The sequence below is a fragment of the Callorhinus ursinus genome, unplaced genomic scaffold, assembly GCF_003265705.2.
Source record: "Callorhinus ursinus isolate GAN/ISIS: 27379988/994484 unplaced genomic scaffold, GSC_fseal_2.0 scaffold1, whole genome shotgun sequence".
Lineage (NCBI taxonomy): Eukaryota > Metazoa > Chordata > Mammalia > Carnivora > Otariidae > Callorhinus > Callorhinus ursinus.
The window spans coordinates 64,251,005-64,391,763 of NW_027397063.1; the positions used below are offsets into that span (position 1 = coordinate 64,251,005).

Below are 140,759 nucleotides of genomic sequence, written 5' to 3' on the forward strand. Positions count from 1 at the left end.
GGAGCCGCGGGCGGCCGCACGGACGAGGGGCGGGTCCGCTGGTGTGGCCGATGAGCCCGTAATGAAGCCGGGTGCCGGGCCCCCTTTGTTCCCGGGAAACCGTTTAAAAAGCCCCTTCCTCAGCCCCCGTGCGGGCCGAGCGGGGACAATGGCCGGCGGCGCAGTGGGCCGAGCGGAACGCCCCCTTTAGAGAGGCCTTTCCAGCCGCGGGGCCCGGGCTCGGAGGCTCGGGGCGCAGCGAGGCCCGGGCTCTGCCCGCGGGCGCGCCCTGCCCTTAGGGGGCCACGAGGCCGCCGCTAAAACAACAGCCAGGCTTGGAAAAAAAAATTGCGCCGTGGCGGGAAGGCTTGGGCCCTGTGGGTCCTTAGCAGATGGCCGGAGCGGCTTCCCGGTCGCCCACCTGGCACCAGGGGACTGAGGCGCGCACGCCACCGTGGGACGCATCGTTGCGTTTCCCTGAATGCCACTGTGGCACATTCCTGGCCTTTGCAATTATTGGGAAACGAGAGCATCTTTTTTTTTCTACCGTTCTTCCCCCTTCCCCCTCCCTTCGTTTTTCTTCCAGGCATGGAATTATCTACTTTAGCAGTTCAAAAGACATTCCATTCCCATGACAGAAACAGAAACGGTGATGCTGGCATACCGGAGCCCTCTCTCTTAATGGGAGATTCAGGCAATAAATAATAATGAATGAAAATTTAAAATAGCATTTCTTTAGCTTTTAACGGTGTACTTATTTTCAAAGTGCCAATAACAGCTCTGTGTCTTGTCCTTCGGAAAAGAACCCATCTCAGACGTGGAATAACAATGGTGAATTTTATTCCTTTACAATATTCCTAAAAAAGAATTGAGGAAACTCATTTTGAACCCCCTCTCAGCCCTAAAGTTCCTTAAGTCTATCAGTGTACAGAGGATGACAGATTTTAAAACAGAGTGGGGAAATCCCATCACCATGACAAACGATAGATCTATCAGCTATCCATGCGATTCTGTGTGGTACTCTGCTTCCCCAGACCCACACCTTAAACATCTGTTCCAGAAGCAATGAGGTACACATACTGGCTCACCCAAGGCAGATGTGTATCAGTGTGTGCCAGAGTATCTGGAAAAGTTTGATCAGAAACACTCTCAATAATATGTAGTCTAACAGGAGACACTAAACTGGAAAAGAATGGAAGATCAGGGGGTATATTTCCACCAGAGAACAAAATATTCTACAAGTCTAAACTCATCTTTAAACAAAACCATCTCAGGCTTTCATCCCTAAGTGTGTTGCAATTTACACCCAGGCTGGAGGATGGAAGGGTATCTTAACAAGTAATTTTTTCCAGTAAGGGTCCTTTTGGGCCTCTCAAATCATGACTCTGGTATGTCACATTGCACAGGTATTTTTCATAGTTCACTGGGTCTGATGGGTCTGAGAGTATTTAAGGCTGCCCCAGAGAGGAGCCCAGGACATGGTGATTAGGGGGCTTCTGTAGGAAGTGCAGTGGAAGGGACAATGGGCCAATTACCAGCAAAGCCAGCGGTCTCCCTTGGAGAGGTTAAGGAGGAGAGCACATGGCCTTTGAGCTACCATGTCATCTGTCCTGGGGCTTAATCAAGTTATCATATCACCCCGGTGCCTCCAGGCCTCCATCCATCGATTTGAATGAAGACAAAAATTTGCAGACAAATTTCTAGCAGCAGGAAGTTGGTGCTCTCCTGCAAGGCTGGATGAAAAGCACCTGTAACCTTGTCGGCCTCGTCCGGCTCCTGCTGGGAGCTGCTTCTGGCTGCAGCCTGCTGGCTTCAGAGCCTGCCTATCAGCAGGGGATGCTATTATGTGCTTCAAGAGAATGCCCTGGAGCAGACTCCGCTGTGGCCAGGACAACACAATGTGGCCAGCTACCCATAAATGGGTAGGTAGACACTGTCCCCTTCCTTTTGATACTGGCCTGGAGTCATATTTAAGTTAAGACAGGGCTGGCATGCAACAACAGTCATGGTGGCACGAAGGAGGTATTTGTGTTTCTTCCTCTCTGTGGGGAGCGCCAGAGATAGGGAGCGCTCCAGAATGCCATCAAGGCCAGACCTCTGCTTTACTCTGAGCTGCATGTCCCTGTCTGTGAAATTCACAGATGTAATTTACATGCAATCTGCAGGGGGGAAGGGAGAGGAGTTGGATGTAGTAGGTGGAATGTTGGTAGGTGTGGTGAGATTTGTCCAGGCTTAGCTCTATGACTTGGGGGAAGTGGCTTGGCTTCTTTTTTGTGATAGTTATTTCACTTGGGTAAGATGGGAATAATGATCCAGACAGTTACCCGCTTGGCAGGTTATGGGCCAATGTGACAATAGATGCTGATCAGTAATGAAAAAATTTTAATATCACATTATTAGTGCCTCTAAAGCCCTTCCAGCATCGATGCCCTATGATTTGATGTTCCAAGGAGGAAAAGGAGAAGAGGAGCATTATTAATTAGCCTTAATATAAGAGCATTCCATCCCGAGAATAAGTGGATCACTAAATGTGAATTTCATAGTCATTAGTAGGAAATGCCAGAGGATATGACTTAACACTCTGTGGGGCTTGTTGATCTGATCAAAATCAACTTTTCTGAAGTCCACAGAAAACTGGACTTTTTGACATTTTGATGGAGGGCTAATAGCCTTACAAAGTATTGTGGCCAATAAATCACTCTTTCCCCTCTCTTTCAGACTGTGTTTATATTCTGTAGCCACTTTGTGACAGGGGATTTCAACCTTGAACCCAGTGGCAGCTCCAGCCTCTTTCCTCATTTATAAAATGGGGCACACTTCTCTACCTCTCTAACTCATGGGAGCATTGGTAGAATCAACTGGTTAACAGGTGAGAAGATGCTTTGTAAATAAAGTGGAAGGTGCTAGATGGGTTTATACTGCCCACACACACACACACACACACACACACACACACACACACACTCATAAAAGACTCTTACTGTAGACCTGATTCCATAGATCCAGTGTCATAGATGATCTGGCTTAAAAAGATTCTTCATTCGGAGTTAATAATTGGCGGCTCCCTCGGAACCAACAGATACAAGGTGCCTGGCTGATTCCCATCTCCTGAGGAATGGCCCTGCGGGCGTAGACAGGGCTGGGGCACTGGTGCCCAAACACAGAGTTACTCAGACAGCAAAAAGCTAAAATACAGACTGAATGCTCGTCATTCTTTACTTTCCAGTTTATCTGCCCAAACATCACATGAGGTCCTGCCCCATGATTTTGCTTCTGCCATTTCCTCGGTCATCATCTGTCCATCTTCTCTGCCTATGAAATCTGTCCCATCCTTCGAGGTCCTATGCACTGTCACCTCTGTGAAGCCCCAGTTTTCAGACTCTTAGCCCAGTCTGAGCTGACTGTCCCCACTGTGAAACATGTCTTGTCCTTTGCCCCATCGGTCTGTTTTGTATTAGCGTTCCCTGTGCGCACACCACTCTCCCTGCTTACTTGGAGCTTCTCAGGGGCAGGAGCCATGCCTGATTCCTCTTGGGGTCCCCTTCCCTAGTACAGCCGCTAGTGCCCGGTAACTCACTCATTCAATGTGTAATTGCACTTTCCCCACTCACCGTGTCAGAGAGTGACCTGAAGGGATTGTGGAAGGGGAGAACAAGACGAACTCTTTTCATGTTTTTTAAAACCAACTCCATTTTTCGTTTTGCCTTGAATCCAGCTGATTTGGAAATCTGGAGGATTGCTTTGGTATAGTTGGCAATTTAAGTGTAAGTTTATTTTATTTTATTTTATTTTTTAAAGATTTTATTTATTTATTAGAGAGAGAGAATGAGAGACAGAGAGCACGAGAGGGAAGAGGGTCAGAGGGAGAAGCAGACTCCCCGCCGAGCAGGGAGCCCGATGCGGGACTCGATCCCGGGACTCCAGGATCATGACCTGAGCCGAAGGCAGTCGCTTAACCAACTGAGCCACCCAGGCGCCCTAAGTGTAAGTTTAATTATGATTCCTTTCTAAGTGTTTTCATCCTGTCCAATATGGCATTCCTTTGCTGCCTCCTAAGTGACTTAAGGAAATCCTTTCCGACATGGTTCCTGGCCAAGTGGTCAGGAAGGCAGCTCTGCTCAGGGCCTCAACCTCACCAAAGTCCCCTTATGCACGATTCCACAGTACGGTACAAGCTTTGACATTCTGGCAAGGACCCCGTGGCGAAAGTCCTGTTTCTCCATTCCATATTTACACATTTAGTCCAAGAATGCTGTGACCAGGAGACCATCTCTTCCTGTAGTTCTTAGTGTGGGGTCCCTGGACCACCAGGACTCATAAAAGTAGCAAACAAGGCTCTTTGACCCTTTTCAGTATTTCAAAAGCCTGAAAAAAGGGTGCAGGGCCTGCTACCATGTGAAGTTTCTCTGTCTTTGGTTCTCTTTTGATTGGGCTCGGTTCAACATGGTAGCGGGGAATAGCTGATGACACTAAGAAGTTACCAAAAACTACATTTTTTTGTGCTGTCATTTACACAATAATATTTACATATTTTATGGGTGCAGTTTGAAGAGTTTTTGGCAATTGTGTGCCGTCATCTAGCTACTACTACCACAATCAAAATATAGAACATTTCCATCATCCCCAAAAGTTCCCTCATGCCCCACCACAGTCAAAACCCTCCCTAGAGCCCCTGCTTCAAGCACCTGCTAATCTTGTCATTTTCATTTGGCCTTTCTAGAGTTTTATGTAAATGGAATGGTACATTGTGTTGTCTTTTGTATTTGACTTCTTTCACTTACCATAAAGTTTTGAGATTCATCTATATTGTATTTGTTTCTTTTTATTGCTGAATAGTATTTTGTAGGATAACTGTGATTTGTTTGTCCTTTCACCAGTTGATGGATATTTGGGCTGTTTACAGATGTGGACTCTTAAATATGTGGCTGTGAATAATGTTGCTGTGAACATTCACATACAAGTCTTTGTGTGTACATCCATTTTCATTTCTCCTGGGTAAATAGCTAGGAGTGAAATTGCTGGGTTGTATGATGGGTATCTGTTTAACTTTATAAGACACTGCTAAATATTTTTTCAAAGTGCCTACACCACTGTACATTCCCACCACCAATGTATGAGGGTCCAGTTTCTCTCCATCCACACTAACACCTGTTGTTAATGGTCTTTTCAATTTTACCCAGTGTAGTGGCTATGTAGTGGCATTTCATTGTGATTTTACTTTGTATTTCCCTGATGATTAGTCATGTTCATATTGGCTAGTCATATATCTTTGCTGAGGCGGTGTCTGTTCAAATCTTCTGCCCATTTTTTTTCTTAATAACTTTTTATTTTAGAACAGTTCTGGATTTACAGAATTATTGCAAAGATAGTACAAATGGTTTTCATATACCCCACATGCAATTTGCTCTATTATTAATATCTTACATTAGTATGGTACATTTTTCATAATTGGCGAACCAGTATTAATATATTATCATTAACTGAAGTCCATCCTTTATTAAGATTTCCTTTGTTTCTACTTAACGTCTTTTTCTGTTCCAGGATCCCACCAGGAAACATTACATGTAGTAGTCATATCTCCTTAAGCGTTTCCTGATGATGACAATTTCTCAGATTTACCTTGCTTTTGATAACCTTGACAGTTTTGAGGAGTACTGATCAGCTGTTTTGTAGAATGTCCTTCAGTTGTCTTTTGCTCATTTTTAAATTGCATTGTTTGCTTTCTTATTATTGTGGATACAAGCCCTTTATCAGATACGTATTTTGAAAATATTTCCTCCCAGTCTGTGGCTTGTCTTTTTACTCCCTTATATGTGTTCTTAGATGAACAAAAGATTTTAATTTTGATGAAGTCTATTTTATTTTATTTTATTTTTTTAAAGATTTTTTAATGTATTTATTTGATAGAGAGAGACACAGCAAGAGAAGGAACACAAGCAGGGGGAGCGGGAGAGGGAGAAGCAGGCTCCCCAGTGAGCAGGGAGCCCAATGCAGGGCTCGATCCCGGGATCATGATCCAACCCGAGGACAGACGCTTAACGGCTGAGCCATCCAGGCGCCCCCAGTATCACTTTTTAAGAAGACTGCTCATTCCTGGGTGTCTGTCTGGTTCAGTCTGTACAGCATGTGACTCTTGATCTCAGGGTCATGAGTTTGAGCCCCATCTTGGGCATGGAGCCTACTTAAAAAAAAAAAAAAAAAGACTACTCATTCCCCATTAAAGAACTGTGGCACTTTTGTAAAAAAATCAATTGACTACTACCTAAGTGCAAGTCTATTCTTGGACCCTCTATTCTGTTCTATAGGTCTATAATTATAATTATATAATATATATTATAATTGTAATTATGCCAGTGCTATAGATTCTGATTACTTGAAATCAGGTAATGTAAATTCTTTAAAATTTGTTTATATTTTAAAGATTATTTTGGCTATTTTTGATTCTTTGCTTTTCCATATAATTTTAGAAGTGCTAGGATTTGGGGCACCTGGGTGGCTCAGTTGGTTGGGCACCTGCCTTCAGCTCAGGTCATGATCCTGGAGTCCTGGAATCGAGTCCCGCATCAGGCTCCCTGCTCAGCAGGGAGTTTGCTTCTCCCTCTGACCCTCCCCCCTCTCATGTGCTCTCTCTCTCTCTCTCATTCTCGCTCTCTCAAATAAATAAATAAATAAATGAAATCTTTAAAAAAAAACTATAGAAGCGCTAGGATTTTGATTGGGATTGCATTAAATCTATAGATGAATTTGCATTGGAGAAAAAGGACATTTTATTTATCATTTGTTTTTTAAATTTTATTTAAATTCAATTAGTTAATGTATAGTGTATGAAAAGTAACATTTTAACAATAATGAATCTTGAAATCTATGAACATGGTATACTTCTCCATTTATTTAACTTTTCTTTAATTTCCTTTAATAATACTTTGTAGTTCTCAGAGTATAAGTCCGGCACATCTTTCTTTAAATTTATTCCTAAATATTTTTTACATTCCTTGCAAATGGAGTTTTAAAAATTTTTATTTCCCAATTGTTCATTACTTGTATATAGAAATACAATGGATATCTTATTAAACCTTTTATTATACACTGGAAGTTACAAAGGTAGAAGACCCATATTACCCTTCACCCAGTTTCCTCCACTTGATCTTAGCCAAAAGGCCAAGAAGTGATCATCCAGTTTCCTCCAATGGTTACAGTACAATATTAAAGACAGACATTTGACATTGGTACAATATGTGTGTTTGTCGTTAATGTATGTATGTATTCATTTAATCACCACCGCAATCAAGATACAGAATTATTCCATCATCCCAAAGATCTTTTTTGTACTACTTCTCCAAAATCACACCCATCCCCCTTTCCCACAACCCCTGACCTCTGGCAACCACTAACCTGTTTTCTATCATTATAACTTTCTCATTTCAAGAATGTTATATAAATGGAATCATACAGTATGTGACCTTTCAAGCTTGACTTTGCCCACTAAGCATATGCTCTTGAGATCAATCTAAATGGTTGCGTGTATCAATAATTTTTTTTTATTGCTGAGCAGTATTCTATATTATGAATATACCTCTGTTTGTTTAACCTTTCACCTACTGAGAGACATTTTTTTTGTTTTCACTTTTTAGATGTTACAAATAAAGAAGCTACGAACAATCACGTATAGGTTTTTGTGTCGACATAAGTTGTGTTGACGTAAGTTAACATTATCTCTGGGATAAACGCCCAGAAATGCAATTGCTCTGAGGTATGGTTAAGTGTGTATTAAGTTTTTTTTTTTATTAGAAACTTTTTTGTTGTTTTCATTTTTGTTTTGTGTGTAGTTTTAAAAGAAACCACCAAGCAGTTTTTCAGAGTGGCTGTACCATTTTACATTCTCACCAGCCCTGTCTGAGGGATCCAGCTTCTCTGCGTTCTTGTTAGTATTTGCTATTTGTGACTAGTTTTAAAATTTTAGCTGTTCTAATAGATGTGTAGTGATACCTCATTATGGTCGTAATTTGCTTTTCTCTAATAGCGATGTTTAACATCATTTCATATGCTTCTTTACTACTTTGTATCCTCTTCAGTGAAATGTCTTCATGTCTTTTTCCCATTTCCTAATGGAATTGTTTCACTTTTTTTTTTTACTGTTGAGTTTAGTGAGTTCTTTATATTCTAGATATGAGTCCTTTGTCAAATATGTGGTTTGCAGTTATTTTTCCCAGTCTGTAACTTGTCTTTTCAACCTCTTAAGAGTGTCTTTTGCAGGGCATCTGGGTCGCTCAGGTCATGGTGGCATAAGTGTCTGCCTTCGGCTCAGGTCATGATCCCAGGGTCCTGGGAGGAGTCCTGCATCGGGTTACCTGCTCAGTGGGGAGTCTGCTTCTCCTTCTCCCTCTGCACCCCCCCCAACTTGTGCTCTCTCTCTCAAATAAATAAATAAAATCTTAAAAAAAGAGTGTCATTTGCAGAGCAAGTTTTTAAATTTTGATGAAGACCAATTTATCAATTTTTAAAATTTATGGATGATGTTTTTCATCTAAGAACTCTTCACCAAGCCATAGATCATGAGGATTTTCTCCTATGTTATCTCCTAAAAGTTTTACAGTTTTGTGTTTTACATTTGAATCCATGGTCCATTTTGAATTAATTTTTGTAAAATGTATGAGGTGTAGTTTCTTTTTTTCTTTTGCTCTTGAATATCCACTTGCTCCAGCACCATTTGTTGAAAAGACTATCCTTCCATTGAGTTGCTTTTGCACCTTTGTTAAAAATCAGTTGACCCTACTTGTGTGGATCTATGTCTGGGTTATGCATTCTGTTCCATTCATCCACGTTGTCTGTCTCTCTTGATTTCTGTAGCTATGTTAAGTCCTAAAAATCAAGTAGAATGATTTCTCCCACTTTATTCTTTTCCAGCATTGTTCATCTTCCCATGCAAATTTTAGAATAAGTTTGTCCATATCTATAAAAAATTTGCTGGGTTTTGGTAGAAATCTTGTTGATAGACATCTGTATATCAACTTTGGGAGAATTAACATATTTTATGTTGCATATTCTGATCCAGGGTTATCCTTGTCTCTCTATTTGCTTAGATTCTCTTTGATGTTTTTCACCAGCATTTTGAGGGTTTCAGCGTTTAAGTGTTGTATATGTTTTGTTAGATTTACACCTAAGTATTTATTTCTTTTGAGTGATAAGGTTTTTTGTTTTTTGTTTTTCTGTTTTGTTTTGTTTTAAGAGAGAGAGAGAGGGCAAGGAGGAGGGATGAGGGGCAGAAGGAGAGAGAGAATCTTAAGCAGGCTCTATACCCAGTGGTGGAGCCCCACTTGGGGTTCAGTCTCACAACCCTGAGATCATGACCTGAGCTGAAATCGAGTTGGGTGCTTAACTGACTGAGCCACCTAAGTGGTTATATTTTTAATTTCAGTGTCCGTGTCTTTATTGCTAGTATATAGAAATACAATTGATTTTTGTATGTTTATCTTGCATCTTACAATCTTGCTGAACTCATTTATTACTTCTAAAAATGCGTTTTGTACTGTTTCTTTTCTTGGATTTTCTAATGGACAACCCATGTCATTTGCAAACAGGGAGACTTTTATTTCTACCTTTCCAGTCTGTGTGCCTTTTATTTCCTTTTTCTCACCTTATTGCCCCGACTAGACCTTCTAATACTGTGTTGAATAGCAGTAATGAGAGTAGATATTCTTGCATTGTTTCTGATCTTAGGGGAAAAGTATTCGGTTTCTTACCATTAAGTATGATGTTAGCTGTAGGTTTAAAAAAATATTTTCTTATCAAGTTGAAGAAGTCCACCTCTATTTCTATTTTTTGGAGAGGTTTTTTTTTTTTTCTTTTAGACTTATTTATTTATTTTAGAGAGAGAGCGTAGAGAGAGAGCATGTGTGTGAGTGGGGAAGGGGTAGAGGGAGAGGGAGGGAATCTCAAGCAGACACTCTGCTGAGGGAGGAGCCCTGGGGGCGGGCTTTGTAATTTCATGCCCCTCCATTCCTTACGCCTCAGTTATAACATGTATTACAGTTATGTCTGTTATAAACCACACAAGGCTGTGATACAGTTTTTGTTTTATTTTATTATTTTATTTTTTTAAAAGATTTTATTTATTTATTTGACACAGAGAGAGAGAGACAGCGAGAGAGGGAACACAAGCAGGGGGAGTGGGAGAGGGAGAAGCAGGCTTCCCGCCAAGCAGGGAGCCCGATGTGGGGCTCGATCCCAGGACCCTGGGACCATGACCTGAGCCGACGAAGGCAGGCGCCCAACGACTGAGCCACCCAGGCACCTCTAGTTTGTGTTTTAAACAGTTGTATAATACTATATATAAATACATATTTTAGGATTTATTTATTTTAGGGAAAGTGAGAGCCCATCTCAGGACCCATGAGATCAAGACCTGAGCTGAAACCAAGAGTGGGACGCTCAACTGACTGAGCCACCCAGGCGCCCCAAACAGTTGTATGTATTATAAAGAAATTCAGAGGAAATACAGTTTTTGTCTTGTTTTATACTACAAGGAAATTAAGAAGAAAAAAGTAGAGTTTTGTATTTATCCAGATATTTTTTATTTCTAATGTTCTTTTCTTTCTGAGGACCTGAGATCCCATTTGGTATCATTTCCTTTCAGCTTGGCAAACCTCTTCTGCATTCACTGTAGTGCAAGTCTGTTGGTGACAGATTTGCTTAGTTTTCCTTTATTTGAAAGTTTATTTCTCTTTGGTTCTTAAAGAATATTTTCACTGACTCTAGTATCCTGGGTTGACAAGATTTTTTTTTTTTTTTTTTTTTTTTTTTTAATTTTAGCACTTAAAATGTTGTCCTCCTCTCTTCTGGCTTTCATAATTTCTGGTGAGATATCAGCTCTGAATTGGGTTATTGTTCTCCTGCTTATATTGTATGATTTTCTCTTACTTTTTTCAAGATTTTCTCTTTATCATTGGCTTTCAACATTTGACTATGGTGTTAATGAGATTTTCTTTATGTTTACACTGCTTTCTGTTCAGTGAACATCTTGAATCTATAAATTTATATCTTCATATTTGAAAAGATTTGGCATTGAATTCCTTCAGTTTTTTTTCCTGCTCCATTTTCCTTTTCCTCTTCTTTAGAGACTATGTAGATGTTGATTGAGTCTCTGCTAATTTATACTTTTACTCTTTGTTTAAATTGAATGATTTCTATTGTTTCATCTTCAAGTTCACTTTCTCTTTTCTTCTATGATTTTTCATCTAGTGATGTAAAGAAAAATTTTGATATTATATTTTTCAATTCTAGAATTTCCTTTTTTTTTCATTTTTCTTTGCTGAGATTTCTTTTCCCTGAGATTTCACTGTGAGCACATTTTCTTTGATTTCATTGAAGATAGTTATAATACATGCTAGAAATTCCTTGTTTGTTAATTACAACATCTGGGTGATCTGTGGTTGTCTCAGGTTATATTCTTTTATCCTGAGAATGTGTTTTATTTTTCTGGTTCTTTGTATTTTAAATAATTTTGGATTAGATTCTGGACATTATGTGTGTTAAATTGTATAGATTCTGGATTTCAGTACTTTTTCTCTGCTGGATATGGTTTCTTTTGTTTTATCAGGCAATTATTTTGCTTGGATTAAACTGTTAACTCTGTTTCTTAGGCAACAACGACATTATCCATTCAGATCTTTCTTCAATAGTTTAGCTGCTTTGCGTCTTGTCTTTGTGTGTGTGGTTCAGGGTTCAGACAGAGATGTGGACGGACAGACTTTTGGGATCTTCTTTCTCCCTTTAAGGATTTACCCTTTCTCTTCACGATCATGGTTTCTTTGGTTTCCAGACCAGAAAAGATTGTTTTTTTCAGCAGTGCCCACTCCCGCCCCTCACCGCACTACACACTGCATCCACTGTATCTGGTGTCAATGAAAAGCTGCAAATATGGACATTTGCTCTTCAGAGCATGGACTTTCCCTCATATTCTACCTGCTTTTGTTCGCTGAGTGTGATCTTACTCAACCATTATCAGAAGTGGAAGTTGACTGTATTTAACTTAACCACTAGAAAATGAATGATATGTTTCTTAATAAATGCAAAGAATGGAAGAATTTCAGGACTTTCAGAATTACAAAGAGCTGCTGGGTGGGACAGTCCTACATGAATGTCCAGGGATAAATCTCCCCGAATCCCACTCTGCTGGATTGCTCTTGGTGACAGAGGGCTCACTACCGCATAAAGCAGCCCACTCCATTTCAGACAATCGGACCATTTGAAATATTTCCTTTCGATATGCTCAAAACAGCTTCACTTCATGGGGCACCTGGGTGGCTCAGTCGTTCGTTAAGCATCTGCCTTCGGCTCAGGTCATGATCCCAGGGTCTTGGGATGGAGCCCCGCATCGGGCTCCCTGCTCAGCAGGAAGCCTGCTTCTCCCTCTCTCACTCCCCCTGCTTGTGTTCCCTCTCTCGCTGTGTCTCTCTCTGTCAAATAAATAAATAAAAATCTTAAAAAAAAAAAAAAGTCTTCACTTCAGCTTTCGCTCCTCCACTCCTCTGTTCCAGTTCCAACACTCAGGGCCACACAGAATGAGACTGGCCCCCTTCCCCCCACAGGGTCACTGAGCCCTCAGGTAGGAGATGCAGCCTCAGCTCCCCCAACCAATGTTTGTGGTGCTGGTTTCTAGTCCCCTCATGATTCTGATCTCCTTTCCTTGAGTAGGATCCTGTAGCTACATAGCTTCCTTAAGATGCCATGTCCAGAAAGGGCCCAATACTTGGGGCAAGGCCTGGGCAGCCTAGAGGTCCCTTTCTTTCCACAGGCACCTTGGTGCCCATTGGTGTACTTCCGGTCGCGTTGCAATTGGCTCCTCTGAAGCTGGCGGTCAGTAGGCACCCGGGGGGGCCTTCTGCTGCCTTCAAAGGAGTGCGGCATCAAGCCTCAGGGGATCTGCCATCATCAGAGCCTGTCTTGCCCTGAGGCCTCCCCTGGCCCTCTGAACATGTGTGATGGCTCCCGTTCAGGTCAGGATCCGCACAGCCAGGACTGGACAAGATACCGTACAGAAACGTCTCGTTTATAGACCAGTTTCTATATCACCTCATTGGATCCATTGGAATAAGCAGAATCACTGAATGATGTACGCAGAGGAGGGTGTAATATTCCCATTTGACAGATGAAGAAGCTGAGGTTGCGCGTAGGCTCCGGGCTGCTGGGAATAGGGACAAAGGACAGTGAAAACCAATGGAACACTACCTATATTTATCACAAAACCCTTTTCTCAACAGCTCAGAGGCTTTAGGCTTCCGTTCAGGTGCGTCTCTGAGCCATCCTCTGGGTAGAATTTTTTTTCTCAGGGCATTTTTGGATACAGGCAATCTAAAGGAATCCCCTGTCCCCTCACCCCCACCCCCAGGCGGTGTGGTACAGCTCTAGGCTGCTTTCCAAGAAATTACTTCTAGAATCATTTGCCTGCAGCCCCAAACAAAAGCTCAGGTATGGAAGCATGGCATGCCCCTGACCTTTCACATCCCCAGAGCCAAGCTGTGGGAGGAGGGGGCCGCCACACAAAAGGGTCTGAGGAGTGACCCGGCCTGCCTCAGCTACCTGCTGTTCCCCACAATGGGGCCCCCAAGGCCCCGGTTGCCTCTGGAGGCAAGAGAAAAGGGCCCAGATAATGACAGGCTCAGCTACCGCTGCTCTCTTCAGAGAGACGAGAAGAGGGAGGCGGCCAAACCCTCCGGATAATAAAGAAGTAACAAATGAGGAATAAAAGCTTATGGAAGACATCTTAACCCAGGGATGAAAAAAATGTCAACATCTGTGAGGCTTTCTGCACCAGCGGACCCAGGGCCTAATGAAAACCCTCGAAAAGCCATTCACTGGCGCAGAGGCAAAAAGGCTACATTTTTGTCTGGGGGCGTCGAGGGTTCCATGAGGCTGCCTTTCCCGCTCAGCTGCTGTTGGGCCAGGCGCTAATGTTCATCTTCAGCTTTATTAAGGAACCAGGGGCAGGAGGAGAATGGCGCTCCCGAACCTTCTATCGCAAAGGTGGCGGCGGCGAGGTGGGTGGATCTGGCAGTGGGGCGAGGTGTCTGCCCGTGAGGCAAGGAAGAAAGCCGGGGGAATTAGAGAAAACGCTGTTTAACAAGGGTCTCTTTTGACTGGGGCCTTTAGGAAGGATGCAGCCCCGGGAAAAGTAATCCTCTTAGCTCTACTTATGTGTGTGTACAAAACAGGGAAATCGAATCTGAATGTCCTCATTGCATTTGCTAAAATACCTAATGAAAACACAAAGATTTCTTATTCTGATCTTCACCTTGCATTCAGAAGATGGAGAGTGGCAGATGTTTGCTTATAAGACTGATTTAAAAAATTCAAACTGGGACTTTGGGGTGGGGGAGAAGCTGGTCCACCTCTCCCTTTCCAGGGGGTGTGAGCCTTTGTGTCTTCCCCAGGGGCTTTCTACACCCTCCTGCCTGGGGCCTTCCAGGGGCTGGCATGGTTTTATGTGAGGGGTTTGTGCTCTATGTTCACCATTGGAATGTCTCTCCAGAGGCCTCAGTGAGAGAAATCTCCAATCCTGGCCAACAGAGGCAGCTCCCTGAGAAGAGTGGGCAGGTTGGCAGAAATAGAAATGTGCTCCCAAATTTGTGATTGTTTTGCTCTTGGGGAACCTTGTACCCTGGCAGGAGCACTCTGAGATGCTCCTCACCACACCCACACACCCACATACACACACACCTTCCCACACCTACACACACAGGCATGCCTTCCCCTGCGCACACACACACACGTGCACACGCACATAACAACCCATTCGGCTCACTACCGTGTCCACGCATCCTTGCAGTTATAAATACACACACAACATCACCACCCCCAAATACCCGCACCCACCCACCCTCCCCCAGTCTGAACTGTGTTAGTTAGCCTACGGGCAAACGTCTTCCTTACCCATTTCCTCAGCACACAGGTTTTTTTTTTTTTTTTTGACCAAATGTTTCAATTATGATTTGGCTCTAGCATGAAACAAGATGCAGGTGAGGGTAAGTAAAATGTTCTGAAGATTGCCAAGGAGACTTTACCTACGCTAAAATAGGAAAGTGCACTTTTATTTCTTCTTTGGTACGTTAGGGGGCTATTTGAAATTCAAAACTATCGCTTGCTGTTGGATTACAAAAGGATTGCAAGGTGAAGGGGGCAGCCACAGAAAGGCCGATTATGGCTCCAGGTCTGGTTCAAGCTGTGCATCCGTGGGTCAGCACTGTCGTCCTAGGCTTCCAGGGCAGGTAGTGAGCTCCCAGCTCTTAAAGTATTCAAGCAGTCGTCTGTGACCCCACTGTCCTCTGTCATCGTAAATTGGATGGGAGTCCCATGCTGAATGTGCAGTTGAACTGGATGAACTCTGATGCCTTTTGTAATCCTAATATTAATAATAATATCATTCTGAGTACTAATGATTTGCTAGTCACTCTCCTAAGGCTTTGGATTATTGCATTTAATTTTCACGGCTCTATTCCGTACACACTCTTAGGCCTATTTTGTAGTTATGGAAATAAGACTAGAGAAGTTGGGGGCAGGCCTGGTATCAACAGAGCCAGCATTCATACCCAGACCCCATCTAACACCAAACTTAGGCTATTGACCTCGAGCTACATGGCCTCTTAAGAGAACTTGATTCTGAATAATTTTCTGTTTTCTTTCCTTGGTCGGTAGGAGGGGATTGACTGTGTCCTACCTAGTTCATCCCATGTTGCTGCAGCGTCCCTCCTCCCCAGTCCTTTGGAGGAATGAGGGAAACCCAGGGATGTCCTGTGCTGGCGGGAGGCTGCCTTAGGCTGGGGAGGGTTGGACACCAGTTGCGGGGCCCCAGCCATTAAGGTGATCAGACATTGTTTCTCCCCTGCTGCAGGAGGGCACCCACGTCAGGTGCCCCATGCACTGGCCAGCAGAACTCTTTCAGCAGGTACATACTCGAAGGCGCTGGCGTCACTGGAGAGAACGGCAGCTCTCCTGGTCTGTGTACCCCTTCTGAGAAGCATACCTTCTCACTCCTCAGGTCCCCTCTAGTGAGCTGAGAACTCGGCCCACTTAGAGAAAGTCAGCAGACACCTGTGATCCTCTTTGTATCCACCACACCTGGTGTTGCAAGGGGTCAGGGAGCCATAATCACAGACCTGGAAACCTCAGGGCTCATTGGCTCTAACTCCCTATGGTGCTTCTAAAGATGTGTCCATTAATTCTGTGACATGACTCCCCTCAAGAGGCAGATCTCAGGTACGCTCTTCCTGAGTGTGGACTGGACTTAGTGACGAGCCCACTGGGGAACAGGGCAGACCTGATGGGATGTCACTTCCAAGATGAGGTTCTAAAAAGACGGTAGCTTCTGTCTTGGGTTCTCTGTACCCTTCCCCCCGCCCCCCCCGGGCACCGAATCACTCGCTCTGGGGAAAGCCAGCTGCCATGCTGTGAAGCAGCCTTTGGAGAAGCATGAAATGGTCTTCTGAGCCTGCCAAGAGCCCGGTGAGTGACCCTGGAAGCAGCTCCTCCTTCAGCGGAGCCCCAGCTGCCTGCTGCAGTCTCGGTGGACTTATTTGCTGCAACCTCAGGAGACACTGTGAGCTAAATGTTCCCGGCCCACAGAAACCATGAGACCATAAGGGCTGTGGCTGAAGCCGCGACATTTGGGGGGAAGCTATTCCTCAGCATTTCCGCAGTGATCACTTGGGAGAATGGAGGAGGCACCAGGAGGGGAAGTCACTCACCCATTTTCACAAATGACAAGTCAGTTCCCAAAGTGAATGCAGATATCTCGACCTCTTGTCTAGTGCTCTCTGCACTACCTCAGACCTCCTCTCATCCCCCACTTCCCGCTAAGGGACGAGAAGAATGTAATCTGACAGACCTCTGCCTGCCTGGGAGCTCAGGGCTTTGTTCTTCCGAGCAGGTTGGATAACAGGGTTTGGTGGGGGGGGGTTGGGGACAGAGGATCACCCTGTTTGAGAGGGTAACAGCCCCCGCATCTGCCCCCCTTCCCAGGGCTCGTGTTTTGGCCCATGTGGGAAGTTCAACCCACACATATGAATTTTGAATTTAATACAGAACTTACCACCCAGAAATGACTGTGTGAAGTTAGTGTAATTTGCCTGTGTTTATTTTTTTAATTATGAACTTAAGCAAAGTTTATGGAAAAAAAGGAACCCAATGATCATGAAACGTAGCTATTTACATCTCTCCAAATTCTCTTTGTTAGTGTTCTTTGCACAGCTGTAACAGCCTGTGTAGACTGTTAAAAGAGTTTTGCCTTCCTCACTCAGCAAGTGTCCATTGTCCCCCAGGGGTCCTGCGGGGTGGGGAACTATGAGCCCCCGCTGGGCCTGGCTCTCTCCCAGACCACCCGCCCGGTGGCCCGGCTCACCCCCTTGCCTTGGGCTCCCGGACCCGAGCCCTCTCAGCCTGGCGCAGTCCCTGGAACACACTGTGTGGCACGGCCCGGGGTCTTGGCGCTCTCTGCCTCCACTGCGGGCCCGGCTCCCAGCCCCCTCGTGCGGCAGAGGCCGGCAAACGGTGCTCCTGGGGGCTGCACAGCCTGGCTGCTGCTGAGGGACCTGGGTTGTTGCTGCTAGGCGCGATTTTGCTTCCCTGGCTCAGGGGGCTGGGGCTCTCAGTGTGGAGTACCCCTCCACCCATGTCTGAATCCCTGGGCGGGGGGCTGGTTCATGTGGGCGGCTGGGCCCTCACCCAGTCCTGAGTCTGGAGAAGGGGCCTAGGAATCTGCATTCTCACAATGCCCCCAAGGCAAGGCTGAGACTCAGCACAACTTGAGACTCTGGTTCTGCTCCCTCCTCTTAGGTACAGTGCGCAGCTTTGAGAACTGCTGATGGCAAACTCTGGGGAGACAGGCAAAAGCAGCCCTCGGGTCCCTGACCGGAGCCCTTGGTCGGACTGGGTCTTCTTGCCACCTCAGGTGTCTCCTTGCCGTCCCCCTTCATCTCTGGCCGTGACCTGTTTTCACCTACAGCAACAGGAGTTCGGAAGAAGCCAGGATGTCCTTCTCACTGGCTCCCTGGCTTCCTATTGGAAGCCTGGGGAATGGCTTCTCGGGGAGGAACTGGCAGTTATCGGCCCAAATAAGGGCTCATGGTTCACTCTTGGTCTCTGCGAGCGGGCTTCATGTGCACTGTCCCCTGCGGGGGGGCCATGGTGCAGAGCTGGCAGCAGGGCCCATGGTGGGACTCTGAGGCCACGCTTGAGGGCTGAGCTCCCACAGTACCCTCCCTCTCTCACTGCCCCCACCCACGGGCTCCATGGGGCCAGGTCCCCAGGGCTTCCGTTCACTGCTTCCCCTGTGCAGAGGGAGCCTAGCCTTCACACAATGTCCTACACCCCTCTGTGAGGGTGGCGGCTCCCGGCCTTGGGCCTCAGTGGCCCCAGGTGTAACCTGAGAGGTTCTGAGTATGCGGTCCACGAAGCCCTTTCCAGCCCTGAGGTTCTGTGGTATTTGCTGCAGACAGAGGTCTCTCAGTACCTCCTAGATCCTGCCCCAGACATGACCCCTTCCTCTCCCCGAAGACGCCTGGACCCATGGTGTTCACAGCTTGGTCCATTCCTCTGTTGTGGGAGAAAAAACAAGGGTCCAGACCCCAAGTCCTGTGAAATCCAAGCCGGCGAAAGCATCAGTTGACCCGAGGGAGACGCAGGCCGGAGGGCTTGGAAGGTGCAAACACGTCCACAGCCGTCTGTTTACTTCTGCACCCCAGCTGCCCTCTGAGTGTGACTGGGGTCACGGAGAAGAAGCAGGCTCCCGGCTTTGTAGCTCTGCTTTGAGGCCTGGGATGTCTGGACCCCGCCCCCGCTCCCCCCTCCTGCCCAGGCGTTTATTTCTCCAAACTGCCTGCCCCTGAGGAAAAGCCCCACCAGCTACGGAACCTACGGCGGATGCACGGTGGGAGATGCGACTGGAAGCGAAGCAAAGCCTGCACCGAGGACCGGAAGTGTGACACACACACAGGCACAGGCACCAACCTGCAGCCCTAAGAGCTGTTCTCCCCTGTGTGCGGGTAGACTCCTCTGCAGCCTGGCGATACCACCCTGGTGTCCCGTGGGTCGCCTGTCACCCGCCCCTCCATCCTTGCTTCATGGCGCTTAGGCGGGACGGACTTCTGCCACTGACATTTGGGGTCTTGTGAGATGTCACTCAGGCAAGCAGTTACTAACAGCCTGCGGCAATCTGTCCCTGCCGCCCTCCATCACGTGTCCATTCCCTACCTCGCCAGTCGCCCAGACCCCTTGGCTGCCCTTGGCAAGCTGTCAGCCATCCACGCAGCTCCCAAGGAAGGAAGCCACTTGGGAACAGGAGCTGCTCACCTTCTGCTCTGGGGGCCTGCGCTGAGGACGGCCAGAACCCCATGAGTGAGGGGCTGGAACTGTTCCATTAATTGGATACTGAGTTGCACAGCCAGGGACTGTCTTGTAAATCCTGACTCAGACACAGGGCAACAGTAAACGCCAGAACAGTTTGGACCCAAGAGGCTGCCATGAACGGGAAGGAAAAAACGAGGACCTGATCTGACCCCGAGGACCAGGATGGGGGGGGTGGGGGGGCAAGCCTGACTCTCCCCAGCCCAGAAAGATAATCCTAAAATGTGATTATCACAAACATGTGATCAGGGCTGGGATGGATGAGGAGCGTCCAGGCCTCTTTCTGTCATTCGCTGCCTGGGTGATGCTGGGCAAGTCATACAACATTGCCGGGGCTCAGTTTCCCTATTTGTAAAACGTCAGGAGCCCTGGTGGACAGCTAAGAGCCGCCCCGGCATTCATATTCTTTGTTTTATTTCTGTTGTGTAAGTGTGCCGTTCTCAAAAGGGTGTGTTTGGGGCAGGTTGTGGCTAAGGAGACGGGAAGGGGGGTCTTGATGGCAAGTGTGCACGGGAAGGCATTTCCCGGGGCAGAGGATTGTGTTTTCCGTTCAATGGGTCGGGAGATAGCCTCAGAGAAGCTAGCTGCAGTGTGGCTAGGCCAGGGCCTCGGCCGCATTTTGGTTGGCTCTTTCTGTAGAACCTTTTTCTTCCCGCTTCCCCATGTCACAGACCCTGCCCCCCACTCTCTCAGTCCGTTCTCAGAGTCCCTTCCTCCGTGTGGTCTTCCCTGAGGCCCCCGAGCAGAGTCAGCGGCTCCCCCCACCAGAACCCCTATAGCACTTTGTCTACCCCTCTCTTGCCCCCTTAACTTTTCCTTAGGCCGGAGACAGAGACAGTCTTCAAGGGCTGGAGTCCCTTGAAGGCTGGGGCTCTGACATGTTTTTCTCTCCCAGTCCAGCACAGCGAATGGCACACAGTAGGCTCCACTGAGTGTGGAACTGAAGTTACTCAGAGGGTCCTCTGCCTCAGGATGCGGGTTCCCCAATTCTGCCATATGTCCCCCGCCTCCACAAGACCATCTCATACCTGGAGCCAGCCCCTGGAGCACACCTTCCTGTATGCAGAGGCACCTGGCCCAGAGGACAGGAGGTGAGAAGGAAACTGTGCTGTTAGCAGTGCCTCAGAGGGGCCTCGCCTACAGGGCCCCCCAGCCCAGGCAAGAGAGTGGGGTGTGGGACCCCCTGCACTTGCCTGTGGAGAAGAGCTTGCTGAGTCCACAGAGCACCCCAGGCCTCTGGGTTGTCAAGACTGTAGCAGCCCCTCCATCTTCCTACGACTTGCTTCTGCCTTCAGCACCGGGAGGCAAGAAGCAGCCGGTGGGTCGTTCTCATGGCCCGGGGTCCACCCACTTCCCGTTCGGAGCCCGGTGAGGACAAGGATGGAGTATGATCGAAGCCTGCCCTGAGACCTAGCTCTGTGTGAGGCACATGGAAGGGACTCAGGGAAGAATGTTTGGAGCCAAATGGAATCTATTCTTGTAGTTCATCCCAGGACCGTGACACTTAAACAAGGACTTCAGCACTCGGGCTCAGGCGACGGGTCTGGCCCCATTTGAGGCCTGGGGCTGCCTAAGAATCCATGAAGGGATTTGTTCAGAGCCCCGCTGAGCCATCTGCTCTTGCTCACTGTGTGCCCCGCGGCTTCTCTCCCGACAGGGGAGACTCTGCAGGGGCTGCACGCGCTCAGGGGGTAGCGGCACAGGGGCGCCCGACAGAGGGTGGGCTTTGAAGCCAAAAAGGCCTGAGTTCGAATTCAGACTCCCTATCTTCCCGTGTGTTGCCCTGGCAATGACTTCACGTTTCCCGGCTTTGCTTTTCTTATTTAAACCGAAAGAGGGATAATATCCACCCCGCAAAGCTGTTGTCATGTTTAAAGTGAGATGGTGTGGGGCGCCTGGGTGGCTCAGTCGTTAAGCGTCTGCCTTCGGCTCAGGTCGTGATCCCGGGGTCCTGGGGTCGAGCCCCGCATCGGGCTCCCTGCTCAGCGGGAAGCCTGCTTCTCCCTCTCCCACTCCCCCTGCTTGTGTTCCCTCTCTCGCTGTGTCTCTCTGTGTCAAATAAATAAATAAAATCTTTAAAAAAAAATGAAAAAAAAATAAAATGAGATAGTGTTGGCAGATGCTGGGCACACAGTAGGTGCTCAAACAGTGTCACGCCAGTCACTCCCCTCCCCTCTTGGGTGGAGGAGGGGGTTAGGAATTGTCCCTGTGGGACTAGTGAGGCAGTTCCTCGGCTCTGATTACATCTGTATGCCACCCAGGTGTCTGGTTGGAGGTTGCTCTAGGCAAAAAGTGAGAGGGAAATTGGTCTTGTGAGGAGCTGGGCTTCCTTCCACTTTCCTGCTGCTGTGGCCTGAGGGGCACCAAGGAAACTTGCCGCGGGGCTTTCTCTGGCAGAATCCGGAGACCTGGGTCCTTGCCTGGCCAGTTGTGGGACCTGGGGCAGCTTCTTCTCCCCTGGGTGTGGGCAGGGTAACATCTGCGTCATCCGCAGCTCAGGGCTGTCCAGGATTCCTGTAAGGAGCTTATACCCAGTGAAGCGCTGGGCAAACACCGGGGGCACCATGTTTTCACTGTGAGCACCATTGTTTTCTTAAAGAAACTTTAAGAAGCCAAAGAGTTTGCACTAAGTCTTGGTTCAAAACTCTTTTTTTAAGCAGTAGAAAAAAGGAGGGAGTGAGGTTAAAAAGGGAAAAAAAAAAAAAAAAAGATATTTAAGCCAACAGCTCCGGCTCCGTTTTCAGCCAAATAGAGGAAAGAAGTGAGTAGCAGAGATTTGTTTCCAAGGGAGTTTGTCTGAGCCAAGAAGAGCGGCTGCCAAGCCAGCCGGGGCCTGGGGCCTGGGGCCAGTGCCTCCTCAAGGAGGGGCGGGGGGTCAGTGCCCTGCCCGCCCTCCCGGGTCCCACTTCTCCCCCTGCGCGTTAGTCGGGGCTCTTTGGTGCTGGGCCGGTGGGGCCAGGAGGCCACCAGGCCTGGCTGTCTGGGCGGGGTCTGTTTCTACTCCTCCTGGGAGCCTTGAGGGAGGGTAGGAGGAAGAAAAACCAAACCTCCTTTCGGGGTGTATGATGCTAAGGCTTAACCAAACACCGTCTAGTGAGGGCCGGGCTGGGGGGATTGCTGGGTGAGGGGCAGATGGGAGGGTGATGGGAGTGGTCCTGGGGGGAAGGGGGCAGGAGGTGACTCTTCTCTTGCTTTCCCGGCCTGCTGCAGAGCTGCCTGGCTTTCCCTCGCTTTAACCTTCCTTTTGTCTCCGACCAGGTGACTTGTCTCCTTACCACTGTTTCCCCCCTTTCTCAGCCATCCTCCAGCCCTGGTTCCACGGCCACCCCTGGCTGCTTGTGGCCACCTGCAGGGGCTGGGGCTCTCGGCAGGCTGCCTGCGGGTGGGGGCGCTGGCCGCCCCGGGGAACAGGCCTTGGGCATTCCCCTCGGGTGCAGCTGGGGTGGAGGCCTCGGCAGGACCAGTTGGGAAGTGGCGTCCCCCCATCAGGCTGGCTGCGCCTGAACTTGGCTCCTTTTCACCACAGTGCTATGGCCGGAAGGGCTGGCTCTGGGGCAGGAGGTGGAAGTACCCTGGGTCCTGGGCGGGGAACCAGGTAAGTGGCCTCCACACACCCCTACGGGGAAGAGGTCAGAGACCGTAGGCATTTGACGGTCAGCTGCTCTGACCCCCTATTTTACAGATGGGCAAACTGTGGCCCAGAGAGGAGAAGGGACCCACAGGGTAACAGAGTGTGTCCCAGAACCCAGGCCTCGTGGTGGCTCAGCCCTGTGCTTTCCCTATCACCCCCTCTTGACTCTTACCCAACCAAGCAAATCCAGGGGCCCTGATGTACTGGTGGGCCAAGGGGTCGTGAGTCAGCTGATTGGAGCAGGCGGTGCGCTTTCTCACACACAAAAAAGTATTTCATGATCAACTGTGTCTCCCAGTGCCCAAGCCGCCCCCCACCCCGCCCCATGCATAAGTCAGGCTGCACTTTCTCAAAGAGGATTTTCCTTCTCTGGTTCGTTTTTAGGTGCTGGAAACGCAGCTAAGGTGACCATCAGTGCGCATGCATGGACACAGGAAGGGTGGGAATCTTTGGGGTGGGAGAGGCACCTCACAGGTGTCTCTTTTCAGGATACATTCTCCCTGCGTCAGAATGTACATATTCTCCAGGACCGCTTGCTTGCCAATGACTAATGCCATCTCCAGCGGGGGAGGGGGGAGTGAGGGAGGACCTGGGCAGAGAGTCTGAGAGGGCATTTGACGTGGGGGCTTCATGTGGTGGTGGGGCAGAAAGACCATGTTATTATTACTGTAGTTGGCAATCCCCCCCAGCTCCCACCGCTCTGCCCTGGCCCTTGTCATCTGTCTTGCCCCCGGGGCCACAGCCTCCAGATTGGTCTCCCCCTGCCATCTCCCCACTTCCACCTTGAACAATCCCCTCCCAAGCTCCCCCTTGCTCCACGATAACGTCTAAACTCCTTCACTGCCCCCTTACACATTTTCTATCTTTTTGCTGCAATAGACCACTTGCCATTCTGCAGATCTTCCCCCAGCCTCGGTCCTCCATCATTTCCCAGCCTGCCTCCGCATCCCTGCTCCTTCTCTCCGTCTCCAGCCACAGGAGCCTCCTTGGACCCAGCAAGCACATGCCCACCTCTACACCTGTTATCTCTCTCTCTGAAGCCTTTCAGTCTAACTACACCCCCCCCCCCCCCCCCCCACACACACAGCCTCCCCCTTGTCAGGTAAACTCCAACTTCTCCTTTAGAGCTTAATTTCTCTATCTGCTCCCTTAGCACCTGCTGCTCCCTCCTCTCGTCTGTGCCTCTTCCTCCACAGAACCCAAAACAGAGTACTGAAATTGTTAAGAATTTCTCCTTCTCCACATGCTGATGAGCCCCTCAGGGCAGGCCTATCCCTCATTCCCTGGAGGCCATCCAGTGGTTAGCATTTAGTAAGCTCTTAAGAAAACATTTATTGAGTCAAAATAATCTCTTTCTTACTGGTCTGACAGCCCCTCAAAGGCAGGACCCGCCTCCACATCACCAGGATGTCCAGCGGGGTAGTGGCCTCACAGATTGCCCACAAATGCTTAGTAAATTGAATTTCAGTGACGCTGCTATTGGGTAGAGTAATCAATAGAGTTTTCTATCTCTAAACACCCCCTGCTTGCAAAAAAAACTTCCAGGCTGTCTTGGTTAGCAACTCTTCTGAGTTTTCAAAGGTGAAAAGCAATTTGCCACAAGCAGAGAATGACAAATAGGATGGAAGAGGAAGGGGGGGGAGGGGGCTGTCAACCCCATCTCCTGAGCCCTCCTTCTGCAAGTGAGAAGGAAAACAAAGGAAGGTTATTCTCTGAAAATCCCATTTGCTCCTTAAGAGACCAGGAAAATGCTTTGTCCTTCTGTCCTGTTTAGGTATCAGAGTCTGTGAGCATCACGGACCCCGACTACATTGGAGGTGCTGGCCAAGAGTGCAAGGACCTTGGGAGTCACCCAAGGGACATACACATTATTCAACGCAGAAGGTTTAACAGTATCTCCACAAATATTCAGCATCTCCACCAACATTGGGCTCTTGGCAACTAAAAATGAAATTTTCTCTTTTGGTCATTCTAACTGTATTTGTTAAGCACCCACCTGGTCCCTCCTCTCCTGATACTTAAATTTTATCGGAAGGAGAAAGTAGAAACACAGATACACATATGTACACATAAATAAACAAGAAGAGGTCAGATAGTTCTCTGCAGAGAATTAACACTTAGCAGTGATGTAGAGCTCACAGTCAGGGAAGGCTTCCTGGAGGAGGCAACTTTTGAGCTGAGGCCCGCAACAGAAGCGAGGGAAGGGTCTTCCAGGCTGAGGGCACAGCAAGTGTTTGGTCGGAGCAAGCTTGAAGGGTCCAAGGTCTGAAGGCGGAAGGAGGGAGGGAGAGGACCACGTGAGGTGTGTCTCAGAGGCAGTGGTGTCAGATGATCTTTCCTCCTTCATCCTGCCATTCACGCGGAGCAGGACTTGGTGGAAAGAGAATGGTAACTCAGGAGACGGGGCTCTGGATCTGGCTCTACCGCTGACCTAACAGGCCTCGGGCGGTGCTTTTCCGTCTCTTGGACTCAGCTCCTCTTTGGTATTCTGCCTCACTCCCGAGTGTGACGTCTGCCCACCCCAGCCCCGAAAAGCCAGGCCCTTCCCATACATGTCTGCGGTGGTACAGATGAAAACAAGATACAGAGTCGTCTGCTCCGTCGTTATTAATTTGCCTCAAGGGACCCAGCACCCCTCCGTTAAGAGCTGCTCTTTCCCGAGCGTCTGCGCTGGGCCTCCTTTGAAGATGAAGACTGTTCCCCAACGGTGGTGACTCTGGATTGTCTGCGACCCTCACGCCCACAGCTGCTGTACAGGTGGCCGGCTGCTGGCTGGGCTTCTGGGCAGATGGGGTGGCTGGAGGACAGGGTGCTCCGTGACAGCCCTGAGAGTTCCAGGCTCAAGAATCACCAACAGCCTCCTGAGGATCGGGCCGCCGCCCGGCACCTGCCTCCATCCTGACTCACGGTGACTGGAGTATGGATTTTGGTCAGTGAATGCCAAGTGTCAGACTCGTGTGTGGCAACCAGGGGACCACCCAGCCCCGAGCAACCGGCCTGCTGCATTTCAGGGTGGGTTATTTTCGTGTACCGACGTGTTTTTCCTGGCACTGGGAAGCCACATACTTCATGGCAGGGAGTCGAGGAGCCTCTGCGGGCTCTATTGACACAACGAGGGGAGAGAGATACGTGTGTGTGTGTGTGTGTGTGTGTGTGTGTGTGTGTGTGTGTGTGTGTAAATAGGTGACATGGGAACCGAACGGTTCATAGCCCATTAAACTCCCTTCCTGATAGACGCGGGCCCCTCATGCGTGTGGATAATATGTACAATATGCGTAGCGCTTCGGGCGGTACCAGCAACACGCTCTGGCCAAGCACTTCTGTTCCGAATAATCCTCCAGAGCAGTGCTGGCTGATGACGACCAAGGAGAAGCGCGCATCCCCAGGTGACCGGGGAATCCTGGGATCCCCAGGAAGTGGGGAGGATCCCTAATGTCCTCAGCCCGTGATCCACCTTGTAGGATGGGTCTGTCAAATCTGAACACAGAGCACCTCCAGCCATTACACACCCACCACCCAGGCCCTCGGCAATTCTTTGTGGGAGAGTTCAGCTTTTAGAAATCTGCCCTCTAAATGCTCACCATAAGGCTGTTTGGGGCAGGATGAGGTCCAATCCCCTCTCCCGGGACTGCTCTGTGCTGTTGGGAGCTAGGTCTCTAGGTCTGGGTCGAACTGCCCGTGTGTCTTCAGCTGGTTCTCCTACAACCTGCTTTTGACCCCTTTCACTGGCCGTCCAAGCCCCATCCCCTTTCCTAGAAATGTGACTCCCCGGTGTACACTGAGGAGCTGGCGACAGGGGGGCTGGAGGGTCCCTTGCCTCCTCTGAGAGGCAGGAGGACCCTTCTACCAAGTTGAGAAATGGGGTCATTCCCACCTCCTGCCCTCAGGCTGGTGAGCACCCCACCCTGTCAGCCACAGGGGCCCTCCCTGGGAAGGGTGCTCCTGCGGCTCAGGCTAGATGGCTGAGGAGAGCCCAAGTTTGCTCACATTCTCCTTCTTTTTCACTTCCTCTCCCCTCCTGTGGAAAACGGAAGTACTAACCCAGGTCAGTAAGATTTTACTTACACCCCAAAGCTTGGAGCAACCACGGAGCTGGGCACAGCAGGGGTTCCTGCCCCCTGGTACAGCTGAGGAAATCCAGGCTCAGGGGGTTGAAGTGACATGACCATGGTCCCGGGTAGATGGCAACACCCCCAAGAATAGAACCCAGGACTTTAGGGGCCAAGTTAAATGCCTTCCCAGTGCCCTCAGTCTAGCAGGGGAGGGAAGACTTGCTCATGACGAAACAACCAGATTTGAATCCTGTGTTCTCTGGCAATAGGGGGACAAACTTGAGGCCTCGGGTCATGCCCCCCGTCCCCTCCATGCAGCACTGTTCAGCTCATGAAGCAGTGGCCAAGGAAAGGGCTGAGTGTAGTGGTCCCGTCTTGCTGCAATGTTCTGGCCCAGAGACCAGAACCAGGCATGCCCGCCCAGCTGGGGCCTGGGTGGGGCCTACCCAGGATGGTGGCAGGTGCCTGCTCTGTCATTCTCCTCAGTGCCTGGAAGCCCGAGGGCCCAAGGACTGGCTGTCTTCCCGGAAAACATAGGTCACTGTCTGGTCGGCCTGTCCTTGAGCTCAGGCCCAGCTCTGTCCCATGGCAGGATATGGATGGTGAGCTGAGCGCTCTCCTCCTCCTCTCTCCCAGGGAGGAGAGCAGGCTCCCAGGCTTGGGAAAGCCTCCCCGTGAGAAGCCCTCTTCTGTAGGAGAGGGGCCAGCAGCAGCTGGTCTCTAAGCCAGGCCTCTGGGGTCATCGCCGGGACTGGGGATCCCCAGGGCTGCGTGTTGGGGCCTCCAGAGTGGGAGGCCAGCCTCTGGCGAGCTCAAAGGAAGAACTATGTTTTTAGGGAAGAAGACAGGGCAAGAGTCACCTCCCTCTCCTTGATGAGTGAGTGGCTCCAAAATGGCCCCTCTCCAAGCGGTGTCTGCCAGGGCAGGAAGCACAGGGCCAGCAGGGCTCAAGTCAGTTCCTTGCTGCCCCCGCTCCTCACTGTCTGGGCTGCCCGGGCTCAGCACAGCTTGTGTGTGGTTGAGGTAGCTTGGGGAGGAGACTTACTGATTCCTAGATCTGACCACAGTGGGCAGAGAGCCTTTTTCCTGCTGGTGGAAGGAGCTTGTGGTGGAAGGGGCTTGAAGAGACAGGCTGATCCTGCAGGAAAAGGTGGGTTTAATGAGGCTGCCACGGGACACTGAGGCTCTTGTGACTGAGGGGCACATAAAAGAAGCAGTCTTGTTCCCAGCGTGGTGCCATGCTTTTGTGAAGCCTGGAGATGGGGGGAGGGCAGCAGGCAAGAAGAGAACCATTTCTCCCTCTCTCTGACGTTGAATGTGGAGCACTGAGCAAAACCTATGGTGAGTGGGATGAAGAGACCTGGTGTCTAGTACCAGCCCGACAGGAGACTGACTGCCAGGCAGGGACTCCATGTTCTTATCCGTGAAAGGGGGTGTTAAAAATGTGCCCTCTGAAACATTGCCAAGCGTGGGAACTGGATGTGAAAGGGCTTTTTCAGCTGTGATGTGCTGTGGGCCAGGACTGGTGTCACCAGTAAGCCTGGTGGAGGTGGCCCACCGCGCCTGGTGTGTTGGGGGGAGGGGGCGGCGGGGGGAGGGGGCAGAAAGGCTGCTGGGTGGGATTTTGCATTATTCCTTCCCCACTAGGAGGAGTGCTTGGCACTTCCAGAAACTGGATTTTCTGCGTGGCAGGCGGAGAGGGTGGAGTGGACCGGCTGCCCTCCTCCTCGCACCTCCTCCTCCCACCCCTCTCCCCCCTCCCTCAGGCTTCCCTTGGGGCAAACATCCCAGCAGGACCTTCCATCTCCCTCTGCCAGCCCTCCCTCTGCCTTGGCAGGCTTTCAGAGACCGAGGAGGAGGCCAGGCTGCCAGGAAGGGTGGGGCTGCCAGGCATGGCCCAGCCACAGTGTGACCCCGCCAGTCCCGGAAACTCTCCAAGCCTTGGACCTCAGCGGACATCCGGCAACTCAGCGGCAGGGCCCGTCGGGGTGACTGAGTGCGTGTGGGATTCCTCTGAGGTCAGCTTTGCTGGAGACTTCCAGCATGAGAAAGGAAGAGCCGTATTTTATCCTCTTCTGGAGTCAGAAGGCTTTGTGATGTACCCACAGTGTGAACAGAAGTAGTGGGGCAGCCTCCAAAAACGCTTCTCATGGGGCTGAGCATGTAATCTAGATTTATTCATTTAAAAAAAATAATAGTCAACACTGTCTGAAGAGTGTTGACCATGTACTGGGCACTTGCTAAGCTTGTTACCTACATGAATCCTTCAACAACTCAATGGGACGGGAGCACTATTATGCTCCTTTTATACATGAAGAAACTGAGGCTCAGGGACAAGTGTCACGGGCCCAAGGTCACATACGTACCAATTGCTGCACTCTGGATTCAAACCCAGGCAGGTCTGGCTGATTTCAGACCCCAGGTTCTGAACTTTCTTAGAAAGGCAGGAGGCACAGTTTAGTTGTCTCTGCAGAATGCCCGGTACCTGGCAGGTAGCCAATAAAGAAACGTTGATTAGGGCCTGATGTATTTTGGGGGGGGGGGTCTGATTCTCTCCCATTAGAGTATGAGGAAGTGACATAAAATATGGGAAAGTACTTAGCTCGGGGGCAAGTGTGTGTGTAGTAGGTCCACATAAATCTGAAGGTGAGGCCCGGCTTTCCTCCTTTCTACATGATCTATCTGTGCTCACGAATAGTATCTTCAGAGAACACAGCCTCCCCTGGGGTCCCTGGCCCAGGCAAGGCTGTTAAAGGTCCTTGTCAGATGCTCTTGGCCTGAGGGAATGAGGGGCTGTGGAGGTGAGGTGGGGGAGGGCAGGAAGAGTCCGTGACTCTCTTCTCTGAGTCCCGGATGCTGCAGGTGCAGGAGCGGGGAGAAAAGACACCTGCTGTCTTTGCTGCCATCTCTAAGAGAGCCCTCCTCCTCCAGCTCCATAGAGGTGATGTGGACCCGGAAACTTGGCCCGCTCAGAGCTCTGAGAGGCTGAGTCACGCCGTCTGGCCTGCATGTGGGAGAAGCACAGACCATGTCCTAGCACTCAAGGATGCCAGGGTGGGTGGGGTCTTGTGAAAGGGAAAGGGGCCTGTGGTGGGACAGCAGGGCCAACCCCAGGTCCCTTGGTTCCCGTGCAGACCACGGTGCACTTGGCCTGCCTCTTCATTTCCAGGCAACTGCAGACCTGGTTCTCCCTCTGGGGGCCTCCTGGCCGGCCTGCCTTTTTGGCTCCCCTTACAGGTGGTCAAGATAGAACTGTCCCGTAATTCCGTGTGTTTAACCCTCTCTGGGCTGGGTCTCAGAAGACTCACACTGACATGGCATCGGTCACAGTCCACGCAGAAAGCATAACCCATTCCAGAAACCTCCACAGTTATGGTTATGAAGGCATTGGAAGAGATGAAAGGGGCAGACAAGGGTGAAAGGCAGCCTTGTGAGTAGCAACCACGGGAAAATTCTCAGGTGGAAAGTCATAGAGAGGAGATGGTGCTTCCAGAACCACAAAGACTGGAACTCTGGTGGAGGTTTCCTGGCAGGAACTGGCACCACAGAGGTGACCTATCAGGGTAGAAAGAGTCTGGTTTCTACTCTCCTGGCTGTGGGTGTTGGGGCCTTGGCAAATGTGGCCTGCAGGGATGAGCCTCCGTGGGGGAGGGCAGGGCGAGGGGGGGAGGTCCCGGATCAGAGGGCAAACTAGCAAAACGACCTGCCTAATCTCCAGCTAGTCAGACCTTTGGAAGAGTCTGCATCCCTCCAATGGGGTGATCAAGAGGGTTGGCCCTGAAAAGTAAACTTGCCTCTGGAAATTGTCCCAGATCCTCTACTGGTTACTACAATTAGTGGTAATGCCTAAGCATTATCCCTGCTGGGGCTGAGGCCCGGAAAGAACCGTTTTTTTCAAGAAGATCTGTTTCTTGTGCATTTTTCAAAGGCTACAGGAACCTCTGGTGCTTGACCAAACACCGAGTTTGACCATAATGTCAGTCTTGAGGGACAGAGAGATTTGTGGCAGGCTGTTATGAGGGGTATGGCACTCAGGGTCAGGAGACCTGAGGATAAGTCTCAGCTCAGACAAGCCGCTTACCATCTTTGAGCCTCCGGCTGCACATCTTTCAAATGGAGACTCTGTATTTTCCAGGGTTCTGTAGAAGTGAGCAACAAAATGGATGTCAGGGGGTTTGAGGACTGTAGAATGTTCAGACAGAAAGCCTTGTGCCTGGGAACACACACCATGACAGGAAGGATGCCCAGCTTTGTTTTGGGGTCTATGTATCCCCTTGGAATGGGCACCCATAGCCCTTGCATTGTGACCACAGCATCGAAGGCAGCTGGGTTCCCGTCTGCTTGTTCAAACCCTCTCCTAAAGGAGGAAACTATTCTCCAAAGTTCTCAAAGATGATTCTTCCCACCCTTCCTCTCTCCATTCCTTCCACAAATATTTGGAGCACCTGCTCTTTGCCGGGTACTCTGCTGGTTGCTGGTCCTGTGGTAGAAATGGAGACAGATATGGGCCTCATCCTCACAGAGCTGACAGTCTAGCCCTTGAAAGTCTCTGCAAACAATTTCTGTTGAATACCTCCAGCAACAGGTTGCTCACTACCTTACGGGACAGCCTTTTTCGAATGTTAGTTTTTCCTTAAAGTGTAGTGCTTATTCTGACCTCTGGAGCTATACAAAACAAGTCTAACCCCATTTCCTATGTCAATGCCCTGGAAACGTGGAAAAATAAACACGGTACACTCAGAAAATATTCTCACTCTCCAGTTTCCACTCGTGAAAGGGAAGCTGATTGTCTGTGAAATCCCTCCAGGTCACGAGGTCAGAGCCGGGGCTATCATCCGGGTGCTTGAGCCCTGCTCCCTGTCCACCTGGGGCAGAGGGAAGCTGCGTGGAAGGGATGCAGGGCCCGGGTTTGCAGGTGGCAAGGGAGGTGGGCCAGAGTGAAGTGAGGGAGGGGTCTGTCACTCTGGAGTGTGGGGTGTATGTGAGCCATGCTCTGGCGGTCTGCCCAGGACAAGCCCCAGCCCCAGCCTCCCGGGTTTCTGCTCTGATTCACAGCTTCCTCTCTTCCCAGAGGAATCCCCTTTATAGCTCTCGAGGCCTGACCCCCGTGTCCCCGAGAATGTCCTCTGACAGCTGCATGAGTGCCCCGCAGCTCCCGCGCCTGGTGTGAGTGGGACGTGCTTGGCGGCCGGGGCCCTGGGAGCCACCTCTCGGGGTGTCAGGGGCGAGCCCGAACCGCCCTTCCGTCAGCAGGAAGCCGGGCCACAAGCACTTGGACAGGAAGCCCCGGCGCTGGCCGGCTGAGCGAGCTTGGTTTCTCCTGCGTCTGAGGGTCTGGCCCAGTGTGGAGGAAGACCGGCCAGGTGCCGCGGCCTGCGCTGACACGGCTGGGACGTGGGCTCGGGGTGTGAGCGGGAAAAGCCCCGGGGAGGCGCGTCCTGGGGGAGGGCGAAGGAGCAGCGAGCGGGGCATCCAGCAGAGCTGGGCCAGCTGGCTGCCGACATGCAAAGACCCCTTTGTGACAGTTCCAGGCAAAATGTGTTCGCTTGGGTCCAGACCTCCAGCATAAATCCAGGCCGCCTCCAACCTCCAGGCGGCCTCTGCCTCGTGAAAACCCGCTGCAGTCTCCTGGGGTGGGATGTCCACACATTCCCAGCTTGAAGAATGACTCCTCTCGGGGGAGGACTCTTTCGTAACCTACCCGGTTGTATTGTGAGCGAATTAAGAAAAAATAGTGTGCTGAGCTGGGGACAAAGGCAGTTTTGCATTCAGGGCTGACATCTTTGCTTCTCAGTGCTAGGCGTGACTATCCTCAGGGCAGTCTGTGTATGCAGCCATGTGTGTGCCCCAAGGACCCCCAGGATTTACAGAACACTTAAATTTTTCACAAGTCACTCCAGGATCCGCCCTCCCCCCACCCCGCACATTTGCTTCTCACAACCGGATAGGCCAGTAAGAGATGGCTGGTATCTGGGGACCAGGACGTAACTAAGTCCATTGGCTCAAGGTCACACAGCTCAGCCTGGTCCACCGCAGCTGCTCTAGAAAGAGAACTTCCCAGATTACTTTCCAAGTGCCTGAGCATCTCCTCCCTTATCCTGGACTGTGTGCTTGCAAGCACCAGCCTGCCAGGGGAGGGATGTGCTCTGGGCTGGAGTCTGCAGCTAATAGCCCATTGTTTCGTCAACGTGCATTTTGGAAAACCTCCCGGGTAACCCTGCTTCTCCTTGCCATCCCCACAGGTTTTTATTTGTGACATTTCAATACTCCAGGTGTTATCATCGTCTATGACCTCTGTGGTTCTGACTCTTGACCCAGGGATCGCAACTTTTTCTGTAAAGGGCTAGATAGTAACTACTTGAAGTTGTGGGCCATCTGGTGTCTGTTGCAAAGCTCAATCGCAGCCCTAGACAACAGGTAAACAAATGGGCACGGCTGTGTTCCAATAAAACTTTATTCACAAAAATGGGCAGTGGGCACGCCCAGGCTAGTTCGCTGATCTCTGCTTTTGAACTTGAAGACACAGACTCTTCTTTGTTCTTATACAACCACCAGCACTCTCCCCACCCCCAGCACCCGCGTGGGGCTGACTGTGTTTTATACCTTGTGCTTAAGAGGAATTCAGTGTTAATTCAATGAGTGAATGCATGAAGGCAAGAGTTTGTCAATGAAACCGTTATAGAACTGGTTAGGTTTTGATTCTGATCCTCATCTGGGAGCTATATAATATGGTTGAGTATAATCTCATATTATACGAGGGGTATTTGTAGGCCTGGTTTAAACACCAGTTCTGCTCCTTCTGCACTACGAAGACCCGGGCGTGTAGCTTAGCCTTCATTCTCAGCTTGCCCGTGTGAGATCAAGGGTTGTTGTAGAATACCCAGGGAACTCACGGGAAGCTTGGGGCCCCGTGCTGGGCACACAGGAAGTGCTGAAGAAATGGTGCCACTTGCTGCATGGAAGGATGCAGTGTTACCACTGACAGACAGCCCTCTGTGCTCGGGGTCAGGTTCCGGATGAGGCCTCGGGATTTTTCTTCCATCTGATACACAGAGAGGAGGATATTGTGAGGATAAGTGGAAAGCTACCCTGCAGCCTGGAAAAGGTAGGGTAGGTAAACCCAGGCGGTTTTGCAGACAGGTCCCCAAGTGGCCCTCCTGGAGGCATCCTGAACTCACTGTCCACCACACACCTCCACGTCTCTGCCATCCACCTCCCAAGCTGCTCTTTCTTCTCCATCTCCTCAGATCTCCAGGCAGAAACCTGAGGGTCATCGGCATCAGGATGGCTCCCTCCTACCCCCAGGCCAGTAGCCACCAAAGTAGCCACCTTCCTGGCCCGTCCTGCTCAGCTTCTGAAATCGTCAGTGGTTCCCCATTTACGAGGAGGCCAATGTCCGATGATCTCCTTGGGTCTTTCCAGACTCATCCCTTCCCGTGGCATCTTTAGCCACGTGTTCTGGCCTCACTGGTGGACGTCACTCTAAACATTCTCCTCTCTTTCATTTTTTATCTGTCACCTGTTCCCTTCTTCTCACACCCCAGAACCCCTATCCTGTTCAAGATAGCACAAATCAGCCATTAAACAGTATCCCGTGGCCCCAGAGTTTTTAAACACAGTTTTTAAAGGTGTATCACTCAGTTCTAGTTTGGGAACTTAGCTCTGGGAAAATCTGTACCACTGGTATATTTAAAAAAAAAAATTTTTTTTTTTTTTCCTTCTGAAGGGGAACTTATATATATCAGATGCTTTCTGTCGAGAAATATCCAGGCCTTGGGCTTACGGGTCAACTCTGTAGCAGCAAACATGACGCTTCCAGTCCAGGAGAAGAATGAGGTGACCTGTAAGGATGCCATTTGATTAAATTCTCCTTCCAGAATTCCTCCAGGGTTACAAACAAAGGGCTCCTTCCAGCAGTGGGAGTCTCCAGCAGAACCTGTCTCCGTGTGACCCCTAGGGAATCCGACATGACCAGCAGCTGATACTTGGCCTCCAACTTCAAAGCCTGGTGAGTTTAGAATGAAGAACGAGGCCTCCAGGCCCGGCAATTGGAAGGGTGAAAAATCACATGGGTGTTCTCCTGCTGATGGGTAGTTGTAACTCTGCTCGTCCTTGGGAAGGGTCCGAGTGCAGACACCCTGGCCCAGTCCATATGGGTCTTCTTCCCGCTCCTTTTGCCCCTCTCTGCTCTTCTGCAAGCCCATCCCTCGCCTAACCAGCTGCCTGCACGTTGCTTGGGGCTTATTGAAACCCTCCCAGCACCTTTTTCTCCAGAGAACAGGGAACCGGGACCCAATGGAAATTTCATCCTCACCTGTTTTCATACCAGGATTAAATAGTCCGCTGTCTTTTCCAAAGCTACAAAGTTTGTTTTTTTCTTTTAGGGAGCAATGTACAAAGGCTTAATTCCTTTCAGACTTCAGTAGGGCTGAAAATACAGGTGAATGCAATGAAATGATTTTCTTAAAAATAAGAAAGACACTTGTTTTTGTTTAAAATCTGCTCTTACTAACCTCTCCCATGTAAAGTTCCTGTTTGGTTTAGAAACAGTGAAGTGTACTGGACAGAGAATGAGATGGAAAATTTTCCCTTAATCAGGAAGGGAAATTAGCTCATCTTTATCTTACAAAATGCTTCTTTTTGATGCTAACTCTCCTATACCCTAGGGCTGTTAGGAGAAACATGGCTGGGTTGGAGTTCTTCAGTGCTATGAATTGTTAATTAAGTAAGAAAGCAAGGCTAGAGACGTATCTTGATTTTAGAAACTTGAAATATTGAAATCTTAACTTATTAAACAAGCAAAAGGATGGATTTTGACATGGTAAAATAATCCATAACATTGAAAAGATGAATATCACAATGCAGTTAGAACGTGATTCGATTTACTGAGCTTTAGCTACACATTTCACAGAACGCTTCTGTGGCATAAAGCAGTTATAGGACGTTTTCATGTTGTATTGATTGGGATGAGGTTTGGGTTTAAATAAGGTAGAAATTTGTTTTTCTCTCCTGTAAAAGCCCAGGTGGGTGGTATGGGGCTGACATCACCTCCTCATACACCAGAGATCCAGACTTGTTCTTTCATTCCCTTATTTAATCAGTCAGTCAGCAAATATTGATTCGGCGTCAATCAGGCTCTGGCATTACAGCGGGGGGCGGGGTGCTGGGAGGACAGAAAAATCCCTACCGTCATGACGTTTGCATTTTGAGCCACTGTTCATGGCCTTGAGCTTAGGGCCCAAGATGGCAGTATCTCTGCGTTCTAGGCAGCAGGATGGAGGAAGGAGTAAAGAAGAGGAAGGGAAGAGTGAACCTATATAATTTCTTTTTTTTTTTAATGTTTTATTTATTTATTCATGACAGTCAGAGAGAGAGAGAGAGAGAGAGAGAGAGAGAGAAGCAGAGGGAGAAGCAGGCTCACCACAGAGCAGGGAGCCCGATGTGGGACTCGATCCCAGGACCCCGGGATCATGACCTGAGCCGAAGGCAGACGCTTAACCATCTGAGCCACCCAGGCGCCCGAACCTATATAATTTCTTAAGAAAACTTTTGGAAACCAGGTGACTCTTTCCCCATACATGCCATGCGGTGATTAGTCACATGGTCTCACCTCGCTGCAAGGGAAGCTGGGGAATGTAGTCTTTTTCTTCTTCTTCTTTTTCTTTTTTAAGTGGGAATGTAGTCTTCATTCCAGGTGACTTCCAGGAGCCCAGCTGAAAATCTTTTATTAAGGAAGAAGAGAAAATGAAAAATAGTGGGGGGCGGGGGACTACTGGAATCATCCACAAATAAAACTTGTCGTTAAAAATAATAATACATTTTATTTAATATAATGTAACAAAAATATTATTTCAACATGCCACTGATATAAAAATTATTTTTTTTATTTTGCTTGTCCCTCTCCCTCTGCTCCTCCCCGGGCTCCCTTTCTCTCTTTCTCAAAAATAAATAAATAAATAAAACCTTAAAAAAAGAAGAAGAAAAAAATGGAGAATCTCAGGCCCCATTGCAGACCTACTAAATTAGAATTTGTATCTTAATAAGATCCCCCAGGTGCTTGGTGCGCGCATTAGAGTATGGTGGGCACTGTTCTATAGTTTTGCTTCATTTAAAAAAAAAAGATTTTATTTATTTATTTGAGAGAGAGAGAGCACAAGCGGGGGGGGAGGGGCAGAGGCAGAGGGAGAAGCAGGCCCCCCGCTGAGCAAGGAGCCCAATGCGGGGCTGGATCCCAGGACCCCGGGATTGGGACCTAAGTGGAAGGCAGATGCTTAACGGATTGAGACACCCAGGCAACTTATAGTTCTGCTTCACATGAGGATTTCTGTCAGAATCTAATAAAAAGTCTAGAGGAAAGAGTAGCTACCCCCAGTGAACTCTCTGGACTCACGTGTGGAAAGTTGTCAGACACCATCTTTCCTTTTTCTGATCCCTTTAGATTGCTCATTAGACCTTTCGAAAAGGGGCAGTTTCAAAGAAGTTACATTCAGACAAATCCATTTAGTCTGGTGAGTGGACCAAGGGAGAAACTGGAAAAACCAAAGAGCATAGAATTGTTGGATTATAAATGTAATTAATTTTGAAGGCTCTCCTCCTGCCATGATTACAGGTTTAAAATACATTTGGATTTGTTCTTAAACTTGTTGCCTGATTTTTTAAAATCTTTATTGAGATATAATTCACATACCTTATAATTTGTTGATTTCAGTTGTAGAATTCAAGATATTTTGTAAATTCACAGAGTTGAGCAACTATTACCATAGTCTATTTTATTTTTTAAAAGATTTTATTTATTTATTTGAGAGAGAGAGAGCACAAGTGGGGGGCGGGGGCAGAGGGAGAAGCAGGCTCCCCGCTGAGCAAGGAGTGTTTGAGGGGGGCTTGATCCCAGGACCCTGAGATCATGACCTGAGCCGAAGGCAGATGTTTAACTGACTGAGCCACCCAGGCACCACACTGTAGACTATTTTAGAATATTTTCATCACCCTAAAAAGAAATCCTATATCTGTTGGCAGTCAGTAACCTCTGCTGCTAACTCCAGGCAACCGCTAGTCTACATGTCACTATGGAGGTGTCTGTTCTGGAAAGCATCCCACATGTGGTTTTTGGTGATTGGCTTCTTTCACGTAGCCTCATGTTTTCGAGGTTCATGCATTCTGTAGCATGCATCAGTATTTTATTCCTTTTTATGGCTGAATAATACTCCATGGTATGGATATATCACATTTTATTTATCCATTCATAAACTTGTCACATTTTATATCCATTCATAAACTTGTCATGTTTTATACAGAAGCCAGAAAGAAGGGGAAACACAGTAAGGAACGCAAGGAAATAGCATCTCGAGGGTTGAGAGTCACAGAATATCAGAATTGAGAAGAACCTAAAAAATCACTCGGCGCCTTGTTTTCCCTGTGGTAAACCTGAGAGCCAGCAAAGGAGAGCCATTTGCCCAGGGGCCCTCAACATGAGGGGTTTGAGCTGTGATGAGGACCGGGTTGTCCTGACTCCAAGTTCTCTGCTACCATACATCCAGGGCCTCAGGGCTCCCCTCAAGGTGGCTGTGGAAACAGCCGTCCCTGGAGTGAGCAGAGAAAGGTACAAGTGATTGCATCTCCGTCTGGGCCTCAATTTAGGAAACCATGTGGAGTTCAGAGCCCTGAGTGGATTTGGAGTGACTTCTGGAGAACTGTTTTGAGGAACTGGTGGTGAGGAGTCTGATATTCTGGACCTCTCTCCATTTCACTTTTAGCCACATCTCTTAACCATCAGTAAGAATGTATTAAACACTCAGGAAGGAAGTGCGTAGCTGGGATGGACCTCACACCACCCGCTCACATAGAGGCCCAGGGAGGGAAGATGACTCCCCAAGGAGCACCCGGTGTGTCCGGGGCCCCATCTGTCTGTGGTTCCCTTGTTGGTTGGGGCTTTGTTTGCAAATGGAAGTGGGTTCTTGCCCACGACGCCACCATCTCAGGATGCTTGCTGCCTCTTCTCGGGACTCTTGGTGGTCACCACCATCATAAACAAACCTTGGAAACCTCTGTCTTGGTGCTCCTCTGTCAGATTCAAAAACTTAGGCATGAGCCCGTGAGAGGCTGGGTGCCTTGAGGTGTGGAGCGTGAATGTCTGCTCTCCTTCGGCCTCCGCCACAGGGGGCAGGGACAGAGCTCTCGCCTATTTTGGGATTCTTCTAAATTAGGCAGACTGGATACTGGGTAATCAAAAAACAACAGGTGCCCACGACAGTTATAAATATAGCGTTCTCCAGTGAGGAGAAACCAGAAGCTGTGTCTCACCAAACAATACCAATGTGGGGCAGTGACTCAGGGAGGCAGCAGCTGGGAAAGATGGAGCTGGGCATTAAAAAAGGGCTGAGAAGCTTCCTGGGGCATGTGCTTCATTCTGAAGGTCTCTCAGAGAGACAGAAGCGGCGAGTTCAGTGGAGGATGAGCCCATGAGGAGCCAAGAAGCGGGGTCCCGTGAAGAACAGCTAAAGGAACAGGGGCCCTTTAACCCTGATAAGGGCCACCTGCTGGGGAACAAGGAGAGGGCGTGCGCCATCTTTAAACATTGAAAGAGCCATTATGGGGGGAGGTAGTCCAGAAGACATGGCTGGAATCGAGAGGTGGGAAATTATAAGGAGGCCGATTTCAGCACGATATGAAGATGTGTCTAGCAACCAGAGGTGCCCATCAAGTAACTAGAGTGATTCCAAAGGTGGGGGGGGACCTCTCCTTGCCCTGGAAGTGTTCAAGCCTGGACACAAGAAGCCAGTGGGTTAGCCTCTAAGGTTGCCCTGTCCCGCACAGTGGCCGGTAGCCCCATGTGGCGTTTGAGTGTATATTGAAATGATAATTTTTGGATACATTGGCCCAGCCTATCCCCTGGTCTGAGGGGCAGAGGTGGAGGGTCCTGCGGGCACAGGTTCCTCTCCCAGACTCACCAGTCAGACACATGACCCTCCCCTGGGGAGCGGGGAGGTCTGGGGTAAGTGTTTCTCCCAGTGCTGACAGTGTCCGGGGGTATGCGGGAGAAGAATCGAGACTTATGTGTGCCCAGGTTGAACCTCCAGAAACAGTCCGGTGTCTAGTGTGGTAAGATGGAGAGACGCCGGGGTTAGGGGCTGGGCACCTCTTGGGGCTTGGGCGAGCTCCTCTATCTTGGGTGTGCTCTGTCTTCTCAACGGTTCTAGTGATGTCCATGTCACCTTGCTGAGTGCATGCTAAGTGCTCAGCCCAGAGCAGCTCTTGTCGGAGTCCTTGATGACAATACCTGCTGTATTACATATGGCATCGAGCATTGGGAGCTGGGGCTGGGCTTTCTCCTATCTTGTACGACTGGTCTTGTATCTGAATTATAGCACTGTGGGATTGCAGATTGCAGAACCGTTAAAGATCCCAGATACCATCTCAGCGTGGTGCAGATTAGGTAACTGGTCTGTGGGAGAGGAAGTACGGCGGCAGCTAGGGAGAGGGCTGGGTGGGGGTTGTATGTGACACGTGTGACATTTCCCCCCTCCCCCCACACCCCTGTCAACACCGTTTCCTAGACCTAGTAATTCAGGAAGGCAGTCAGTCTGACCAAAAGGCAGGAAGTCCACCGGACCCACTCCCATCCCGGTGGCGGCTGGTTCTATTCTCAGCTCAGCAGGGACCACACGCCCTTCGGGCATGCAATACAAGCCTGACTGCTCATTTTACTCTAGGATGGGCCACATTTGGTCTATTTCTTAGCTGTTTATGTTTTCCTCATATTTTATATCTCTGTGACAACTTCAGGTCATCTCACGTTCCGGTGGAGATACTCCTGACCCAGAATCTGGGAAGAGATATTTTTGTGATTCAGTTTTTCCCATTAGTTTTCCCATTGACTTTATTGTTCATTGACTGAAAAAATATCAGGCTTCATAGTTTAATACAAATCTATTTCAAATTCCAAGATAAACGAATTTATTTTTCGTAAGACATTTTGAAAAACAAATACTCTGTGTGAGGCATTCAATAGAGCCCATTTTCTAGTATTAGTTTTCATCTTAAAATAAATTTGATTGAGCCAAAGTTTCACTAGAGCTGGGAACCAGAAGTATGATATACTTACTCAATTGAATCCTTGCCTCTGTATATTGGCATTTCTCTAATACCTTTTTTTGTGTACACAGAATGCATTATAATTTACTCTAGAGAAGTCTGCTTCTTGGAGAGCAATAGGCATGACAAGAGATAAGATATTTTTTACTTGAAGAGAAATAGAGGCAGATGGGGTGGAGTTCGCTCACAGTTCACATTCACGGCACAAACGAGGAACAGCTTCAGAGCCAGAGTCAGACTCAGCTTTGCCCATGGCACTGGAGATCTTGGCACGGCCCTCCCCCTCAGCAGCCTCTCCTCCAGCCTTAGGGGTCCGCTGAGCCGTGTCACTAAGGATGGCACTGGGATTAAAGGAAAGACACTGACCTGTGCCTGGCGCCACAGCAGTGAGCCCCGCAGCTTTGGAGCAGGTCACCACCACGAAGTTCAGGGGACGGGGTGCTTTTGAACAGGGCTCTCCTGGCACTGACCATCCATACCTCTGTCCTGCCATGCAGTTGGGTGAGATTTCTCCCAAGTTGTGAAGCTCCAGCTGCTTTTTCGTAGGAAAAAAATTCAATTCCAGTCACTCCAGGTGTCCACGTTGTCCTTTTGGCTGATTAAATCATCTTCCTTTGGTGCAAATTTTTTTTTTTTAAGAATTTTATTTATTTATCTGAGAGAGGAGAGAGAGCCCGTGCATGAGAGAGCACAAGCAGGGCAGAAAAAGCCGAGGGAGAGGGAGAAGCAGACTCCCCACTGAGCAGGGAGCCCAACGTGGGGCTGGATCCCAGGACCCCGGGATCACGACCTGAACAGAAGGCAGATGCTTAGCTGACTGAGCCACCCAGGTGCCCCCCGTGCAAATTTTTGAAGCTTGCCTACTCAAATGAAACTGGTTCTAAGGGAGATGAGCTTTAGCATTGAAATGCTCTCCTTCTCTCTTGGGTTGGCTGTTCTCATTTCTTCCAGGTCCTAATTTCTGCCCGATTTGTGATGTCTGGGTATGGAAAGCAAGTCAGCCTGGACTTCATCAAAATGGCAGTGTTTTAGGGAATCCAGTTGTCGGGCTAACGTCTGGGGTTTCAAAGGGTGTCAGCTTTAAGCGTCTGACCTATGCCCCAGAAGGGCACGGGGGGGGACACTAAAAGCTGCCATCTTCATGGGGGATAATAAGCAGACGGGGCTTTCTCCTAATGCGGCCCAAAGACCCAGTAGCTCCAATTCAAATCAAGGAGAATTCAGGGAGGGCCCAGGTGAGGCCAGGGCTGCCTTCATCACTGGGAGTCTCCCACTTTCTGCTAAGTGTCTCCTTGCTCCTAGCGGAGCATTTATTGGGCACTTAACTACCTGACCAGCTCTGCGCTGAGTGCCGTGGGGAACAGACCTAACGAGGAGAGACTGTACTGCAGGAGTGCGGGCTCCTTCCCAGGCTTCCTCAGCCATGCAGACTTCAGCCAGAGGGCGCCTTGCCCAGGCTGCCAGTGGCGCGGGGGGTTGGCATTCGTTTTGTTACCACAGTTGCGGTTTTTGAGGACCAGGAAGGAGCTGACATTTTGCCTTTAGTACTCCAGTTCCCCTTTAGGACTAGAACACTGTGGGAAACCCTACTCTGCTGAGCCGGGCCCCAGGCAGCTGGCTCATCTCGTGCCACCGTCTCAGACGCTCTCCGTGCCTTCAGCTGGGGCTTGACTCCTGTCCAGGTCGCTACCAGCCCGAGGTAGATGCTGGGTATTGCCCATTGCGTCTCTTTGGCCCTGCAGGCAGGCAACACCAGTGCAGACTCCTCATTTCCCTAGTCCCTCAACCTGCTTCCCTCTGTGCGCCTCCTTCCCCTGCAGGGAAGGACACACGCCCCACTCAGCTCCTGGCTAGAAAGCCGAGAATCACCTGAAATCATTCCCTCTCCCTTTCCTCCATCATCCAATTAAAGTTGACTATCCTTTTCTCAAATCGATGGATTCGCCTCCACCCGCCCTGCTGCCACCTTAGCTCAGCCCTCCTGTGCCTGTCTAGCTCCCCATCACAGTCTCCGCACCCGCACGGGGCCTGGCAGATGGCTGCTTCCAACGCCTGCGGAATCCGTGACCGAGAGGGTGAGCCGTTTAGTCCTTCCACGATGACCTCTCCCGCCTCACCTCTGCACTCGCGCCAGCTTCCTCTTCACCTGACACCCATCCTGAACTCCTTTCGGCCCCCTGTACGGCCCCCGCTGGAAGCCTCTTGTGCTCCTGTCTGAATGAGACGGCTCCTCTGTGCCCAGAGCCCTACGTGCCCAGCCTGTCCCCACAGAGCACGTATCGCAGGCGCTGGATCGCCCGTTTGTGTACCAGTTGCTCTCTTATTGACGCTAAGCTCGACAAAATGGGGTCTGTGTTTCACTTATGATCGAATTCCCAGCGCTAGGAGGAGGTGCTCCTTTAATGTCTATTGACTAAAGGAAGGTCTAGAAAAGCCTGCCTCTGCGCCTAACCCCTTGCCACCCTCAGCTCTCCTCCAGTCCCTGCACCCCCCCATCCAATCCACCTGGAGTTTGGCACTGGTCACGGTGATGTGCAGTGGGGTCTCTGAGTCTCAGGACCGGCTCCACATGGCAATTGGTTGCCAGGAACTGGCATCACCCATTCCGGTTCTTGCCCGACTTTGGGCCACTTGGAATAGAGTGTCCTGACCTGCACAGTAGGGTGTGCTTTAGTGTTTCTTGACCTCCCGGCGACTATCCAGGGCTGTGCCCTCGTCTGACATTTTCTGACTGGTTGTTTTGTGCTAGGCTGATCCCTTCACTGGGCTGTGAATCCTCTGGGGGCAGGGTGACATCTAATTCATACCTGGCAGCGCCCCCCCTCCTTGCCAGCCCCACAGCACCCAGAACAAAGGCATTTTTGTACATAGTAGGTTCCCAGGAAACGGCAGGTGAGATTGAGCAGAAGCTGGAGGGACTCAAGCTCTGGGAATTAGGATAACTGGAGAGAAGCCCTAAAGGTAAGGAGGGAGAAGGGAAAAGGGAAGCTATCCCTCACCAAGAGTATGGACAGAGGAGGAGATGGTGTGAAGGACCATGGCAGGAATGGCAGGCACACGGAGGGAGGGAGATGGGAGAGCAGAGTGCCCTGCTGCACAAGCCCCTGGCCAGGCTTCCCAGGCAGGGGAGAGCCACAGAGACGGACATGCTGGGAGCTGCACGTGCCCTCCTCTGCCTACAGGGGCCCTTGGTCCTTCTCTGTCCCCATCCCCCCAGGTGATGGAAAGCGCTTCTCACTCCTTCACCACAAGGTAAGAATCAGGTCAGCGAGTGCTTTGTGTTCCCTCAGGAGAGGATGTGAACCAAGGACTAGTTATCCTCATCACCATCAACCACCACCACCCTCCCCACCACTTTTCACGTCTGAACACACCTGCAGAGTTTACCTGGGTGCTCACCTTTACGATCTCATTCTGATAGTCACAGCTGCCTTATTTACACTTTATAGTTGCAGATCCAGAAGTTCAGAGATGTTGAAGGGCAAACCCAACGTCAGGGAGCCCAGGGAGGGGGGAGGGGGTGTGGGTGGAGAAACTTGCTCTGGAATTGCTCTTAGAAAGTGTCGGTAGGGGCACAGCCCAAGTCTGTGTGTCCTGATCCTCTCCGTGTGCACCTGCATCTGTCCGTGCCTCGCGTGTTGGGGTGCGTGCACAGTTCAGCGTGCACCTTTGTGGGTGTGCATGTGTGGAAGTGTGCTGGGAGTGTGTGCGTGCGTGTGCGTGCGTGCATGTGTGCTTGAATGCAGCCTGGGCGCCGACACACGTGTGCACGCAGGCACTCCGCCCCTTCTCAGATGTCTTGGCTGTGCGTTTGACAACTGAAACCCAGCTGCGCTCTGGCCGGGAAACATCCGCTGTGGAGACCTAGGAGGAGCTGACAGTCCCTAAAGAGGGGTTGCACATGCTGCCAGCAAGCGCTCCTGGCCCACTGCCTAATTCCCTGCAAATGCTCTTTAAATCTGTTTCTAATTTGGACTCTGCCTTCTCCTGTCCCCTCCCAGCCCTCCCCACTCCCCCAGCTTGCCTGAAACCAGTCAAATTATGCTGAATAATGGCTGCGGAGGGGGGAGTGTGCTAAAGGTCACCAGTGGGCTGTTGGAGGGTGTAATAATGTCACATTTTAATTTACGCAGGGAACGGTGCAGGAATCAAAACCAATAAATTTGGGTTGTACTCGTAACCCCAGCCAACGGGAATTTCAGCAGGTCATGCCACTTCCAGGGAAGAAATCACTAACTGTCACAGGCCACAGTCCTCTGTGCTTGAGAAAACCCGTGTTCTTACGAGCAGATGCAAAATCCAGCATTTTCTGTCTGCGAGGGAACTTGTACTTGGAGACTTGCAGCATCAGCAAGAATCTCTCCAGTTGTCTGAGTATCACCCAGATGTTCTGGGTATTAAGATTCTAAAACAAAATACGTCTTCCGTATTTTTTGCAGTCCTGTGAGATACTAGCACCAGGATGACCCAGATCCGTGGGAAAGTGTATACAAAGCAGAGTGGGAAGAGTCAGAAAGCAGAGCTGTGTGTACATATTGATGGCAGCTTGAAAAGCTTATTTACATTCGAGAAAGGTGGGGAGGGGCTGTGAGAGACATCTGTTGGAACTGTGTTCTGTGTTGAGGGGTTGGGGATGAGGTAGGTTTAATCATTAATGTGGACTTCATTATAAAGAAAACATGCATTCTCTGAAGGACTGCGGGCCAGTGGAGGCCAGAGGGCGGGAGGTCTCGAGATGTTTACTTCTCACCTGTGCCCTGTGACCAGGTAGACAGGGAGGCAGGGAGCAGGACAAAGGCGCGGGCTTTCGGTGGCCGTGGAGATCTGGTGAGAACAGCATCCCTCCCTCCAGCATCTTGAGAGTCTGCAACTGGCGTGCGCTCCGGGGGCTGCCGCGGGGGCCTGGCGGGCTGCCCACCCCTCAGCTGGCTCTGCAATGGCAGGAAGGTGGGGTTTGCAGTCCTGGGGGCCACCGCTGGGAAGTCGTGAGGCTGTCAGGACTTTGGAGCACACGCTTCTCCATCTGGCTTGAAAGGAAGCAGGGGGGAAGGGAGATCTGCCCTGGGTTTAATGATACCCTTAGGACTTCTGCTCCCCTTTCCCTGCCACACAGCAGACAACAGCCCCCCCCCCCCCGCCGCCACCGGGATGCCTTGGGAAGAGCGGGGAGGACGGCCCCACACTTCTGTCGTGCCCCAGTGCCTGGCTCCTAGTACATCTCTTCTGTATCTTTTTCATTTTTAAACTGTTGCTGTTTATTTAGTTGTGTGTGATGCTAAGGACTTTGCATGTGTCAAAAACGGCACTTAATCCTCAGAACGCACCTGCCAGGTAAGTGTGGCAGAGATGGCCGATTGTCAGCCAGAAGTGCATCCTTCCCGTTCTTTAGGGCCGAGTTTCTGCTGGAAACTGACTATTCCTCCAGGGACCACATTCTCCAACCCCCTTTAGTTGCAGCCATAGCACTGCGTCCTGACCAGTGGCATGTGAACGGAAGTAAGTTGCTCCACACAAAGCGGGGCCCATGAGAACCTTCCCAGAAGCACCCTCCAAACCCTACCCCTTCCACCCTGAGGGCGGGGAGGGGGACGGAGACCCCCTCCAGATGCCCTTGGAAGCCACAGATTTAAAATGGCTCCTGAATGCCTGTGTGCAGTATGTTCCCTGCCCAGTCCTGAGCAAGAAATAAAAGTATATCCTATCGTTTCCAAGGCGTTATACGTTTGGGGGGTCTGCCTGTTTTATCAGTCAACCTACCCTAAGTGACGAGGAATTTTCACTCCCACTTTGTAGACTTCTGAGGACACTGAAACTCCGAGAGGAAAAGAAATTGCCCCAGGTCACATATCCAGTAAACGGCAAGGTCACAATGCGAGTCTAGACCTCACTGGTCTCAAGGTCATGTGCGCCGTGTGAGTTTCCCCCAGCAGGTTCCTCAGAACACTATTAAAAAACAGCCACCACCACACCCCAGAACATCCATGCTCAAGTAAGCTTGGGACATTCCAGCCTCCACAAAGTCAACGGGTTTCTTCGCTGCAGCTCTTTTCGGGATGTTAGCTGCTTATGACCATTGAGCATTGCCACGGGGTGCGGGGTCTTCCCCATTTGTGAGACCACAGGAACCTCTCCTCTATAGAGCTTCTTGTGAGACTCGCGTGCGTGGAAGACACTTTGGGAGGGGTTGACCTCCAGTATGCTGCCTGTTATGGGCTGAATTGTGTCCCCTCCACCGCCACTAAAAGAGATACTTTTAAGTCTTAGCCCTCGGTACCTCGAATGTGACCTTCCTTGGAAATAGGGTCTTTGCAGATTTAACCAAGTTAAGATGAGGTCGGTGGGCAGGCCCTAATTCAACACAACTGGTGTCCTTAGAAGAGGGGAAATTGGGATACAGAGACAGAGAGGCACAGGGAGGAGATGATGTGGAGACACAGAGACGCATGAGGAGGACACCATGTGAAGAAGGAGGATGGGGAAGATGCACGCATGAGCCAGAGAACACCGAGGACTGCGGGCAAAGACCAGAAGCCAGCAGAAGCAAGGAAGGATTCTCTCCTAGAGCCGTCGGAGGGAGCATGGCCCTGCCAACACCTTGACTTCAGGCTTCTAGCCTCCAAAATGGTGAGAGAACAAATTTCTGTCCTCTGTTTGTGGCACGTGAGTATGGCGCCCCCGGGGAATGAATACACTGCCTCTGGTAACTTTCAAGACCAAAGGTTCCGGGCCTACTGTGAGCCTACTGATAATCATGCAAATGACAGCCTGGGGTGGCTTCAGTTTACGGAAACACAGAGAAAGAGAGCCGGGACGGACAGGCAGCGGTGAAGAGCTTCGGCTCCCGTGCCCCGCTCCGCATCCCACCTCGGCTGCCTGACCTCTCTGTGCACGGCTTGTGTTTCTGTCTGGACGGTGGGCTACCAAGGCTCACACTCACTTCAGAGGTTGAGGGGAGGGTTAAATGAAGGAACATACCTAAAATACCTAGACTAGCACCTGGTTAGGTAGCTAGTACCTGCTCCTTTAAAACTGTCCAGGCGGGATTTCAGTCTCAACTTCCCCAACTCTACAATAAAGAAAGTAATGCCTGCTGTTAAAAGAGGGTTTCCAAGAAAGGTGAAATTACAACTCTCAAAACAGATAACAAACGAACACCTGTGAAAGATTTGCTTTAACTTACTGTTGAATGAATTAGAGAGACGTCACAGTTGGTTCAAAGGAGAATCCGTAAAACCGACATGTGTAGATCAGAAATCTTGAAATGCATCTTCAAGCGGACAGAACGAACTGGCCTTGCTCGGACAAGGGAAGCTTGCCAAGCTCATTTGTGTGGCCACAGTCAGGAGCCCCTGGGGATCTTTCCATCCCCTACAACTGACAGGGCTGCAGAAGGAACTCAGAGTTTAGAAGGCTGTGCTCTAAACAACACATACTTTTTTCTTAGAGACACCCAGGAATCTTTCTTGCTTATTCCAGGTTTCCTGATAGTCTCTCACATGTTTATATGCACAGGATTGGAAAAAAGATTGATGACTATATGAAAAAAGCACGTTGCTGAATAAGGTATGATTCTATTTTCATAAAAACAACAAGGGGTGTGTGTGTGCGTGTGTGTGTGTGTGTGTGTGTGTATGCCAAACACATGAGTGGGTGTGCATGTATAATGTGGATGAGATATCGACAAATGTCAGGAAGAATACAAGGACAGTAAATAATGTGTACCTCTGAAGGGCAGGATTGGTGACACGGAGGGAGGTTTTCAAGAGTTACTTTCTAAACTTCGGCATTGTTTGAACAAAAACAAATACCTGCTCCACAGTGTATTGTGAATGAGGAATGTCTGAAGGAGAACTATGCCTGTTGTGCTTGGCGCAAGGCCAGCATTCAAGAACTGGTAGGTTTCATTATTATTATTAATGCATATTCAAAGAGCCCAGCGCCTCCAGACCTGTTCTTGGAAGAAATCACTAAGAGGAACCACCACCATACAGGTGCCCGAGGATCTCTCCCTTCGAGAGAAGCTAGTTTTGGAATTCTGGACTAATATTTTGGGACCCACTTGCATACCCCTTACCCTCTGGAGATGGGAGGAAATCTCCTTCCTGAGTTATGGACTTGGGGTGGCTCCTGTCTGCTCTATTTCCTTAGCCCTGCTGGCAGTCCCATGCTCAGGCACACCCAATATTTAGCCCTGGCAAGCTCCTTGACCACAGGAGGGAGGCCTGGCTGGCCAAACTCTATCTGGAAGCGTTGCCTGAGCCTAGTGCCCTCTTTCAGCCCAGGCTGGGGCTATGAACCGTCTGCTAGCTCCATATGAGTGTGGTTAGCCTCCCCCAGCCAGAGAAAGAGGATGCTGGTCACAACATGCAGAGACAAAATCGAGCTTCTGATGACGTAAAGCTGAATATCTAATCTTAGCCTCTGACTCATCCCCAAAGGACAACCTTGGTACATTGGAGAGGACGTGGGATGGAGTCACACACCTGACCCTGGTGCAGGTTTGGCCACTAACTGCCTTCATCACCATGGACTGAGCCTTAGTTTTCCCATCTGCCCAATGGGAATAAGCCTAGTATTTCTTTCCAAGGGCTATGGTGAAGCTCCAATGAGGTGGTGTCTATGCTTTGTGAGGAGTGGAGTTCTGTGGAGATTTAATTTTGGCTGATGCGGTGCGATACTTCAGGATGGTTAACATGCAATAGTAATAGCAAGGGTTGTATGGCACATACCCTGTGACTCAGGCCGTGTAGTATGTGAATATCCATTGCCCAGCTTTATTGATTTTTCAAACTCCTGGCCAGTTTGCTTTATCTTGATCCGCTCCACTCCCTGGATTCTTCTGAAGCAAAGCCCAGGCATCATGTGTACATGCATTTTATTTTGTATTTCCACAAGACAGAGATTCTTCCAAAAACATTAACCGTGAAACCATTAGGTCACCTCAAACTTTTCATCACTAATTCAATAATCCTTCATATAATCGACTATTCAGTGTTTCTACTTCCCTGATTATCTTATAGATGAAAAAAATTTTCTTATTTGAACTAGGATACAAATAAAGTTCATACATTATAATTGGTTGACAGGTATCTTAAGATTGTTTTAATCCACAGATTCCCTCCTCTATTTTTTTCTTGCATTTTGTTTGTCATTGCTGTTTGAGGAAACTACGTTACTTGCCTATAGTGTTCACCCCAGTATGGATCTTACTGGATGCAGTCCTATAGTTTGCTTATGGTTGTGGTTTCTTTGTCCCCTAGATTTTCTGTATATTGGAGTTACATCTAGAGGGCTGCCCAGAGTCAATCTTTGGGCTGTTTTAGCAAGAACACTTCCTAGGTGGCGTGCTGTTCCCCCCTCCAGCCCCCCAGTTACTAGTCTCTTTTCTTCCCAGCATCCAGGATGCCATTTTGAAAGAACGTGTGTGGTGAGTAAGGATGCTAGGATCCACTGGGGCAAAGCTGAAAAGGAAATGGCTCAAGAGAAACTCCCAGAAAACTTGAGGTCTTTAGCTGCACCCACTGTTTAGTTAGGAGGACTCCTCCTCCTCATAACAAGCATCACTTCTTGAGTGTTTACGATTGCCAGGTACTGTTCTTACTGCTTTTAGTGTAACAACTTGTTTATTCTTCTTAACCCTATGCGGTTAATACTAATAGGTATTCTAGTTGTGGAAAGGGGAACCAGACCCAGAGAGATGAAATCACTTGCCCCAAATCTCCCCGCAGTGTTTGTCAGAGAACACAGTCTTGTCTCTGGCAGTCCTTGACTTAGGGGCTTTCCAGACCTAGATCACCAGCACGCTTTGAAATGCTGCCTTCTCCCTCTGACTGACCCTTCGTGATCTCAAAATAGTGCGTCAGCTACAAATTCTTCTTTTATCTTTCAGGGAGTTTGCCTCTGGGACAGCCGCTCACATCCAGATTCCTCATCTCAAGGTCCCCTTGTAGACATAAGAATTATGCTTCCTTGTCAGACGGTACTTTGCAAGCTAGATTCACAAATGTGGCCCATCTGCCCGGAACCCTCAGCCTTCTGGAAAACGATTGCTGCTTGCCTTTCTCTTGGTGCTAGAGAACCACAATAATGCTGTCCTATGCGGGCAAGCTGTAGGGACTGTTTAGTTTGACCGCTTTACAAGATCCTCACTCTTCACCCCACCTGATCAAACCAATTTCTTCTTCCGCAGGTCCTAGAGTTGGAGCTCTTCCTACCTAGCTCCGGGGCTGTGGCGGAAGCCACGGATCTCTCTCTGTTTCCCCTGCAGAACTGGGATGATGATCTTTGTATTTTCCAGAGACGTTGCTGGTCTAAGACTCCTCCTCAGAAAAAGGGAACTAATATCATGCATGTGAAAGCTTCGAGAACCAAACCTCAAAGCTCTACAGTGAACCAGACCTCTCTGCTCCAGGACCGTGGAGCAGGTTGGAGTGGGTGGGAGCGGGGAGGAGATGGGCAGAACGGCAATAGCCGGCGGTGGTAGGAGTAGCTACGTAATTCGCAGGGTTATTGCAAAATGAACACCGTGGGCTCCCTTGTTCAAAAATTAGCAAGAGCTTCAAGATAGTGACAACAGAGCATTAAACAAAACATGGGGCTCTTCTAAGTTGGTCCTCAGTGGCACTTTCGGATGCCTCCAAAACACTTCTAGAAATGGTGTGATGTTGGGGCGCCTGGGTGGCTCAGTCGGTTAAAGCGTCTGCCTTGGGCTCAGGTCATGATCCCAGGGTCCTGGGATCGAGCCCCGCATCGGGCTCCCTGCTCGGCGGGAAGCCTGCTTCTCCCTCTCCCTCTCCCACTCCCCCTGCTTGTGTTCCCTCTCTCACTGTGTCTCTCTCTGTCAAATAAATAAATAAAATCTTAAAAAAAAAAAAGAAAAAGAAAAAGAAAGAAATGGTGTGATGTTTGTAAAATGAGACCAGCTAGGCTGGGTTGTATGTGCTGCTACTCTTGATATTGGCTCAACTAACTCTGAATTGTGGGATGCTCCAGACAGAGGTAGAGTCGGGATAAACAGCAAGCATCCAGGGGTAAGCCAGGGAGTCTAAAGACCACAGTGTGGCAGAATGAAGGGGCAGGAGCAAGTAGTAGAGTGTGGAAAAGCAAATTTATTGACTTACACGTACAAACCATAGAAAGTGAGGCCTCATAAAACTTCCTGGCGCATGCAAGGTGGAGAAAAGTTAAGGTAAGGAAGCACTGTCCAGGGTCGGGTTCCAGAAGGTTGAGACACACTGCCTTTGATTCTTTGTGAAAAACAGCAATGTGAGGAGTAACATTTGGCAGATGTTTATCAAAATAAAAGAAGTCTGGAAATGTGAAATGACAGGGGCAGATAAGAGTTATTTGAGGAGAACCCATGGCAGAATGGAATGCTCCCCCCCTTTAGAGGAGAAGTTGGCCCCTCCATGGACAGGCCATACCCAAAAACTGGTGCAGGAAGGTCTGGAGTTGGCATACCAGGCAGTTTTTCACCAGCTATCGCCACAGGATCTCAGAGACTTCCTTCAGAAAACCGAGGGATAAGAATCCACATTGCACAACCCAGGGGCACCGTTCAGATCTAGCGTACTGGGGAGATACGCGCCAGGATGTCGTCCCCATGCACTACAGCGGGGCCAATATCCCCAGAGGTGTATGACGCGGCTTGGCGTTTTTCTCCTTTGAGGTTGCTGGGGCATTCTCTGCAACGGTGACTGTCCCACCAGTGGTCAGGGGGTTCCTCCGTGGGAATGGTCTGGACTTCCTGCTATGGCTAGGCCTAGGCTGACGAGGGACATTCTGTGTCCTTTCTTCTGTTTCCCCATGCAGCACCCCAGTGAGTTCCCATTAAGGGATGAAATCAACCTGGAGCAAAACCACTCCACCTCCAGAAAGCAAAACTCGGTCTTCCTGAAAAGCTCCTTAACCGAGCTCTAATGCTCATTTAATCCTTAGGTCTGGCTGTCTTTTTCCGGGCCTGATGGTAATTCACGATGGCGGTCAATGAAAGGACTGCAGCGATTGACAGGATTTGTAGCCAGACTCCCCGAGTTCAAATCCCACGTCTGCCAGGACCAGCTGTGTGAACCTCAGCAAGCTCCCCAAACTCTCTGTGCCTCAGCTTCCTCATCTGTAGAATGGGGGTAAGCTTATGGGTGGTTCAGAGAGTTACGAGTTAATATAAGAGAAGTTCTTCTATCGTGTGATTAAGTGTTGTTATGATTAAGTGAGCAATGTGATTCATTAAATAATTAAGTACATTTATTATTAAATAAAAAAGATGACTTCACCAGTTTCTCAATAACAGCACTGGTACCTTATGTGGGGTAATTTTTTGGTTTGTGACTAAAATGTTGAGTATTCCTACCTCCAAGCAGCTTCCCAATTGACTCAAAAGTCATTATTCCTTGTTTCCAGATGAGCAGACTCTTTCTTGCTTTGAAAGCAAAATGAAAAGGGAAGACCTGATTTCTTTTGTGGCGTTGGATGCTTTCCAGAACCTTATGGCCATGCTTTAAATTGATGAATGGCTGAATTGCCAGTGGAGACCCTGACTGGTGGGGACCGCTGGGATGTTAAAATAAAATGATAGAAAATGAAGACAATTCAGCTTGAGTTTCCACGGGGGCATTTGATCCAACCAGAATTCTTTCCAGAGCAAATGAGACCGGAGTGAGCCGACACCTGTAACAACATCGTTGGTGTCACGGCCTGAAGGGCTGCCAGCCCCAGATGGAAAAGGAAATAAATAGTCAGGGGAGGGCAGACAAAGGAAAGATACTGGCCTGGGGACTGAATCGCTTCATGCCACTTTTGAAATGACAATGGGTTAAAAAAAAAAAAAATTGAGCGCGGTGTAAAACAGGAACAGAAGAGCCTCCCTGCCTGTGAAGAGGCTGCCCGCCCCCCCCCCCCCCCCCCCCCCCCCGCCCTCGCACAGTCAGGCCTGGACTCATCCGTGCGGGAGCTGTGTGTGACCCACCCAGTCTGTCCTGGGCCTGGTCCCCCTCCCTTGGGACGGGCTGCGCTCTGCTCTCTTCGCAGAAGCAAAAACTTTGACACTTTAATTATCTACCACGGGTAGGAACTTTGAAAAAATTAATTTTATTGTAAAAATAATACGTGCTCTTTGAAATAAGCTTAGGAAATATAGAAAAGTAGAAAAAAGGAGGAGCAGTTCTTCAAAACTCACTACCTATCGCCAACATTTGTTCAAAGCTTGGTGTGTTTTCCTCCAGACCTAAAAAAAAAAAAGCCAGAGAAGTACGATTGAAAAAAATATGTAGTTGTGATTATATCGTACTTAAAAAGATTTCATAATCATTCTATATGATCCATGCTGTTCCATGGATCAGTGTTTCGTGCCTTGTTATGGCCAATCATCTCCTGCTGTACAGATGCCCCACATGTCGTGTATTACTTCATCAGTTGATTTGCGGTATTTCTACTTTTTTGGCCATTATGAGTAATGCTGCTATGAACATTCATGGACAAAGTTTTTGGGTGGACCCATACTTTCGATAATCTCGGGGATATATCTCCGAGTGAAGTTGCTGGGTCCTATGCTAACTCTATATTTAACTTTTTGAGGAACTACCGCACTGTTTTTCAAAGTGTCTGTACCATTTTACATTCCCATCATCGGTGTATGAAATTTCCAATTGCTTTACATCTTTGTCAACACTTACTATTTTCTGCTTGTTGTCTGTTTTTTAATAGCCATCCTACTAACTGTGGAGCATCTTTTCATGTGCTTATGGGCTATTCGTATATTTATCTGCTTTGAAGAAATACCTCTTCAAATTCGTTCCCTATTTTAAAATTGTGTTGTTTTTCTTTCTATTGTTAGGTTGTGAGAATTCTTTCATATTCTGGATAAAAGTTCTCTACCAGATATATGCAGAAAAATTCAAATACCTTCTCCCACTCTGTGTGTTGCCTTTTCACTTTCTTTATAGTGTCCTTTGATGCACAAAAGTTTTAAATTTTGATGAAGTCCAATTTAGCTATTTTTGCTCTGGTTACGTGTTTTTTGGTATCCTATCTAAGACTCCACTGCCTAGGCCAAGGTTGCAAAGATCTACACCTTTGTTTTCTTCTAGGAGTTTCATAATTTTACTTCCTATATTTAGGTCTCAGAGTCTGTATTCCATGGAAACACCTAGGGTTGTTTTCTAGAAGAGAATTTGCCAAGTTAAATGGTATGGAAGCTTTGATGTGTCTGGATGTATATTGCCAAATTGCTTTCCGAAGTGACTGTACCAATATATTGCTCATTAACAAGTAGGAGAGAGCCCATTTCATTGTGCACTGTGAAGCTTTGTTAAGGTTCCTATTGATCTTGTTCAACGAGATACAACCACATTCCAGCTGTCCTCCCCCCAGCATTCACCCTTTTCTGACCAATATTTTTTAGGTATTAAGATAGTCAGCAATAAGCAGAGTTTTTAATGTTGCTATCATGAATGTAATTGACTAAAAATCGAGATGGTCATGGAATGATTTATCTAATTGTTGCACTCTAATTGCACTGAGCATCTGCTCTGTGCGAAGTGCTGTAGAGGGCAGGGGAGTAAAAGGCGGGGAAGAGAGAATAAAGATGAACAATACAAACCCCCACTGTGCCCAGGAAAGCAGCCTGTGTTTGTGAGGAGCACTCTTACAGCCGTCGACCCTAGGGCTCCTCCAAGCAGCTCTGGGGTTAGGCAGACACAATGTCATCTCTACTTCAGTGATGACAAAATCAGCTCACAGGTAAAATGACTTGCCTAAGGTCATGTGGCTAATGAGGCAAAAAGTAAGTCCACTGCTATTTATTGAGTACTCACTGTGTGCCAGGCACTGGTCTGGAGATAGGTAGCAGTGATGAACGAGGAGCTTGCATTCTGGTGGAGGGGAGACAGATACAAACAGGTCAACAAATAAATTAAAAAACTTCATGGGGATGGGGTGGAGGGATATAGCTTTACCTGGTGTATGAGTCAGGGTTCTCCCAAGAAACAGAATCTCTATCTATCTATCTATCTATCTATCTATCTATCTATCTATCTATCTATCTATCATTTATCATCTATCTATCTATAATACTTATTATAGGAAATTGGCTCACAAGAATATGGAGGCTGAGGGTGCCTGGGTGGCTCAGTCGGTTGGGCATCTGCCTTTAGCTTGGGTCGTGGTCTTAGGATCCTGGGATCTAGTCCTGCGTTGGGCTCCCTGCTCAGCAGGGAGTCTTGCTTCTCCCTCTCCCTCTTCCCCCTCCCCCCTGCTGCGGGCTGTCTCTCTCTCTCTCAAATAAATTAATAAAATCTTTAAAAAAAAATAAAGAATATGGAAGCTGAAAAGTCCCAAGATCTGTAGTTGGCAAGCTGGAGACCCACAGTGCCGATGGCATAGCTCCAGTCGGAATCCCAAGACCTGAGAACAAGGAGAATCGATAGTGTAAGTTCCTGCCTGAAAACTGGCAGGTTCAAAACCCAAAAAGAGCTGACGTTTCAGTTTGAGTCCAAAGGCTAGAAAAGTCTGATAGATCAGCTCGAGCAGTGAGGCAGGAGGAAATTCCCCCTTACCTGAGGGAAGTTCAGACGTTTTGTTCTAGTTAGGCCTTCCATTGATTGGATAAGCCCCCCCCCCACATGAGGGAGGGCACTCTGCTTTACTCAGTCAACCACTCCAAGTGTTCATCTCATCACAAACACACCCAGAATAATGTCTGACCAAATAGCTGGGCATCCTGTAGCCTAGTCAAGTTGACACATAAAATGAACTATCACACGTAGGGTTGTGAAGGCCTCACTGAGGTGACATTTGGGCTAAGGGTAACATTGGGGAAGAGCTTTCACGATAGAGGGAATAAGAAGTTCCAGGGCAAGAACAATCCTGAATATTCCAGGAATGGCAAAAAGATCAGTGTGGTTGGAAGGAGATGATTAGTAGGAGGGGAAGCTGGAAAGGGGAGCAGGGCCAGATGGTGTGCGGTTTGTAGACCATCATGAGGTGTTTGGGTGTTTGGATTTTATTCTAAGTGGGAAGGCATTGCAGTGATAGAAAGAACATGGTGATGAAATGAAAAGATACAAAGTGTGTGTGTGTGTGTGTGTGTGTACACTGGGCAGGGAGACCAGCTTCAAGGTCAGGATGACGGCAGTTAGAACTAGAACAGTGGTTGTAAAGTTGATGGCCAAAGGTTGGATATATTTTGGAAGCAGAGTTTATAGAACTTGTTGGTGGATTCAATGCGGGACCCAAAGATAATAGATGAATCAAATACGATGCCTAGATTTCGGTGTGAGCAACTGGTTGGATGGTGGTACCATTTATCAAGGTGGGGTATGTCTGCTGGGGCTTTGGGGCTAAGGAGTGAAGTTTTAGAGAAAACCAGAAGTTCCCTTTTGGCCTCATTAAGTTTGAATTTGTCACCCCTAGGACCCAGGCCCTCCAACCAGAAATGGTGTTTCCCCTACAATGCCACACTATCCAGCCAGTCCAAATGTATTTTTTGAGCACCTCTGTGCAAAGCTCTGTTCTAGATGCTGAAGAAACAGGGCTAATCAAGCCAGACACAGCAGGGGTATGATTGCTGGCAGGGCCAGACTTCAGAACCAGCAACTCTTCACCGAGGCTCTTCTCTGTGCTGGGCACTGTGTGGAATACAACATGAATCAGACACATTTCCATCTCACCAAATGCTTTCAACTTAATAGGATAATTGGGACAGGAGATAAGTAACAATGGGCCATAAATTAGTTCAAAATACATTTATGGAATACCTGCTCTCTTCCAGGCACTGGGCTAACCATCTTACATGCTGGGAGTACAAAGATGATTTAAACTGCAGTCTTGTTCCCCAAAAGCTCACCTTCAAGTGGAGGAGACAGACAACTTCAAGCAGAGGAAAGACAAAATGACTTTAGTCCATTGTGGTCAGTGCAGGGCAATCTGAAAGCACCACTGTGCTCAGCAGAGGCTCTTATCCTGCAATGAGGGGCTACCTAGAAGAGGCAATAACTCCGCTGAGTCCTCAAGCGTAAGGCAGACCAAGGAAGAAGGAAAGCATTCCCTACAGGGAGAGGGCACAAACACCACAGTGAGCCGCCTCAGTTTTCAGCAGAGAAGTGAATGGCTGAGCTTACATTTTATAGCTTCACACGTGTAAAGAACTGGCGGTTGAAATGGGGGGCAATGGAGGGGAAGAGAGGGGACTGCCAGCCAGGAGGATGTGGCTAAGGACGAGGTCTAAGAGAAAAATACTGGGAGCCTGATATGAGTGACAGGAGGGGTCCCCGATCCTACAGACTGGGTAGTGAGGGCAGTTTTGTCCAGGGAGGGGCACCGAGAAGGGCTGAAAAGGGGTCTTGGGGGTGGACTTGGACCTAGCGCAGATCAGGAGGCTGGCTGGCTGAGAGAGGGTTCAGGGAGGACGTGGTCTGCGATAACAACCAACAGGGACTTCCCTTCACTGCTTAGCATTTCAGGACAGGTAATCTTCAGGGCATGCTGGGGGTGAGGCACACACCGCATTTCAAGGACAAGGAAATGAAGGGTCAGGGAGGCTGAGCGACATGCCGAAGGTGAGACACCGCACAGTGGTGTGGGTCTTCATCTGTCCTGTTTCTCCCGTGGCGTCCCGGGTTAGAACTGAGACAACAGCCATCCCGGGAGGCACCCAGGCTCTCCACCTGCTGACGCCAAGGAACCAGGCTGGTGGGGGCGGGGGGCGGGGGGTGGGTGGGCAGGACTCGGGAGGGCCTGACTCCGCCTCTTCCCGCAGCAGCCCCTCCCCGCGCGGGGGGGGGGGGGCCCGAGCTCCCCCGAGACTTGCCTCCTGCCTCTCCTGACCCCGCGGGCCTGACAGCCGTCAAGCTCATCACCTCTGAGATCACAGAGACTGGGAAGTAGACACTAGCGCTGGTGAGCGGAGGAAACACACCGAAGAGCAATTAAAGCGGCGCGGGGCGGCAAGCTTGCCTTTAATGGCTTGCAGCTGCACCAAGCGCCGCCTCCCCCTTCGGGCCCTGCCCTGCTGCTGGGGCGGCCTGTCTGTATTTCGCATCCCCACCAATTAGATCCCCATGTGTGCTGCAGGCGTGAAAAAAATAGAAAGTGAATAATCCTTCATTCTCTGCATGGCGAGCAGCTTTGATCCTCTCGGTGCGGTGGCCCCGTTCCGTCAGAAAGTGCATCCCTTCTCAGTCCCCCCTCCCCCTTTAACCCAGTTTCCTTGTCTCAAAATGACATTAACCTCCACCCAGAGACCTGTGAAATGACCACAATTCATCTTCAGCCTCTTCTGATCAAAGCTGGGTTGGGTTTTTTTCTTCATCTCTCTTTCAAACTTTGGCTACACAGCCCCTCCTTTCTCACATTGGTTTGCTGCCAATGTTTCCGGGCTGAAATCAAAAGGCATAGTCTATTAATATCAGGCTTCTGCAACAAGGCCACCATTGTCTGCTTCATTTCCGAGTACCTACGGTCTTCTGGTGAGAGAGAGGGCGAGAGATGGTGAGCGTGTGTGTTTAGATAAGCACTTTCAAAAAATGAGAAGGAAGAGAAGGAGTTAATCCCGGTTTATTTCAAGTGTATGATAAATCTCAGTGACTCTGGCTTATGGCTTTAAATAGGGATCGTTTGTCTTATTTTGAAAGCATGAAGGTCTTGGAGTGATATTTGGTAGGGGGACCTATTTTAATGCCATGGAAACCGTGGTGGTGAAGCTGCTGCTGGTGGTGCAGGGGTACTGGCGCTGAAGGAGGTGGAAAGGGGAGTTGGGGCGGTGGGGATGGTGGTGTCACTGTGGAGGGGGTGTGGGAGGGGTGGGGGAGTGGGGACGTAGGGAAGGAATGGAGGAAGTCCTGGAGGAGGTGGTGGTGGGGGGGAGGAGATGGAGGGGGGGCTGGAGGGGTAGTGCTGGTAGTGGAGGAGGAAGTGGAGAAGGACCAGGAAAGGTCCTTCGGGGTGGGGTGGAGGAAGTGGAAGAGGGAAGTAAAGGAGGACATGGAGGGGATGGGGCAGCCATGGTGGTGGAGAGACCGATGACGTCTAAGCAGTGTTACTGGAAACCAGAACGAGCTACTGTCCGTGCTTCCTTCACCCTATCCCAGCAGCTCCCACAAAGCTGGGAAGGATCAGAAGTGTAGCCTAGGAGAGGCCAGTTTCACCCAGGGCTATGCCAATGCTTTCCTCCTGGGTCACTGGGCAGGTTTGGGGTGGTGCTCACTCACAGCTGAGGCCTGTTTGGGGGACCCTTGTTGGAAAGAGCTCTCCCTGGGTCAGTATCTCATAGACATAGATCCATATCATCCAAGTCCATTAGGAAAATCCACTGCAGTGTAACCTTTCCGGGGGGGGGGGAGCGAATGGAGTGGGAGAAGCAGTAGGGGGGAGATCACCTGGATTATCCAAATCGAACATGTTTTGAGCTCTTGAGTGAACTGCATGGTTCAGTAACAAAAGCAAACTGGGGTCCTGTGGCCTGAGTTTTAGCCCTGCTCTTGCTAGCTGTGTGGCCTTGAATGGGCCTCTTCTCTTCTCTGTTTGCCAGTCTATCATGGTGGGAAATGAGGTTATTGAATCAGAAGAGCTCAACCAGCTCTGACGCTTTGTTTCTGTTTTGGAGAAATTAATGCAAACATTAGAGCTTTGCTTGAATTCCATCCTGATGGAATGGAACTTTTGAGGATGGAATCTTATTTTCCATGTCTTCCAGCTGGTCCTTTTCTGAAGAGCAGAGTGGTCCTTAATTTACCTTTGTCAGCCTTGGGTAAATGGGTGGGCCACACCACCCTGGGCCCATAACCCTCAAGCCATGGCTAGAACCAAACTCCGATCGAAGTCAGACTGATTTTTTCTCACACTTGTCTTAGAAAAAAGTCCCAAGTTTTGGTAAAAGTGCTCCAAAGCAAGCTCCTGCCTGCAAATACACATTGACAGTGGTGAGAAATGCCAGGCAAGCCCCAAAATAAAGCCAGACTATCCCAAGACCAGAGTAAGCCATTGATACTGGTCTAGAAAAGCTGGCAGAGTAAGGAGCAAGGGAGGGCGTGGGGAAGGAAAGGCAATTCAGGAGTGAATTCTCTGCTACTGCTGAGTCAGGACAGTTGCTGGTGGTGAACTTTTCCACTGAATGGGATGTGGTGGGGTGTGGTGGGAACACTGGATTATTAGGCCACTTCTGAAGTTTTAAGTACATTGCTTCCCCTCTCTAGACCTCGATTTCCCCATTCCCTTTGTAATGAGATGGTAATTATACCAGCTCCTGTGTTGTTCTGAGCCTCAGAGCTCTTTGCGAATTGCTCAATATTCTATACATGTTAAAGGATTTTTATTCCTATAGTTACCCCTGACTTGGCTGGATGAGGCAGGTAGGAGGAAAAGTGAGCTGGGTGGGAACTCTCCTGACACACCTGAGCAGCCTGCAGCCATTGCTGATTTAATTACGGATTTCCAAATGAGAGAGTACCACTTAGGGCACCTGTAATTGAAATATTCTCTGAGGTGCACCACATTTGAATGCCTCAAAAGATATAATTAGGCAATTGAAGAGCCAGGCCTTGAAAGGAGGAGACCCAACATTTCCTGAGTATTGACTACATGTCAGGATGGGTACTTTAAACACATGATCGCGGTTAATTCTTGTAAGGTAGGAATTATTATCCTTATTTTATGGATGAGGAACCTGAGACTTAGAGAGATTAAGTAACACCCCCAAGGTCACAGAACTGAATGTATATTCACACCCAGGTCTGTCTGTCTGTGTAGGTCTCCATTATAGCATGTTGACATCTTACCAAAACAAGTTGAACTCTTTCTCCTGATTTTTAAGCATGGCAAAAATGGCCTGCCTGACTCTGGATCGTTGGGGTTGACACCCATTTCTCAAAGCCAGTTCTCCTGACCAGGATCAACCACCAGGGAGGGTAGTAGAAACAGTGTGAGGGAAACCTTGAGTACTATTACCCAGCATTAATTCTAGTTCCCTCAAAAAGGGGAATCTAAAGGTGCTTCCAAGAAAGAAAGAAAGAAAGAAAGAAAGAAAGAAAGAAAGAAAGAAAGAAAGAGAGAGAGAGAGAAAGAAAGAAAGAAAGAAAGAGAAAGAAGGAAGGAAGGAAGGAAAGAAGGAAGGAAAGAAAGAAAGAAAGAAAGAAAAAGAAAAAGAGAAAGAAAGAAAGAAAGAGAAAGAAACTCACAGGGGGAGGGAATTTTATTATTCTTGGTTTTGTTTGAAGGCAGGGATGGAATTGCTCAAGAGCTTTGTCAATGACACACAGTGATGGTGTCTGGGTGGTTGGTGCTGGTGCAGATATTCAGGATTTAGCAACCTCGGGAGCTTAGTGAAGGGGCAAAAACATCCCTTCCATCTCTTAGATAATTTAGATTCAGAGCGACAACACTATGTCATATTGAAAAGGGTACGTGGGGCGCCTGGGTGGCTCAGTTGGTTAAGTGATGACTGCCTTCGGCTCAGGTCATGATCCTGGAGTCCCGGGATCGAGTCCCACATCGGGCTCCCTGCTCGGCGGGGAGTCTGCTTCTCCCTCTGACCCTCTTCCCTCTGACCCTCTTCCCTCTCATGCTCTCTGTCTCTCATTCTCTCTTTCTCAAATAAATAAATAAAATCTTAAAAAAAAAAGAAAAGGGTATGTGATGTTCAGGAGCTTCTGCTTAGAGATGGAGATAGAAAGAGAGATACAAGGGGCTGGAGGCACATGTCAGAGTTTGAGTTGTTCCAGCCTGTTGAAATGACCCTCTGCCCTCTCTTCCCCATTTGAATCCTTCTCCTCTTCCAGGGCATGGTTTGTTTGTTTGTTTGTTTGTTTGTTTGTTTTAAGTAAGTTTTATGCCCAGCAGGGGGCTTGAACTCACAACCCAGAGATCAAGAGTCACATGTTCTAACGACTGAGCCAGCCAGGCGCCCCATCATCTTTCAGGTCTTAGTTTAAATGTCACCTCCTCAGGGATGCCTTCTCAGATGATCAGATCCAGAGGCTGTGTCTCATAGCAGACTGTCCTTTCCCTTCATAGGTACGCTAGTCACAATATGTCATTTACCTGGGTGACGTGTGTGTCCACACCATCCTGTTGGATCCACGAAGATAGACACTGCCAAGATGGGTTGTTTCTTCACCACATTTTATTGAGTGCCTAGCACATGGCGGAATGAAGAGATATGGAAGAGGAAAAAGGAATTGTGCTTGAGGGGGTGAGCTCCATGGGAACATCTAAGTATATGGAGGGAAGAGAAGACCCAATTTTATTTTATTTTTTAAAAAAGATTTTAAAAATTTATTTATTTGAGAGAGAGAGAGAGAGCACACACCAGTGGGGGCGGGGGGCAGAGGGAGAATCAGACTCCCCGCTGAGCAGGGAGTCTGACACCAGGCTCGATCCCAGGACCCCGGGATCATGACCTGAGCTGGAGGCAGATGCTTAACAGACTGAGCCACCCAGGCGCCCTGAGAAGACGCAATTTTAAGCAGCTCTAAATATAAAGACATTTATTATAGCACCTAAGGAGCCTCATAGCTGGCACTTGCAGGATTGGCACAAAGGCTCCCTAATGTCATCCGTTAGCTTCACCACCTCACAGGAAAGTGGGGTTGGGGTGAGGACAGGCTTGTGCATGGGCAACAGCTGTGTCTACTGCACTTCCTAGTGTAGACCCTGGAGGCCCTCCAGTTGGAGGTTGGACTTATAGACAGCAGGATTAAGACAGAACGTATATCTTTTTGTTAATTACAGAAGCAGTCTGATTGCGGGGCGCCTGGGTGGCTCAGTCGTTAAGCATCTGCCTTCAGCTCAGGTCATGATCCCAGGGTCCTGGGATCGAGCCCTGCGTCGGGCTCCCCGCTCAGCGGGAAGCCTGCTTCTCCCTCTCCCACTCCCCCTGCTTGTGTTCCTTCTCTCACTTTGTCAAATAAATAAATAAAATCTTAAAAAAAAAAAAAGAAGAAGTCTGATTGCAATTGTTCCCTGATTCATTGATGTAATGGTAGACCTTCACAGTTCAGAAATGGGAGGTAATTCATGAGACATCTGCTATGAGGTTAGCCCCACGTCCCCTGCAGCTGAGAGGTTAGACCTGGGCCCTTTGCTTGGAAGACTGCATTGAGAGGTTCCTATGCTGAAACCCAGAGGGAATGTCATCTCTCCAATGGCTGGGTGGCGAGACTTGCAAAGCACTGAAAGTCCTCTCCCTTCCCATTGCTGCCTCCAGCCTTGGCCCAAGGCTTCCTGTTAGATTTCAGAAGTTTCCTGGGTGTCTGCCTTCGGCTCAGGTCATGATCCCAGGGTCCTGGGATCGAGTCCCATGTTGGGCTCCTTGCTCAGCAGGGAGTCTGCTTCTCCCTCGGCCTGCCACTCCCCCTGCTTGTGCTCTCTCTCTTTCTCTCTGACAAATAAATAAATAATCTTAAAAAAAAAATTTCAGAAATTTCTTGATTATTGTACATTCCTTGGCTGCTTACTTGGCATCTCCGCTGGGCTGTCTGATAGACCTGTAGGACTTAATGTATCTAAAACCAGCTCTTGGTTACCCCATTCCTGCAAATTTGCTTCTTCCCTGATCTTCCACATACTAGGAGATATGCCACCAGTCCACTATACTCAAGCCAAATTCTAGGAGTCACATTTGGTTAATCGCTTTCCCTCCCGGCTCAAATCCAATCTATTAGCAATTCGTGTCCAAAATATACGCTGGTCCAGTCGCTCCTCAAAGTCCCCTCTGCTACCGGCCTAGTCTGGGAACGCCCCTCTCTTGGCTGGACCTCTGCAGGAGCCTCTTGGTGTGTCTTGCTACTGTTCTCCTTGGCAGCCAAAGGTTTTTGGTCATTTTAAAATGTAAAAGGTCATATCACTCCCCAGCTTCAATGGCTTCCTGATGCCTAGAGGATAATATTGAGTCTTCCTCCGTGGCCTAGAAGATTCTGTGTGATCCATCCTTCGCCCACCTCACTGACTTCTTGAAGTTTTGTTCACTGCATTCCAGCAACTGGCCAGGACTTCGGGGCTCTTGTGGTAGTAATGCTTGCCTGAAATGCCAGAGCCCTGCAGGCTGGCCTTTTCTCCTAATTCAGCCTTAACGTAAGTAGGTCCTTCTCAGAGAAGTCTTCTCTAACTCCTAGTCAAAAATGGCCCATACCTCCAGCCTCGAAGCCCTTACCATGTGTTCTTTTCTACATTGTAATTGTCACTGCCTGATTTGTGCTCAATGGCTTACCTTTATTATCTGTCTTCCTCAACAGACTGTGTGCTCCCATGAGGGTTTCTATTGCTTATGGCTGCACCCTCAGTACTGGAAATGGCATCAGTATTTATAGGTTCTCAGTGAATACCTGTTGAACAAGGACATGTTTTAAAGCCTTTAACTCTCATATTAAAATATAAAACTCCCAGGGGTTCCTGGGTTGGGCATCCAACTCTTGATTTCGGCTCAGGTCATGATCTCAGGGCCCTGGGATCAAGCCCAGCATTGAGCTCTGTGCTCATCATAGAGTCTGCTTGGGATTCTCTCTCTCCCTCTGCCCCTTCCCCCGTGCACACATGCTCGCTCTCACTCTCGAATAAATAAATATATTTTTAGAAATATATATTTATATGTAAATACATATATGTATATATATATATATACATACATGTACATATATATATATAAACTCCACACAAGAAGAAGGAAAACAATAGGCTTTTTGGGAAAACTGAGACAGTGCAGGAGCTAGGAGGCACCAAAAATGTAGGGAGGAGAGGCCTCAGACAGTACTGTGTTGTGTGAGCTTGAGGGCGTAAAGGGTGCATGGATGCATGGACAGGCAGTCCAGAGTTTGGTCTTGGTCCAACCATGAAAAATTTAGACACTGAAGATGCCAGAGTCAAGGAAAGGAAAGTCACTCCAAGCCTGGAGTCCTTTAAATTTTTTTTAACGAAGTTTGGAGTCTTTAAGCAAGTTGTTTAACCCCTGTAGGCCTGACCCTCTCACGGCATTGGGCTGGATGATCACTGAGTTCTGGGCCACCAATGATTGCTCCATGTTCCTTCCATGGTTCATTCAGTAAGGTTTTTTTTTTTTCCCATTAAGTATTAATTGAGCACCTACTGTGTTCTGCAAACCATGCTATGGGTTAGGCAACTAGCAAAGGACAAGGCACAATCCCTCTTCTCATGGAACTAACGTAGAAGACAGAAGTTAAACAAATGACAAATAAATATATCATTACAAATTGTGGGGGGCAATAAAAAGTGCAACGAGAGAGTTTATAAATGAATATCTTGTGGAGATTGTAAAGTCAGATAAGCCTCCTCCACAAAAAGTGATATTTTTCTTAATTTAAAAAATGTTGGGGTACCGGGGTGGCTCAGTTGTTGAGCATCCGCCTTAGGCTCAGGTCATGATCCCGGGGTCCTGGGATCAAGCCCCGCATCGGGCTCCCTGCTCAGCCGGAACCCTGCTTCTCCCTCTCCCACTCCCCCTGCTTATGTTCCCTCTCTCGCTGTGTCTCTCTCTGTCAAATAAATAAATAAGATCTTTAAAAAAACGTTGAAGCTTTGGGGTAAGGTGATGAAGTGTCTATAGGGAGAGTTTCTGGCTGAGTCTCTGACAGTGAGATGTGCATTTGCACAGATGCTTTCTCCATCACAGTGATGGATTCCTCTGTTCCCTACACAGGACATGCTGGGACTTCCTGGAGCCAGGAGGGTGAGCTCAGGGGGTTATCTCTGGGCCGAGGGACGGGATGGGGAGGGGAAGGTGAAGAACAGCTCTCTTCTGTGCAGCAGATGAAGGTGAAACTTGGCATTTTCAACTTTCTGTTCCAATCCCCTGACCCCCCTTGGCCAAACTCCTACCAACAGGCAACAAAGAGGTGTTCAACGTGGAGGCACATCCCCCCCCACCCCTACTCACTGTGTGATTTTTGTGGTGGGTATGAACCTTGGTACCAAAATTCATTTGTTCAAGAAATACAACTTTCTTTATTTTGTTTAAAATTATCTTAAGTCCTTCTCCACACCCCCATCCGTTGTGGCAGAGGAAATCAATCCCAGGCATCACTGGGGATCTCTCCTCTGCTCTCTTCCCCCAGGTCCCAGGGAAGGCATAATCCGCTGAGCACTCGCAGGCTTAGCTTTCCTCATGCACTTGGAGCCGTCCCCAGGAGGCTCTGCCTTCTCCCTGAAGGGCCCAGACTGCACAGGACTCCAGGGACCCCTCTCCAGGTCTGGGAGAAATTTCTCACCACTCTTCTCTTGAGCCAGCATCCCTCTACCCTCTGGCTTCTACAAGAAACAGCAGGAGACTTGATTTTCAGGTGTTTTTTTTTTTTTTTTTTTTTTTTTTTTTTTGCTTGCTGCTCAAAAGGCTTGTGAAAATTCAGGAAAAGTGCATGCAAATTAACACTTTAAAAGACAATCTTGCTTAGAACTGGAGCTTTGCAATCTGGGAGACTGCATTTGTCTGAGTCCTAGCTTTACCTGAGCAAATCACCACCTCTTTCAGCCTCCTTTTTTCCCATCTGTTAAGTGAGGGAAAATCATAGTAAAGACTCCTCCAGGGAATTGTTATGAGGGTCAAATCTGGATTGCATGCAAAATTCTTAGGACAGTGTCTGGCGAGTACTCAATAAATGTTAGCTATGATTTTAATAATATATGATGTTAGCTATGGTTATAAAATACACTGTTAACTTTTATCTCCTAGCTTCAGGATTACATGTATAAAGTTTTGTGGAGGGTAGTTTCCCTGGTGCTGCTAAGCCCTTCCCACCTTCCCCAGGCTGTGAAGGGGCTTGGTGAGGCCAGCAGTGTTTTTCATGTTCCTTGAAGAGCAAGTGCAAGTCCGGTCACGACTTCCCATCAACCTCCTTGTCAAACCCAGAGAGAGTGATGATCTATCCTTCTTGGAGGTTCCTACTTACTGTGTGGCAGCTTTTGAATTATAACCTCTCTTGTTCAGACAGATTTTTCTCTTCCCTCTACTCCTCCTTCCCCTCCAAAATACTACAAGTGAATATCATTTATATTGATTTTTTTTTTTTTTAAACCTACCCTCCGGGGAGCTCATTCCCACCCCCAGAAAGTCTGGGACGCCAGCCTCTGATTATATTTTTCCTAAGGCTAAGTCAAATTTTCGTTTGTTATGGAAATACTAAATCTTTTTAAAAAACAGCCTCCAGTCTTTGGGACAAACATTGACATGGGCTGTGGGCCTGCGCCTGAGCACAGGAGGGGAAGCTGGGAGGATGGCGAGGCTCTTACGGGTGCACAGGGCGGAGCTGCTGAAGCCTCACAGAGAGTGACAGAGAAGGGAAGAGAGCAGGGTTTCTGGGCCTGTGGGGGAGAGAGACAGAGAGACAAGGGGAGACAGAGATTCATGGGGCAGAGGCCTGGGCAGAAAAGAAAACAAGGGCAGAGAGCCTGTGTAGTTTTCTGAGCATTCACTCTACGAAAAGTTTTGAAATGAGAGGGGAAAAAAAGCGCCTGTAAGGAAAATGGCTTTAAAGGACAAGTTAACTGCATCTTTCCAAATTGAAACCTAGACCCAGAAAGTTTCATCCAGAAATTAAACACAGAGTGGGGCTGAGAGACTGGGTACAAGTGCTCGTATCTTTCCGACTTTGAGTCATTCTGTAGGTTTGAATAAGTCATCTCTGCGTGTATTTTTCTAGACTTTCAAGAAATAAGAAAAAATCTTGACCTTATGGGTTTTGCCCATACTATGTTTGAGGGCCAGCTTTTATTTAGTGCCTGTATATGTTATTTAGTAGAGGTTTCATAAATGTGTCTGAATCAACCCTGAAAATAATCCTGTGTGGGAGATACTATTTTTCTTTTTAGTAGATATAGAACGTGAGGCTCCGTGAGGTTAAATTGCTTTCTAAAGTCCTGGGACCGGGGCGCCTGGGTGGCTCAGTCGTTTAGCGTCTGCCTTCGGCTCAGGTCATGATCCCAGGGTCCTGGGATCGAGCCCCGCATCAGGCTCCCTGCTCCGTGGGAAGCCAGCTTCTCCCTCTCCCACTCCCCCTGCTTGTGTTCCCTCTCTCACTGTGTCTCTCTCTGTCAAATAAATAAATAAAATCTTAAAAAAAAAAAAAAAAAGTCCTGGGACCTATAAGTGCTGAAGCTGGGATTTGTACCCAGGTTGGCTCAGGCTCACTGTCCATCCAGTCCAGTCCACCTTATCAGAAGGGGCCTGAGCATTATCTCCCCAGTGTTCTACCGACTTCTCCTGCTTCCAGACTTTCGTGGAACCAGTTCCTCAGGGCTCCTTCCTGGTCCCAGCTGCATCCACTCAAGATACAGGCCTACCGAGCAGCCCTCCCCTGCGAATTTGCTGCGCCTCTCCCTCTCCCTCTGAACAGCCCAGAAGGGCCAGCAGCCCAGGTACATTTTTTTAAAAAGATTTTATTTATTCATTTGAGACACAGAGATACAGAGAGAGAGAGAGAGACAGCATGAGTAGGGGGAGAGGCAGAGGGAGAGGGAGAAGCAGGCTCCCCGCTGAGCCAGGAGCCCAATGCGGGACTCGATTCCAGGACCCTGGGATCATGCCCTGAGCCAAAGGCAGACGCTTAACCATCTGAGCCACCCAGGCGCCCCCAGCCCAGGTACATTTTGAATATTTCGTTATCTGATAACCTCCCAGTGATGTTGTTCACCCTTGACAACACAGGGTCTTATTTTAAAAATGACATTAGCCAATGGCTTTTTAATTTTAGTTTTTATATTTATCAAAATGAAACACGCGCATAATTTGGAGAGTGAAATAGTTCTATGACGGCTGCCTCTCACATACTTGTGTTTCTGTTCTGATTTTTCAATTTTAAGATTCACCCTTGAATCCCCGCTATGAAAGATGAGTGTGGCTCTTTCATCCGCTGCCGAACCCTCCTTAGACACACACTCCTTTTCCATTCCACATCTTCTTAATATTGTTCTAGGTTAATGCTGTTTATTCAAAATTCAGTATTTACATTATGAAAATATATATTATAGTTCTAACGGAGCCCTTCAGTAAGCTGTGATTACTTTTCCTTTCCTGGAGTTAGTGATGGTCTTATTTTTTCATTTGCTTTGTTTATTTTGCATTAAGCAATCTTTAAAGTTCAAACTCTTTGCTAAAGATCTAAATCCCCTCCACAGGTCTTCTATCCAATTCATCTTTGTGCAGAAGCCGCTCCCGGGGCTCTGCCCTGCGGCGGTGGCCACTGGTGGCCCTCCCCGCGCCTCCCTGCACGCTGTTCAGCTGTCGCGGTTGTCGGGGGGGGGGGGGGGTGGGGGGAGGGGACTGCAGCATCCTGGGGTTCCCTTCACTGCCCTTCCCGGGTGGATCTCTTGTTTCCTACATCCTCCGTTTATTCTATTCGCGAGGAGCTCATTTTCTAGCAACTACAGGAGCAAGGGGGCATGCAGCCATGCCTTTTAAACCTAAGTATTTCCAGCACCCAGCATCATAGGTGCCTAGTAAATGTTTGTTAAATAATGAAAGGATAAAAGAAGAAAGGAGGACAGGAAAGCATCAGCAGAGAAGAAGTTATCACAGATCTAAGAGATAAAAGGGAAACAGTAAATCCCGATAATTTGATGTTTAAATGACTCACCTAAACTTTTAACTTATGATTTACATAAGTAATAATGAAAATTCACAAGAACTCCTGGATTTAGGGGACTCTTCTCATCTTTTCCAAAGACTGTCTGGCGTGGGGAAAGAATGTAGGCAGTGAATGAGTTGCTTAACCTTTCCGTGTCTTGATTTCTTTGTCCATAAAAAGAAAGGGATGATAGTACCTACCCAGGAAAAGTGCTGTGTTGAGTGAGAACTAATAGCTGCTGAACCCTGTCATATGTCATCCCATTAAAATGACACTTAAATTAAATCATCTGTATGTAAAATGCCTGCCTCCATGCCCAGGCTTTTGCAGTACAGTTGACCCTGGAACAACGTGGGAGTTAGGGTCATCAATCCCCCACACCGTCAGAAATCCACGTGTAACTTTTGACTCCCCTCAAATTTAACTGCTAACAGCCTACTGTTGACCGGAAGCCTTACCCACGACATAAACATTCGATTAACACATATTTTGTATGTTATATGTATTATATACTGCATTCCTACAATAAGTTAAATTAGAGGAAAAATGTTATTAAGAAAATCGCAAGGAAGTGATTTTCCTGGGTGGCTCAGTCAGTTAAGCGTCCCATTCTTGATCTCAACTCAGGTCTTGATCTCAGGGTCATGAGTTCAAGCACCGCATTGGGCTCCACTTCGGGCGTGGAGACTACTTAAAAAAAGAGAGACAGAGAGAGAGAGAGAGAAAAGAAAAAAAAAAAAAGAAAATCATGAGGAAACTACATTTACAGTACTATACTTGTTGAAAAAAAATCTGTGTAAGTGCACCTTCACATTTCAGACCCACGTTGTTCAAGGGTTGACTGTACTTGTTAAAGGAAAATGATTTCCTTCCTTTCTCCTTTTAAGAACTCAGGGTGCTCTGACCTGACGAATACAACAGTATCGAGGATGCTGAAAATAGTTATAAAAGTTTAGAATTGGGTTCAGAAGTGATGAGGGTGATAGCAGTGAGATCCCTTTCTAGTGTTGGCTCTCACGGCGACTTGCTGAGCATCCTTAGGCAAGTCGCTCTCCCTTCCCGAGCCTCAGTGTTACCTTCAGCAAAATGTGGGGCCGTGTGGCTGGTGACGAAGGTCCCCCACCCCACCCCAACTCTGCCGTGCTCTAATCTTGTTCTATGAAATGCCCTTCCCAGAACCGACTCCACCCAGCTGCTGTTCGCACCATTTGACTGCGAGACAGATGCTATCTCTGCCCCTGGCACCGGCCTCCGACAGGACTGGAGTCCATGATAGATGTCCTCGGAGGTGGACTGGGGAGAAGAAGCCACTACATTCTTCTGCAATGTAATGCAAAACAGCTCCGGCTTTGGCTCCAGCCGACACCAGGAAAGTGGACTTCATTGTAAAAGCCGCCTTGTCAGCGTCAGCCCGGGGTGATTAATGACTCTTTAATCCCAGAGCAGAATACCTGACAAAATATGCTTGCGCCAAAAAAGGCAGAACAAACCTAATTAGAGCCTGGTCAACCCACTCACAAGGTGTGGGTTGCTAAGGACCCCAGCCCCTCGGAAAGGAAACCTCTCCCTTTAGGTCTGTGAAAGAATCAAGTGTCCACAATGGGGAAGGGACTCCATTAAAAGCAGGGACTGGCCAATGAATAAACATGCAGGTTACCATGTTGATATTTCCCTGAATGCCATTCTGAAGTGGGGTGCTTGGGGCCTCGGAGGCCGGTGCCCCCGGTATTGTACTGGGGGAGGGACTGGCCATTTGAAGTCAAGGTGAGGACATACTGGGGGCAGATGGAACCTGCTTTGTTTGTGAAAGAGTTTTTCTGCTATTTATGCTAATGAGTGGGAAACACTTCTCAAGCATTTCAGATGATTCTGTAATGAGGCCCGGCAGAATGTGCCAACATTGTTGGCCCAGGACAATTTTAAACTCCCACTCGCCACATTAGCAGCCCCTTTCTTTACATGAAGGCCCTTGGAGGGTGAAGGAGGACAATGAAGGAAGAGTGAAAACATCACAAAGAGAGGCTTTTGTTTCCCCTTCCTTTGAACCCTCTCAAAAGCCCGGTTTCAAGGGGTGTGTTGGGCCTGCCTTTCAACGTTACTGAACCCAGAATCCCCTGTTGTTTAGCAACATAGAAAGCTGACCTTAATCGACTCCACTTCTGAGCAGGCTTTGTAAATCACTCTGCCCCAGAGTGAAATTTCCTGATGGCGTCTGTATGTGATATACACCATTTGTACACAGGATACCAACGTGCCCGTGCAACGCACACGCGCTCTTCGGCTCACAACCTGCTTTGTGGACATTCTTGAGGTTCCTTCTCCCGCACAGCCTACCTCCGAGTTAGGAATCGCTGTTCTCATGACACCGCTTAGACAGCTGAGCTTGCAGGGGACTTGGGTGACCCGACCAGAGTCATGCCTCGAGAACGGAAAGGAGCTGTGGCCAGAACGGAGGTCCCCCTGACTTTCCCCGCTCGACCACAGTTGTTCCAGGATGGTACGTCCTGGTGTGTGCGTGTGTGTGCGTGCCAGGGAGACATCTTCAGAGAGGAGCGTGTTGAAGGCCTGTGTTTTGTTTTAGGGAGAGAATGGCACTGCTAGATTATGGTGACATTTTGGATTTCCTCCTTAACTTTTGGTCATGATAGCATTTCCTGGACACGACTTCTCCTTTCACTGGACTCTGGCTGTGCCAGGTTGATTCATATCCACTCCTTCCTTCCTCGGCCCCAAGTCACCCAGCGGCAGGCAGACGGCTGCTACACGGCGCCGTATTGGATAGTCCAGCTTCCCTACAGGGGAGTGCCTCCCTGGGCCTTATCGGTTTGGTTCCAGGGGCGTTGTGAGGAAGGGGGTGCACCCTGGCACTCATCTACAAGTTTGGCTGCGGTTCAGGCCTGAGAGACATGTGCATACCCTCAGAGCCTCTAGACTGGTAACAATCAAAGCTGACTTTGGTTTCTGACCAGGGCTGGTGTCTTGGGCACGTGATCTGCACAGTGGTAGCCGACTCTGCTCCAAGGGGCGTGGTTTAATGCTGTGCTGTCACTATCTTGACATTCTTCATACTTTCATCTTTGAATTTCTGTTTATAAGTGAAGTCCAATAAAACGGGAGGGCAAGGGTGGTACGTGCACTCTGCCTGTCCACGCAGTTCCTTGCTGCCCCACTGCACAGAGCGTCCTCCATGTACTCCCTGCGGGAATTCAGTGAAAGTCCCAGCAAGCTAGGTGCCCTGTGTCGCCACTGAGTGGGGCGCCCGTGGCCCGGAGAGGCTGTGCTTTCTGTTCAAACCAGAACGGAAGGATGCCGAAAGAAGGCAATGGCTTCTACGAAACACGGCTGACCAGGGAGCCCCGTCATATCCTTCCTGCTCATATGAGCCAGTCATTCACGCTGAAGGCCATGAGGCAACGAAAGGGGGAGAGAGGATGATGTCTGCCTTCCCGGCAGCCTCTGCGGTGAACCAAAGGCGGAGAGGGATTGGGAGAATGTGTGTGTACTACGGAATGGCATAAAAACAATTGGGTTAGTGTTGAATAGCACTTCCACTGTTCTGGAAAGAAGAGCACACATATGCATGTATGGGCCACAAAGTCAAAGTTCTGCATTTTGGTGACTGCGTAGGGGTTAGATGCTCTTATATTTGCATTGAAAACTGGCATTGTACAATCTGTAGATGCATGGTAAAACTCATGCAAATGATTTAAAAATTTGATTTCTCTTTACTTAAAATGACATTAAATAGCAAATAAAAATCACCACGACAAGTTGAGAGAGAAACCACAGAAGGAAGGGAAGAGCTTTATATTTTGGCACGTTTAAAGTCACTTTTTTTCCTGCTTTTTGGACGAGAGGCCCAATGCTTTCATTTTGCACTGGTCCCACATTAAGTAGTTAACCCTGTTCTGGCAGAAGACATATAGAAATGAATATTATGTGTTTAAAAACAATTTTCTGTGATCACAGATGTCATGATTAACTCCCAAAGGAACTGATCTATGAATGGTGCTGTTCTTTGGGTCTCACTTAGCGCGCTGGAGGGGCTGGCGCATGGCGCTGCAACGCTCTGCGGGCAAAGGGTGGGGTGGTGGAAACCTTGTGGACCTATTATCTAAGTAAACATGGACAAGTCACTTATCTCGAGGCCTCTCTTTTCTTAATCTGCAAAATGGAGATAACACATGCCTTGCCCATTTTGTCTGAAGTTCCAGCAAAAAAAAAAAGATAAGTGACTAGGAGGGGGCCCCGGGGTCAGTCGTTGGGCGTCTGCCTTCGGCTCGGGTCGTGGTCCCCGGGTCCTGGGATCAGGCCCCGCATCGGGCTCCCTGCTCGGCGGGAAGCCTGCTTCTCCCTCTCCCGCTCCCCCTGCTTGTGTTCCCTCTCTGGCTGTGTCTCTCTCTGTCAAATAAATAAATAAAATCTTTAAAAAAAAGATATAAAGATGTTTTGAAAAATTTAAAGTGTGCATGTTACAAACGACTTCATAACTTTTAGTATTACTAAAAAAAAAATCACAAAGCAAGAATCATGAACATTGCTCTTTGTTCCTCTGATTTGCAAATTAATTTTAAATGAAGTTCCACCAAATTTGCATAACTCCAAATTCATGTCTTTTTTTCTTTTAAAGAAGTCTGTTAATAACTGTTTGGAAGATATATTCAATATATTCACAACTTTTTGTTCCTCCTTGTGGTATACAATATACACCAATGTTTTTAAAGGCCAGAGTGGTTTGGCCAAAGTAAGGAAGCTTTATTCTATGCAAAAAAGCAAAATATAGAGTAGAGTATACAGTATTCTCTAATAATACAGTTGTCAAATCTGTGCATAGAAAAATGAGTGGAAATAAATCAAAAGCCTAACAAATAAAAAAATAAACAACTTCGCATAGAAAATAAATGAGTCCAAATCACATAGGGCCCTATCATAATGTGGTCTACGTTTTATCACAGTTTAGATAACTTTTGGATTAAAATATGTTTCTCCAAGTGTAACAGCTGTTCACAGGCGAAGTCTGATAGATTAACCCGCTGAGACTATAGAAATGTGCTAATCTTATCCCTCCAATAACAGCATTATAAGTAGGTCTCTGTCATACAATAATTTTATGATAAATGGTAGACTGATACAGCAGAAGAATGGATGTACTGGAAGGAAACCATTTTTGCCCTGGGACATTGAGGAAGCCATTTCTCTTAGCATGGGCCTCAGTTTCCCCATCTGTCCCAGGGACAGAGTGGACGATAAACTCTAAAGGGACATCCAGCACCAGTATTCTGTGTTTTGATGGCCTTGATGTGACCTTCAAAGCCTTAGTGCCAAAGTCATTCTCAGGACCACCCGAAGTGAGGCCGTGAGTACACATGGCAACAGCTGGCATAGACAGAGTCTGTGTCCCAAGGTGATACAGCAGATCTGGGTTCTCAAATAACAGTTTCAAGTCCGGATCCAATCTGTCCCTTGGCCCAAGGTACTCCTCTCTGGATGGGACTCACCCTCCCAGAGTGGGAGGCTCTTTTTCCAGCGCTGAGAGGAGGGCGTTCAGCTTTCTCTCCTAAGGCTGTCTGACCGCATCCGCGACATACCCACACAGCAGCTGACCCATAAGTGTTTGTTGAACACCAAGTTATGGTTTCATAATTTATTACCCATTTTATTTCTCCTTTCAGACTGCAAGCACTTCAGAGTCAGAGGCTCATCAAATTCAAATTCATCCCTCTCTTCCCCATCGCAACTCGCGCATGCATGGGACCTAGCATATAGGGAGAGCTCTGTAGATGTGAATTCTAATGTTTTGAGTCAACGCGAATGATGGCCACTACCCATTTTGCTGAAATTGATATTCTTGCTCATGAAAGACCGCAGGCTGCCCTGGACTGGTGCTGGTGTCTGCCTCCTGCTCACCAGTGGGAGGGATGGGGATACAACTTGTGCTTTTCTGGGAGGACACAGACAGCCAGAAACGAAATCCCCAAACTCTTGCTTACTAAAGACCGCACTTCCCATGACCTCGGGCTTTTCTTGCTTTGCGGTCTTGTTCAAAATGGCATTTGGGGGGCGCCTGGGTGGCTCAGATGGTTAAGTGTCTGCCTTCGGCTCAGATCATGATCCCAGGGTCCTGGGATCGAGCCCTTCATCGGGCTCGCTGCTCAGCAGGGGGCCTGCTTTTCCCTCTCCCTCTGCCATTCCCCCTGCTTGTACTCTCTCTCTATGCCAAAATAAATAAAATCTTTAAAAAAATGGCATTTGGAATATACACTACCCAGCAATGAAAAATTGTGTGAGGCTGTTCATAGCAGCTGTGTTCGTTATAGCCTCAAACCAGAAACAAGCCAAACGTCCATCGGCAGGAGATTGGGCAAACAAAATTCATTATATCCTTACTAGAAAATACTACTCCGCAATAAAAAGGAGCAAACTTACATGGATGAATCTTAAAAGCATCCTACGTGAAGGAAGCCAGATGCAAAAGAGTACATACTGAATGCTTGTATTTAAAGGCAGTTCTAGAAGAGATCAAATTCATGGAGAGTGATAGAAACAGGAAGAGTGCTTGCCTGAGAGTGGAGTGGGGGTGGGGGGGTGGGGATTGCCTTGGAAAGAGGGCACAAGAGAAGTTTCTGGGTTGATGGAAATGTTCTATGTCTTGACTGGGGTGGAGGTTACACTTGTCAAAACTCATTGAACTGTACACTTACAAATCTCTACGTTACATCGTCTGTTCAATTAACCCTCAATTAAACCCCCTGCAGTATTTGTAGCTGAAGTTTCCCCCCTTTCAGTGGCTGTCTCCCGGCTCAGACCCAGGGAAGGAAGCTGTGATTCCTCAGCTGTGGCCGCACTACAGGTCTCCTCCCATCCGCCTGGGGCGGCCCCAGCACGTGGCCCATTTCTCATTCAGGCACTTTGCTGGCACTTTGTGAATGCCTGTCTCTCCCTGGGCTCTCTCAGGGCCCACGGAAAACTCCCATCCTTCTTCCCCTAAGCTACTTCTTCAGATCTCCAGTTCGCTCTGTGTTTTCTCTTCTCTACGCTAATCCCCAGTTTTTCCATCCATGCTTCATTGAACATGGTTTCCAAACCCTTCCTCCTTGTAGGTCCCTCCCCTGGACACGTTCCAGCTGCCCCAGGCCCATTTCAACGATTCTCTGAACACTTTGGCAGACAAACTCGACTTCTCCCTCCAAAGTGATTTCACCAAGAGGAGGCGGGCCGTGAGCCATTGTCAGAACAAGCCAACAGGTTAAACTTTTTTTAAAGGGGAAAGAGAAGTGGAAATGTGGTGAGAATCCTGCAAAAGGTCCCTGTGAATGATTGACACACATTTAAGCAGACATCGTATTTGTGCGATGCCAGGGGGCTGATCCATTAATAGATATAATTTGTAGGCTCCCAAGGAGAGGTTAAAGAGGAGAGCACAGATTCCTTTGAGCCGACTTGGTGCTCCATGTCATCTGTCCCAGCCTTAATCAAGTTATCATATCAAACCGGTGTCTCCTGGACCCCAGCTCCCCATCTGAATGAGGAAAAAATTTGCAGACAAATTTCTAGCAGCAGGAAGTTGGTGCTCTCCTGCGAGTTTGGATAAAAAGTACCTGTAACCTCTCCAGGCCTCCCTCCTGCTCCTGCTGAGAGTTCAGTTCAAGTGGCTCCCTTATTTGATTACGCCTCTCGGCCCTTTTCTGGTGTAGGTATCCAATCCACGGCCGTGCCCACCGGCTCCCTACGAAGCAGAAAACATTAGAGTTACTCTTTTGTGAAATTATGGGGAAGCTCAGTGGGCCAAGCGTTCATGTAGGGTGTGTGTGTGTATGCATGCGTGCAAGGAGACACACAGATGTGTGTAAAAAGAGGAATGCTGTCTGTTAGCAAATGTGGCATTGATTTATATTTGCTTCCTTTAGTCACAGAACAACCGAGTGGCATCTCTAAGTCTTCACGATAAACAAACAAAAAAAAGAGGTAGAGAAGAAAAGGCTTCTGCTTAAGCCCTATAGATCATTATTATTTTTTTAGTGTTTGCGAAAGCTTTATACCATGCATAATTTGCAAGCAATGGACCAAATTCTATTATCGATTTCTTTGCTTCACACTGTATAATTCAAATTATTGTGCTGTGTAGTATTTTATACTGAGGGTACAAATTATGATGCTCTTTGTAACTGTTTTTTATTTTATTTTATTTATTTATTTGAGAGAGAGAGCAGGGGGAGGGGCAGAAGGAGAGGGAGAGGCAGATTCCCCGCTGAGCAGAGAGCCCAACTACTGGAAGCCACCCCCCCCATGACCTGAGCTGAAGGCAGCCCCTTAACCCACTGAGCCACCCAGGTGCCCCTACTTGTGACTGTTTTTGTGGGAAGATATTACTGTACTTTCATCATTTGTTGATAGGTTTGTGCATAGCCATCTCTCCTAAACATTACTTTAGGAGCAGAGAAAAAGAATGTAGGGGATATGTGTTGTAAGCATGTGCCTACTCTAGATTGCCTTTTTTCTTTTGTTGGTTTTCTTAAAAAAAAAAAAAAAAAGGACATTTATTTTCCCACTCAATCACCAGAAAACAAAAAACCGAAAAATTTTGCAAGACACTCTTTTGGATTCATTTCAGGAAATATTAACCTAATCAAGGAGGATAATGGTAATGCCTTTTCATCTTCAGGTGCCCCAGACTCCGGAGAATCCCGCCTAAGAGGGGCATTTTCAGATCAGCCCATGGCTTCGGGAAGACTCTGGCCATGGAGTCCTAGGAGGTGGTGGTGCTGAAAACTCCAGAGGAAATTGGACTTGTCGGGGCGAGAGCGAGGACAGCGCTGGGCTGGTAAGCAACGGACTTCTCATGCATCTGTTCATTGCCGAGGGGGGAAAAAAGGAAACACACCCTCCGAACTCAAGATGCCTATGAGGTATCCCTTTAACAGGCTGGACGCTTGGGAAGCCAATGTTTTGGGGCTCGCTGGCGGTGGTTGTGGAGAGAACCGGGGCGCCCGCGGAGCCTGCCTTCACAGCGTCGGCCGGGATGCCGCGGGTTAAGCTACCTGGCTGCGCGGAGGGGCGACCCGGCGGCAGCTGCCGTCGGGAAATACATTTGATTTTCTGAATTTTTTGGCAGCTGGTGACAAAGGGCCAGGTATGGCGCCTCGGCGGGGGGCGGGGGGGGAATCTTTGCAGGAGGAGGCCGCGGGCCACACATAGGCGGGCCCGGATCCCTGCGCCGCACCCCCCTGCGCCCCTGGGGGGTCCCGCCGCCGCCACAGGGGCCGCAGAGCCAAGGCCGGCGGCCCCGAGCCCCTGGGCTGTGGCGAGCCGCCCGCCGCGGCCTCCCGGCTGGGCCAGATGCCCCAAAGCGCTGGGCTCAGAGCCTGTGTGCAGGGCACGCCTCCTGAAGAAGGAGGGGCACCTCGCGCTGTCTTAACCAACTCTTTTTTTTTTTTTTTTTAAGATTTTATTTATTTATTTGTCTGAGAGAGAGAGAGAGAGAGAGAGAGAGAGAGAGAGAGACAGAAAGAGCACAAGCAGGGGGAGCGGAAGGAGAAGCAGGGGGGAAGCAGAAGCAGGCTCCCCACTGAGCCGGGAACCCAATGTGGGACTCGATCCCAGAACCCTGGGATCATGACCTGAGCCGAAGGCAGATGCTTAACCAACTGAGCCACCCAGGCGTCCCAGCCTCCCACTGTCTTAGCGCTGAAGTCCAAGGCCCCTGGTCGGTCACAAGCAGCAGGGGACTTTTAGAGCTTCAGTCAGTTCATCAAGAAAGGTCCACAACTCCGTTGTCTAAGTCAGCCTTTTGCTAGGGTTTTGGAGGTGTCGCCAGAAATTCCCCCAGGCTCCATACCCCCCCCCCCGGCCCCTGGCCCTGTCCTTATGAGATTATATTGGGACATTTCATGACTCTTGCCCGCCTGTGCTGCCTGGAGTTTCGGTGAAGGGCAGTGGTGGACCTCACTCTTCCCTGGAAGACACAGTGGAAGCCCTAGGGGAGACTCCTGGGGGAAGTGTAGCTCCTGGGCCTCTAAGGGCACTAATTAATGCTTCATTCACTCATTGGAAAACATTTACTGAGCACCCCAAGCCTTGTGCCCGTCTCAGAATGTCTGCACTTCCTCAGGCCCCTGTCGCATCTTGCTCCCAGGTCTCCTGCGGGGCAGCACCTGTCAAACTCCGCTGGAACACAAAGCATCAGGCTCCTTACCAGCACCAAAGGCCCTTGCATTCCACATACAGACTTGCCCCACCTCATCCTGGACGTGTGTGGGCCATATTTCCTCAGCACCACTCTGGAACATTCCAAACAGCCACCAGCCACCTCAGACACTAGCCAAACTTTGCTCCTGTTCCTTTCCTGTCCAGAATGAGGCAGTTCATAGTGTTGATTTTATTTATAGAGGATGTCAGGATTCCAGGAAGGCAGGCTTGGAAAGGAACAAAATGTGGCAGATAACATACAGCTTTAGTAGTGCTCTTTCACTCTCTGAGCAAATCTGTACATAAAATGAAGCCCAATATCTTTAGCTGCTATTAAAATACAAGCGGCCCTATTTTTTATTGAAAAATGGGGCTCCCCCACTAGACTAATTCTTCCTCAGGCTTCATTCACTTTGGCAGATTTTTCTACCTGACCCTCTCTCTCAGAACCAACGCTACCAAATAATGATGCCAAAGCCTCTCGCTTCATGTCCTTAGACTCTGTCTCAGAGGAGGCCTCTTTTCTGCTGCTGGAGCCATTTTATTTCAGGTTGATCCCTAATTAAATTCAGTGTAATGTAGGACCTGTGTGTGAACGTGGACGTGTATGTGTGTATGTGTGTGTGTGAGAGAGAGAGAGAGAGAGAGTATGCTGTTTGCAATCAGCAGGACGAAGCCTAGAAATGAGGCCTGATTAAATAAGAATCTAAATATAGAACAGGTACCCTAGGAGTTCTTGAAAGATAAATTATTCTCAACCCTGCACAGTGACAGCAGCTTACAATGTGTTTGTCTATGTCATAATGGAATAGTTTTATTTATGTGTGTAATGCTGATAACATAAGAATATAATTATCCCACTCACGTGATGTCAGGTTTCAACTGCATCATTGTATTAGCTATCTATTACCATATAAGAAATTACCACAAACTTAGTGGCTTCAAACAACATACACTTATTATCTCATGGTTTCTGTGGGTCTGGGGTCCAGGCACAGCTTAGCCAGGCCCCCTGTTTTAGAGTCTCTTATAAGGCTCTAATCCAGGTATTGGCTGGGGCTGGGGTCTCATTTGCAACTTGACAGGGGAAGGATCCACTTCCAAGTTCATGTGGTCGTTGACAGGATTCAGTTCCTTGAGGGTTTTCAGATTGAGGGCTCCTTGCAGGCTACCAGGCAGAGGTCATCCTCAGTTCCCTGTCCCGGGGACCTCTCTATATGGCAACTTAGTGTATCGAAATGGGCAAGGGAGACAGTTAGTAGAGAGGCTGCTAGTAAGGTGAGTGTTACCATCTTATGTAATATGAACCTGGGAGTGACATCCCTCTACCTTCGACAGATTCCATTGGTTAGAAATAAGTCCCAGGTCCTGCCCACACTTGACGGGAGGGGATACCAGTAGGCATGGGCCATCCGGGCCTTCTTAGGATCTGTCCTTCATGTTCATTCCCCCCACAGGTAAACTGAGGACTTAAGATGAATGTGCCCTGGTCACAATCTCAGTGAGTTAGTTTAGTGGTTAGACTCTCATCTCAGACTTTTATTCTGTCTGCATTCTTTCCCCCCTAGCACACCTCCATAATACAAGTTTAAAATTTGCAATATTTCTGGTCCTGGAAAGCAGGTCACAGTGTCTGCGTAGCAGTCTTTCCTGCTGGGTTAACCCTGTCTGCCCCATAATCACTGTGGTCTCTTGCTAGGGAACTCAAGGAACCACAATTCTCCTGTCCCCCACGAAATATCCTTAAACCAAAATGATGGAGTCTCCTTTTCAGATCAATTAAATGAGAAAATTTTAAGAATCTCACGGTAGCTTAGTCTTCACTCCCACCCTGCCATAACTCCTTGTAACAGATGAGAAATCTGAGGTTTAGGAGAGAGAAGTGATTTATTCAAGCTCACACTGACAGGTGCGGTTCTCCATAGCACATTTAAAGCCATCACAGAGAATGTATTGGCTTGAGCAACCAACCGTAGGAAGGGCTGGTTCTCCATGATAGCCTGCAACTCAGGATCCTCAGCCCCACCCAGGCCCTGAGACCAAGAGGAAAAGAAACAATAGTTCTAATTCCAACAGGCCATGATGCTTATTGAGGGAAAGAGCTACTCGTCAATTCTGGACAAAGGCCGCTTAAATAGTTAATTTGGTAGAGACCACACATCACTGACAGATACTGCACAGTGTCATGAGACCTTAGCTTTGCCTCTGTAATATCTTTAAGATTACAATTCCACGTCGAGAAATGGGAGTTAAGTCTAATTCGACATAAAGTGTGTGTGTGTTTCTTTTTTCTCTGGGGCCGCCAAGACTTTGTCTCACCTCCTCTCTGTACTAGAAAGAAGAAGCATTTTCTGACCTCCAGTCACTGCATTTGGCCAAATAATCTCCCAGCAAAGTTATGAACAAAATTTCCTCCTCCCCTCCCAGAAGGAGGCCTCTGGCTGCATTTTCCTTCCATTGCTTAAAGAATAATCGAAGGAACAAACGCAACAGGAAATAATGAGTACTGTGCCTATTCCTGTTGAGTTTGGGAACCCTGGGTTATCTCTTTGCTGGCTTTGAAGAGCCAAAATCATTGTGTGTTGGAGTAGTCCAGCGAACACGAAAGGGTCGCTCTTAGCGCAAGCTGACTAAATCGTTCTGATCCCGGGCTGCCTTAGTTTTCTCTCCTGGGCCCAAAGGGACTTGCTGAAGTCACTCTTTTTCCAACAGAAATCAAAAATGTACCTCAGAAAAGTAACCATCAAATTATTTGGGAACAAATAAGGAAAGGACATTTATTTTAGCAATAAGATGATCTCTTCTGGGAAGCACACCTAATTCGATAGAAATGTTTCTATTTGCAATAAAGTCTGCATGAGTATTAGAATAACGTGGATTGATTTTCAGGGCCCTTTGGGCTTGCTGGCCTTACCATTTTCTAAGTGTGGACAGTCAGGGCTCTGTCCCTCTGCACAAGTTGCTCTCTGTACCTGGAATAGCTTCTACCTGCTCTTTCTGACACACTTCTTCCCACCTACCTGTTAGGGTCCAGCTCGATCGTCGCTTCCCCTTTAAGCCTGCCCTGGGTATTGCCCTCCCCCCAACCACAAATGTCCTTTGGATGCACAGAGGTGGCTCCTTCCCTCTTGGGATTCTCACAGCCCTCCTGTATGGCACTCGCTGGACATTGATGGCTTTTGCTCAGGAGACCGTGATGAACAGGAGGGCAGGATGTCACTTCATTTCATGTTTATTTCTGGAGGCCTCGTGGTACTTAGCGAGCTCACAGCGGCGCGTGTCTGATGAGGGGATGGATTGGCGAATTGCTTCGTGGAAAATCTCTTTGACTTGGTTATTCTGAACCTGTTAACAGCCTGCCTACTGGTGTTCTTGTGCATGTGCAGCGAGCTTTTCTAACAGCACTGAAATGATACAGAGCTGCTAGGTGCAACTGTGCTTTAAAGAAGACAAAGTCTTCCGGGTGGAAATGTAGCACAAATGAGTTAGAACACTCTTGGAAATCAGAAGGAGATTATGCTCCTACTGTCCCATATTCCTAATCATTCCCTACCTTTATTAAATACTCAGTGTGTCCAGACAGTATGCTAGGGATTTTACCTAGACCACCACAAAGTCCCTTTGAGTAGATCCTATTATGCTCTTTTTACAGATAAGAAAACTGAGGCACAGCAATGAAATCTCTTGCCCTAGGGCTCTAGGCAATGACAGAGGCAAGTGTTAGGGTATGAGCTGTCTGACGACAGAGCCCAGCTCGCAACCTCTGAAGACTCACAGAAGCTTTGTCCCAGGTATACATTGGCTGTAGCTGAGCATCTGTGACACCCGGGTTCCTGCCCTGGTGCTTCAGATACGTAGATGAAAGAGCCCTGGTCACTGCCCTTGAAGTTCTCTGAGGAGGAGTGGGGTAGGAGCTCAGACAAGCACACAAATTGTTGTAATACAGGATGAAATGAAAGTGTCGTGAAGAAGCACATGCTATGGGGAGGGAGCATAGACCCTCTGGGGGATGGATCAGGAGGGGCTTCTGGTAGGAGGTGGCATGGGAGGTGAGTTTGCAAGGATGGGGAGGATGCCAGCAGGCAGGGGTCTAGACAGCGGCTGTGGAGGAGAGAAGCAGCGTGGCTAGGGGAGGAGCAGTGGGAAAGGAGGCTGGGAGGTGAGGTAGGGCCTAGGGCCTACGAACAGAGACCCCCCCTCCCCCCACCATCTGCCTTGAGGGTGCTGCCAATCTGGTAAGCAGAGCCAGGGGCTATTTTAAAGGAGTACGGAAGAACCTGCAGTCCAGGTGGAGGGAGCGCTGCCTGGTGGGTCTGCTGCTTCAACCACTAGTCCAATGTCTGTATTAAGCGAATTCCAAACTTGTCCCTTCTTTCTGAAGTTGCTGCCTTCATGGTTGGTTTGTGATCCCCGGCCCACCTCCATTCCCTTCTAATGTTGATTTGAGAGATTCCGGGGAAATTTCTTCTTACCCATCCTGTACTTGAAATCAGCCGCTTGTCTGTCAGTCTTGCCGGCCGGACCCTCCCTAGCCCCCTCTGCAGTCATCCGCTCAGCTCCTTTTATCTGTGCCTCTGCTTCCCCACTAGCGCCCAGCCATGGAGCCCCAAGTTTTAAATATCACACAAATGGTCCTTTTGCCTTCTCTCAGCCTACGTAAACGTCATTAAAATCCCATTGTCTATGAAGTGGGTAGAAACTCACTCATGAGAATCTACTTAACGGCTGTGAAATGAGGCACAGCCCCTCGGTTCAACCTACAAGGTATTCATGGAGAGGGGTTCAAGTCTACCACTCCTGTGACAGGTTATCGTCCACCTGTGTCCAGTGGTTGTGTTGGCCATCCAGCGAGGAGACTTGGTGCCTTCTTTCGTTCCCTGTGTCACTAGCTGGGGATGCTTCCAAACCCACTGGAGAAGCTCTGGTCACACCTCAGGAATTTGGTGCACCTACTTCTCTCCGCCCTGTGGCTTCTGCTCACTCATGCCTTCTACGCCCTGTGGCTTAAGGAGATCATACAGCAATCCAAAACATTCTTTGAAAGGAGTGCCTTCCTTATTCATCTTTGGAACCACTTAGCCTGGTGCCCTGTACAGAGGAGTTATTCACTAAGTGTTTGTTGACTTGCTTCTTTCCAGTTCACTGGGCTTCATGGACTTGAAATCTGTTCCGCAGCAACTCCTATGGTTGCCTCGTCCACCAGAGCAGTCCCAGGCATCCTGGCGCCCTTCACCTGGCTTTGTAGGTCTTGTTCCCTGACCCTGTGGTCATGTGCTTAGCTCCATTCTGAACCTCCTCATACTTATCACCTCCCTCTAAAGTGATGAAACCTGCAACTTGACTCTCAAAATGGAGACAATGCCTTTTAAATACTTTTTAAACTCCAAAGGGCTGTGCAAATGTAGGAAATGCAGTAAGTATAATGATGAGTTTTCTATGAAGGATCCCAGTGGTTAAGAGCAGTGGTAGGAAGGTGGGATAAGAAACGACTTTAAAGTACACAGACAAAGCAAATGATGGGGAACGGAGAATAGCAATCTTAGGAGAATAATCATCTTTTTGCCTAACAAATGTTGATGAGATCTACCTTGTGTATTTTTGGCTGGAAAACAAAATGGATTTCTTTCCGTGGTATATTTACGATTTCATTCTAGCTACCTCCAAAAACTATTTGAGAAACATACAATAAATCATCAACCAGGAAAAGAGAAGAAGTAATCTCTTGACCCTATCTTTAAAACTGCACAATTTGTAGGGCGCCTGGGTGGCTCAGTTGGTTAAGCGACTGCCTTCGGCTCAGGTCATGATCCTGGAGTCCCGGGATGGAGTCCCGCATCGGGCTCCCTGCTCGGCAGGGAGTCTGCTTCTCCCTCTGACCCTCTCCCCTCTCATGCTATCTTTCATTCTCTCTCTCAAGTAAATAAATAAAATCTTAAAATAAAACTGCACAATTTGTAAAATGAAGGGGTTGGAATTAGATAACCCGTAAAGTCTCTCCTGGCACTGGTAGTCTATGGTTTGTTGAGAAAATCAGACCATTCTCTTTGATTGATAGGACTGAGTTCCCCTTGTATGTGTCTTTTTTTTTTTTTTTTTTTTGGAGTACGTCTCATTATTTCCCATTTTTTGTTTAAGTGTAGTTGTCCCCAACTGGACCACAAGCCCTCCCAGGTCAGGACTGTGTTTGGTTCCGCTTTGTGCCATCCTAACATAGTGCCCGGCACGTAACAGATGCTCAACGAATATTGCCAAATGATGAGGTCAGAGGTGGTGAAGAGAGGTGAGCAAGAGGTGGGGCTAATGAATGAAACTGAACATTCCTGTATGTGCAAAGGACTATTCTTAGGAGAAAAAGATTTCATACAACCTGTCTGAAAACATTCTTCAGGTCCTTTTTCATGTCATCAGAGATTGGTGAGTAAAGTAAGGCTAAACGGATGGCATATCTCCATTGTCCATGGCATTTTCAGTTTGCATTAGTTTTCCGGCTTCTTTTAGATTTAGCTGGTGTCTGTCTGACACACTTTAATATCATAAGATAGGGATGCAAATTCACAGGCTTGTCTTATGAAAAAATCCTGCCATGTACACTTAGCCACCTGTTCAAGGGTACCTGGGTGTTGTGGTTAGTGGTTCCTCATTTCATCTGAGCTAAAGTGATGTCAAGACATCATTTCTTAAGTGAAAATTCCCTCATTCATCCAGATGTTTGCCTTTGAAGAATAAACATCCTGGTCTTCGGTAACATATAAATATCAAGGTCCTTATCATGGGGTCCATTACCTGGAAGGGGTCCAAGAATATCTTGAAAGTAGATGTAAAAATATTGAGACTGCCCCAAGACTGCTGAGCTGGGGAGCTGCCAGAATGATCTCCTTCCCATCAGAACGACTACCATGGCCTCAGTTTGGTCCCTGTATTGTGTGTGTGTATTGTTTTTGGCAGTTTACATAACTGTTCAATTTACTTTCCCTTGTGAAACATTAATTTCATAAATAGGATCATTCAAGTGGGAAAGGTTGTTGGAGGATGCTACCATTTTGGTAACAGCCAGCATGGCATCTCATGCATCAGAGTCCCTGGGTCTCATCTCCTTCAGGCCTGGAGAGGGTCCTAGACAGGTAGGTTCCAAGGTCTGTTGGCTGCTGGAGTCCTAGCCAAGGAAGTTCCACTCCTGAACAGAGTTAGTGGGCAGAACATACTCTGTAAACCCAAGTCAAGAGTCTGGAAAATGGCTGGACAAGTCTTACGCCTTGCTTGGCTGAGCAGATAGAATGAAAAGAAAAAATAAAGAGGAAGAATGAAGTAATTTAAAAAAGTGAAATTCAGGGGTAGATAAATAGAGGGGAAATATTTTACTGGGCTAAAGTTGAAGAACTGTGGAATTGAGTATATAAGGACTTGTGTTAATGAGTTCAATCTTTTGGTTATATAAATAGGGAAGCCGAGGCTCAGAGAAGGGCCAGGACTACCCAAGATCACCCAGCTAGTTAGAGACACACCTGGAACTGGAAGCCAGGTCTCCTGACTCTAGTGCTGGTAACAGCACACAGTAAAGTTAGCCAAAACGTGTTTCACTAAGGTCGTCTATGTTTGTTTAATAGAGCCAGAGAGAGAAGAGAAAACAATTTAATTAGTTATGAATCACCAATGCTATTGGCCCTGAGTTCCTTCTTCTCTTTCTTCCTCATAAGAGTGTGTGTTTATTAAGGTTCACCTGCCCTCCCAAGCTCTCCCTGTGGCTTTAAGTCTTGCAGGAAGAAACTCCAGTCTTCTACTTTGTCCTATGGCAGGAACCTGCAGCAACACCCATCTGAGGGCTCACCGGGGCAGCCCCTCAGAGAATAAGATCTTACCTCGATCTGTTGTTTCTTTCTTAGTCTTTATTTCTTTTAGTGATTTTATTTATTTATTTGAGAGAGAGAGAGCAGGAGCAGGGGGAGAGGCACAAGCAGGGGGAGGGGCAGAGGGAGAGGGAGAAGCAGAGTCCCCGCTGAGCAAGAAGCCGTACATGGGGCTCGAGCCCAGGACCCCAAGACCATGACCTGAGCCACCCAGGCGCCTCTATTTTCCAGTCTTTAAACATAGGACAATTCAAACATTTCTTTGGCAGCATATGCCTCCTTATTTGACCGGGTGGCAGATATTCCTGAGTCTCATTTCCCCTCCCTGCGCCACCCGCAGCTGACGCACACATCTGGGATTTCCCTGTGCCCGGAGGCTCTTCCTCTCCAATCCAAACAGCTAGGGTATAATCCCATCACTCAGCTGCTTCCAGGCCAAAGCAGAGAGCCAAGGTAGCAACTCCTACCTGTCACCAGGGACAGGGGACAAAGCTGGAAGAGTAAGTGGGGTTAGCTTCTGAAGGTTTTACATGCTAGATAAAAGAATTTTTTCCTGATCCTATAGGCTGTGGGATGGTCAGAGGAAGTCTTTAAAAGGGGAAACACCATGACCAGATTTAGTGTTTAGAGAAGACTAGTAGCGTAGGAGCCCTGAGTTCAGAAGCAGGGACACCCATCCTCAGAGGGAGAAGCGCTGATGGCTTGACCTTGACAGCTCCAATAAGGATAAAAAGGAGATGGAGGCAGTGGGAAAAGAAAGAAAGGGAGGTTTGGAAGGATCTGCCTACGGTGAGCGAAGAGTGCAAGGGGCCACGGAGCTGGGGGGGACGGGGCGGGGGCGGGGAAGGGAATCGGGGGAGGAGGGGAGGTCGAGGAAAATGAGATTTCTGGCCTGGGAGCCTCAGCACGTCTAGGGGAAGATGCAGGGCCCGGTGTGCGGAGAGGAGCCACAGATGGGGGGCAGTGGGGAAGAGGGAATGACAGTTGGTCTTTCAGTGGGTTGAGCTAAAGAGCACGTAGAAATGTGGGTGGGCATGCCCTGCAGGGAGTTGAAACACAGGTCTGGAATCGGGGAGAAACCACAGCTGAACCCGTGGACTTGCAAGCCAGATGGTGACAGAGCCATGGGCGTGAGGCGCACATGATTTTACACCTAAATGGCGGCCAGCACCCTCACCACTGTGCCCACCTCCTGTACCCTGTTGCTGTGCCCATCTTCCCAAAGCATGGCTCCGACCCCGTTACCCTGCCCATGTGCGTGCCCTTCCGTGGCTTTCTAAATGCAACACGAAAGGTCTCCTTCAAGGTCTTTCACGACCTGGCCTCACCCTGCCGTTCTAGAATCATTTCCAATACGTGCAAACACCCTTACACTCATTATAAATTAAACTGTCCTTTCTGGAATGTGCTTTATTTTTCACGATCCTTCTCTTTTGTCTGCTTGGAATGCTTCCTCCAGCTCTTCCTGTTGAAATCTTATCCATTCTTCGAAGAATCAAATGAAGTATTTCCTGGTCAACCCCCTAAGTGGTATTTGGGGTTCTTATACCTCTTAGTTTGAATTGTGATCATACTTTTGTTCTATGACACCCCTCCACCCACCACCACCACCGCGTACCTTGCGACACTCCCCAGCCCCTAAAACTTCCATACTGTGTGCTTCAAGGGAGGGACACACATGCAGAATGCAGATCTTGGCTTTTGAGTTTCAAAAGGTGAGAATGTGGAGCTACAAGAACCTGGAGTTTTGAGTTTGCATTTTGTATGATAAAGAACCAGTTTGGAAGACTAGATGAAAAACCAGGCTCCCTTACCCCCAGGTTAGATCAAGACTCTCTGGCTGTGGGGAGAGGGGAGCTGGAGGGAACATGATGAGGGAGAGAGGTTGATGGAGTTCAGTATGAGAGCCATGCCCGGATGGACCACTCAGACAGAAGAGGACTCATTCAGGGGTCATGGGAGCACTGCTCTAGGGGGGGGCCACACAGTGCCAAAGACCACCCAGTCTCCATCCCAGCAGGTCTCCGTCGCCCCGTCACATTGTTGATACTGAGGAACCACATCATCTGTCCTTCCTGTTGGACCACCACCATAGACCATCCATCAAGGGACACTCCTGCTAGTGCCCAGAGACTTTGTGTGTTCTCTCTGGCTTGCCCATGGGGACAACTCCCTTCCCAACATCCCGGGACCCTCTTAAGCCCCAGGAGAAACGGTGGGACCCCAGACATCCAGAGAACTGCTGGGGATGTGAACTTTCCCTCTACACCACGTCTGTATTTCTGTGACATTACATAGCAACGGCTCAGACTTTCCCTCTTGCAGAAATGCACTGCTGTTACATACTTCTCTATTGGCATCAGATGATAATCTTTCTTGTATTGCAGATATTTATTACCGCTGGGCATCTTCTGTTTGCCTCTGGAGATGCACTCTCCACTCTTCTCCATTCTGCTTTGCTTCCCAGAGGTTGGTCAGTGTGGGCTTCCTATTGGGTTTGGCCAATGGGGAGCCCAGGCAGGAGACTGGAGGGAGGGACAAGTGAGGTCAGGGCACCTACCTTCTCCAGAGAGCCCTTCTCTTTGAGTTCCCGGAAACTTTCCCTCTTCCTGTTCCTTCCAAATGGGGGCATGACAATTTCTCTGTTGCCAGCCCTGCCGGGATACCTCACTTAGCTCTTATTTCCCTATACCTTGCTTGTGTCTTTGCAACTAGTGCCTTTGTTAAGCCTCTGCTGGAACCCTGTTGCAGACTGTATTTTCCAGAGATGGTTAAAACAATACCTCCCATCCCATGTGTTCTTCTTACAGTGTGACTCCGACAATTCTTCCTCAAGAGGAAGTGACACTGTGACTTCTGAATGAGTCCTAAAAGATAATACAGCTTCTGCTTGACCCTCGTGGGACACTCACCTTTGGAGCCCTGGGTGGTTGTGTACCTAGTTTGTCCTGAGACTGCCATGCTGTGAGGAAGCTCAAGTTGGCTCCCGCAGAAAGACGACCTGGGGAAGCCCTGAGAGAGATTGCTGGCCAGCCCCTGCTGCTTCCACACCCCCTGTCTGACTGCCAGTATGGGGGAGACTGGAGCCAGAGAAGTCCAGCTGAGCCCTTTCTGATTCCTGTCCCACAGATCCTATGAAACATATGGAAATCATCGCTTCTTTAAGCTGCTAAGATCGGAGTGGATCGTTACACACTGATAGATAAGTGGGACAGACCCTGACTGATAATGTTCCATCTACACCTCGCCCTTATGAGCTGTGGGTTTCCTCTGGTGAAGGCATCATGCCTCCTCGAACTCCCTGGAGTGGCTGCCACTCAGTAGTCCAACCCCGCATGAATATGAATGTTTGTGAATGGGTCCAAAGGATGCGGCTGATTGGAGTCTGGGTCCTCAAGGAAGACTTGAGCGCTCGGCTGGCTTGGGATGTAAGGAAATGGTGACCACAGGAAGGCGGATGTGTGGGTTCTACTTCTCCTATTTGCAGGTATGCCTCTCTGAACCCCAGTGACCAAGAGCAGATGCCTGTCAGATTTAAGATATTCTTTTAAAATGGGATTTGCCTTAAGGTGTAGGACACGAAGTGTGCCAAAATGAGATCACGGACTTTCCCGAGGACTTCCCTAAAGCCCTCACTGAATGCGCTTCGCTTCCCTGTTCTCTCCCATTTGTGTATGTATATTTTGTCAGGTCGAGGCCAGAACAAGAACTGTCCTAAACTGGGAAATGGAGTTAGAAGTGGGGAAGGAGGCCACTGCTTGGATAACATTCCTGAGATGATGGGTTTGAAAAGGGGGTGTGCCAGAAATTTCCTGGAAAGTTTATTTTTGCTGAGTTTTAAGCCTGACTTCAGACCATTAGAGCTCTTGGATAATGCCAGTTTGTTGAAACATGTAGAGAGCCAGCTGTCCCTAGAAAGGAGGTTCTCTCTTGCCAGCTCAGAGTTTTGTGGTCTGGCTCGCCTATGTGCTTAAACACTTAACTTTTAGAGCAAATTGTAAGGAGAGGTCAGAGCGATGCTGCGTTGCCCAGATGCAGGGCCGATGGGAGTTTGTCTCAACCGGTGCCTCTCCCAGGGGAGCTTGTGAAAAATGCAGGTTCTGATTCGGGCCGTGTGGAGGAGGGCTGAAACTCTGCAGCACTCACCAGCTCCCAGGTGTGGCCCATGCTGTCTACCGACTACACTTCAAGGAGCAGCCTTCTGGAGGGCCTTCTGGAGGTTCCCGGGTCTGACCCACCTCCATCAGGCAGTCCTCCTGTTGCATCTCAAAGTTTTTGTGATTTCAAGAATCTTCCTAGTGAAATGAAAATGCCCTTGGGTTGGGGTGGGGCTGTGAAAGGGTCTCTACCTGAATTTGGTCAGCAAATCTGTCTTTACTTAAAGTAAACATGAATCCTAATAACTACTAAACTGCCTGAAATTACCCTTTGCTGGGCTCTGTGCTGAGGGCTCTCCTGTTGTACTGACTCATTGAATCCTTAGAATCACCAGGTGAGGCGGGTCCTGTTGTGCCCTTGTCGTACAGGAGAAGACCGAGGCGCAGAAAAGTTAAGTTCCTTGCCCAAGGAGCAGTGTTGAGACTAGCCTTCGGACCTCAGAGCCCCAGGTCCCCACAGAGGAGGCCCTGGGAGGCCCCTTCACATACATAACAGGAGGAGCAGGTCCAGGAGGAGGCGGGGTCAAAATGGGACGTGTCAGCCTTGCCAACCTCTTAGGAATTTCCAGGGACAACATGGCTGTAGGCTTAGGTTCAGCCCAAGGTAGGATTGTTTTGTCCACCTTAAACCATTCATCCATGTCTTTACTTAGCACTTACTGAACACGCAATGATGTGCCAGACCCTGCCCTCGGCTCTGGGGGTCACCCAGCTCCAACCCTGCCACTGCCTTCCAGGGGTACAGAGTTTCTTGGAGGAGGCTGAACCTGCGCCAGGGCCGGGATGACAGAACAAAACATGCAGTCACAGGATGCTAATCTCATTTCCATTTTCGTGACTCTGGAACAGACCCTTTCAAATGCTGAAGGTACCAAGTCTCTGCCCCCAAACACTGAACTCTCTCAAGGATTTAATTGGTGCCTTGGTAGCCTCGCAGTTGATGCTCCTTGCTCATTCCTGCCTCTCTGCCTTTGCTTATGTTGCGTCCTCTTGAAGTGCCTCTCAGCTCCTTCCCTGTGTCTAAATCCTCCCCACAGTACCAGCGCTAACTCCGGAAAGCCAGAAAGCCGTCTGGATCTCCCAGCAACACACACACGGGCCTCCATTCCTCTAGGGTGACCAAGTGCTCCAGTGTGCCCAGGACTGAAGGGTTCCCTGGTGTATAGCACTTCGATTACTGCACAAGAAATGACCACCACCTAGCGGCGTAGAACAATACCCAGATGAGCTTACACCCAAATGGCTGGGTAGCTCCAAGTCTCCAAGGCTGAAAATCAAGTGTCTACCAGGCTGAGTCCTCAGCTGGAAGTTCTGGGTAAAAATCCATTTCCAAGCTCATTCAAGTTGTTGGCAGATTTCAGTTTCTTCCAGTGTATGGGCTGAGATCCCCATTTCCTTGCCAGCTGTCAGCTGGAGGCCACTCAGCTCCTAGGGGCTGCCACCCATATTCCTTGCCCTATGACCCCCTCCATCTCTAAAGCCTTGTTGAATCCCCCTGTGCTTCAAATCTCTCTGACTTCTGTCGCTGACCTCCAGACCCAGATTTAAAGGGCTCCTCTGATAAGGTCAGGCCCACCCAGCTCATCTCTGTATCTCAAAGTCAACTTATTTGCTCTTGGAAAATCCCTTCACAGCAACACCTACCTTCAATGTTTGATTGAATAAGTGGGTGAGGTTGTGTGTACAGCAGGGGCCAGGAATTTGGGGAGTCATCCTAGAATTCTGCCTACCACATCTGGGATGAAGGCTCTTGGTGCTAAAACCAGGACCGTCCCAGGCAAACTGGGACCGCCGGTCACCTTGTTAGCATGACCGGTTATTAGCAGAATTGGCTACTCATCTCTCTTCTGCACTTCTGACCCCAGCCCACAGTTCTGCCCTTCACGCGTTCTCGGTAAGATGCTCTGTATCTGGGTGACCAGGTGGCTAATGCTTTTCTGCGTGTACTGGGGCCACACCTTGGCCGAGTGGCTGAGACCATGGGCAGCAAGCCACACAAAGCTGGGTTTCAATTCTAACTCACCAGCGTTGTGATCTTTGCCTAGACATCGAGATTCTGGGAGCCTCATATATTTTTCTTCTTCTGTAAGATGGGGAGATTAACAATACACACCTACTAATGTTGCTAGGAAGAGTGAATGAAATCATGTACATTAAGCATTGAACTCAAGGCCTGGTGTATAGTGAGCACCCAGTGACACCAGTTGCTATTACTATTATTATTATTATTAATGATTATTATCACTATGCCAGAGCCAGTTGAGTGCTAGCAAGCAGGTACTGTGTGGTGCCGTGTGTAGGTGAGGAGCAAAGGGCTGTCCTTCTGTCTAGTCACAGTCCCCTGGCACTTAGAAGCATGGAAGGGTTTTTTTAGCAGTGGTGTCCTGGCCAACCTAGGTAACTGAGCTCTACTCTGAAAATTCCTTGGGTAATTTAGTGCAAGAAACACATCTTCCTTCAATTTAAAACTTTTGGGTGGTATGGCAGGACAGATGTTAAATATTTTCTGTGACTAATATTAATATTAGTCATTAATATGACTCCAGAGGGTGGGGGGCGGTGTGGGCCGGTAATTCTGAATCCTTTGAACATCTTAGCAGCCTCTCTGGATGAAACGTGCATGGTGAATGTGGCATTCTATGAAATGGAAAAAAAAAACATCTGCTGAAACAGCAGTGGGGTTCCTGCGGACCAGGGGGATGTCTTAGAGCAGAGTCACTGTACCTCAGGGCATAGGGTCTTTGGGAAAACATCTGGAAACGGCCCATCCAACTTCATACATGGCAAATCAAGTATGAAGTTGTTTACTGAGGAATTCCTCAGTTTCAGGGCATTTCATTGTAAAAAAAAAAAAAGGCAGCCTTCCACTGCAAACTAGAAGTGTGCTAAGGGGGTTTTATTGTTTTAATTAAAATAATTTCCACTTTAAATGCTTCTTTACAAAACAGCACACAGACACAAACAAAAGGTGGACAAACATCCCCTTCTCTTCTTCCTCCTAAAGTACACAGCTTCAGCTTTAAGGGGGGGACTTTACTGCCTTTGTCCTGGATCCAGCAGACCAGGTGGTCACACAATCAGCAAACCAGTAACAATTGCAGACATTACAATTTTCTACTTCGCTGCCATAAACAAACACCGAGCAATGGGGCAGAGAATGCCCGGAACATCAGCAACGTGAATAGCGAAGGAAGACAAACAGAATTGTGCCCAAGATTTAGACCAGGCCTCAGGCAGCTCCAGAGCTTAAAAAAAAAAAAAAGAAGCTTCCTCCCTTGCTCCTCCTCCTTCCCTCAACACAAATGTTCCAATGAAGGATCTCCTAATACCCAAGCTTAGTGGAGCTTAGTGAACTGTAACAGGCCCAAACTGGGGCCCCTGTGACCTCCCCAACAAATCACTTTGTAATTGTTGGGGAGATGGAAGCTTCCCTCGCTCCCTGCCCCTCCTACACTGCCTGTAGATTATATTTAAGGAGTCGAAGTTGAGGGGATGTTTTCTTTAATTGCCTTTTCAGTTCTGTTTATTTATGTGGATTCTATTTCCCATCACGAGTGTTATTTTTTGAAATATTCTGAAATCTGTAGGCTCTCCTGTCATTCTTTTCCACGTCATTTGAAAGAAGGTCCCATCCCCAAATGACTTTGATGTAATTTATAGTAACCTTGTTTGGTGGTTGTCTCTGACTGTCTGTGGGCCACAAAGGACGCCAGAGGTCCCATTAAGGCCATCAGTTTTACCTCACACAGCTAGTGATCAGCACCAGCCTGGCGGGTCCTGGACATTCCAAACCAGAGTCTGGGGGCTGGCCCAGAAAGTGTGCGCAAATGCCCCTGCCCCTCGTCCCACCCTTGGTGAACCTGGTGTGGCTCATGGCTGGATATGCATCTGGGAACCACAGGAGGGCTAAACCTACTCTCCACCCCAGCGGCCCCTATTTGTAGATGTGAACACTGAGTTCCAGAAAGAGGTCATGATCTGTCCAAGGTCATCTGATTAAGTTAGTGGTAGGAGTCTCCCGACTCAGTCCAAGACTGTTTCCAGGGCCTGTCAGTTACCTGGAAAAGTCTCTTGAGGCATTTCCCCAGCAGCTGTGGGCATGGCCACTGTGACTCCAGGGCTCGGGAAGGGCCGCAGAGTGACGCGCAGTGCCGGCACACAGAATTGACAGGGAAGTTGTCTCCTCTGGCGACCATATTCACCTCACCAAATCTCACTTGGAAGAAGCCCAGCTCCTTGCCTGGCTTGCTCCATCTGGCTTCTTCGGGTCATTTCTCTTGTCTGGTGTGTTTGTCCAAGACGGGTCGTTAGGGCTAAATGTGAGAATCACGGTAGCAACGGTGTCACCGCCGGGGACCCTCTCTCTCTCTCTCCTTCTAAAGAGGAGAAAGCAGGGATTCCCCTGAGCCACTAATCCCTAGAGTGTTCCTACTCCCGGGACTTCGGGAGCGCCCCGCAGAGCTAGCTGGGGGGCTGGGTGCAGACCCCGCCTCTGTGCGCAAGAACCGTGCTCTTGGTCCCAGGCTGGTGCCCGCGGGACGTCAGGCGGGCGGCTACGTGCCCTGGAGGGGCACCTCTTTCCTGACTAAGAAACACAACAAAGTTGGAATCAGTGTGCCATCTCTCTTCAGTCTGTCACTGCGGCCCTGTGCCCCCGCCCCCCGCTGCAGAGAGCAGCTTTCAACTTTGAAATTTACCTGAAGTAGTTGATTCCTAATTTGGAAGACCAATGATCTGACTTAGCACCATGCCTTCTCTCCTTCATCTTCTTGTGTTTTCTTTTCATCTTCTCTCTTCCCTTTTCTCTCCTTTCTTCCTCTCAGGCTTTTTTGTTTCCTCTGTCCCTCCTCCTGTGCCATTGTTTCCCTTTCTCCCTCTTCCTTCCCACTCAGCATCCTCACCATCATTGAAGTGGTCAGCATTCCCCCCCCCCCCAGAGCAGGCAAACAGGAGGAGGAAGAGGGGCAGGGGAGGGGGAGGGGGAGGGGGGAAGGAGGAGGCGAAGGAGGGGGAGAGGGGGAGAGGAAGGAGGAGGGGGAGGAGAGAAGGGGAAGGGAACGAGGAGGGGGAGGGGAAGGAGGAGGGTGCAGTTGGTGAAGGAGCCTAATGATGATGGTCAGAGCTTGGGTTTGGGCACCTGGGTGGTGGTCTGGGATGGTGTGATGCACTGTTTAAACTGCTTGAGCAATGTGCTTTTTCCTGGAACACCTTCCTGCCACTTTCCATTTGATGTGGGGAAGCTAAGTAAAGGTTACAGTCCATTTTGAGAAGAGAGTGAATTTGGTGGTCTCAGCATTAGCCAAAATTCTCACCACACAATCTCAGAGATTGTTTTTTATTCCTACACTAGATAGCCCTCAGTGGCAGCTTGAGGGGTCTGAACACCTGTAAGAGCCAAAGTAACATCCACCAACTTCTACCCCAAACCAACTCCTTCTCCCACTAAGTTTTTTAAGCGGTGCAATTCCGTAACCTAGGGGTCAGCGTGCATTCAGTGCCTTGCTGAGCCACATTGCACAAAGAGGGCAGAAGTAAAAAATTAGTAAATAAAGACACCCTGTCTTTTTAAAAAATTTAATATTTTCTATATCACGAATGTTTTGCATTAATTTTTATTTTTAAAAATATTGCACTAAGGGGTGCCTGGCTGGCTCAGTGGAAGAGCATGCGACTCTTGATCTCGGGGTTGAGTTCAAGCCCCACATTGGGTATAGAGATTACTTAAAATAATAAACTTAAAAAAGCACATTGCATTGAAATATTTATCCTGATTCCTGAGTTTTTTGACATCCCCTTCAATTTTGCCGGCTGGTCACAGCTTTGCCTGAGCCCCTCCCACCTCTCCTAGTACAATTTAATTGGTGATTAAGTCCTAAATCCTGTTAATTCCACTTTGTAACTTCCTCTGAAGGTCTCTCTCCTTCTGTCTCTCTGTCCCTGTCCCTCTCTCTCTTTTTTAAAGATTTTACTTATTTATTTGGGAGAGAATGAGAGAGAGAGAGAGAGGGAGGGAGGGAACGAATGGAGGAGGGGCAGAGTGTGAGGGAGAAGCAGACTCCCTGCTGAGCAGGGAGCCCGATGTGGGACTCAATCCCAGGACCCTGGGATCATGACCTGGGCCAAAGACAGGCACCTAACTAACTGAGCCACCCAGGCGCCCTGTCCTTGGCTCTTTTTTTCTGCCCCGTCTTTCTTTCTCTGTCTTTCTGTCTCACTCTGTCTCTGGCTCTGGCTCTTTGTCTCTCTTATGTCTCTGTCTCTCAGTTCCACTGCCACTGTTTCTTATGAGGCCCCCCCCCGTCATTGCTAGCCAGGACTACAGCAACTGTCCCTCACCTGTCTTCCTGATTCATCCACCCTTGCTCCCTTCAGTCCTTTTTCTCCAGTGAGTCCAGGGTGACTTTCTCTCTCTCTCTTTTTCTAAAGATTTTATTTATTTATTTGACAGAGAGAGGCACAGCGAGAGAGGGAACACAAGCGGGGGGAGTGAGAGAGGGAGAAGCAGGCTTCCCGCGGAGCAGGGAGCCTGATGCGGGGCTCGATCCCAGGACCCCGGGATCATGACCTGAGCCGAAGGCAGTCGCTTAACGACTGAGCCACCCAGGCGCCCCAACCAGGGTGACTTTCTCAAACGCAAAACCTCTACTTGACATCTTCCGGTGTGTGCGCACTGCCAGCCAAATTCCATCCCCACGTTAACTCAACACCTAAGGTCCTCTGATGTTTGGCGGTACCTTCACTCCCTCTTTTCCTTCTACTGCTTCTTAAGGCATGAAATAGTTGCTTTGCTCTTTCTTGGTTAAAGAGGATGGGACATAGCGAGGAAAGCTAACAAGAGATCTCTTGAACGAAGAGGTATTTTTGGAAAAGCAGATTAGTGGTCAGGTAAGTCTGGAACTGGTTTACCATTTCCCCTTCTTGGCAATTCGATATGTTTATTAGCATATGAAACCCTCTGAGAAGACTAGATAAAGGAACTCTTTACCTGTAATGTGGCATTTCCCCAAAATTCGCCCATGGAGCCTCTTTTTAACATTCAGAATTAAACTTTTAAGAAGAGATGTTTTGCAGAGCAGTTTGAAAACAGAATTGGTCTAAGTGTGAAAAAATTTTGGACGATCGATCTAAAAACCAATGTTCTAGGGTTGCCACTGGTCTCTCTTCATTTATTCCATCGCTCATGTTTCATGCAATCAGTTCTGAGTAAACCAAAATGAATATGACATTAAGTTTTTGTCCCCAAGATGTTCACTGGGGAAATTGACCAAGCAATATGGTAAGAGAGGTGATAGTGGTAGGGACAAAATAAAGGAACAAATTTTGCTGGGGAGTCAGAAGGACCTTTGAAGAACAGAGCTATTTGAACTAGGTCTTGAAAGAATAAGAGATTGTGGATAGAGAAGGTAAAGAGATATTTTCCTAAGAAAGGGACCGGAGTATATAAAGGGCACAAAATGATATCTCGTATCCCGGAAATGGTGATTATAGAGCATGTGATGGCCTGGGGTTGGAGGTGGGGAAAGGAAGGCCTGGAGAGGATGAGTTCCATATTTCACAGTCAAGAGGGCACTGTGTGAATGGTTCCCCCTTGCACTGTGCAGTGTACAGCCTGCACACCTGATCATGGTGGCCCTGGGGCAAGTGTTAGTGAGTTGAGCAAGGTCACATCCTAGAGGGACGCTAGTATTGAGACTTGAGACTTTAGGTAGCTATGGCCTACCCAGGTGACATTGCTTTTCATTAACTTCTTTAAACCTACACAATATATGGATTATTTTTGATTTTTAAAAAGTTCAAATGAAATATAAATTCAGAAATAAAAGCACAAGGCCCACCCTTTCTTTACCCTTACCCTAACCACAATCTGACCCTCCTTGACCTGCTCCCAGGTGACACCTCTGTCAATGGTCGGTACATCCTAGAATCTACATGCATACACTGGTACACCTATGAATATGCTAGCTAGTAGGTTTTCTACTTGAGTGGGATCATATCCTGCATTTTGTTCTGCAGCTTGCTCTTTTCACTTAATGATGGGTTATGAAGAGCTTCCAATCTCAGTACAAGTGGAAATTGATCTCGTTCTTTCTCATGGCTACCATCCTGGATATTGTGGCCTCTGTTGTGGGGCTTTTGTGAATGGGCACAGCCTTCAGGGGAAATTCGTGCTGATTATTTCATGCTCCCGCTGCTTACAGACTTAGTAAATGTAATAAGATAATAGTAACAGTGGTTCTGAGTCCTTATAGTCAGTGTTACTAGGTGACATTTGGAGACATTATTCTGTAGAAGAAGATCTCCCTTACCCCACCATACAGTTGACTCTTGAGCAACACAAGGTTGAACTGTGTGGGTCCACTTACACACGGATTTTTATATATATATATAAATATAGTACAGTATTGGAAGTACTTTCTCCTCCTCATGATTTTCTTTTCTTTTCTTTTTAAGACTTTATTTATTTATTTGACAGAGAGAGAGAGAGCACGAGCACAAGCAGGGGGAGAGGGAGAAGCAGGCTCCCCGCTGAGCAGGGAGCCCAACTCGGGGCTCGATCCTAGAACCCTGGGATCATAACCTGAGCTGCAGATGCTCAACGGACTGAGCCATCCAGGTGCCCCTCCTCATGATTTTCTTAACATTTTCTTTCCTCTGGCTTACTTTATGATAAGAATGCAGTGTATAATACATACAACACACAAAATATGTATCAGTCGACTATTTATGTTATCGGTAGGCTTCCGGGCAACAGTAGGCTATTCGTAGCTATGTTTTGGGGGAGTCAGAAGTTCTATGCAGATTTTTGACGTTACAGGTGGTTGGTGCCCCTAACCCCTGAGCTGTTCAAAGGTCAATTGTATTTTCTTCATATTGCGACCTTCCCCTGGAATATTATTTATTTATTTCTCTTTACCGTCTGTCATGCTCTCCCTGTACTGGACCAGGAGCTCCATATGGGCAGGGACTCTGTGACTGAATCCCCACATGCTAGAACAATGCCCAGCACATAGGGCCTGCTCAGGAACTGTTTGCTGGGTGACTGGAGGCACTGAAGGACTCTCTTAGTTTGGCTGCTTTCACAGAATACCACAGACTGCCTGACTTATAAACCACAGAAATGTATTTCTCATAGTTCTGGGGGCTGGAAATCCAAGAGATGGTGTCTGGTAAGGGCTTGCTTCTGGGTTTATGGAAGATCATCTTACTGTGTCCTCACATGTTAGAAGGGGTGAGGGAGCTCTGGGGGGCCCCTTTTATTAAAAGCACAAATCCCATGCATGAGGGCCGCACCTTCACAACCTCATCACCTCCCAAAGGCCCCATCTCCTGCTACCATGACATTGGGGGTTAGGGTTTCAACATACGAATTTTGGGGGGCACATTGAGACCATAGCTCTTATAGGTTTGTAGTGGGTCTGAACTGCACCCCTTGAAGGTGCAGATCAGGCCGGAGTGTGGTGACAAATAGAGATTGAGGACCGTCTCAGTGTCCTGGCACCAGGGCACAAAGACCTTACCCAAATAACCCTGGGGAATTTAAACAATTCTTTTCATCATTCACTGAATTTCTTTCCAAAAACTTCAAATGCAGAGGTGGAACAAAAGTCGGGAGATTGTTTATGATCTCTGGGTCCTTTTTTTTTAAACCTTGAAGCCGAGTGAACAAAAACAATGGAGCTCACCCCAGAAGAATGTCGAAAGTGGCATTTGGTTGTTTCACCTAAGTTCATCGGGCTGTTTAAAACTGAAGGAGGAAATATATCATGGAGTGGCATTAACAAGCACTGGTTTACTGAGAGTTCGGCCAAGTTCAGAGGGTATTTGACACACATGGCTTGCCACCTTCTTCTCAGGACCAGGAAAAAGGAACCACAAATATCTCATCACTAAGCCTTAGTCTCCTCATCTGAAATGGAGTGACAAGACCGACCTTGGTGTTTGAGGGTGAAAGGAGCGGATGAGTCTGAAAGTGCTGGGTAGACTGCCAGGTGTTGTACCAAGTGCATCACTGCATCATTATAAAAGGATCTGAACTCTGCATGGTAAGGGTGGCATATACCAATGGTAGGATAATTCCCTGAGATAGCCATTTGGAATTTGTTCTTATTGTATTTTCCCCTTTCTCGTTCTAGGTAGATAGGCCTTTTGGGTTTCCTTGTTTCAAGACTCCCTGGGCACAGGGTTGAAAGCAGGAGTTCTTCAAGATAATTCTCTTGCCCTTTCTGGACTGGCTGTGGAGAAGATGGTGCTAACCTGGGAAGGAGGCAACTGGGGAGGCTGGGGAGCAGGCGCAGAGAGAGAATTCAGAGTAGTGGGAAGAAAGTGGGCTGAAAAGGCCCTCCCAGCTTAGAAGAGAAGTGGCTTGGGTTCCAGGCCCTGACTCCCTTCCCTCCCAAGGCCCCAGAGTGGAGGCAGAGCCTTGGTGAGCCCAGGAACCCGCATCTTCGGCAGATCCTGCAGCCCGGGAGTGGGTGAGCTACTGGCCTGGATAGACCTTGAGGTGCGAGGACATCAGAAACCAGAGGCCCTTACAGCTACTCCACTCGCGCACCTTGGGCCCTTCCATGTCCCCCCGGGGGGGGGTGACACTGCAGCTGCTTCCCGGACAAGCCCCCCAGTCACTCGTTACTGAGCTGGTGAATTTCTCCACCTACCCAGGCGGGGCACTCCTAATCAGAATTTATTTATTTATAGAACAACCATGTGGCGTTTCTTTCGTGCCCACAGTTATGGAATAGCACCCATTACCTGCCCTGTATAGATTACAATCCCAAATAAATGCATCTGGAAGAGACATGTCCTGAAAGAACTGGATGACATCAGGAAATCATTGTCCTATTTTTACCTCCGGCACTAACAAGCTCTGTGACCTTAAGTAAGTCACCTCCCCATCTGGGCCTCCATTTAGGTGTTGGTTAAATGAAGGGAACTGGACTGAATTCTGGGTCCGTGTTACTGCAGATTTGGAATGGGTTTGGGCAACACGAAATAGTCGTGAAACCATATTCTTAACTAAGGGTATAGTTTAGAAGCTGTTCTGGTACTGTGAATTTCCACTTCAAAAGCAATTGACTTTTTGGAAAAGCAGCTTCTGCAATTGCAGAAGAAGGCCCAAATAAATGTGACATTATGTCTGTTACCTGCGTAAGCAACACTTATTCATACTCTTGTGGTCTCTCCGTCAGGATTTTGCTCTTCATGGTAATGTGTGCTTCCTGGGATTTTCATTTAAAAAAAAAAAAAAAAAGGCGCCTTTGAGAAAAACCCATCCTTCCATAACCAGCTCATCTTTCACCGGGGCTGGAGCAGTGTAAACATGACCACATGAGGCTCCATGTTTATGTTTTCTCAATGACTTCCAGATCAAATTTGCTGTGTTTACAAGATGGAGACACTTTTTCTAACCACTAGTACTGCAAATTCAGATGGGGGGGTAGGTGGGGGTGATGGCCCAGCTGGGATCTCTCTGCTTCCAGTTATCCTTGTCTCTGACAATGTCTCCATGGATGCCCCAGCAGGGTGAACGCCTAGCTCAGCAGCCAGCCCCCTGTAGACACTGGCTTTTCATACTCAAATCGAACCAACATGCTCGATTACTGTTATTATTTTCAACTTTAAGCCTCAGGCCCAGAGGTAGGATCCTGACTACAGAGGTAATCTTCCCCGACCCATGCTTGACAATTGCTTTACATTTTCCCTATGTCTCTCTCAATCCTTGCCTCATCCAAAGCCCACGAATTTCATTTTGAAGCTTCATACGGTGTTAACCTAACTCCCAGAAGCCCCTGGGTGACCATGAGGTTTGCAGGTCATCTGTTGAGGTATCCATCGGTGTTCTGCAAAACTTCAAAGGTGAAGTCTTTGAATCTTTTACCTTGAAATATATATATCCCTTTAAAACAAGCATTTCGCTGAAATCCCCTATGTTAGATGTTGAATGCTTATAAGAGATGGCACTTTGACCATGGAGATGGCACCCCGACTAGCTGTCATAGTGTCCTTGCAGGGTTTTCATCAGTGGGCAGCGGGATGCACTCTCTGCCACCTCTCGGGGGTGGGGGGCACAGCACAGACAGGAAAGAGTGGACTTGCCATCAAGAGCCTGATTCACAGTCAGGAGCTGATCCATCAGCAGCACTGTCTGGCGGTGTCACCTTGGCCCAGTCTGACTCTCTGAAGCCCAATTTCCTGTTCTGCCCTTTGCCTCCCAGGGATAAGCTGCAGCACCATGGGACATGCCGGGCACAAAAAGATATCGTACCTCATAAAACACCATGGAAGGAAGAAGTTCTGTGACCGTCAGGCTCAAGGTTCTCAGGGAGGTAGTGAAAGAGGATCAGGGATGTTGGCTGTTGCTATGCAACTGGAGTATTTGTAAAAACAAAATAAAATTTTTTTAATCATTACCATCCCTGAAACTCAGACATGAGGTGTCTGGTGTCTCTCCAGCATTCGCCCTTACCTTTTCTTGGGCTCTGCCATTAGGTGGCAATTGACCCCTCTCTCTCTCTCCGGTTCCGGTTGTCCCTGTCAACTGGACGATTGGGCTCGGTGGTGGCTGGGGAGCCTTCCAGCCCCAGAGGGCTGCAGTGTTGCTCTGTGGTTCTCAGGCTGGTGTGTAGGAAGATGTGATAGGATGAGAGGCGAGAAAGGGAGACTCTCTAGTTATGCCTCTGTTGCAGGGTTTTTCGGAAATAAATAAGCAAATGACAATTTTATTACCAGGACGCGCAGCTCTAAACCAATTTTAGTGACTGTTCTTACCAGAGGTTTTGATTTCACCCAACATATGTATTCTTTGACCGCCCCTCCCCCTCGCACACAGGCCACACGCGCGCGCGCGCACGCACACACTTACATGCATCATGCATGCATTCTTATTTCTGCTTGCCCACCTTTGGTCCTTCTTTCCTCTTGTCCTCCCTCCCTCCTCCTCTCCTCCCCCTCCCTCCTTCCTTCCTCCCACACGCCCCTCCCCCCGTTCCTCCCTCCTTCCTTCCTCCCACACGCGCCCCCCCTTCCTCCTTCCTTCCTTCCTTCTTTCTTTCTTTTCTTTCTTTCTTGATTGCAAGTGTCTTATTGTATGCCATTTAAAGATTTTTTTTTGAAATTGAGTAACAATATTATATTTTTAAAAGCAAAATAAAAGGCTTATAAAGGAAGTAGACTGTGTTCTTTTGTATTTTCATTACTGTAATCTTGGTCCTGCAACTCACAGGGCAGGGAGTTCTGCTGGCTTTTAATCAAATAATGCCTTGACCTGGATCTGGAGACATTTTCATAGTTCTAGCTCTGATGTTGATTGCTGTGTGACCTTGGGACAGTCACTTCGCCTTTCTGGACCACAGCTGCCTCATTTGGAAAATGAAGGGGTTGAACCATAGAGTCTCTAAGGTAACTTCCAGACTTAAAGCTCTCCCTATAGGTGTCTCTCACTTTGTGAAACCCAATATCTGAAACAATAAATAAAATCTACCCTCCCCAAATATCTTTTTACTTATGAGAAAGGCCAATAAAGGTAAAGCTGCTTGTATTATACAAATGAATTTTGAAAAATAACTGCTTCATTTTAGAAATAGTTTGATTTACATGTAGCACTTCAAATTCTCTTGTACCTATAATTGGTAAAATTTTGTCTAGTTGGACATTTCAGGGATGGTTCTTTATCCCTAGCAGCTGACCCTGCCACATCCATCAGACAAATTCAGCAGAAACATCCCTGTAATGTTCAGCTGCAATCTCTAATGGGTGTGATCAAATCAGTCTTAATGTTCGCTTTGGCGAACAATCACTTGGAAAGCATGTGTTGCTTTCTCATTATCATTTTATTTCTGTCATTAGCCACACTTAAGAATATAAATCACTGCTAATATCTTTTCACAGTGAAGGTTAACCCTCTCACCTCAGAGCTGATCATCAGTGCAAGTGAGGAGGTGGACCGTCATGGAGGGAGGAGGGGACACAGAGCCAAGGGAGCATGTGTGGTGTGACCTTGGGTAAGTCACTTCCCTCCCTGGGCCTCAGTTTCCTTATATGTAAATGTGGGGTGCGTCTAGGCCTGGCGCTGACGTACGAGGCTGCTGTACAATAATCTCAGCAGTCACTGGGCTGTCGTGTGTGAGAAAGTTCTCCCTCCCAGCGTTTCTGATGACTGCCCCTCCCTCAGTTTATACCAGCGGATAGTGGACGTACCCACCGTGTCAGGGAAACGTGGGTCCTCAAACCCAGGAAAGCCACCGTAAGGCAGAGAGGTGGGGAGTCGGCAAAGCTTCCTCCCGACAACCTCAGCTCAGGAGCTTTCTGGGGGAATCGCTTGGAGACCTGGTTTTCCTATTTGGTCCCGCAAGAATAAGGACACGTCTGTGGGTGGGTGGGTCTTGGGGTCCTGATGGTCCTGGGCAGCTGGCCTGGCAAGAAGGCTCAACCTCCCTTTAATGGTCTAGGGAGGGGCTTCTAAGCTTTCAGAGACGCAGAAGTCCTTTTACAAAATGAAATTTAATGTGGAACAAAGAAAGCAGGACCTAGCGGGCATACATTTATTTTGTAGGTTCACATTTATGACATTTATCGTAAACTCCACAAGAGTGACAAACGCACAATTTTGAGATCAGAGAAGACGGGTAACAGTGGCTGTCCTCCCAGCCTCTGCATCTGCTCAATGGCTGTGATTTATTTTGTTACGTCGTTTCCTGGTTGCAAATAGGAACTTTTTTCTGAGGGTGGCCCTGCCGTCGGGGGACACTCCTCAAGTATACAGAAAGAGCAAACGTTTTGTTCTGAGGTCAACCCTAAAACGAATTCCCTTTCTTTGAGCGGTCAGCGATGTGGCGAAGTAGTATCATTCTTGCAATAGCATGCATAGGATTTCTTGTTTTGCTTTAAGAATATTCCCAATGATATCATAAAAATATAGATTTAACTTAACTTGTAGAATTTCTGAGTCACTGCGTGGAATGCCTTTGGGCAGTGGACACGGAGAATTCTGGAGGCCTCAGGCAGCCTTCCTGTGGGACGTGGTGAAATCTATACTCTGCCAGACAGAGGCTGGGCAAGGGGCCCACAGTGAACCACAAGCTGCTCATGTGTAAAGCCCGGTTTTAAAGCTCGGCTCTCAAATCTCCCTGGATCTCTCCATTACCTCCCTCCTGGGGTTTCCTAGTCCCTTGGCAGAGTCTTTTTTTTAATGCTCTAGACCCCTTCAGCAGGCTCCAGATTACCTGGAAAGATGTGTGAGGGGACATGCAGCCCTCCCCTGGGACCACCATGGAGGGAGGCTTTGTGGTGGTCTTCAGAAGCCTCCAAGGAGAAGGCGAATCCTAGATAGGGCTGGAAGGTCCCTGGAGCTGCCTTCCCCAAGCCCCCATCCTGCCCCTAGCCGATCTCTTTCCAGGGCCAACCCGAGAGCTTTTGGACTTTATTTTTAGTAATAAAGCCAATATTTCCATAATACTCCAGGGTGCCAAGTTGTATATTAGGCACTGTAGGGACACAGGGATGACTCGGCCGGGAACAGGCCCCCAGCAGCTAACAGTCAACAGAAACGTCAGCTCCTCGGCCGGTTCATCTGCAAGAGAAGCTGGGTTCATGGTGCTCCTCAAATATTATTTTCAACATTGACTTGGCTTGTCTCAAAGATCTTTTGATACATTTTAATTCATTTTTTAAGTTCCAGTAAGATCTATTTAAATGTTCACATTCTTCTGCCCCGGCCCCCCTTCCACCTCTGAAGTGGGAGAAAGCACCCTTCAGGTCGCCGGCTCATGATTGATGGCCCGGCTCTTGCTTTGTATCCCTTGGCCTGGAGGTTTAGATCCCAGATTGTTTCAAAATGGCCAGAAGCAGTCAACATGTGGTATCTCCAAAATCTTAGAGACACTAGGTCTCATGCTGGTAATATCATACAACCGAAGGAATTATTTAAGAAAAAATAGCATTTTGTGCTATTTGTTGGTCAGGCCTGAAGACTTTGCTTCTCGGGCAGTGAGGGATAGAATTCCAGGAAAGCCAATTTGCGAAGGAAAAGAAGAACATCTTGTTTAAGCCCATGTACTATTTCTCCCTTCCCAGGGGTCTCCCTCGGCGGAGGGGGCCTGGAAGCCTTGTACCTATATCCACCTCATGGCCCCACTGACCATCAAACTGTCTCTTCGATGAGGGGGTGGGACTTAGCAAGTGATTCTCTATCTCTGAGCCCATAGACTTGTAGGGATAGTTACAGGTGTTACTGATGTGGAAGATGAGAGGAGCTCTGTGAATAATTTTCAATATTTCAATGAGCTTAAGGGGAATTCTGTATTTGCTCGGATATGGGTTGTGGTCTCATGGAGACACCCTCCCCGCCCCGGGGTTCTTTTTGCTTTTGGCTGTGTGGTTATGCCAGGGACTACCTCCTGCAAACCGGGAGCTCTGCTGGCCAAATGGAAATGTGATGAATCACCTGAGCTTTGACAGCAGACAGATCTGGGGTCAAGCCCATGTTCATCCACTTCCTCGCAGAGTGACTTTGACTTTGATGGAGCTACCCAATGTCTCTGAACCTCTATCTTCTTGTCTGTAAAATAAAGACAGTAATAATAGCCGCTTCACAGAGTTGTTGGGGTTGGTCCCTGGCAAGCCCTCGATTAAAGTTAGCTGTTAGCATTAGTAGCTTTGATTAATGAAAAATGGGAAACTGAATTATTTAATAAAAGTAGCACGTTGGTGCACCTGGCTGGCTCAGTCAGTAGAGCACAGGACTCTTGATCTCCGGGTCGCGAGTTCAAGCCCCACGTTGGAGGTAGAGATTACTTAAAAATAAAATCTTAAAAAAAAGTAGCACATTGATAGGCAAAAATCTTACAAAACTTATAGCTCAGAAGGGTTGATTCTTTACACCAGGCGATAGCAAGTGTTTTGATTTTCTGTGCGACAGTGGAGGGGACCTGCGTGTATGATTAAAATTTAATTAAGACACTTTCATTTCATTCCCTTGGGCTGACTATGCATGTCTTCTGGTGTCATAAAACAAACTCAGGACTGTAGTGCAGGCCGCATGCCCTGTGGTGACCTCTTTCTAAGCCACCTCTGTGTCCTCTAGATGGAAAGCTGTTGATTGAAAAGGGCAGAACAATCCCCTCCGTCCTGATGGCTGCAGATCACATTCAATCAGGACAGCATCCTATTGATTCAAAAGACACACACACACACACACACACTCTCATACACACTTCCCAGCCGGTGACACCGGTGACCTGGGGAGAATGTGGGAGATGGGAGGCCAGGGTACCTGGGAAGAAGGTTTCAATCACACCACCACCCGGTGGTGGGTGGAAGTAACGAGGGCAAATGAAGCCTGTTCTAGGATTTTGCTTAATTCTCAATAATCTCACTGCTGCTCTTTGTTCTTGGAGGTCTTTCTAGGCAATACGTGGAGACTCATGGTTTTTCTTCTTTAAAAAAAAAAAATACCGTGAGCCTAAAACTGCTCAAAAAATAAAGACTGTAAAAAAAAAAAATTATGTGTGTGCGTGTGTGTGTGTGTGTGTGCATTGAAAGCAGCGCCAGGAAAAATAAAATTTGGTTCCCGACTTTTCTTTGCGTTGATATGTTACATGACTTGAAGGCTGGAGCTTCCGATTTCCTATTTATCGAGTCTGTGTGGAAATTTCCTGAGGAATGCCAGGCCTCCTCCCCTCCGTCCTGACCCACGGGCTCTCCAGGCTCCTTTTGCAGTAGATGCTGTCTAGAAGCTCTCTCTTAGACTTTCTTTTTCGCGGCACACGGACGTTGCCATGAAAAACAAGATCTTTTTTCCTACAATTGAAGGCTTCAGCTTTATGACAAATGGGATAAATTCATTTTCTCCTCTAGAAGACACCGAAATGTAGTCGTTCATTGAAAGGGGCGGGGGAAATGCCCTGTTGAAATCCATTTAGTTTTAGTCCTGACTAAAATGAAAGAAATGGAGATTAACAACTCAAAAATGGAGCTGGTTAATTAAAATGAACTCCAGTTATACAACTTGCCATGCAGCTCACAGGGAATCATTTCTTTTCTGCTTGATTATGATGATGAAGATGTATTTTTTCGTGGGATAAAATGAAGTCCTTCTTATCAGAGAGAAGAACTGTTTCCCAAGGCTGGCTGTAGAAGTGTTTGTTTTTCTAGAAATAATAATAACAGAGCTTCTCAAGTGACACATTAAAGAAAGTTGCTCAACAGACCTAACTATGTATTAGTGTGTGAATATGGGGGAAATTTTCTCACATAGGAATCTAAACTTAATAAGCCAAATGCATTTAGATTTCTATGCTGGAAACTTTCAGAGTTGTAAATACCTGAACAGGTACACAATTTCTAAGTAATTCTGATTTACTGAAGTCATACTCAAAAAGCTCTGTGTCTGTGTCACCATACTCAAAAGGCTCTGCGTCTGTGTCACATGATTTATTGAATATGGCGCTTAGCATGCTCTCGAATTCCCCTCTTCCCAAAGGAGATGAATTTATCCTTACGTGGCTAGTGCTACACAGTCAGGTAGATATGACACTGTTACTAAGCAAGACATCACCGTTTAAGAAGACCTCCCAGAGAAATGAAGTGATCGTAAAGGAAGTAGAGGGGCTGGGGCAAATAGAACTATAGGTTTTCATCTCTGGAATGATTCCAGCTCTGCAATAGGAGAGAGCAAGACTCTGTCCTAAGAGCAAACTCCGCTGGCTCCCGTGATTACAAGGGACACTCTCCAACAGGGAAGCCATTTGCCCCTGGTGCAAACCATTTTGCCCACCACCGGCCTTTGGACAACCTGCTAGTAAGGGAAAGAAAGGTTCTTTTATGTTTAAATCTCGCTGCCTCTGAAACTGCCCTTCAGAAACCCTATCTTTCCCCTTCTTTCTTTTCTTGGAAACACTAAAAGTCCTTTGTAAACATCCTCCCGGAAAAGTCTCTGTAGATCTGTCTGATAAACTTCGAACGGGGGAGAGTTTAAACTCCTGTCTGAGAACAGATTAGATGGAGAGCTTAAGAGATTATTCCCTTCAGAGAAGTAGCCGAAATCACCAAGCATGAAAAGGTGTCAAGGAGAAATAGAAATGATGTAGTCCTGGTCTTTCTACACAGGGCTTTTTTCTGTCCCCAGAACCCAAAGTTCTTATGAGCCTTGATGCTGATCAGGAGGAAGGAAGGTCCAGGATCTTGATTCTAAATGCACAAAATTGGGAAAGCCAAGGTGATGAGAAGCTAAGAGATGGGCTCAAAGTTAGAGCTAACTGACATAAAAACCACTCCAACCAAACAGAAATAGCCCATTGAGGGGCACCTGTTTGGTTCAGTCAATAGAGTGTATGACTCTTGATCTCGGGGTTGTGAGTTCAAGCCCCACATTGGGTGTAGAGATTACTTAAAAATAAAATCATAAAAAAAAAAAGAAATAGCCCCTTGGGTCAGAAATGCAAATTGTTTTTTTTTTTTTTAAGAATTTGTTGGTAACTCAGGTGTTTTTTTTTTTTTGTTTTTGTTTTTGTTTTTGTTTTTAACAAATCTGCCTGTCTCTCCTTCTTCCCGTCCTTCTTCCATCGTGGGCCAAAGAAAATGTATTTGTCTCTTGAAAATATTGATTTGATTTCTTCCTAAATGTAAGATTCCTAAGGAACCACATTGAAAGAAGATATGGATCCTGGCTGGGTTCAAGGACAGCTCTTTCACTCCCTCTTTTCCTACTCCGGTTCCTTCCCCTGGGACTGTGGCTAGTTGCTTTGTAAGCAGTCAACAGTGGGAGTTTCCAATCCCAGGAGACATTGTCAGAGACTAGGTGGTGGTTACTTCAAAGTAGGGGAGATTCCTGCATTGGATGGAAGGGGCACCAGAAAACCTCCAAGGCCTTTTTCAGTTCGAAGGCCCCTCAGGCCTGTCCTAAAGGGCCCTTGTGGTTCAGAAGCAATTGGTATGAGTCAAGAAGTCAGACTCAGGTCTTTACCCCTCTTCTCACCCAGAAGCTCAAACAGCAGGTGTGGGGACAGCATACGTGGGCAGTATGGTAGGCCAGGTGTTGAGTGATTGTGGAGAAGGCTGGTCTCGACAATATTAAAGCAAGATAGACAAATTGAAACCCTGCTTTTCTTTGAGCGCTGTCTTTTCAGTGAGACCGTAATTCTAAGTTCCGAAACGACAATGTCTATTTTTTAAAAATTAAGCTTTCTTGAGGTATGCTTGCCATAAAACCAACTGCATGTATTTAAAGTGTAGAATTTGATGTTTTGACATATGCATGCACCCATGAAACCATCACTGGAATCAGATAGTGAATATATCCATCACCCGCAAAAGTTTCCCTGTCTCCCTTTGCAATTCCGCTCAGCCCCTGGTGCCCTATCTGCCCCTCTCCCCCATCTCTAGGCAGCTAGATGATTTGCCTTATGTCTCTGTAGATTAGTTTGCATCTTGTAGAATGTCATATAAATGGAATCATAAAGGAATTACTCCTTTTTTTTTTTTCTGGCTTCTTTCACTCACCATGATTATTTTGAGATGTACCCTTGTTGCTGTATATATCAATAACTTATTCCATTTTATTGCTGAGTAGGAATCTATTGGTTAGAAATACTGCAATTTGTTTATCCATTCACTTATTGATAGACCTTTCTACTGTTTCCAGCTTTTGGCTCTTACAAAGAAAGCTGCCTTGAACGCTCAGGTATAAGTCTTTGTATGGACATATGCTTTTATTTCTTTTGGGTAAATACCTGGGAGTGGAATGACTGGGTCATAGGTTAAGCATATGTTTAAGAAACTGTTTTCTAAAATGTTTTTACTGTTTTACATTCTCACCAGTGGAGTGTGAGAGTTCTGGTTGCTCCACATCCTTGCCAGCACTTGATATAGTTAGGTTTTTTTGTTTTGTTTTAGACTAATTTTAGTGGATGTGTCATGGGGACATGGTATCCCCTTGTGATTTTAATTTTTGTTTCCCTAATGACAGATGATATATATCTTTTCATGGGTTGCTTGCCATCTATATTCTTCCTGGACAAATCATCTGTTTAAATCTTTTGCCCATGGGGCACCTGGGTGGCTCAGTCGTTAAGCGTCTGCCTTCAGCTCAGGTCATGATCCCAGAGTCCTGGGATCCTGCCCCGCGTCGGGCTCCCTGCTCAGCGGGAAGCCTGCTTCTCCCTCTCCCACTCCCCCTGCTTGTGTTCCCTCTCTCGCCGTGGCTTTCTCTGTCAAATAAATAAATAAATAAAAATCTTTAAAAAAAAAATAAATCTTTTGCCCGTTGGTAATTGGTTTGTTTTTCCTATTGTTGAATTTTAAAAGTTTTTATTTATTTTTAAATTTTTAAAAAAGATTTTATTTATTTATTTGAGAGAAAGAGAGAGAGAGAGAGAGAGAGAGAGCACAAGCAGGGGGAGGGTCAGAGGGAGAAGCAGACTCCCCTGCTGAGCAGGGAGCCTGATGCAGGCCTCCATCTTGGGACTCCAGGATCATGACCTGAGCTGAAGGCAGATGCCCAACCGACTGAGCCATCCAGGCACCCAGACTTTTAAAAGTTTTTAAATATAATTTGGATACAATCCTCTTATCAGCTATGTGATCTGCAAATCTTTTCTCCAAATTCTTATTTCTTTTTTTCTCCAAAGTGTTTTTGTTTATTTATTTGTTTTTTATTCTCAAAACATTGTCTTTGAAAGAGCTCTTAATTTTGGTAAAATCTAATTCACTAAATATTTGTAAAGCACCTTACTTTTTGGTGTTGTATCTAAGAAATACTGGCCTAATCCTGGGTCACAAGGATTTTCTCCTATGTTTCTTGGAGAAATTTTGTAGTTTTAGGGGCACCTGGGTGGCTCAGTCAGTTAAGCATCTGCCTTTGGCTCAGGTCATGATCTCAGGGTCCTGGGATCAAGCCCCATGTTGGGGTCCGCACTCAGTAGGGAGTCTGCTTCTCCCTCTCCCTCTGCCCCCCTCCCAAACTTGTGCTCTCTCTCTCTCAAATAAATAAATAAAAACTCTTTAAAAAAAAGAAATTTTGTAGTTTTACATTTTATATTTTGGTTTAAGATCTATCATGGGTTATTTCTTGAATATGGTGTGAAGTATAGATTGATAGGTTGAAGTTCCTTTTTTTTTTTTTTTGCATTGTTTATCCAATTGTTCCCACAGTTTGTTTAAATAGATCACTTTTTCTTCCCTAAATTTTATTTCTGCCTCTCTGTCAAAAATCAATAGACTATATACATGTGGTGGTCCACTTGGGGATTCTCTGTACTGTTCTATTGATCCATTTACCCATCGTTACACCAATATCATATTGGGAAGATTACTGTAGTTTTATATGGATCTTGAAATACGATCGTGTGTAAGTCTCCAATTTTGTTCTTTTTCAAAAGTGTTTTGGCTATTCTAGTTTCTTTGCATTTCTAAATTGGACAGAATTAGCCTCGTGTGGGACACACAGATGAGAGTCTAAACTTTAAACCACACTCGCCATCAGCTCCTTATGAAAGAGGATTCAGAGATAGATACTCGGTCACTATTGCTTCATTTAGAAGTACAGTACACAAGTATCTTGAAGGATAGGTGTTTAAATAACTTGAAAGACAGGAAGCGAGGGAGGAGGGAAGATAAGCTTCATGGAAGAGATGAAATTTATTGGTAGAAACTTGATAAGTAGGGAGTAGATGGAAGATGAGTTAGCATCCAGAAAGAATAATACAGTGTATGTTCAGCAAGAATTCCAATTAGATTGTAAGAAAGTGTGCATAAAGAATATAGTGGGAGACAAAGCTGAAAAAGTGGGTCGTCTTCAGACTGTAGAGAGTCTTGAAATGGAGGTTGAAGAGTTTGTGCTTAATTTTCTGGGTGATGAGGAGCCATGATGTTTTTCTTGTTTTGTTTTGTTTCAGAGAGAGAGGGTTTTTAAGAGGGAGGGGATTGTCATGGGAGTTGAACCAACAGCATTAACTGAACCACTTCAAGCTCACATCCTGTTACAGATCCAATCACATCTCACCTGCTGGCCACTGGAGGCAGGAGGAGGAGGAAGAAGAGGAAGGGAGGGCCAGGACTTGTGGGAGAGGCTGGTTGGCCACCGGGCTTTAATTTCAATGGAATGTTTTCATGGGCATTGCCTTTCCCTTCCTGGATGGGTGAATGAGTAGAGTTTCCTTGGGAGTGTTTTTCTTGGGCACTTTCATTGGGTTTCAACTAAAAACACAGGATATTGGTATGGATCTTCATGGTTTAGGTTGAATTGCAGGCCACCCCCAAGACTTCCTTGAGGTTACATTTTATCCAACCCTTCTCACTGTTCAAATGCCTACAGAACACAGATTTATAGAATGCCGAAGCTGGAAAGGGCCCCCGGGACCATCTGAACCATACTTCTCCTCTTACTCCCACGGTTCTGTGAAAAAGTGAGAGTGGGAGAGTAACTCGATTCCAGTAGCACGAATCTGATGGTACCATTTACTCTGTAGAACCCTTCAATGGCAGCCCAAGGTCTTTAGCTGGTGTGACCATGCATCCCGGTCTGCCCAGAATAGTCCTAATTCTTCCTTGTTCCTCTGGTGCGGGTATTCATAGTGACCCCGTTCACTCTCCAAAGTGAACCAATCTGGATGAGAAACTGTACAGTCCCCCTAAGTGATACTTTCCAAAGTACGGGCCATTGTGTGGAGTCAGGCATGGGGGTGGGGGGTGGGCTCTTAGAGTTACTGTAGAGGGTTTGAGTCCGTCATGCTTCTAGAGTTTCTCAATCAGCGAGCAAAGGTAAGACTACTTCATTTTAATTGTCTAAGATGAATGTTGAAGTCAAGTATAGGAATCCCTGGAAAATACGGGGACATAATGACCTAAGGGATCCGGCCTTCTTTATCTGGCTGGCCCTTCGCCTCCCTGCTCATCTCCTAACTGCCTGTGGTCTCGCCCTAGGGATAATTCTTGGTGACAAGACTCTGCCACACTGTTCAGGACTCAGTGCTTTTGAACATGTTTCCGTCTGCTGCAAGACACGTGCCGCCCCCACACGTCTTGTCGGACTCATGAGTGCCCACCCTTCCTTCCACACTCAGAGTTGCCACTCCCCTGTCCCCCTTCCCACACAAGGCAGCGCTGAACTCTCTCTTCTGAGCCTCCCTGTGCCCTGTTCTCTTCTGTCCTGGCACCCGCCCCCCCCATTAACACTCTGTAGGGGCTGTATTTGTTGACATGCACGTCTGCCTCCCCGTCCGTGAGCAGCTCAAAGAGGGCTGTCCCTCAGCTTTGAGCATGGTGCCTGGCCCAAGAAAGGGATGCAGGAAATGTTTGCCAAGTGCATTCATTCAATCAGTATTTATTGAGCATTAACTTTGTTCCAAACACAATACTGCAGGGGACCCAGAAGGGCATGCAACAGTATCCCCGTGCCTGGGCATTAGAGCCCAATCCCTGAGCCGATGTGGTACGAGCGTGTGGACCGATCTGCATCATGCATGTGTGCACGCGCATGTCTGTGCTGGCTGGAACTTTGGGTTCCTCTCAGGAAGCCAGAACCCTTCAGAACAAATCAGTCTTTTTCCGTGCAGCTTCTTTGTGGATTAAGAAGCATAAATCTCTGATCTATTTAAAAACAGGGAAAGGGAAGTGTGTGGAGGCTAAAATAACTTTCTCAAGGTCACTGAATTGTGTGGTTGGTCCCCTGGGAGAGAAGCCTTGTGCCTTGGACCCCGCTTCACCCAAGGGGAGGGGTGACTGGGATCCCACCAAGCCCTGCCCACTCAGATGGGAGGTGGGGGAAGGTCCCCAGGGTTGCGTGTAGGGGACAGGCCGGCTGTGTGGGTGCCTGTCACCAGGCAGGGGCCCCTCCCAGGAGCTGGTCCAAAGCCTCAGAGGCTGAGCAGAAGCCCAGCAGAAGCCCAAGCGCTGTTTGTGGTGAGGAGGACTCTGTTCTCAGTGGTTTATTTGTCTAATTCCTGGAGTGAGAGGGAAGGTTTGCAGCTGGGGCTGAAGTAAATACCAGGTCCTGAGGAGCTCAACAAAGGATAATGCAAAGTGCTAAAGCAAAAGGAGAGGGAGATGCAGAGGGAGAGAGGGGAGGGGAGGGGGAAGGTTGAGGGGAGAAGGAGGATGGGGGAGGGGAGGGAGAGAGATTGAAATCTGGAGACCCTCAGGCTGAGCCCTGATTCAGCTGTGGAGAGGGAGGAGAGGTTCAGTTTGCCCTAAGAATTCTGTAAATCTGTCTCCTTCTCTCTCTCTCCCCACACCCACCACCCCACTTTGTCACCCCAATTCATGTCTGCCTTGAAAGAACCCTCCCCACCCCAGCTCAGAGAGTTCTTTCTCCTGGCGTTCGGGAAGTTTGACAACTTTGGGCTGCCCCTGGGTTCCTAATTTGGGCCTCCCCCTCCCTGCTTCCACCACCTCCTGAGTTCCATATTTGAACTCTCTTCAGGACAGAGAAGAGTGAGGCTGAGGGGGGGAGGGCTCCCAAAGGCCCAAAGGGAAAGGTGACAGCTCCCGCGGGAGGTGTCAGTCTCCAGGTCAGGCTGGGGACGGTGGGGGGCGGGCCTGCACCCTGGCAGAAACCCAGGCCTGCCTGCTCTGTCCATGGCCTGGGAGCTTGCCCGATCTCCCTTGAGGTAAGGACTCCAGCTCTGAGCCTCTATTAAATTCCACAACAGGCTCTTCCAGTTCCCAGCAAATAAAGAACCACAGGGAGGGGAAAGAAAGTGACTTAGAGGTGGTGGAGAAATGCCAGGTGCTGGCATTTCTGAACCCTGAGACCTGGATTCCTCAGCAACCCGCAGGCTTTGCCAGGGGCCTCCTTCCGGCAAGCCCCGGGCCGTCTCCCACCCCCCACACTGCGTCTCTCTCCGCTGCTTGAGTCCTCAGCTGGACGCCCAGTGCCTCCTTGTCACTTGTCGGGCATGCCACGCATGGGGTCGCTTGCCTCCCCTGTGGGCCCATCAACACACCCAAGTGTAGCTGGGTGTGAGGAGGCCAAAGGCATTGAAACAGCTTTCACTGGAGGGAAAAAGGAAGGGTATTCCTGTTCACTGAGGGGTTGTGACGTGAGGGGGATGCCGTCCTGAGCTTCCGTCTGGAAGGCTGTCCGCGGTGCGGTGGGACATCCCGTGCAGCAACTCCCCTCACCCTTCTGGGAAATCCGGCAAAAATCCAGAAAGTGGGTGCTGCTGCAGGAGGGCCCGGCAGGGTGGCCAGAGCCCTCCCCAGAGCCTCCTGGCACCAGCCTGACAGCATGGGAAGGCCCAGTGTCCCGGACACCCTCCTTGCCTTCCCTTCCTCCTTTCCCACTTAGCTCACTCAAGTCAGGAAGGCATAGATCTGGTGCCTGTTCTAGTGCTCAGCACAGAGTAGGTGCTAAACATATTTATTGGATGAATGAGTGACGAAAACATGAACCAAATAGAGAGTGGAGTAGTGAGAGACAGAGGAGGTGGAAATTGGGAGTGGGCAGAGCCTGGGGACAAGGGTGGAGAGCTGAGAGATTGAAAGGGAGTTCTGTGTTCTGGGGCAGATAATGTGCACTTGCAGTTCATGAGTCACACCCAGCTAACTGTGAGGCCGGCATAAGTGATTCCACAGTTCACGCTGTCTGCACATACTGACCCCCATTCGGCAGTAGGCCTGTTGGGACGGTAATTCAGGGGATTCCGGTCTCAAAGCTGGAGGATCCCCTGGGACCATGGGATCCAAGGCTCCTAAGTAACAGATACAGAAACGAGCTGAAGGCAGGCAAGTGACATTGCCAAGGTCATTCTGAGTTGGGGCAGGGCCCATACCATCTCCAGGTCACATTCTTCTGGTTCCACCTGTCCCCCTCCAGGGGTTTTGAAGAGGCAGCTTTTCCTGGACAACACTGATTGATGGTTGTGACTCATGAGCGCATGGAACCAGTCAGACCTGGCCTTTCTCTGCCCTCCCTTTTGAAATCACCTCCAGCCCTGGAGCCTCTTGTAACCTCTTCTCTACTTCGCCCCTGCTCTCACCAACCAAGCTGCCTGCGATCCCCAGCCTTTAAGAAAAGAAGCACACATTTTGCTTGAATCATCTCAGGGGGCCCCTTATTAGAAATTCTTTGTTTATACCTAAATTGCCCAGATATTGGGGGTGACTCACTCACCTGTTTCTCCACAGAGACAGCACATAGTAGGTGCTCAGTTAGAGTTTGGTGTTGGGAGGAGGTAGGGAGGAATGGAGACCAGAACTCTGGGCAGCCTGGGGAGTCATGAACTTTATAAGCTTTGTTCGTGGGTCTTCTCAGCCAAGCCCTGCCCCTGTGGTGCGGCCAGGAGAAGGGCTTTTATGTGCCTGTTAGACAAACAAAAAATGCTCGCTATTAGTCCTGCATTTATACTCAAATATACGCAAAGGACTGAAGTCGGCTCTCAAACCAAATTAAGACCAAACCAGATCAAGTAGGTAATGGGGACTGTCGCTGGAGTGGGCTTGTGAGCCCCTTGCCTTTGCACATGAATTTCCAGAGATGCAATCACAAGCTTCCTTCAATAACAATTCATGACTCAGTTCACTTCCAGTCTAATTCCGGCGTTACTCTCTCACAGCCGTGAGTAGTCAGGAGCAGCTGTGGGATGGGCACTGGCAGAGGACACATCATGTGAATTTTGTTTTGATGGCTCTTTTGGAGTGGGGTCTGCAAAATCACATATTCAGTTACTTAAATATTTCAATCAAGGGGGAAAAGAAAAACACGAGGAATGGCTTTCAGCCATACTTCAAAGATGGCAGCTAACATGCTCTTACAAGGTCATAACCAAAGTCAAAGAGGAGTTTAGAGATTCCCAGCCTGGACTTGTCATAACCGATAGTGTTTCTTGTAATTGCAAGTGATGTCATAGGTGGCTCAAAATACAATTAAGTATACTTTAGCCTAGAAATTTACACACACACACACACACCAATGATGCTTGATTATGTACATTTGCCATGTAACACTTTTGCTTAGAGTTGGCTTGTGGGACAAGAGCAAACAAGAAATCAAGCAACAAGCAGGCAACCCATGTCCAAATGTGGCAAGGCCACTGGGCTTGCCTTTAAAAGAAAAGAAAAAAAACTTTACAAAATAAAAACTCTCAAATAAGAAAAAATATAAAACTTCGGAGAGGGAAATTCCTATGAAAGGGGAATAATAAATGGAAACAAATCCTGAACACTTTCAATGTTTGGCTACTATCGTTCCATGGTGGTTAGGAATATTTTGGGAAATAAAATTACTTTCATAAGTTACTGGTGCAAGTGTGTTGAAGTGGACCAAACAGGGCCCTGGGTCTTAACTGTATTCTGTAAAGGGCACAGCGGGAAAGAACGCTAGCAGGAGGGGTGGGACTGGTCTTTGACGGGTCTTGTAGGACTTCCGAAGGAGCCTGCACCTCATGGGCAAGGAGGGCTACAGGAGATTTTGCAGGGGAGAGGGGAGAACGTGGGAGTTGTGTTTAGCAGAACGTGTCAGTAGCCTCGTGGAGAGAAATGGGTGGAGGGAGAGGTAAAAAGCCCAGTTGGGAGGATGTAGCAATAACTGATGTGGGAAATAGGGAAGACACCTGAGCTGGGGTAAAGGTGACAGGATGGTATGATGGGTGGTATTTAGACAGAATTATCCGAGCTCTTGGTGGACAATGATGGCAGGTAGGCGTGAGGGGAGGAGAGGCATAAAAGAGAACTCTGAGCCTAGGGATCTGGGAGGACGATGGTCATTAGATCCTCAAGTGCTACTCCGGCCAGAATCGCAGCCACTGGCCACAGGTGTCTGTTGAGCCCCTGAAATGTGGCCAGTCTGAATTGCAATGTGCTGTCAATACAGCATATACACCTGTTTCAAAGAGTAAGTACCAAAAAAGAATGTCAAGGGGCACCTGGGTGGTTCAGTCGTTAAGCGTCTGTCTTCGGCTCAGGTCATGATCTCAGGGTCCTGGGATCGAGCCCCGCATCGGGCTCCCTGCTCGGCGGGGGGCCTGCTTTTCCCTCTCCCACCCCCCTTGCTTGTGTTTCCTCTCTCGCTGTGTCTCTCTCTGTCAAATAAATAAATAAAATCTTAAAAAAAAAAAAGAATGTCAAATATCCCATTAATAATGTTGCTTGTGGATTACATGTTGAAATATTATGGATATATTGTAGGGTTAAATAAAATATTGAAATTAATTCGACTTTTTTTTTTAAGTTTTAAATAATGTGGCTACTAGAAAATTTTAAATTGCCTATGCGGCTGGCTTGCGATCTCTCTCGGGCAGTGCTGCTCCCGTGGCTTCCCATTACACTTCGATTCACATCCAAATTTCTCATCATGACTGTCAAGGCCATCTGACCTCTGCTGGCCTTGCTGGCCTCCGTGGGGGCCACACTCCCTTCGGTCAGCATGTTTCAGGCACGCTGGCCTTCCTGGTCTCCCAGCGTGCCAGTGCTCTTCCCTGCCTCGAGGACCTGGCCTTGGCCATGCCCTTGCCTGTACATTCTCTCCCGAGATCTTAACCTGTTGGATCCTTCCACCGTTCACACACCATCCCGCACAGGTGTCATCTTGAGAGCGCTTCTTTGGACCACAGCGGTTTCTAAAACAGTTTTATCTCCTTCCTGCAGTACCACTCTATCCTCTTGCCTTTTTATTTTCCTCAGAACACTTCATCCGTATGGAAATTACCTTGTTAACTGTTTTCCTATCTCTTCCTGATTACTATGTAAGCTTCTAGAAGGCAGGGACCCTGTCTTCTTCCCCTCTGTATCTCCAGGGCCTAGCACTGTGCCTGGCACATAACGGGTATACAATCAGTATTGATGAATGAACGAATGGAGAAATACAGAACATTGGAAAGCGGAAGGTTTGGGGAGTGTCTCGATTGTTATTTGCTGTGTTTTACACCATCCCCAGACTTAGTGGCTTGAGAAAGGACACTGGCCGGCCTGGACCCTAAGAGCAGAAGGCTATCTGAATTAGCCTGACTTCATGCTCTTCCTCTGTCTTCATCAGCAGAACTTTAGTCTTCCTCTCCATTAATATGACCGTAGTTCTCCAGGAGTCTCCTGCCCGGGGAAATGGTTCGATTGTTCATTAAAGGAACTTCCTGTCCGCTCTTCAACGGGAGATAGCGACAGACAGTCTGTGTCTTAAGATTCTCTGAATTGCTCAGCTGGAAATCCCTGCCTTGATGTTTCCAGCAATCTTGGATTGTCACGTGGCGATTCTTGCCCAATTCTAATTATACCCCCATACGGAAAGACTGCCTTAGACCAGGCTTCTAGTTATCAATACATTCTGACCTTACCTCCCCTCTTGGAGATGCTGGCAAAGCTTTGCTAGGTGTTCTCCCTATTGCGGTAAGCAATGAATTTAATTTTTGTCTTATCGACAGGTCATGTTCATTTTACTTGGGGCCAGCTTTACAGGCTTAACAGAACCACTGTCATCGTGTGGGGTGACAGGGCTCAGCCTGCCAATTCTTCGGCTCCACATGCTGTGGGCTGCGCTGCTCTCATCTTGGGCCTCCACCAGCCGAAACATTCAAGATGGCTCCCTGGAACTTCTGGTGTGTTGGTGGGGACGGCTGGAAGGCTGGCCTTGAGCTAGGATACTGGGATGGCGGGACCTCTCTCTCTCTCTCCGGGTAATCTTGAGGCTTCTCCCTTTCCGTGTGACTGCTCCACCAGATCTCTCTCTCCATCAGTGTAGCTGAATTCTCACAGCGGCAGCTCAGGGCTCCCTGGTGTGCAAGAGCGAGGCTGCCAGCCTTTCTTAAGGCTTAGGCCTGGAACAACAGCACCTCTGCCACCTTCTGCTCATTAAAACAGTCACAGGGCCAGACCAGAATCAAGGGAAGGAGAAAAAACTCCGCTTCTCCACTGTGGATCTCCCAGAGAGCTGAATTCAGAGACTGAGATGCTTGTTAGCCATCATGATTGGGGAGAAGAGTGGAACCAGAGGCCAGGCAGGGCTGAGAAGGTGGGGAGCCTTCTCCTCAGTCCTCAGGCTGAAGCCCCGGGGCTGAGTCAATCCTGTTGCATGAGCAAAGGAGCCCAGAAATGTTTTCTGAGCAACCCCAGTATGCCAGGCAGGCCCTGGGATGATCTTAGCAGAGGGATGCAGAGAAAAGCATCCAATTGTCTCTGTGTGTCAGCCTAACAGTGAGAGACCCAACAAAGACACTCAGGACTCCGGAAGATAATAATTCAATGCTGAGCAGAACTGTAATGACTATTAGCAATCCTGGCATTCAGAAAAGAAAAATAGTTTCTCTAAGCTGTTGTCAAAGACTCATTTTCTTAAAATATAAATGTTTCAGTTATAAAAGTAGCGTACCTACTTTACAGAATATTCAGAAAATGGAGAAAGGAAAAACCCCATCCATATTTCTCCTTTCCTAACCCAGCCACTCGGACAGTGCCAGCATGCTCCCTCCCAGCCTTGTCCTGTGAGTGGGTGCTGTGGGTATGCTTGGGAACTGTTAAGGAAGGGTGGCTTTTTGGGGCTTACTCATAGGGTTACAGAGAGGACTTCTTGGTCCTTTACAAAGGACCCGCTGGGAGAAATGGCTTGGTCAGGGCTCTTCCTGGGTCTCCTGTCATTCCTCAAACCAGGACGGCCAGAGTGAGTGGCAGGCAAGGGCAGTATACAGGGTCTCCCGGGAACTTTGAGGAAGGCAGGTCTTGGTGGATCCCTGGTGGGGTAAGCAGGTGCACCGAGGTCTGAGGCTGTGCCTGGAGGTGGGAAAAAGACAGAAGGAAGGAAGGAGGCAAGGAAGGAGGGAGAACATGCAAAAGACAAAGGTTGCCTCGGGGTGCAGCATGGGGGTGGCATGGGGCCTCTTTGCGGCCCTGGGTGCCATGGTCAGCCATTCATATGCCTTGCCCAGGCTGGCCAGAGGTAACATCTTCTGTCTTCACTGACGGGGTCCACAGAATTGGGTTGGGCTTTTTGTTTTACTGGCCTTCAGGGCTTCAGGGGTCACCTCCTCAGTGAGGCCTTCCCTGATTACCCATTCTAAATTAGACCCTAACCCCACTTCAGTCCCCTTCAACCCTGTGTCCTATTTTAGTTTCCTCTTAGTATCTACCACAAGATGACATTCTCTCCTTCATATATTTGTTTCTTTTCTTTTTTATTGTCCTCTGCACATGGGAATGGAATGTGTGCTGAGAGCCACGGCCTGACCTATCCTGTTCTCTGCAGAAGCTCTGGTGCCTGGAACAGAGTAGGCACTGCATTAATCCCTAGTGATTGACTCACTAGCCAGTCCCCACCGGGAGCTGCTCTGTTGGCCAGTGACCCACCCTGGTGCAGGATGCCCCTCCCTACGGGTACTGGGTCCCGAGCTGCTGGTGACCCGAACAAACATTAGTGTCTCCTCTAAAGAAATCCCTCAGGTAAGAAATGCTCACTTTGATCTACCACAAAACCGAATGCAAAACACTGGCAGTCACAGACAGGAGAGAAAAGCCCAAACATATTGTATCTAGAAAGTCAGCAACCGCTTCATGGCTAGGGGACATTCAGCTTACAGGGACCATAAATGCAAGAAGCATTTTTTTCTGAGGTGGCCTCATCTATAGCTGGTGCTCTAGAATCACATGTTACACCCTTCTATGCTTTCCACCACTGCTTTCCCTGGGTCCCAGTGTGACTCATTCACCTATTACAGGATGGCTCTTTTTCAAAGCAGCCATGCACATAAGATCTTCAAAATCAGATGCTTTTCTTACTTCTTAAAGTTTGGGATTTACTTTGCCATTCCCTCTATAGAATTTTTGATTCTGAAAAATTCCTGGTAATTCATTTGTGCTGAGGATCATTAATCTTTGTGTTTAAAAAAAAGCTTGCCTTCGATTGCATTCATTCTCTGACACTTGGGAGATAAGAGGAAGGAAGGAACCTGCAGTTCTCGTGCCCTGAGAGATTTCAGTTATGCGTATTAAAGCAGCAAAGCAGGACTGAGAACAGATTTCCGGCTGCTCCAAATTGGTTCTGGTTACATATGTAGCAAAAGTGCATGGACCGTGGAGACTGAATTTAGGCTTCCCTTGGAAGTCAGCAGGAAAGTGTTACTCATGCAACCACGGAGACAAGCTTTAGAGCGGGGCTCAGTCCCCTCAGACGCTGCAGAGAATGAGGGAAGGATAGCACTCCAGCCAGAAGACATGGGTTCCAGAGACCTACTATCTAGCTGCCTCCTGGGCCAAACCAACTACTCTCTTTGAAACTGATTACCCACATTTGCTACCGGGTTAACATTACCAGTCTTACTTACCTACATGAATTGCTTTTGGGATCAAATGAGGCGACTTGTGAAAGCATTTTGTGAAACTTGGACGTATTATTCAAAGGTCGGTTGTTGTTTTTACTAATATCCAGCCTCTTACTCTACTGGTGTATAGCTTTCTGTATGGCAAGCACTGTGCTACATGCTGGGAGTACAGAAAAAGATGTTGTTTTTGCCTCCCAAACTTGCCCAGTCTGGGTTGGGGAGACAGAGGAGCAGACACTCTAATCCAGTAGCATCAGGGCTGTGTGCGAGGCAGGAGGGATGAGGAGGGGTCATAGCAGGGTACTGGAGGCAACAGGACGGCTTCCGAAAGCAAGTGGATTGAGCAAAGTCTTGCAGGACACGTAGGGTAGGAGGACCCTAGATGGAAAAATGGAGGAGACACACCCCAGCACAGGACAGCGGGTGTAAAGGGATAGAAGCCAGAGGGAGCTTGGAGGGCTTGAGGCGCAGAAGCAGCTTTGCATGTGGGGGGTGCACGGACAAGATGCAGCTTTCTTATAGACAATGAGGCAGGTGAGTAGGCTGGGAGCAAATCACGCAAGTTTTTGAGTCACAGAGGCGATAGGAAGCCTTTGGAAGTTTTCTCCCAGAGATATGATTGCTGGGATAGATGATGGAGTATAGGTTGGAGGGGGGCATGGCTGAAGCCAAGGAGCTCAGGCTGGAGAGGGGAAAGCAAAAGCTCCCAAACTCCCGCACAAAGGCAATGACAATGGGGGTTGAGATTCCTAGGATAGGGAAGACTGAGGGGAAGTTCCTGGTGACCCCTGACACTGGGGGAGGAGATGGGTGGGGCGGAGGAAGTCACCTGGAGCCTGGGGCAGCCAGAGATAGGCATCTTGTAGGTGCAGGGTTTGAGACCTACTGACTTCCATGGGGAGATGTCCGGTGGGCAGCAGGGTTCCGGTTTGGAGCTCAGGAAAGAATTCTAGATGGGAGACGGCAGTTTTGATGGTCTTCCTGCAGATGCCAGTCACTGTCCTGGGTGGCTGAGCAACAAAAGAAACAGGACATGGATGGAGTTTTCACGGGCAGTGACCTTCACGGGGTGGGTAGAAGGAAAGAATCCAGTGACGGATGTTGAGAAGTTGCCAGACAGGTTGGAGGAAGTTAGGAGGAAGAGGTGCCCCAGGGGCTAAGGAAGGAGAGAATTTCAAGGATGGAGTTTGCACCTGGTCCAAACCTCACGAATGTTGACAGAGGGAAGGACAGAAAAGTGACTTTCTGGTTTGTTCACTGAGTTACCCGGGCCAGAGTGTTCTGTGGAGAGGGAGACACAGAAGCCTGGTGGCAAAGGTGGCCATGAGAGGGCTGAGACAGGGGAGGCCATGAGGGAGGTGTCAGGAGTTCCCGGTGAGAAGGGAGAGAAGTCGCAGGTGGAGAGAGCTACAGGCTTGAAGTGGGCTCGGTGGAGACTGTGGAGAAATAAATGTGCTTACGAGCTGGGGGAAAAAGTGAAAAAAGGTAAGGGAGGTTGAAAGTCAGGAATAAAAGCAGATGTTTTCGTGGACCACACCTTCCATGGAGGCGAAAGGGGTGGCATCAGAACCTGTCCCTGAGAAAGGAGGGAGAACCACCCAGGTGAAGGCGAGCTTGAGGGAAGATGTCAGGAGATGAGGAGGGACGGAGATTGAAGAGAGCCGGATGCCACCAAGGATAGATCTTTACCCGAGGAAGGAGGAGCCATGGTTTGGCAAGGGTCTGGGGAGGCAGAGATTGTGTCCTCACTCATAGCCCATGGCATGCTCCTTGGCCCAGGTACAAGCCCTGACTTCCAGGACCCCACTCCCCAGCTCAGGTGCGCACGCTCATCCTCCGCACCCCACCCCACTTCCCGCCCACTGGCACCCTAGGTGGGGAAAATGAAGTCATTAATCCAGCAGGCTCAAAACAAAGGCAGAACCAGGCAACGAGGGGGTTCATACCCAGGCCGCAGGTAGAGGGGCATCCACTGAAAACAGAACAAGTTTCCAGGGAGTACAGTGGAGACGCTGAGGAGGGTCCCAGCAAAGGAGAAAAAACACGGAGCCGAGGCTTGGAGCCCCAGCTGGAGGCTGTGTGCTAAACGTAAAAGCTGGCTTTTTAAAAAGTAAGTTGAATTCAGCCCACCATCAGGTTAGACACTGATTGCTAGATTTCAAGACGATGGACGATTTGAAATGCAACTTCTCTTTTTAAACCAGTGAGTGTTTAAATATGACAATGGCCTTCCTTGGGTCTTTGTGACTATGTGAGGCAACAACAGCATTTTAAGTTATCCTTTTAGAAAGGCTCCCAGCATTAAACTGTTTCAAAATGCCTCTTCTTTGGATGGGTACTCTCTATTTTGAACTGACAATAGAATCTCAAAGACATCACCCAGAAGTAGTTTCAGAGTTCTCTAGAGGATCATATATTAATGCTGCCCCTCCAACCTCGGTCTCCCCATCTTGCCCTTACCTCCACCCCAAAACAAGAAAACAAAGATAGCACGAGTGAGGCAGTGCACTGGGAGTTTCCATGGATCTGCCTCTTGCTTCAACAGTGTTTGGAAGGAACAGACTCACAGACACCCCTTCCACCAGCCTCCGACCACCCTCCAACCTTTGTTCCAGTCGCAACCTTCGGAGCCATCTTCTTGGCCACTCTCTGCCTCCGGCACGGCCAACACCCTTTTTTGAGCTCAGTTCCTTATTACGGGTCAACCATGATCTCCCATGATCTAGCAGATTCGTGAGAATTATTCTGCTGAGGTGGAGGCTGCTCAACCGGCTGCTCAACATGCATCCACAGGGTCCTACACCTCCCTCTGTCTGGGCTTCTGTTTCTACCACGACGATGTGGCTCTGGAGGGTGCACGCTGAGGAGAAGTGCGAGGGCACCAAGCTTCTCTTGAGGGTGCAAGACCAGCCCAGAAGCCATCCCACAATGGGGGGGGGACCCTGGATGCCATGGAAGGTGCCCTGGTTCCAGAGAAGAGCTTGAACCAAGTGACCTTTGGGATCTGCATGCCCTGGGTTCTGCCCGCTCAGGCCCCCATCTTTGTGACTTCCTGGAGAGCCACTTCCTAGACGAGGAGGTGCAAGTCAGCAAGAAGATGGGCGACCACCTGACTAGGAACCTCTGGAGCCCAGCAGTCTTTGAGGGGCCCCCCTAGTGTCTCCCTGGTCCCAGGGCTCGTGCCTGAGCATCTCTCTGCGGCCACTAGGCAGCTTTTTAATCACCCTGGAGCCCTCTCCCAAGCCCTGGATCAAATGGACCACGATAAAGCTTTTTGCTGCAAAAACAAAACAAAACAAAACAAAACAAAAACAAAAAGCACACAAATGAGTCTTTAATTTCGGGGTTTTTATTTTGAAGCTTGCTCTCCTCTGCAAGGCATTAATAACCAATTCCACAATTACCTTGTTATGTAGAGTTTTAAGGAAAATATCTGTCCGATTCTGCAAGATTCTATTTTTTTTAAAGATTTTATTTATTTATTTGAGAGAGAGAGAGTGCACAAGCAGGGGGGAGGGGCAGAGGGAGAGGGAGAAGCTGACTCCCCACTGAGCAGGGAGCCTGACATGGGCTCAATCCCAGGACCCCAGGATCATGACTTGAGCTGAAGGTAGACACTTAAACAACTGAGCCACCCAGGCGCCCCTCTGCAAGATTCTATTTGTATAAAAATAATCATGGGGTCCTAATTATGGAACAGAACACAAGAAAGCATAACTTTGCGTGTTCAAGGGTATTTGTTCTTCACGAATCTGGGGTGTGGAAAGCCTTCCTTTACATTTTGTATCCCTTCCCTGAGCCCATATATCTATTGGGCATTCACTAAAATGAAGAAATGCCTTCAGCACTTTCCCACTTAATTTTTACTCCTCAACTCATATATGGCAGTTGCTTCTGAAACTAATTTGACATTGCTTTTGCCCTTTCCTGGCCCTGTTAAGGAATGGTATTCCTGTTATACATTTTGATGCCATAAGGACAGGTTTTATGGCTAAGGGGATAAAGCTGTTAGAAGAGAAACTAGGTAGCAGGAAACAAGACATTTTGGGTGGTGGTGTTTGTCGACCCCAGTTTTTCTCTAGGCTGGAGTTTTCTGTAAGCTGGATTTACAAAGATCGTGTCTCACATTGGTGACTAAACAAGTGAAATGAGTCTAGCATGAACACCGATCACATCTGTGAATAACAAAATAGTAAGTTACAAATAGTATTCCTTAAATAACATTGCTCTCATTGAGTGCTACTTGTAATTTTAAGGGACAAAAGTGCATAGAACTCTGCTTGCCGCAAAGGCAGATTACAACTGGAAATGTATCCAGACATAGAATAGCTACAGTAAAGCCTTATTATTAATTTAGGCTACAATTATTTACTTGGGTTGCAATCATAGCTCTTTTTCTTACTATAAGGAAAGATTTATACAGTTCACCCTTGAACAATGCAGGAGTTGTAGCACCGATCTCCCCCATCTTCAAATCTGCATATAAATTTTGACCCCCAAAAGTTTACCTACTAATAGCTTAGTGCTGATCGGAAACCTCAGTGATAACATAAACAGTTGATTAACACATATTTTGTATGTTATGCGTATTACGTACAGTATTCTTATACTAAACCAGAGAAAAGAAAATGTTAGGAAGAAAATCATAAGGGAGAGAAAATATATTTATAGTATTGTACTGTATTTACTGAAAAAAAAAATCCATGCGCAAGGGGACCTGCACAGTTCAAACCTGCATTCCTCAAGGGTCAGCTATAGTTTAAATAATACTGCAAAAGTCATGTTTAACCTGTTTAGGAGAATACGTTCTTTAAATGACTTTAATGCATTCGTTTTATAAGAGCAAGTGCTTTTGTAAACTATGAATTCAGACTCACTACAAGTATTTGCAAAATTTACTGCTCTCTCTATTGGATATTTAAAATTTAGATTTTTCACTAATTCAGACTGACATTCTTGTTTGACGAGACTAATTCAGTAAGTTTATTTAATTCAGTAAGTGTATTAGTGGAAAAACTCTAGCCAGTTGGGGAACTATGTTTCCTAAATGGAAGGAGTCCTGATAAACAACAGATCACATTCTTTTTTTTTGTTTTTTCATTAAAGAAGTGGACAAATGAGAAAGACGGGAAGCAATTTTTTAGGATGAAGAGGGAAAGTGGTGGTATTTTTAACTCTTGTTTTTCAGTTTTCCCAGTAAGATAACAAGATGTTACAGTAAAGGATAGGGTCTTAGCAGCAGATATATGAGCAAATCCCGTGAGGTGCAGTCTTCCTTTGATGTGCCGCGCAGTGGACAGGATTCTCACTAACATGGCCCAGCTCCGGAATCTGACATGTGGCCTATTTGTTTGCCACAGCGGAACTACAATGTCCATCTATTTGGGTCTGTTTCCCCATCTTTCACTGCAGATGAAAATACTTGGTTGTAAAATCATCCCAGACCTATGCCCGATGTAGGTTCTTACAGCCATAGAGCATGTGTCAAAATGTAGAGACACGTGGAAGCAAGCTGAGGAAAGAGAATCACAGACCATGGAGTTGAAAAGGACTTCAGAGACTTCCGGTCTAACCTCACCTTGTCAGGGAGGAAGTAGGAGCCCAGAGACTCCAGGGGACTCGCTCAGCATTTCACAGGTAGTGGCCATTTTGGAACCAGGATTCCTTGACTGTGCGTCCAGTTCCTTGACTACATCACGGAGACTGTGCTCATTCGAAAGATATTAGTATCATAAGATGATTAATTTTCAAATTAACCATTTGACAATACCTTTCTTCGGTGGAATTTGACTAGTTATATACCATGCCAGCCATGTCTGCGGTCATGCAAATTCTCAGGTTCATCATGATTTGGAGGATCAAAACCTTGCCTGCTATGACATGTCCCCTTCTTTTGCACCAGCAAGGTACACTACTTTTCTCTGGCACTTAACACAGAGTAACTATTATTATTATCTTTTTTTTTTTTACTGGTTTGTCTTGCCTACTAGACTGTGAGCTTTACAGCTGTTGAGATCATGCCTTTCTTCTACCTTTATTCCCATACTGCCTGGTTCAGTAATTATCGAATGAGTACATGAAATTCAGAAACTATGGAAGAAGCAGTGGGCCTTTCACACAGGGCCTGATGCAATTAAAAGCAGTCTGTGAAGTCACTGGGCAAAGTTCAGGGTTGGCTTCCTGGTTTGGTGAGCATCCCTCTCTCGCTGGGGTGACTTGGGCATCATCATAGCTGACCATGCATTGAGGTCTCCTGTGCCAAACACCATTCTAGATGCTTTACATGCATTTACTTATTTTATCCTCACCACCCTATGAAATACTATCCCTTTGAGACCCAAGTTACAGATGAGGCTCAGAGAAATTAATTTGTCTTGGTCTCACAACCTAAGCAATCTGAAGCCAGACCCCGTGCTTTAAACCCTTGGACTATTCTGCAATAAACCAAGGACTGAAGCAGACAGCTTGGTCCTCTTTTTTTTTGGCCTCTAAGCCAAGTTATATATTTGAAAATTTAAATATGACTACCGTGGCAAAGTTCCTGAAATTTCTCCAACTGGACCTAAATATTTACCCATCTCTGCTTTTTCTTTCACCTTCCTATTCCTCCTTTCTCTTCCCGTTGATCTCATCTTTCAGCTCTCAGTTTCAAGTGCCAACTCCCTGAAAAACTTACCTGGTTTCCTCTCAAATCAGAATTAATCTCTCTGTTCTTAGGTGCCCTTTGTTTAAACTTCATTTTTGGCACTTACCTCATCATGCCTGGGATGAGTCACTTGAGTGTTTGTCTATCTTCCTAGCTAAACCAGAGCTCTGGGAGTTGGGGGCTGTGTGGGAACTAATGTTATCTTTGTAGCACTTGCAGTGGACCGGCTGGGCACTTAGTAGGTGCTCAGGGTTTTTAGAAACGACATACTTTTTTTTTTTTTAAGGAGTCCAGAGTTGTTGTCTGGCGGCTCTTTTTTGGGACGCCGGTGTGGGCTGAGATGCCCTTGTCGCCCCCACCCCCTCCCTGCCCACTCCTGCCCTGGCTTGGCCTGACGCTTGGCAGTGCTCGGCAGGCCGCGAGGGCCTCTGGTGCCCTGACACTGGCCTCGGCCCAGTTTCCCCGGCTTCTAAATGCGGCCCGGAGCTACCGGGGGAACTGGAAAAACACTGGCAGGCCGCCCCACCCCCAGGCCCTGGCGGGGCCGGGCGGCCGCATTTCTGCGGCTAGAGCCTGCTGCTTGGGAGGCGCTGGGGCCTGGGGCGGGGGAAGCGGGGCGGGGGGGTGGGCGCGGGCGGCTGCCTGCCTGTCAGCGGGAGCGGGCGCGGGCTCGTGTGTCAGCGGCTCCCTCCTCCCTCTCCCCCTGCCGCCGCCCGCCCGCCCGCCCGCCCGCCGGGCCTCCCGGCCTCCCGCCGCCGCCGCCGCCCGCTCCCCCCGCGGCCTGGCAGGTTGCCGGCTGCACAGGCGGGGGTTCGCGCCGTTCTCACGACCTCTCAGGTTGCCTGAGCTCATCTGGGAGCTATTCATTTCCTGCCAGAAAGCAGCCAGGCCTGCTAAGCAAACCACCTTGGCCGCAGGGCCGCCGGGGCTGGCCCGGCGTGGCCGCCCTGGCCTGCTCCCGCCCGGGGCCCCGGGGCCCGGCGGCCTCCCTGGAACCCCCGGGCCGCCCTGGCGGGCGCGCGGCAGGGACAGCTCGGCGGCCCATCTGGTTGCACTTAGGAGCCGAGGAGGAAGCTAGCAGCGAGTTGTTACCGGCCAAGGGGTGTGGGAAAAGTTAATTGACTTTAATGACAGGTTTCCCGGGACGGTGGTGACGATGAGGGGGTCCAGTTTAACCCCTGGGTCCCCATTCCAGAAACACGTGGGGGTGGAATGGGGCTCGAGGAGGGGGCGCGCCTCGGAGTCGCGCTTATTCATTAGAGAAGGCTCGCGTCTTGACCGGGGAGAGCTCCCCTTCCAGTTCAGCGCCTTCCCGGCTCCGGATGCTGCCAGGGACGGCGGGGGGCCGGGGCCCTGGAGGGTCTCCATTGAGAGGATAATGCGCGCTGCGGCGGAGGCCGGCGGCCCGCATCCGGACCTGGAGCTTGGAGCTGGGCCTTATCTCTTGGAACCATCGGGACTGCCCCGGGCGGGGGAGAGGGGTAGCTGGGTGTGCCCCGAGGTCGTAAAACTAGGCCAGGTCGGGTGGGGAGTGGGTGGGCAAAATTGCAGTCGTCGTTGAAGCTCCAGAAACAGCCTGGGTGCAGGAGGACACAAGGTCTTCGAAATAAACCCACTCATTTTACGGACTTGGAAATGTCCCAGATAAGGGAAATGACTCATCCAGAGTGACACAGTCAGTTCAGTGGTGTAGCTGGCACAGGAGCCTGAAAATTCCCATTGGGGCCTAAGGTGTCACCCTTTCTCCCCAAATTGTGCAGAAACAGATGCCTCATCTGAGAGTCTCGACCCAAATTCCAGGAAAAAAGACGACTTTCAAATTATCAAAGGAACAAATGTTTACTTCCTTTCCTTAAATCTATTATTCCCTCCCCCAAGAGATCTATGTATACACTTTTGATGATGTTAATAAAAATTCGCTTTTTCAGTTGTTCCCCTTTAGTACAGGGAAAGACAAAGAGATTTAATTTTAGGTTGGTGTAGAGATTGCACTGGTTTGTGTGTGTGTGTGTGTGTGTGTGTGTGTGTGTGTGGCTTTTTGAAGAACATACATTATTTTTATAAAAAATGAGACCCTGGTGCCTCCATTATTTATGCCAGGACAGTTAAGGACTTGTAGTGCTCCAGAGGACAGGTTTACCGAATGAAGCATTTAGACTGGTGTTGGGTGTCTTGATAGAGCAATCGCTATTATGTTTGTGTTTAAACAAGAGGGAAATCATGAAAAAAAATGGTACGATAAAGAGGGGTATGTGTATATGTGTGTATTTCTTGGGGGTGGGTGTTGGACACCTTTCACATAATGAGGCAAGTAGGAGCCAAATTTTAAAAAGTATTTTTTTAAAACTCTCCCTCCGGTCCGAAGCTGGGTCGAAAGTATTTCGGTAGAAAAGTGCTGTCGGCTAGCTAGATCATTCCTGTGATAGAGGGGCTCTCCACACTGGCCTGTGGGAAAGGCCAGAGCAAGGCGGGGGAGAGGTAAAGCTTTTGAAACAAGACAGAAAATCGTTGGCTTTATCTTTGTTAGGAAGGCTTCAAAGATTGATTTCTCCCGCCTCATCCTTCTCCTCCCAGAAGCCTTTCTGAAAGAAGGGGGATGAGATGAGGCTGGCGGGAGGGGCCGGGCCGGGAGGAGGACTGGCCGGCGGTGTGGGAGGAGGGCGCGCCCGCCAGACCCACAGCGCGGCTGATGTGTCTGGTCTCGCAGGGCTCGTGGTTTTCATTTCCCCAACACCTGGATGCAGTCAAACACCTGGCCAAATCTGACAAAATCTGACAAGCCTTTGTGATGGGATTTGGAAGAAATTCCCTGCAGATCCTGGCACAGTTTAAAGCTGTCCGCTTTGAGTTAGGACTTGTTAAGGAGGGTTATGTGAGCTGAAACCCGAGACAACCCTTTTGCTTCTATCTGGAGCCCACATCTTGCCTGGAAATGGGGCATGACCAAGGGAAGGGGTCGCTTGCTGTTTGTATTAAAGGGAAGATGGCCTGTGTGCCTGCCAGCACGGCCCCCACATGCTTTCTCTATTAGAGGCAAGCGTAGAAACTTATCAAAAACATATGTCTGGTGTTAATCATCTGGACTTGGGCTCCACTTGGGAGTCTAACTAGCTGTCCCTTGGCAGAAGGAATCTGTTGACCTTCTCAGCTTGCTTGAAGAGGGTGCAGAGAGGCATCTGCAAACTTTTGGAAGCTGGTACAAGGGAATGCCTAACTGCATCTAAGTACTGACTAATTGAACAGGCTCCCAAACTTGAAGGCTGGAGGCTGCCTGTATGCATTTACTTTGGATGGTGGTGTGCTACCCCAGGGACGTAGAGCCACAGGGGTGTCCCTTAATGTGCGGTGGGCACACATTACTCGATTGATTAACTTCATGACTTCAGTTCAGCCTTCCTCAGAAGGAGCTAGTAGGAGAACCAGAACTGAATGATCTACCCAAACTGCAACTAAATTGAAATCCTTTGAGAGATTGACCACAAATTGATCAGGGTAGCCATATTAGATGGGTTCTTGCAAATTAAGTGGAATTTAGTTCATGGAGGGTTGGTAAAAGTTTTGATGGATTTTAAAAAATGTTCTTTTTAATAACAAAAGAACCAATGACTGAATTCTCAGATTACATGTAATTCACATTCTGCCAAGGGCCTCTTTTTTTTTTTTTTACATATTCTGAAATAATCAGTTATAAGACAGAAGCCTTCACTCTTTTTTCTTTTATTATATTTTCTCAAATAAACTTCCCAAAAGGAAGATATTTTAAGAGCATTTTCAAACATCTTTGGCATCACATAAAAAAGAAATCTCGTGTAAAAAACGAAATGTCATCTGAACTTTTATAATACAAAGGCGCAATCCAATATGAACATATAAAATATATACAAATATAGTGCATGGTCAGTCACTTAATACAGCTCTCTACAAAAAAGTAACTTTTTAGAAATTAAAAAAAACCAAAATAACCATTAATCACAAAAGTCCTCTTCTCTCCCAGTGTCCAAGTTCCTGTTGAGTGTTCCAAGGGAAGAGAGGTGGGTTGGGAGTTTAGGGGAAGGGGTGACCTGAGCCCCTCAGTTCCGCCACGGCCTCCACATGGAGTCCGCCGTGAGCGAGGGGCCGCTGGAAGGCGACACTGCGTTCGGACCCACGGAGGTCCCGCTGTTGCTGGTGTAGACTGGGATGACGGGGCCGCTGTGAGCGAAGGCCCCGTTGGGGATGAGGAAGGCAAACTGGCCGTCCGGGGCGGGCACCACCTGGAAGCCGCCGAACACCTTAGCGGCCTCTCCAGCGGGGCTGCCCAGCTTGCAGGGCGCGCCGCCGGGAGGGGGCGCCGCGCCCCCGGGGATGGGCACGAGAGGAGGTGGCGGCGCGAACGGCGCGTGCTGCGGGCCGCCGGGTCCCGGCGGGGGCGGCGGCGGCGCCTGCAAGGCGGGGTGCGGCTGCCCCGGGTAGGTCATGGCGTTGATCTGGGTCATGCAGTTGGCCAGGTGGCCGAGCAGCCGGGTGCGCACCTCAGTGTTAACGCCCTCGCACGTGGACAGGAAGCGGGTCACCTCGTTCATGCACTCGCTGAAGCCGGCGCGGTACTTCCCCAGCACGCTCGGGTCTGTGCTAAGCGCCGCTGCGGGCCAGAAGGAGGCAGACGGGTCACCCAATGGCCCTGGCCCCGAGGCCACCGCCTCCGCCCTGGGAGGTCCCCGCGGCGCCCCTCCCTGACCACCCGCCCGCGGACCAGTCCCCGGCTGGGGTTGGGGGGAGGGTGGCGATTTAGAAAAACCGTCCACCTCTCAGCACTAGCTTGGCAACCGAAGCCGAGACAGTTCCTCTCCATTCCCCGCGGCTTTATTTTAACCCATTCAGCCTCACATCTTCCCCACCCTCCGCGCGCGCGTAGTGACCTTGGGCAGTGCCCTTCCCCCCCCTTCCCGCCACCCGGGCCTCATTTCCCCTACTCTAATGGGGAAGTGGGGAGTGCTAAACCAGATGACCCTCAGGCTCCACGCAGCTCAAAACCGCCACGGTTCTGAGTCTTTTCCTCCCCACCCGCTTCCCCCACCGCCAAGCCACCCGCCACCCTCGCCCCTACAATCTCTCTCCCTCCCTTTCCGGAACAGTAACAACTTGGAGTTGTGGCTATAAATAAGCCCCAGACCGTGGGAACGCAAGAGTGAGCCAAGGCAGTAAAATGTAGCTGAATGCCTCTCACAACCACGGGCGGAAGTCTGGAAGAAATCACCGCGGGGCGAAGGGGACACCCGTAGAGGGGGACGCGGCGAGCCGCCCTCACCCGTCATCTGCGCCCGCTGCAGGTTCCGGAGGTGCTTCACTGTCATTTCCAGAATGTCCGCCTTCTCCAGCTTGGAATGCCGCGAGCTCTGCACAGAAGAGGAGGCAAGGCACTAAAGTGAGAGACCCGCCAGCGGCCTCGGAGTCTGGGGTCTCTCCCCGCCCCGCCCCGGCCGCGGCGCCGACATCCCCAGACCCTGGAAGGGCCCAGCCCTCCGGCCTCGGAGAACGCACTGCAGGCGGGGACCATCCCGCCAGCGAGGGGGGGTTTCACGTTTAGTACCTGTGAAATGGTGTTTCATTTTAATTAAAAAAAAAAAAAAAGGCAGCATTACCCACTTACATCTTTCTTAAGAGCATCCAAAATCAGTGTTTTCAGCTGGCTCAGACTTTCATTTATTCTCGCTCTTCGTCTTTTCTCCATGATAGGCTTTGATGACTGTAAAGAAAAAAAAAAAAAAAGAGCCCTGAGTTCCCATGGGATCTGCCATTTCACCCCAGGGTTTCAAGGGAGAAGGGAGCCCCCCAACCCCGACTTAATTTCTTAGGGCTGCAGAGAAATAGTGGTACTGCCCTTACCTTTCTGTGCTCAGATGCTGTCTTTGGTTTATCCGGTGTCGTGTTGACACTGGCTGGGGTAGCAGCCACCGGGGACGAGGAATTTTTCTCCATTATATCAGCTGGCATTTTCTGTTGCTTTTTTTTTTAATCCCTAGAGAATTTTATTTTTGGAGTCCTTCACACAAAAAATTGTTTTGTTTATGTCCCTTTCACTTAAGACTCTCACAAAACTGAGCAAGTGCTGAGGGTTTATTATAATATCTTATGGCTACTTGGTGACCGGTAGCGCTATTCCAGGACCAAGGAGAGAGGTAGACGGGGGATTCCACTGTTATCTGCACCAGCTCCGGATCCTGTGTGATCCCCAGGCCCTGGCGGCCTCTATATATATCTGGGACTGCACGCGAACGGCTCGTGTGAAACTTCCCAAACTTTCTTTCCCACAGTAACTTTCAGCCAATGGGAGGAGGAGACACGCGGCACCGCTCGTGGACCGCGCCCCCCCATTGGCCGCCAGGCACAAGGCCTGGCGGCCAATGGCGCGCGCCTGAGCCCGGGGCACCGGAGGCTACAACGTCAATCAAAAGGATTTTAACCCTTTGCTATTCTCCCTGCTGGGCTTTGCTTTAGCTTTAGAGAGGATTTTTCTGCAGGTTTTGCCCCAGTCTAGTTAAGTTCTTCTGGGGCCAGGGTCTTTGCTCTTTATTTACTTTCACATGTATAATAGAGCTGCTTTGACACTGATATGAAGTTCATTTGAAATATATTTAAAAAAAAGATTTATAAGGACAGAGATGAAAGAGGAGAACGTGTGCAAGGGTGTGAGTTACCGAAACATCTAAGTGATTTCCCGCTCAGGAAGATAATGAAAATCGATCATGCAGAAAAGGGACGCAAAAAAAAAAAACTTTTTATATGCAGAAAAAAAAAAACGCCTCCCACCTTACATTTGCGAATTTTCACAGCAAGGTGGTTTTTTTTTTCTTTTTAATCTCCCCTCACCCCCGCCCGTCCCTTATTCCTCTTCTGGGGTTGGGGCCTTGGATCCCGCGCTTCCCCAGGAAACAATCAGAATAATTTCCAACTGGGCAGAAAGGAAATGAAAGATGAACAAGAGGGGCTTTGATGGCAAGGCCTCCGGGACGCGCGCGCGCCCTCGCCATCCTTTTCCTTTCCACCCACAGACTCTCGGTTCTGCGGCCTGTTGAGGTGGCGGGCCGGGCAGCAGCCTCTTCCCCTCCTTCTCGCCCCGCGGGCGGCCGGGGCAGCCTCGGCACCCGGCGCGCGCGGGCCCTTTAAGAGCTACACCAGCCGAGCTGCAGTTTGACATCAGCCGGCCGGCGAGGGCGCGCCTGGAGCCGGAGCACGTGCCAGGATGTTTTATTGCCGCCGCGGCTGCGGCCGGGCCGAGAGGATGTGTGTGTGCGTGCGTGTGTGAGTGTGTGTGCGCGCGCCCCGGGGGCAGGGAGGCGGGGGGCGGCGGCGGGCGGCGGAGCGCGGGGGCTGGTTCTTGGTCCCCGGGAGAAGCCAAGAAGGTAAATAGCAGCTGCTGTGCTCGAGCCTGGGAAAACCCCGCCCCCTGCGCCTGGCCGGGGCTCATTGGCGCGCGCTGCGTGTGGGGTGTGTGTGTGTGTGTCCGGGGGCCCCCTCCTCCGGCCCCCGCCGGGGCTGGAATCCGAGGGGGCGGCGGGCTGGGAGCCGAGCCCCGGCGCTTACCACCGCTCCCCCCGCCCCCCCGCCTTTCCCCGGCCAAGGTCAGCCCTTCCGGGCGGGGAGCGCACGCCCCGGGGTGGATAGTGGGGAATTATTCCAACCCCCCACTCCACCCCTGATTTGGGGCTTGGGGTTTTAACTCGGCCGAAAGCCTCACTAGCAACAGCCCGGGGGAGGGGTGGGGGCATTCTTGTTTGCTCCTTGCCCGGGCCCCCCCCCCCCCCCCCCCCCCCCCCCCCCCTCCCCCCGCGGGGCCCCCGGCGCCCGCCGCGGTCACGAGATGCCTGACCGCACTTAGGAAGCGGCCGGGTCAGCCTCCTGCCTCCGCTCGGCGGCTGCGGTTAAAGCGGCTTCGCGCCGCCCGCCCCTTCCGCGGGTCCAGGGCTGCCGGGCAGCTCCCCCTCGCTGCGCCCGGGCGGCCGCCGGCGGGC

At 48.4% G+C, this 140,759-nt stretch overlaps 1 protein-coding gene and 2 long non-coding RNA genes across 3 annotated transcripts; 2 read left to right on the forward strand and 1 right to left on the reverse strand.

Annotated features, from left to right (window-relative positions):
* Positions 1-46,954: 46,954 nt before the first annotated feature.
* LOC141374577 (uncharacterized) lies at positions 46,955-51,967 on the forward strand. The gene is made up of 3 exons (XR_012381598.1): positions 46,955-47,772; positions 48,625-48,711; positions 51,446-51,967. It is a non-coding gene; the product is annotated as an uncharacterized lncRNA (long non-coding RNA).
* Positions 51,968-59,565: 7,598 nt separating this feature from the next.
* Positions 59,566-103,170, forward strand: LOC112827772 (uncharacterized). The gene is made up of 4 exons (XR_012379066.1): positions 59,566-59,631; positions 79,369-79,527; positions 102,747-102,935; positions 103,026-103,170. It is a non-coding gene; the product is annotated as an uncharacterized lncRNA (long non-coding RNA).
* Positions 103,171-136,438: 33,268 nt separating this feature from the next.
* Positions 136,439-139,040, reverse strand: HES1 (hes family bHLH transcription factor 1). Its single transcript, XM_025876506.2, has 4 exons — positions 138,634-139,040; positions 138,398-138,493; positions 138,056-138,143; positions 136,439-137,389 (listed from the first exon to the last, which is right to left on the reverse strand). The coding sequence occupies exons 1-4, from the start codon at positions 138,739-138,741 to the stop codon at positions 136,839-136,841; spliced, it is 843 nt and encodes a 280-aa protein (XP_025732291.1). The 5' UTR covers positions 138,742-139,040; the 3' UTR covers positions 136,439-136,838.
* Positions 139,041-140,759: the final 1,719 nt, after the last annotated feature.

What these genes read in the sequence shown, in the direction of transcription:
- HES1 (XM_025876506.2), bottom strand. Translation starts at nt 138,741, where the DNA reads ATGCCAGCTGATATAATGGAGAAAAATTCCTCGTCCCCGGTGGCTGCT. An exon ending in CAGCATCTGAGCACAGAAAG is followed by an intron (nt 138,494 to 138,633) that starts GTAAGGGCAGTA and finishes TTTTCTTTACAG; the next exon opens with TCATCAAAGCCTATCATGGA. An exon ending in GCAGCGGGCGCAGATGACGG is followed by an intron (nt 137,390 to 138,055) that starts GTGAGGGCGGCT and finishes TCTGGCCCGCAG; the next exon opens with CGGCGCTTAGCACAGACCCG.